At 41.9% G+C, this 144,179-nt stretch overlaps 5 protein-coding genes across 7 annotated transcripts in view; 1 reads left to right on the top strand and 4 right to left on the bottom strand.

Annotated features, from left to right (window-relative positions):
- grik5 (glutamate receptor, ionotropic, kainate 5) overlaps nt 1–34,285 on the bottom strand; it is a gene marked incomplete at its 3' end in the record, with an annotated part of 96,392 nt that extends 62,107 nt beyond the window's left edge. Inside the window, exons 1-3 of the mRNA XM_058647789.1 lie at nt 33,871–34,285; nt 33,322–33,512; nt 28,572–30,443 (exon numbers count right to left, since the gene is read on the bottom strand). The remainder of the gene's footprint in view (nt 1–28,571; nt 30,444–33,321; nt 33,513–33,870) is intronic.
- A 13,378-nt stretch (nt 34,286–47,663) lies between these two features.
- znf574 (zinc finger protein 574) lies at nt 47,664–65,715 on the bottom strand. Its single transcript, XM_058648465.1, has 10 exons — nt 65,570–65,715; nt 63,197–63,354; nt 57,542–58,724; nt 56,650–56,864; nt 56,189–56,368; nt 55,805–55,899; nt 54,026–54,120; nt 52,084–52,232; nt 50,217–50,504; nt 47,664–48,605 (listed from the first exon to the last, which is right to left on the bottom strand). The coding sequence occupies exons 2-10, from the start codon at nt 63,350–63,352 to the stop codon at nt 48,006–48,008; spliced, it is 2,961 nt and encodes a 986-aa protein (XP_058504448.1). The 5' UTR covers nt 63,353–63,354; nt 65,570–65,715; the 3' UTR covers nt 47,664–48,005.
- Nucleotides 65,716–71,957: 6,242 nt separating this feature from the next.
- On the bottom strand, nt 71,958–87,322 carry gsk3ab (glycogen synthase kinase 3 alpha b). Its single transcript, XM_058647355.1, has 11 exons — nt 87,180–87,322; nt 86,890–87,075; nt 80,695–80,882; nt 80,446–80,529; nt 79,450–79,560; nt 76,610–76,740; nt 76,138–76,342; nt 75,561–75,656; nt 75,244–75,430; nt 75,039–75,116; nt 71,958–74,651 (listed from the first exon to the last, which is right to left on the bottom strand). Exons 2-11 carry the CDS (start codon nt 87,062–87,064, stop codon nt 74,584–74,586), a joined length of 1,323 nt encoding a protein of 440 aa, XP_058503338.1. The 5' UTR covers nt 87,065–87,075; nt 87,180–87,322; the 3' UTR covers nt 71,958–74,583.
- A 575-nt stretch (nt 87,323–87,897) lies between these two features.
- Nucleotides 87,898–94,278, top strand: znf526 (zinc finger protein 526). The gene is made up of 8 exons (XM_058647354.1): nt 87,898–88,081; nt 88,538–88,996; nt 89,882–90,042; nt 90,485–90,580; nt 90,681–91,507; nt 91,631–91,766; nt 91,860–93,461; nt 93,662–94,278. The coding sequence occupies exons 2-8, from the start codon at nt 88,705–88,707 to the stop codon at nt 93,827–93,829; spliced, it is 3,282 nt and encodes a 1,093-aa protein (XP_058503337.1). The 5' UTR covers nt 87,898–88,081; nt 88,538–88,704; the 3' UTR covers nt 93,830–94,278.
- Nucleotides 94,279–94,533: 255 nt separating this feature from the next.
- cicb (capicua transcriptional repressor b) lies at nt 94,534–131,357 on the bottom strand. 3 transcript variants are annotated; one of them, XM_058647351.1, is made up of 21 exons: nt 131,150–131,357; nt 120,869–124,876; nt 109,041–109,190; nt 108,734–108,908; nt 108,122–108,233; nt 107,841–108,023; nt 107,327–107,459; nt 107,025–107,197; nt 106,515–106,653; nt 105,101–105,198; nt 103,998–105,003; nt 103,751–103,890; nt 103,467–103,627; nt 102,539–102,729; nt 100,380–100,838; nt 99,926–100,269; nt 98,919–99,076; nt 98,663–98,823; nt 97,651–97,785; nt 96,869–97,045; nt 94,534–96,561 (listed from the first exon to the last, which is right to left on the bottom strand). In XM_058647351.1, exons 2-21 carry the CDS (start codon nt 124,725–124,727, stop codon nt 96,272–96,274), a joined length of 8,244 nt encoding a protein of 2,747 aa, XP_058503334.1. In that variant the 5' UTR covers nt 124,728–124,876; nt 131,150–131,357; the 3' UTR covers nt 94,534–96,271. The 3 variants fall into 3 exon arrangements, with proteins under 3 accessions (XP_058503334.1, XP_058503336.1, XP_058503335.1); XM_058647353.1 differs by having other exon boundaries at nt 98,663–98,814; XM_058647352.1 differs by lacking the exon at nt 131,150–131,357 and adding an exon at nt 130,869–131,085.
- Nucleotides 131,358–144,179: the final 12,822 nt, after the last annotated feature.

Below are 144,179 nucleotides of genomic sequence, written 5' to 3'. Positions count from 1 at the left end.
CTGGCGGACATAACATTTCATTATCTATTTCTTTCTTTCTTTCAGTCTTTGTTCCTAATTCCATTTCTCTTTCTGATTTTTATTTCTCCTCCTCTTTTCGCTGCATGTCTCAAGTCAATTCAGTTCAGTTCAAAGGGTCTTTATTAGCGTGACCAGCCCTGAGGCGAAGAGCCAGTTCAGTGAGAGGGAACACAGTAATGGAACATCGGCAAACTGCCGGAATCTCAGCACAATCACGAAAACACTCCACAGGTGAAGGAACATGGAAATGAGAGTTTCAGACCCCATTGTGTCTGTGTGTGTGTGTGTATATACTGTATGTCAGTAGTAGGCTGTGAACAAATTTTGATTAAAGACCTATCTTTGTGAGGACATTTTTCAGTGTTAAGACTTAGTTTTACAATGGGGTTCCGGGTTAGTTATTTAGTTGTGATGGTTAAGGTTCGGGAACTGCGGCTAGATGGTCGCAGTTCCATCCATCCATCCATCTTCTACCGCTTTATTCACCACATGAGGGCCGTGGGTGGTGCTGTCCAATCTCAGCTGACATAAGGCGATGAGCGTGGTACACCCTCACAGGGCCATACACAGACAAACAAGAACCCACTATCACAATCACGCCCATGGTTAATTTAGAGTGTCCAATTTACCTAATCCCCATATTGCATGTTTTTGGACTGTGGGAGGAAACCGGAGAACCCGGAGAAAACCCACTCCATGCAGAAAGGCTCTTGTTCCGAGTGGCAAACCCAGGTCTTCTTGCTACAAAGGCAAGAGTGCTAACCACTACACCAACCGCGTGGCGTTCGCAGTTCTGGTAGGGTCTGCATCTTGGTCTGTCTTGTGTTCCACACGTATAGTCAATCTCACATTCCAGTCGCTGCGGTTTCTTATGAGTTTTCAGCAGGAGTTGGCCCCCATTTGTATGTCCCCGCTGAGTTGTACATGTTTGGATGCAGGCAGACCCAACTTGTATAATCTCACGCAAGCATCCATGGTTTCCATCCTCTTTGTTGTTTTGAGAGTGCACCAACGGACACAGAAGTGTAGCATGCACAGTCAGCGTGTACAGTTGGCACGGAATCAAAACATGAGTATTCATCCGTTCATCCACATGCAGGGTCCACACAGACCACCGTGGAAATGGGTGAATGACCACATTTACGTCACGTGGGGCAGATGTGGAGAGTATGACCAGGAGCTTAGGCATAAACTGGTAAGAGGTTTATAATTTGGGCTAAGACAAATGAATGGAGGTTTATGGAGAGTCTTAACAAGAATAATGCAAATCTCTCTCTGTGTGCATGTGTGTCACCTGCTACAATCGAGGCTGAAGTCAATTTAGCAAATGTAATTATTTCACAGCGTACATACAAAAGGTAAATGTGAGAACATTGTCGCCCACATATGTCTAGCAGCCTTTGAATGGCAGATACATTGTGTGTTCCATGGATTAGTCATGTCTGCAAGCACACATGCAGCGTCCCAAGCAGCTCCTGCTGGAAGAGAAAAATTGCCCTGATTGGCGTAACTCATTCACTGGAGGGACTGGCAGATTAGCATCTGCAACATATAAATTGGTATTTGACTTCAAACCCTGTGGTTTTTATCATTTTCAATTATCAGCTTTTGAAGCCCGATTAAAAAAAAATAAAAAATCTGCAATGGTGTGACATATTTAGAGGATATCTTGACATCCATCCTATAATAATAATAATAATGTAATGTTAATAATTTTGCTCTATATCATCTTGAAGAAACACTACAGAAAAAAAGTACAATTACTTCACATCAGATTAATGTACTGACTCTGGATTTATAAATTGAAGTTGAAGGATTTTCTATTAAGTTCAACATTGAAGTCCTGATGTGACATTTGGGTTAGCTAATGTTCTGCTAACCTCAATAAATCAATGCAATCCATCACAGAGAGTCGTTGGTCTTTCTAAGACATAAAACCTACTCTTACTGTGCAGATGCTGAGGTAAATGAGAACCTCTTCCACCAGTAGCTGGTGGTAAAATGAACTTTGGACAGAGCTAACTTTTCAGTCTTTATGCAAAGCCAAGGCTTAGTGAATCCTCCAGAATACTGAACTCATGCTTTAACCTGCAGCAGTGTTTGGCTTGGGGGAAATGGTATTAATTTAAATACTCTAAAAACAAGTTGTGTGTGTTTTTTTAATCACCACCAGAGTGAACTGTGTTATTAAAGGGCAGGACTATTAATGATGTTGCAAATGTCAGTGTGATTTGGAATCTCACACTTGTCTTGTTACAGTATTCTGTAACAAGACAGCTCCAGGAGCTAGCATGAGAACTAAGAGACGGTTGCAGCTTGATTTAAATGAGGATCTTTTCCTCAACATCTATTGTTTCCACTGATGGTACAAGAGGACATTAATGTGTGGCACGATCTTGGTTCTCTTCCTCAGTGACCCCATGCTTTACACTGTGATGATGGCTCCTGTGAATCTCCACTGTGAGGAGGACATACCATCCTCATCAACAGCCCTAATGAACACAAGGACAAATGCACCCACACCCTCACATTCATACACATACACAAACACACACTGCTGTCCATTAGGCCGTGAAACACATGTGCACGTACACATGCCCAGGTGGTTCCATATCCTCCATGTGTCTCAAGCCCCCTTACGCATTAGAAAACCAATCATGTTCTGCACCTGGGCCTATCAACAGAAGAAAACTGATGCAATCCTGGAAATCCGACTCATTTCTCGTTTATAGCTTGTCCTACAAATGTTTCATTTGTCATAGAAAGGATATAATGAATGCGCTGGAAAACCTGGTAAATTGGTTCTATATTGTAATAAAGTGTTTGTGTAAAGGAGGAAGGTTTCTGTGCACTGTAAGTTTAACTCTCAGTAAGTTAATATGATGCTAGACAAATTGAATTGTGACATACATAACATACCATCAATTATCGCATTGCACCCTACATCACCGAATCGATATTTTGACCCACCCCTAGTCAGCATAAGTACTAATCTGATACTAGCCACAATCACTGGATCAGATATTGGTACAGGAAAACATTTTTAATCAGTAAACATGACATAAATCCTAAATATGACATAAATGCCTCACTTAACACAATATGGCAATATGCTTTAAATAGAGAGCTCTGCCACCACTGTCATGTGACAAGGTCATGAGTAACACTATAAAAACGTTGTTATACAAAAAGGTATAAGACTAAATCAGAATCCTAACAGTATCAGTACAAATTCAAGGTTGTGATATTGGAATCTTACTGGTCCAGGCCAGTCATTTTTTGGACTGTCAAGAAGAGTTAATGCTCTGTCAGCTCAAAGAATTTAATATTTTACACTTCATTGATGATGGCAAGTCTCTGAATAGCATTCAACATGCTAACAACTAGCTGTCGGCAGTTGTTGTTTTGGTCTGGGACATTACAGGTCAACCGGGAAAACGCCAAATACTAACAAGCTAAAATGGAGGCATAATGGAGGCCACCTAGAGTAGCGACTCTGACACACTTCTATCAATAAATTGATTCCCCGCTTGTGCTTGTATACTGGGAGAAGGACGGTATAGTCAAAGTAAACGACGCTGTCGAGCTACAACCATAGCAGACTTAACTGTCCATGGAAATGCACGACGCGAGAACTTAACAAGGCACAGCACAGAAAAGGAACAGGAGCACAGTCTTCAAAGCACAAACAGGGATCCACAATTTCCAATGTAGATATAAAAGGAAAAGGTCAAAGAAAGTCAAAGCCCACTTTGCGTTGTCATATTTATAACAATTCCAAAGAGAGGGAGACAGCCTCAGACTTGTTGGAAATACAGAGGTCAAGACAAAAACTTCACAGTATTATGTAATCCTACGCAACAGCTCTGCAACAGCTAAAGCCTGTGAATAAACACTTTGGCATTATGACAACATCCACAGAACATTGTGAACCAATAGTGATAGTTATTACAGAATTTCAAGACTAAATAGGGTGGTTATAAAGGTTTTGCTGGTATTAGTATGCTGTGCTATGTCCCTGCATAAGGAAAACTGCAGGGGGCTGCGAGCAGCTCATAACATACTCACTGTGAGAGAGGAGTTCACCGCTTGGGAAAGTTATCACTGCAGCAGCCATCATATCTACAATGATTGCCTGGTAGAAATATGATGTTCACATTACAGAACAAATCTATCAGGAATGTGTCCTTGTATATGTTTTTGTTTTTTTATCTGACAACGCTGAGTGTGAAAAATCTAAAAAAGGCACCGAAATGAAGATAAACTGCTTACGATACGATGGGGGCTTTAATCTAAACCCACCAATCAACCGAATGAACACTTCCAGAGTAAGAATACAGTACAAGCAAAGCAACATAGCCAGTTTTTGTTCTGTATGTAATAAGCATTGTTGCCTTACATAATTTGACACTACATCAAGTGCTGTGATTTTTTTTATTTAGATTGCAAATTCAAATTGCCATTCAAATGAGGGCCAAAACAATAGGCCGTGCATTGCACTCCTGCAGGGAGAATTGTCCTGCCCCATCGGTACAAGAGGCTAATGCAAAATGGAGAGGCGAGCTGTGCTGAACGGATTATTATGACAATAAACTATCCCAGAGTTAAATGAGAGAAAGCAGTCTGAATTTAACACTACCACAAATCCATCAGTGTTGCTTAAACACGAGCAAATCTGAGGCTGCAGAGACACCACGAATGAACTCTCATATTGTCTGTTAAAAATCGATTCAAACGCTGTCATTTGTTTAGCCCTTTTTTAAAAATATTGGCAATCCCTTTAGTTACTAATTGGACACATTACGTACAAGTTGTCACAGTGTAGTGGTTCTGTATTAAGCATACAAGCACTCACTTTACTGTTTCTTCCTAAAAGGATATGGTTATGATGCAACTCATGAGCAAGGCCTCCATGTCCTTTGTGCATTCCATCGCATTGGCAGACATTATAAGCGGCAAACTATTTAGTGCCCATAATCATAATTATGAAACAACTATTTTTCTCGCTGTTCCAGTGTGAAAGCCCGTTACACCTAATGTGCAGTATGGAACTAGGACGTGGCTTCACCTTTTACGCTATTTTAACTGGACAAACAGATGGAGACAACGAGATACAGTCAAATATTAGAGCCTGAATAAATCCAAACATGCGACATGTAATTAAGACTGTCTGTGTCCTCTGTGACACTGTGATATCTCACTGCAGCCCTCTAATTACCCCGGGCTGTAAATATTGTATAATTCCTCACTGAGCAGGAAAATTACATGGGGGTAACACATCCGGTGCTAAAAACTGATGATAAAAGATGACACAGTGACGGCTCGGTCTGAAGCTGCACCCTGAGCCTCACCTTTCACCTGTCTCTCAGCATGCCATCACCATCACTCCCACACACCATCCACCATCCACCATAATCGCTTTCGCACCGCAGAGGAACAGAGAGAGAGACAGAGAGAGAGACAGAGAGAGAACGAGAGAGACACAAAGAGGGAAAGAGCAGCAGAGTGATTAGCTTGACATCACACAAAATAAGGATGTGATGGAGGAAGGTGGCGAGTGAACGTAAGAGCAAAATGAAGAACAGGTGAGAGACAAAGGATGAGAACAAAGCTAATAAGACAGGAAAATACAGCCATTCAGAAAACAGAAATCTGATAGAGAGAGAGAGAGAGAGAGAGAGAGAGAGAAACGAGACAGACAGACGGCAAAAAAAAAAACAAGGATTGGCTGGAGAGACACGGTGAAGGCAGACAATGAAAATCAACACCTTTTCATTTTTATTTAAAAGACAGGGGCAAACCGGGGAGCAGAATCCCTCCATGGCCGAGGAAGTAAAGAGCAATACACAGAACATGCCTGGAGGATATCACTATATATTTATAGTCTACTATGCCATTATTTATTTATTTCTCTCCCTCTTCCCTCGCTCCCTCTGATAGGCCTGATCTTTAATAACACGCATATCTTTGTTCTCCTTGATTAAGGGATGGAGATTGGGAGCACGGTGCCTCGGGGGCCAGTGAAGACCACACTCCTGCTGGATGGAAGACAAATCCCCCCACCTTACCTTCTGTCCAACAATCTTGCAGCCCTTTATCCACTCCTTCACCCCCCTCCACACACACATCAGCACGCACACATGTACACACACATACACACACAGACACACCTTGTGCATCCTCATCAATATCCCGCCTTGCGTTGCATTTTCAGTCTTGGCTCCTCTCCCCTCCCTCACCCCCGAGCGTAGCCTCGCTCCACTCATCCCTTGCTTCCCATCTACCTCGTTCCCCGTCTACACACCGCTCATCTTTTTCCCTCATCAACCGCTCTCTGCTGCTACTCCATCTACATAGGAGGGCCTCTGTTCCACACACACCTCAGTTTATATTCATTCTGTGGGATTACATCATGACCTGTAGTTCAATATTAAGGCCAGGTTATACTGACGATAAAAGAAATCACACATAAAATATTCAAAATCATGCTGTTATGCAAGTCCATCTTCCTGTTCTCTCTCTCTCTCTCCCTCTCTCTCTCAAACGGCATAACCGGATTTGATATAATAACAAAGATAGACTGACCATTTAAATTGCAGGATTGTGGAGACCATGGATTCTGAGTATGCGTCACACAGAGGACGAAAAGCTGGCTTCTCATTTCTATCCTTTTCTGTAGCTCCTTTTGCTCTTGCATATGGGCTTCAGGAAAGATAGTGACTCTTACTCTTACTTTTTTTTTTTTACTTTTTTTCAAGGTCAGGAAATCATATTAATTACGGTTAAATCAATAAATAAGCGAGTGACTGCAGACATTAAAGAAAGCAATGTTAACTGTCCATAAGAGTCCTGTTTTTTCGCTGCCCTTGACTAAAGTGCGTTTCTTCACCGAGCATATAACCAGACAGATTGGTGTGTACCTCACTCTCTTGAGCCTTTTCTACGCCCACCATCCACCTCAGCCAGGTGTCTCCACTCTGCCACAGAAATAAGAAATGTTGCATTTGTACACGTTGAATAGAAAAATGTCTGAATGTTACATTTACAGCAAATTGTTCCATGCATGTCAACATTTTTGTGCTTTAACCCATTCCCACTAGTCCTGTGGTTTTTTTTTTTTACCAGTGTTTCACTGGCAATCACTCTCAGGTCAAATGACTTAATGTAACTCTGACTCTGCTTTAGTGAGCGACGGCAAACTGTCAGTGAAGCAGCAGACCCCAGATTCAGAGCATGAACGTGGGAATGTTTTAGCACTTGAACATTGTTATTTAAGGCTGTGACAACTGTTTTCATAAACGGTTAATCTGACGATTATTTTCTCGTTTAAACGTGTAGAAAAATGCTTCTCGTCGATTTTTGTACCAAACTTGGAAATGATGTTCTCAAACTGTCTTGTTTTGTCCACAAATTAAATTTTAATGATTTATTTGTTATGTGGAGCAAAAAAACTGAAAATATTTCCATTTAAGATGCTGAAAAATCTGAAAACTTGATTTAACATAAAAAAACACAGTTAATAATCGATTATCAAAATAGTTGACTATTCATTAAATATCAATTAATAATAGATTTATCAAATTATTCTTGCAGCACAAATGTAAACACCATAATCTAATAACATAAAGCTGCAATTGATGGTTATTAAGCTTTTTGATTCATATGTCTTTGTATTAGAAAGAGAATATTATTTACAGTATTTGCAAATGACATGTAGGTACACAGCTACTGAAATGAATACAGTAGAAATGTCTATTATATCGTTTGTTTGTTTTTTGTAATTTTACACCTCATCCTAACCATGTATAACCAGGAAGTCACTTACTTTCTCATTTTTGACACAAAGGCAGTTCAACAGCATCATGCTCATATGCATCACTTCTGAATATAATCCAGCAAACAGTAACATTTCCTGCATACTGTATTGGCTTGTTGCTTGGTTGTATTCACAGTTTATTTGTAAAGAAACATAATTTCTGGGAGGGTTGGGGCAAACATAAGGCCATCTGGAGTGACGGCGGGTGTTAAAGAACAAGACTGAGCCCCCGATATTAACATAAAGTCTGATACAGTAGCATGGTATGGAAATGTGCTCCACACAGTGACTGAATAGGGTTCTTTGTATAGTGCACCAGCCTGTAAAAGAGAAAATAATGCAATGCTAATGATATGCTCCTTTATCTCAGAAATATACTGTTAGCATCACAACTGTATGTAGTAAGCAAGGAAACTCTGTACACGGCAATGTGAAAGCCGATAAACAATGATATTAAATGATGGCTCTGCCCGGTAGTATTTACTCGGTAGAAGTATGATGATTTAGTCTGCCTGGAATACTTTACAAAGACAAATGAAAGGCTTTTTTGTGCACTTAATCATTCTGCAGGAGTAGATGTCACTTGTTGAAAAAAACGAGTTTGGATAAATGAATTAAGAATGAAAGTTTTTCTGCTTCCCTTCACGCCACCTCCCCCCACCACGTCTCTGCTCCTCCGACTCATCGTGATGGTGAGAGCCCAGTCCACGTCCACCCACCCCGGCATACTAACATGACAGCCGTCAGCACCTCTGAGCAGTGTGGCCTTTGCGCTGTGTGTCTGTGGATGTGTGGATGGGTGTGTACATGTCAAGATGTGTCACAGCATGCGTGGCTCAGTCAAGTGTGCAACCGTTGTGAACAAAGGAGTGAATACATGCATGAGTACAGCATGCATGTGTGAGTTGTTTTCTATGCCGTTTGTTGATTTTTGGTTCATTTTCACGAAAATTAAAGGGGCTAAATATAAGTTTAGAAAACAGTTCAGTCACGTGAGGCTGGAACTGAACTGCAGCCTCATCGCTATGCTCGCGCTCACAGGGTCTTGCAACAGCTTCATGTGAGCATCCTGGGCGCCAGCCAAAACAGTGACAGAGGAGACTGCAGTATTTTACTCACACTGATGAGGTAACTAATGCAACACTCTAGTCTTCACTTGGTGTCAGTCACTTTGCTGTTTAGCTGCACTCGATAACTCCTAGTTTTGCTTTTTATGATTTTGCTGGCTTTCTGTTCGAGTCCGGGAGCCAGTCGTTTGTTGATATTTGCAGATTCCATACTTATACACACTATGACGGCTCACTCTCTACCCAATGCTACGGTAATGGTGGGCAAAAGGAAAGACACTGATATTTACTCGAGGCATACAGGGAGCGTGCATAATGTCACATGCTGTAGATTTTTGCGGAAAATCTGACCCCGCTCCACTTCATATAAGCCAGTCTACAGATCATTGTAGTGGCTGTGGAGGGTATAACTATTCCAAGTCACATTATGACATGATAAAATGAATAATGCATAAATAATCTCACATACAGGGCCCATTTAATACATTATTTAAATTGTTGTTACGTTATAAATCTTGATTCTTGGAGATTGAACTACTTAAGTAAATACATCAGTTCGAACTGAACCAAGAATATAACTGAAAGTGTTCATTCTGCTTGTTGATTTGTGCCAATAAATTTTTGCTAATAATGCAACTGAATTTTTGCTCAAAGGTGACAGTGCACTCAAATTGAATGTGAAAACATTTTTTACCTACTGACTCAACATTATATGCAGATCACTTGTTTGATCAATTGATTCCCGTTTCTTGAGTGCAAAGTCATTTCAGGGAAAAAGCTTACAGTGAGGTCTGAGCATCACCTTGAATCATAATGAAAAGACATTTTGCTGCTGAATTTTTTAAAGTAATATTTTATGGCTGCGAGCTGCAGAATTCAGTTCACCTCCACAGAATTGGGGTGGAGACGCAGTGATTACATCTCTGAGATGGATTTTTCGGAACCTGATTGAACAGTAGTAAAATTACTTGCATGGCTTTATACCAACGGAAGCATGTAAGAAAACATGGCATTTGATGGAATGACCATTACATGTATTAGGTATCTGTATTACTGGAATACTATTTATTTTATTTTTTTTTAAAGCGACCTGCTATGACATCCTTCACAGACCCCTTACACCCAATGTTCTTCCCCCCGGAAAACTTTATTTATTGATGGCTATCTGGACATAAAGAGGGTCCTAACAAATAACTAGGGATGTGTCAAAATATCAATCTGGTGATATATCGTTGTCCTTCCTCGTGCAATGCCATAATCGATAAGCCAGGACAAATATTGATATTTTAATTAACAAATTAAGGACCTCCAAAGTCAACAGTCCATGTCAGTTTCACTCCCTGGGTGTCGCTACTTGATGCCTCCTCGCGACAGCACTGCTCAAGTGACTGAGGGAAACTTGGGCGAAGTTACCTGGCTGAAGAAGAGGGAGCCGGATCCTGCCGGAACAAGATCCGGCACCTCTTAATTTTGGCCTCCCTGTGTTGCGGTACTTACTTTGGCAGATCCGGTACCTCTTATAAAAAAAAAAAAAAACATATATATAGAACTTGGAGGATCGTATGTTATCTCAAGGATAAAACTGGATATAACAAGTTAATTGAGGAGTTGAAGGTGCACAGTACTGGCCCAAGGGCGCAAGTGCGCTGTATGGAGGGACTGAGGTTGAATCACTGTGTCAACGCTTCAACATTGCCAACCCAAGCGCAGTCGTATGATACGGGCCTACAGAAAGTACAGAGACTCCGATGGAAAAGACACTCACAATGTGAGCGCGGATTTTCTCAAATGAACTTGATTTGCACTCCCAAGTGTGCCTCTTTGCTAACATCCACCATATCAACTTTACTCTTCCTAAATCTGGTTGGACCCCCTCTGGCCAAATTCAATCCAGTCCCGTACGTGAGGTCGTGGGTGGCCAAAGGACACAGAACTGCCACAGACACACGCAGTAAAACCCGAAAAAAAGAGCCAAACAAAACCCTCGTACAGATGAGTGCACACTGTACATACACTGCTTCTTATAAATATAAACTAGGAAAACCAGGAAATGTGCCCCCACCATGCACTTGCTCCATGCACTTCCAGTCATCCATTATCTACCATTTTATCCTTCACATGAGGGTCAAGAGTCACTGTACAGGTCGCCAGTCCATCGCAGGGCCAACGCAGACGAACAACCATTCATACTCACATTCATACCAACCTCTGCATGCTTTCAGACTGTGGGAGGGACCCGCAGGACCTGGAGAAAACCCACGCACACATGGGGGGCGCGGGGGAACATGCAAACTGTTCCATACACTTTTATTATTTAATCAAATGCTTATATCATTAACATATAGACTCTATACAATCAAAGCGTGCATGTCTGTGGGTCATATCACATTTGCACTGCACTGCAGCTGCTTCACTCACCACTCAGTGCTGCAAATGTCTTACTACCATCATGCAACTCTGTCAATATCTAACTATCACTGTCCTTCTTTTCCCCAGTTTTTGCTATCTCTGTCACTGTAACACAATTTCTCCTGCGTCCCTTGAGCCTGTGATACATGCCTGGCCACATCCACACACCCACACCCACACGAACACGAACACACACACACACCCACCCACCCACCCACCCACACCCACACCCACACCCACACACACACACACAGACTGCAGATATGCTGACACAAAGATATTCTTTCTTCCTTCCGCATGAGCCTTCTCCTCTAAGCTTCAGGTCAGGACACAGCACATCACGTCAACATACCAGTAACAGTTTAAAGACTGGGTCTCATTTGACAAATACCACAACGTGTGAAAAAGTCAAATTCACACACAGTAACAGATCTGCCGTACTTATTTTTTCATTATCCCTCTCCTTCTCCAGAAGCCTGTGTTTTCCACCCACAACTCTTGCTAATAGTCATCTTTCCCCTCCCTCTTTCCCTCCTGGAACAAAGGTGAAGGGCACAGAAAAGAGCAGATGAGGGAGGGAAAGAGAGGGAGACTCTAATGGTGATGTTTTTCAATTGGGTTGATTTATGGCTGGCTGTTGCCATTATTTTGCCATTTACTCCAGCACGACGGAGGAACCGGGCTGGACAGCTCAACCCAGAGGGGGGAAGCAGAGAGGAGAGCTGAGGAAAAGGAAGGAAAACACCACGGGAAATATAGCGAGGATAGGACACGGCAGAGGAGAACGCAGCCAGGCTTTTAAGATGAAGACAACCAGGGCAGAGAAAGATAGCAGAGAATAAAGAAATAAAAGGAGTGAGTGGAAGAAAGATAAAGAGAGGCAGGGGAGAGAGAAGAAGAGGCTTAATGAATGTAAAGTCAGTGACAATGAGGTGAGGTAAATTGACCATTAATTCAAGGGTTTCTCATGCGTGTGTGTAGCCTCACCATAACATTCCAATTTAGCAGGTTACACTCTGATGCTTCCTGACCAGACACATGCAAAACATCTTTAGGATACCAAGTTAGACTGAAGTGAGACAGAAGAGAGCAACAGAGGAAGAGCAAAAGTCAATTGTAACAGCGCAGAGAACGGAGGAGACAGAGAGAACAAGATGGAAAAAACATGGTGGTGAAGCAGAGTTAAGGGAGAAAGATAGCTAACTCAGGGAGGAAATGTTGGAAATTGAGAAAGAGAGCAATAGGGGGAGAATACAAGGATAATTCAACTGGAGAGGAGGAAATTCACTCAGGGAGGGAGATACCATCAGTTCCTCAGATACGGAAGGAGATGGCCACTGCAGAGGGACAGGATCGAGATTTCAATATGGTCTCAAAAGGAACAGGGAGCACTGCATTATCACACTGCAAGAAACACAGTTATTACCTTCGACGGCCCCTGAGAGAACAAAGAGTGAGCTTGGGCAGCCATGATGCTCCGTAAATGACACAACAATTTGGTGTCAGAAAGGGCTACACCGGGTGGGAGGTTAATCCGATTTAATTGGTTGGTGTGATCACAGGATGCAATGAGGGAGATAATGACGTAAAGGGACAAAATGACTTCCAACTCTGATGTAGCCTAAATGGCTAAATTAAGTCTGTCACATCAATGTCACTGAAGTGATTCAACAGTAGATCAAATGTCACATATCAATTAATTTTTAATGGATTGAACAAGAGTACAGGAGATAGGACACCTCTTCCTAGAGAATGTTTGCACAGCGCAGCGTTTGATGCTGGTGACAGGAGGCATTTGGCAACATTTCCAAAAAGCAAACCTAACACAAAGGGACACCTGTCATTAGCACTTATAATGAGTCAGTTTGCTGTCTAACTAGCTTGTAGTGCTGTGCCAGGAATAGCCACACACTGAGCTTAAGCACCTTTGCCGATAGCATGACTTTTAGTAAGCCTTCCTGGACACGGTCTGGTCTTGGCAGGAGGATAACGTTTATTTGATGACAGCAGTCTGAGCAGTTCTGACAGATGTCAAGTTGAGATGATGAAACATGTCAAGGAATTATCAACACTTGAAAGACTGTGCATCAGTTCACCCAAAAATACTTAAGATAAGTGTTAACGCACGGTCTTTTAATGTGTTATGACTGTTAAAAAAAAAAATAATAACCAGCCAATCGCAAGGCAGCAACTCAATGCATTCAAGTCTGTAGATGTGGTCAAGATGACCTGCTGAAGTTCAAACCATCACAATGGTTTCAGAACGGTTTAAAGATTTAAAGCTGCTTTGTGTGATTTTGTTGTTGACGTTGATGATGGTGCTATTTTTCTGCCTTTGTTTGGACATTATTTGTATGCCGCATGTTTTATGGGTGCTTCTTTGTGTTTGCAGTCATACTCCATTGTTTTGCAATGTTGCCTTGGCTCCTTCTGTCTTGGTATAAAACAAATCACTTCCTGTGTACAGCGCGGTAATGCTATCAGGCGACATGAGATCTAAACATCTCCACACTGGGAAACACAGAGAGAGCTATTGCCTTAATTAGCATTGTGTGAACTAAGTTTGGATGGCACGGACATGTTGGTTGTTGGTGTCAGAGAGTGTTTCAGAATCTTCTGATGTTCTGGGAATGTCATGCACAGCCATCTCAAGGGTTTACAGAGAACGGTCAGAAAAAAGAGAAAACATCCAGTGAGCAGCAGTTCTCTGGGTGAAAATGCCTTGTTGATACCAGAGGTCAGAGTTGGTACAAAATGAAGAAAAGTAAGTGACAGTAAGTCACCACAACATTTCAAGTAACCAGTCGTGACAACCGAGGTAGAAGGAGACCATCGCTCTAATGCAAAACACGTCCAACCTTGAAGCAGATGGGCTACAGCGGCATAGAACCACAGCAGGTGCAACTCCTGCCACTTTATTTAATGTTCACTGTACCTAATAAAGTGGCAGGCGAGTGTATGTGTCTGTGCCCATTAGTGTTTGTATGCATGCACATGTGTGTGTGCTGCCTTGTGCCTGCGTGTTTGGATGTTGCAAATGTGTGTAGCAAAGGAAGATACGCACACACACACACTGCATAAAAAGGATTAATTCACTATTATGGAGAAGCTGTCAGATTCCTACAAGACCAAAACACATTTCCCCTCCCATCTCCTTTTAACAAATGTATAATCTTCAACCCAATCCGCCTCAGAGAGACTTAAAGGCTGGTACTGATTCCTCTAATGCTTTCACGTGAACCTGATGCTCTGACATGGATTCAGTTAGCTGGAATGAAAAAAAAAAAGGTGTGCAGTCGAACACACTGATTGAAAGGCAGTAATATCTGTGTATTTCACTGATGTGGGGGAGTGTCACTTTCGCAGAGGGTTATTCATAACAGCAGCCTGCCTTACCGGAGGCTATCAAACTCCAGTGAGTATATTAGCAGTTCACCAGGCAGACTTGGTAATCACAACACCGTTGCTGCATTGGCTTATAAGGTGCAGGTTCATGTTCTCTGCCTTGGGGGAACACTGGGTTAATATTCCAGGTGCCTATATATGAGGTTGGAGAGTAAGTGCCAGGTGAGTTGTATAATTTTCAGTGTCATTCTCTGCAGTAATAGACATCATCACCATCAGTTTGTTTTCTGAAAACCAAAACAAATATTCTGTGAAAATGACACCGCAGTGAAACTCCATCGATGTTTTTTTCTTCTTCAGAAATGTGCTGACAAAATAGTGTCATTAAGTTGCTGACAAGATAATTGGCGGGTAATTTTTGGAATCATAAGCAATGAAGACATAATAAGTACAACAGATGATCTTGGATGTTTTTATGTCTATATGGTATTCCTTATTAATTACCCTCTTTCCCTCCTCTTTGATGTAAACAAGAAGACAAGGATTAAATCAGTAAATACTACTAGATGAACCTACATGGCTGTTCTTTGCAGTAAATGACAGTTGTGGCACCAGTTGTTTTTTTATCAACATGGCCTCTTGATCTCTAATGAGCCTCACACCTTCAGCCTTGCTTTGCTTGAAAGCAAATATTGCTCATGTATATTCATCATATTCCAATGTGGGCCACTTCAAAAGATTGACCGGTTGGCACATTCAAGACACTTCCTCTCTTGGTTTCACCTGCTCGTCTCTCCTTCTATCGATCGAGTTACAGTAGCTCTCCTTTGGGCCAAGCTGCTGCACCTGTCTCCCTGCCAACCCCCGAGCTTTATTTACCGTAAAGCTTTTACACAAACAAACACAGAAACTCAGCAGCTGCATGTGCACGCACACCCATACACACACACACACACACACAAAGCACGCACGCACCCCACAATTTTGGCTTCTGATCAGAGCGAAACAAAAATGTGGCTGCTCCGTGTTTGCCTGTTTGTTTGATTCCTGTCTGTCTTTTCATGCCGTTTGTTCTCGCTTAACACCTTCTTCATTTTACACCTCATTCCTGACTGCTCTCCTTCCAACCTCAATCTTCTCCCTGCTGCACCTCTTTGTTCCCGTGAGAAAGCAGTGGCCCGAGCTAAAAGGAAGGAGTCTAAGGAGGGGAAGGCAGACGGGAGAAAAAGGGAGAAGTGCCCCTCTTTCTCTCAGCCCGACCTCACCCCACTTCACCCCTCCCTTCCTTCTGACGGCTAATCGATGTGTTTGGGTTTCCCCCTGTGGCTGTGGCCCAGGAGTCTTGAAAGCTGAGCCCTAAAGAAGTTCCCCCTCCCTCTCTGAGGGCGCGGAGAAAACCAGCCACCATAAGCCTGGCAGATTAGCAAGCCACCGGAGGATTTTATACCTTTCTGCTGAGCTATCGCTTCCTATCTCCTCTCCCCCTCACACCTCCTCCCCTCTGCCTCCAACATGCCCTCACTAAAGAAGCCTTGGAGGATATGGTAGTACACACATTCCTCCCTTTATTAACATATTCCATGGCTAGGGTTTTCTTTTCAAATGGATTATTGTACAACAGTGTTTTAATATCAAAGCCATTGTTACAAGATTAAATCAGGTTGCTATTTTAATGGTGTGGTCTCCGTTGGAAAGCAGCACTGTGGAATTTCTGCTTCGCAGCAACTTGGAGTGAGATGGATAAACGGAGGCAGCAGAGATGGCCCACAGGTGAGAATGCAGACAAATTACGCTCTCACACACACACACACGTGGACAATTACGCACATTACAGTCGTCCAAACGGTTCTATTGATCTCTGCAGGAGCATGACCCGGCAGGCCTTATTGCCAAATGAAAACAAAGGCCACGTTTACAGTGTTGACACACACCATCAGTCACACACAGCCAGCAGTCCCAATGATTATGATGCTGTATGTAAATCCATTGAGTAATAAGGTAGGTTATTCCCCTTTAAGGCCACGTTGTTATTAACATAGACAGGATATCACCACCAAGTGCCACAGGCCAACTGATTATGGCCCATTGAGAGTCGATGGCGAAATTGGAAAATGGTGATATCAAGAAGTGAGGCTACTTAATCTTCAGGCCATGCAAACGAGGGCTGTTTGTTTGTGGGTTGGAGTATTAACAGGTAAATCTGCAGTCTGCAAACAACATACAACTGCCTGCATGACTTTATTTTATTTTTAAATGTTCATAAAAAACTAAATACTGATAAACTGTGCCCATCTTTCCATCTTTAGGTCTCAATGTAGCTATGGAATTTTGTTTATTTTATCACTTACTGTATATAAGCATGAAGAACAACAGTTTAATCCAGGTCAGTGATGGAAATGGTTGTGTTTAAAGCCAGGCGTATTCTTGTGTTGCACTGAGAACATTAATAACATTGTATAAAATACTGCAATTATGTAAATATTAATAGGATAGGAAAGGGGTAGGTACATATAAGTTTATACTTCTGCCTACTCCTTTTCAAACAGATGTAAATGTGTTGTCATGGTTAATGTTGCACATGTGTTTGAAATAAAAATCTATCATATTCATTTCACTGCTCACGTACATTCACTTTCATATGTCTTTTCTCTCTTGCCTGAGCCCATCCATCTTATTGTTCTGTCTTGTTGTCTGGCTATCTTGTTTTACCACAGAGTGAAAAAAAATAAAATAAAACACTGACATACCTGACATAACAAGATAAGACAACAATCTTATTTTTAAATGGATTAATCAGATTACAGCGGCAGTATTAAAGTGACAGTGAGTGTTTGTGGTTTCGCCTCCCAGCTGCAGAGCTACGACATCTTTTAGCTCAGTGCCTCTTTTTTTTCCTTTTCTATTTTTTAACTGTATGGTTCACTTTCACCACTGTCAGCAGCTGTTTGTAACTAAAAAAGCATTAAAAGCCCACTGTGCACTACCTGCTTAGCATTAAACCGTTTACAGCCAAAGTTAGTAACAAGCTGATGAACACAGTGAAGTGCATTCACAAGCTAAAGAGCTGGATACTTTCCTCAGTATGGGTGGATGGAAAGAAAGGTCTACGAGACAGAGTGAACATAGGTGTTAAAATTATTATCAGATGATTCACACTGAATGATGCTGTTGCTCTGGTTCTGGTGGGTGTTTAAACACATGATCACTATATCAACCTGACGAGGTGATAATGTCAGTGTATCATGTAGAGCTATATTCTGCAGCCCATAAATGGCCAAATCTACTGTACTAACCTGCCTTAGGACAACGGATGAAAATTAGCTATTGTGCTAACTCCGGCATACTTTGTTGTTGCTCTATGCTGACATGTTGATGAATATGCATTGTCCTAATTCAAATAAATAAATAAATAAAAAGCCTACCACTGCGGGTTTCAATATGGCACCTGTACAAAAGTCTTCCTCATCCTAAATTTGCTCACTTATTCCAAACACTTAAATGCTTGAATCTATAGCAGCCAAGTCACACAATATGCTGTGTCCCCAGAGATCCTGCTGTCTTTCTGATGTGATTTTCTGCTGGTGACTTTTCTCATCCCAGCCAGCCTCAGCAAACTGCAGCAGAAGTGAGGTTGGCTGCAGGTGCTAATAGTCTGGCACTGCCTGTGAGAATCCGAGGAGTTTGTTCTCTTACAGCCTGGATCAAAGACTGTCTCGTGAGTGGTCTGAAAATCCTATGCGCCTCTCGGCATGACTGCCGCGCCGCTTGTGTGAGTTACATCGATTCTGGCAACCGACGCACACCAACGCCACCCATGTCATCGACAGAATGCATCAATGAAAACCCACCCCATCCTCCACGGTTTCATCACGAATGGAGTTCCGAGGTCTTATAAACACATGGTGAGCACAATGCGGCTCTCATCTCGACAGATCACTCATCGTGACAGCAAGAAACGCCCACACAATATTTATGTCCACATAAAAATACATGCATGCATAAACATGGCACACACATGCACATAAACACATATGTTCCTGTGTAACGGCAGACATACTGTTCAACACAGCTCACACATGCAAAAACCACCTGGTCAATATTTTACGTCGAAGCAGCTCATTATGTAACATATGGTGTTTATTTCTGTGTTTGATGTAAAGTCACTGCAGCTTGGAGATTCAGAGAAAAGCCACTTACAATAGAAAGTGGCTCAGGAGGAGTTCAATTAACGCTGGTCAAACAACTCAGCGCTGTGGAATGAGAATGTAGTATCACTAAACACAAGACAAAAGAGAAAAAGAATTCATACTAACTGAAGATGATGATGTGCTGCTTACGTAGCTGAATTGAAATAGAAAACTATCACTTCCGGGAAATTCAACCTGTTTAAAAAGCCTTTTTTGCTTTGTGCCACAAACACACCTTGATACAAACATAATTACAGCCAACACATGCAGATGTAAAAGTTACACATCAGAAATAGCACTGACGCAAATAGTGTGCAATTTCATGATAAACATTTGTATGTGGACCAGCGGCGAGCGGTGGCAGGAGATTGTCATCGCAGCTAAGTTTTGAAAAAAATGCTGCCATATTTTCCAGAGCTACCACTCATTCGTACAAATGTTAAGTCCATAAACTGAGTTGATTAATCACATCTGTTCTTTTTTTTTTTTCATTTTTTTTTTTTTTTAATCAATCGTAATGATATGATATGAGTCCATTTGGAGTAGTGGGGTTCATTGAGTCAATTCAATATTCAACAGTTTATATTCCGGCTGTAGCCCATAATCAACTGCTGCATCAACATTTGAACTGAGCCAACTGAGCTGGGGCTGACTTGCATGTTAATACTCCGGATTGGTGGAGCTAAACGGGCTCTGGAAACAGTCCCCAAATTCGAGGAAAGACAACAAGACACAGGGCATAAAATGGAAGTGGTAACAAAATGAAGCCTCAGACTACATTTTACAAATGAGAAGCAGACACTGCTCTATAATTTAATACGCCGTATCAGAGGGCCACAGTTTTAGCTGTTTATAATTGTTAATGAATGCTGGAGACGCCCGGGTGGCTGAAAGAAGATAGCGCTGGAGACAGATTTATCAGTCAAAATTTGACAGCCTTCTGCAAAACTGAATTTACAAATTTTAAAGATTCTTTAAGAGAGGTTGATGCATCTGCTGGTGAAATAACCAAGTTGAATTTAATTGGGCTAGGTCACAATTATTGACGTGAAATCTTTATTTTCTATGAATAATTTATTTTTACCGAATAAATTGTTGTGTAATATCCGTAACTCAGCACAAATGTGTCTTATGTGCAAGGGAAGAGAGATGGGTCTATTGGCAACTGGTGCGAATCTAAATTATCAACACTGTAAGAGCCTGTGTGGAGAATTAAACCAACGATCAAAGACGATTGAATTCACTTTCAGGGACAATACAATTTAACTGTAAAAACAAGCTTCTTTGTGTCTTACAAGAAATAATATTTCATATACTAGTTATATATAAGGATGTGATTTACGTGGTTGTCATTATCAAAATCATTTTTTATGTTTCTGTAATACACCAGTACGTAGAAGTTCATTAACGAAAATTATATTTTTAATGATACATTTTAATTATTATTGCTGAATTTTCAAATGTATTGTTTTTACAAAAAAAAACACATTATTATTTCTTGATTAAGATGTCGAATTATAGTTATTTACTTGCATTCCTGAACAGAATAATTAGTTTTAGTGGTTGAATGTTATTCTTAATTAATTCCTGAATTCTCAGAGAAGAAGCCCAGTGAGCCAGCTCAAATTTGGGTATAAAAAGGTGAATTCACTTTGTTATTTTCCAAATAAATAACAAAAACATGTTTAGTTTCAAACAAGTTTTTTAAGGATTTATAAAATATTTAATCTTTCTGGTTGCCCTTCCTGACGCAACCCTCACATTTATCCAGAGTTGGGACCAGCAGTAGCAGTGAACTGGATGGGAACCTGACAACCCTGCGGTTACAAGCCCAATTCCCTTCCGCTCATCCATGGGCTGCTTCAACGGTCCTCTTATAAAGTGGAAGACAGAGAAAACCAAGGACAGACGAAGCCATCAGCCATCTTACTGAACAAGGCATCTTACATCCATCCATTTTCTGCCGCTTTATCCTCTACATGAGGGTCGCGGGGGGAGCTGTGCCAATCTCAGCTGACATAGGGTGATAGGTGGGGTACACCCTGGACAGATCGCCAGTCCATCACAGCAACACAGAAACAAACAACATCCACTCTCACTCTGACACCTACGGTCAATTTAGAGTGTCCACTTTACAAGGCATCTTATTTGTCCAAATACAGATAATCAAATGCTTGTTAAACTCCAACTTCAATGGAGTCTTACAGAGAAGAGCAAAGCTTAGCTGTATACCTGCGTCAAGTAACAATCAGCTTCAGAGAAAGTTTGTACCTGTAGATATCACAAGTGCCATTAGTAGACTCTGAGTGGAAAGGCCACTCAGCAGCAACAGTAGTGAAACAATTTAATGTCGACTCACTAGACCAAGGCTGACAGTTCTGCTACCTGAATGTCTCGCACAAAAGCAGCAGTGGATTGAACAAGAACCAGACTTTTTCAGGCTCTGTCCTTGTGCTATACTGAAATATGACTGTCTAACATTGTGGTTTTAAAACACACACACAAAAAATTACCTCATACTATGGTTCTCAAAGTGGTTTGGGGACACTGGAGGTCTGTGAATATTAGAACTAATTTTGATCTAGCAGGATAAATGGTGCGAAAATATTCAGACTTTGCTTTTATGACGAAAGCAAGACTCTGCTGGAAAAAACGTTCTGCTGTTTGCATGGATAGTGCATCGGTGATGACTGGGTGATAACAAGTTATTACTGCACAGATACAGTCTGACAACCTGAAAATGACTGCTGAAGGACTCTGAAATACAATGGCTCTTTTTTTAGTTTAGATTTGCAGCGAGTGTTTGAGCTATGACAAGAAACATTGGAGTTAATGAAAGAGGAAAAAAGAGTTTTGGTTTGGAATCTAGGAATACAAAGAGCGAGCAGTAATCATGTCTTAATTGGATGATGAAGGTGGTCTTTGGAATATTTTCTCCCCAGTTAGGGGTCCCTGGCCCCAAAAGGTTTGAGAACGCCTGCCCAAATAAACACACAGGTAATTTCAATATACTTCTATTTTAAATTTCTGATCAGAATGCTCACTCCTGCTAAACAGATGTCCTTTTTGAAGACCAAAGACAATTTGCATGGACAGTGCTGACGCACAATTTTCAGTTACTTGTCATTACACACTATACGTATCGACTGGCGATGACAAGCACCTGTTCAACTGGTCGTTACAGTATCTAGTTATTTAACCACAAGGCAGTAACTCAATACATTAGACATGTAGACATGGTCAAGTTCAAACCGAGCACCAGACTGGGGAAGGAAGGTGATTAAATTGACTTTGAATGTGGCATGGTTGTTGGCTCACCCGAGTACTTCAAAAACTGCTGATCTCATGGGATTTTCACACACAATCATCTTTAGAGAGAATGGACTGAAAAAGGGCAAATATCCAGTGAGTGGCAGTTCTCTGGTCCTGATGATGCTTTGGAGAATGACCAGACTGGTTCAAAATGATAAACTGGCTAATGAGTGCAGCATGACACTGTACATGAATTTTTGGTTTTCTGAGAAGTGCAAAAAAAAATCATGAAAACATAGCAGGACACATTAGGCGACAGTGGGCCATCACATGGTCATTAATGAAGCACTTCTAAGTTCAGCAGAGAGTGAAATTGCTAAGAGAACACAAACCCCAGCAGATACTGAGCACACACACGTCTTTACATGTTAATAAGTAATTGTAATAAGTTTAGGGACATATCATTAAATACCTTTTTCGCACTGTTTTTCTCCCTGTTTGCCTCCCTGTTTTTGTTGGCACAGTAACCCCAGCCGCAATGGGAATGGTTCTTACTTCTAAACCAAAAAAGAGTTGGTGCCAGAGTGGAACGAGTTTTTCTGGCCTGAAGCCATCTCTTTGGTGGTTGAAAAACAAAAAACTGGTTCCAGATTAAGTACCAGCATGTAACTAAACCTTGGCAAACTGGGTATCTGTCTCAGGGCCCCGGCAGTAAATCTAGGAGACTCTTTTTGAATTTTGAGAAGAAAAAAGAGAAGTTTAAAAACACAGCTGGCTTTGTTTTCATTACAGAACTGAGCTTTGTTGTACAGACAGGCAAAAAGGCAGTAGCGCGCATTCGCTTCCTGACTGGTTCTTATCAGCCACAACTTGACTATCAGCTATGAATGAAGACCCCGATTAACATTTACTTTCAGTTTCACCTTGTCATTGGCCTGTTAAAAGAAATCCTTGGTCCTAAAGCTGCAGAGCGGAGAATCCACTTCCTGTTTGCACCAGCATGCCAAGTGCATCTTAATGGTCATGTAGTATACATTTTTTTTGTCTGGTTCTTATCTGAAAACTCAGTTTTTAAATTCCTTACTGAGGAGTTGGCAGCACTGGGAGGACGGGAATGCTAACAGTAGAAGAAGATAGCAAAAACGTATAGGCAAAGGATGACACTGCAGACAGGAGCTTAAATAATTAATCTCATTCTATTTTAGCCCAGAAACATATCAATTACTTTTAATTTATGAGTACAGTGTGTAAAATACTCAAGTTAATGTATACCGGTTGTACTTAAAAGTGGAAAGAACAGAAGTGGAAAATACACAAAGTTAAGCAGTCATACTATTAACTCTATTTGCCCTAATTAGAAAATGTTTTCTATTCTGTTTTAATTACTTTGTCATGTGATTCGATGTTAATTCTGCCTGCAGGAGGTGGTGTTAGGGTGCATGCATTTCACCAAATGCAACCAATGAATGAAGCGAGCTGTGACAACTGCAGCTGAAGCTTAAAACATAATGAGCACGCTGACATAAGCAAACCCTCCAGTAAGAGTCAAAAAATTGACGGACTTAATGAGCAGTCATGTCACCATGAAAACAACACGCAACACTACCCAGAATGCCTTTCAACAGCCATGACGTATACACTGACAGGAAGAAGTCCTAAAATGACCTGAGATCAGGCTTATCAGCCTTTGTCACTCACACGCTCACACAAGGCAAGAGCAATCTATAGCTGTGACTTTCTGAGCCTCAGCCAGGCAGCTGATTAGGACAGACTGGGTCTGATCACCTGAGCCTCAGACTGTTTTACAATTACATTGATAGAATACCAACCTTTACTGCTAATGCTAATGCATTAGAGTGTCACTACAATACGAGTGCCACTGGTGTGCCTGGGTGCAACTACTGAAGCACTAAATAGAAATATTCAAAGCTATTTAAGTAACAGTACATGTATACAAACAATCACACTTTCACCCAGCTCACACATATTATACACGTTGCTTTTATCTTCTTGCAATCCACTCTTAATGACTCCATTAACTGAGAGGCCATTAGCAGCATTCACTTTATGGCCAGCCAAACAGCCCAGCCGGGAGCACATTATGGAGAGGGCATGTGTGTCCTCTAATGTCCATTTCTTGTCACTGTCCACACATACACACTCATACACTCACTCAATCTTTTCCCCAAGGCCAGCTAGCCTGAAGCAAGCAGGAGTAGACAAACGACTAAGCAAACAGGGCCATTTTTGTGCTCCATTAGGCAATGAGGAGCAAAGGTTTAGTGCAGACTGCAGTGCCTCGCGCTGGTGGTCAAGCGGCAGAGGATTGAAGGCAGATGAAACTGAAGTGGTGCTCGGTGTAAGAAATCTCGTATCTCAAATTAGCCCGATTCACTTTGGAGCCTTAGCTGTCTGCAACACTTCAGGGTTGAACTGTCACACAAATGGCATCATGGGGAAAATTAGCAGGAGCCAATCACAGCAGAAACTTGACAAGAAAGTGATGGATTAGCAGACTGACAATTATCTGCTATAACTATGAATGAAGACCATGTTCGGGGAAATGAAAGATTTCCTGCTACATCACAGCACAGCTGCTGACAACCTTTCAAGGAAAAACAGATGTTCACAAGAGAACTGTAAAGGATAAATGATGCAAACAAAGAGACAATGTGGATTTTTGTTCAAACAATAACATGCCGCCGAGCTTATGTTTTTGCTGGCATTTGTCCATTTGTATATTTGTATACAGCATAAGTCAAAACGTTAAAAACTGATTAAGATTACTGTTGATGCAGGTTAAAACGCAAACAAGAATGTGTTTCAGGGTTTTTTGAAAACACTTTTTTGTTGATAACGTTGCTAAAAAACAATTCTGTATTGCTTCTAAAAATTCATTTAGTAGTAGTCATGGTAGTAACATAAGTTATATGCATGTAACTGTGTTGTTTGTTTGAAATCCAGATCAGGATCTCTAGCTGTAGCTTCAAAACTCGTGACACTTAGTGACACTTAGGGCCCAATCAGACCTGCTATTAACATCTGTCCTAAGAGATCCGATCTAAACTGCAGTGGGTCAGAGGATGTCAGCTGAACACAGACTGCATTCATGCTGCTCACACATTTGACCATATGATTGAGTGTGGTTTTGTTATTGGATCACAGGACACTCAGTACAGATTGGGTGCGTTCTGAACACAGCGCTCTCTACATGTGATTGGATCACTCAGGCGGAATGCTAATATCAGGTAACTAGATGACATCAGCACTGTTGCTGATGTCAGCTCGCCACAGTTGATGGAAATTATGCTTTGAGTGTTCTCGACACTTTGGGCAACTAAGCAGCCTTTGCAGAGGTTTGTGTGCTTTCTCGAGTTGTGGTACAAGACTGTCGGGCACAGGCAAAAACGAAACAAAATAAAAAATGTGAAGAGCAATCGGGAAATCTAACCCTGCACAGTGGAGGGTCAGTGATCTGAAAGAAACAAACTCGTACCAACAGGCGCGAAGGGAAACTCAATGTGGAAAATAATCTCATGAACCATGTGCATTTCTGCCACAATCTAGACCAAGTCAAGTGAAATGATTGGAGCACGCTGTTCCAACACAGCACACTGGGGCGGTGAAGAGCAGTTAAACAGACGAGACTGAATCACACAAACACTGATAATTTGGTACATCAACTCGATATTGCCTTTATGTTTCTGCACATCTGAACTCGCTAAGCAGAGTGCATGTGTTTCAACATTGATGCTCTTTGACTGGAGCTGTACTGGTTCTTCAGTGTGACTCAGTTTTTTGTGACCACAGGGCTGGATCTGGGAGGGCTAGAGATCAAACTTCATATGTTGTCACTAAAGCATTAGTACTTCATGACATGGACATGAAACCTCCGGAAGATGACAAATATCCTGTTGTACAGGAACAAAGTGTGGTTGCCAACTTGAAGTGGTTTAAGGCTGTTCTAGGTTAGTGTTCTGTGTAATAATTCATTGATATATATTTATGCTTTGGAGCACTGGTTTATTTATTGCAGGGAGTGGGGGAGGTGTTACACGTCGTCTGCATGCAAAAATTCATTATTTTGAAAAATGCAGCAACTGCTCTGTAAGTCGTACGACAACAAAAGAACCAATCAGCTACTGAAGACGTGGCAATGTCTTGAAGAAAGGTGAGTCAGTGGGACTCGCTGGAGATGGAGGAGAAGCTTGTAATTATTGTTCAGGGACATGACCTCTCTCATTCAAACTACTGTGACTCGATGGAACAAAGCACAGCAAAACATCACAACAGGGACGTGTTAATTAATCAATTGAGGTTGCAGCAACTTCACTCTTGGTCTTTTCAGCAGCTCATCACAGGTTCGGGCTGCTTATGACAGATGCAACATTAACACCTGTCCCCAAGCACCTTGGTTACAAACAACTTTTTAAACATACACGTTTATCAAGCATTGTTAGATGCTACATATGAACGGCCCCTTACACTACACCATTATGCTAAGCATAGTTTTCCCGTGTCCTGCTCCAAGCTAATCTGTAGCTCAACAGGCAAATGGTTGCGCCTGCTGAGAGGAAAATGGAGATGCTTCACAACTCATGGGAGGGGGGTTGAAACAAGTGCAACCCTGATATTAGTGCAGTTGGTCTCAGATGGTTGTACTTTACTGCTGAGCACGACTGGACAACAGTTTCTGCTGTCTGCTTGTTTTGCCCTCTATCTCTCTCTCGAGGGGTGGGAGACCATTTATCAACTACCAGAAGAACATGTATCAATGTGCAACATAGCCTGGCATTTCAGCTTTTATAACACTTTAAACTGCAAAGTCAACTTGCCAAGAGTCTGTGTCAAAGCTGTCAAGCACGGAAACATGAAACAAATGGCCCACCCAGAGTTCAAAGAGTAAAACACTGAGATAACGGGTGTACATCTTTCCAAGAGACCCTTAGTTTATGTTCACACATGTGCTATCAGGTAATATACTGAGCGGCGTCCCTGTTCACTTGTTTTTGGGCCCCTTTGGAGCTGACAGGGCAAAAGATAAGACAAGTCGAAATATACAGCACATTATTGACCATCCTCTTGAGGAGAAAACACCAGACCCAGCATTATTTTTGCCCAAGAATCATTTTGTTTATGGGGACTCGTAGGGCAAAAAAATCACACCACCCTCTGCACTGCTACTAAACGGCAAGCAGTGAAGCCATGTTGTGAAGCACGGGTTCTAGTGGTTGTACAATGTCGCTGTTGTGCCTTTGATGCCACCATATGACACTCCTCCCTTCTCTGGGTTTACAGTGACAAATGGGATCGGCAGCAGTGTGTTATCAGCATGCAGCCGCTGTAATCGTATTATTTAGTAATCTTAATTCTGAGTGGCTGACCCACAGTGTGAACAAAGCAGGGCCTCGCTAAGCCCATCACAGTGCTCCCATGGAGCAGAGGTCCTTTCCTGCTCCACAGCCCCTTTAGACTCACACACTTCTTTTTCCCTCCCTTTTCTAACCCCCTCCTCTACGTGTCCACCTCTCTTCTGCAGTTCGTCTCACACTCTGTTTTCTCTCTTGATCACCTTACTTGTTGTTCTATCTCTTGGATGATTTCATTCTCTCTTTCGCTACTTCATTCCCCCTCCTCCCCAATCTTCTGTCTCTGTAACGCTTCAAGCTGGGAGTTTGTGTATTGGCGTTATTCACAGTTCACTGGTCTGTTTGAAGGGACTATCTTGATTGAGCGTCTCTCGGTGTAGAGCCTAGTGACTGAGGGAGTATATAAAGACATGGATGTGTCCATAGAGATAAGATAGCCATGGCAATATGCAGGACAATGCAAAAGGTATGTCTTCTCGTAAGGGTTTCATTTAAATAAACACTACGGGGACAAAAAAGGAGACTGGAAGGATGCACAGCTGGAAGCGTAATAGTAAAGGCATTCGACGAGCAATGGTAGCAACAAAGAACTAGTCGGGGAATCAGTCATTCTCATTAGCTGGTTTACCCTTTTCAGTTTTATCCCCCCACCCCTCCCCGTCTCACCCTAATGAATGCAAGTACACTGACACAGAACCAAAAACTGCTCAGAGAAGCAAAAATACTCACCACTAATTAGTTCAAATTAACCTCAGGACCAATGCGTAGGTTTGCACAGACACACACGCACACACACACACAGACACAGCAAGGCACCTCCTTTTTCCTCTTTCTGACACCAGTCTGATGCTGTTGTAAGCTTGGCTGTAAGATCAAAATCTCTGTCTTTGGCAGAAACGCAAACACACACGCACGCACAGAGACAGACACACATACACATAGCCTGGGGCAAAGTAAGCACACGAAAGCAAATCCACTGTAAAGACACCATAAAGCCAACACTTCAGAAAGACGGACCATGTCTGTATGAGGTAAATACAGGCTAATGACATGCACTGCACATAATGACACATAAATACACAGAGAGAATAAGAGTCCTACTTACAGAATGAAGCAGACGGTATCAGAAGCACTGTGCCATATGATCAGGGTAGAGATGATTCTGCTCAGGCATCGAGACGTGTGACCACAGAGTTTCAGCACTTCAGCCAAGGAGGGGAAAGGAGTCAGAGGGGTTCACTATATGTTTATAAGAAATCTACAGGATTCCAGTGTTTTTATTCAGATGAAAAAAAAATAATCCCTTAAGAACAAGGCTAAAAAAAAATCAACAGTTGGGAAAGGGAGAGGTTCAGTTCTGTGTACAAGGGGGATGAGGTGTTGACTGGCCCACTGTGTGTCTTCTTATGATCTCTTTCTTCTAAAAAGCAGGAAAAAAATAAGAGTCCATCTTGACATAAAAGAAAGGGAAGGGTCACAACAAGGCTCCACTGTTTCCTTTACTGCTGTCTCTTTCTGCTTTCCTGTGTTTGCCCACCTCTTGTTTTCCTCAGGATAGCGATGGGCATATGAGTAGAGGAATGCCAGCGTCAGGAAACCAATCACCTCGCCAGACGACAAGGGAACATAAAGGAGTAAATGACAAGCAGATGAAGGGGAGGATTTTCAACACCTGCTCTCTCCCTCAGTTTCTCTGCCTACCTTCCTTTCTCTCTCCCTCTACAACCTGTATTTCCTTTCTAGTAACAGCCTCCTCCCTCCAAGTCTGTTTTTTAGAGCATGGGCTGCTACATCAGAACCAGAAGTGGATGCAGAGGAAGTGAGATTCTCCAGAAAATACAAAACGCAGGAATGCTCCTCTTCTCCTTTCCTCGCTCACTGTATAGAATGACAATGGATTGCAGGCCGTCTACTGTGCCGACACTGGATGTCTGCCTGGTTCTCTGCCTGACACTCGGAACAGGCCGTGTCTTCCTGTCCTCCTGTCTGTCTGTCTGACCAACCTTAGAGCCTGTCTGTCATTCAGTACAGCTGTATGTTTACCAGCCCTCTCTCAGTCTGTTTTCCTGCCAAACACTAAGAAGCAAATCAGGCAGGTACAGGGGGACATAACCATATTCTGCTGCTCAAGTGCCCCCCCTGCTGTAAATCCTGACCCCTCCCATGTCCATTGCACAAACTAGCCTCCAACTCTGCACAGATGAAAAAGAAGGATTGTCAGAGAGGGTTTCAAACAATCCTGGTTAATTCTCTTTTTTTCTTCTCTTGTCTTTCTCTGGACTTTCTCTCTCCACTCGTTTCCTTTTCTTTTCCAGCTCCTCTATTTCCGCCAGTCTCCTCGCTCGTTATCTATTCCGGACAGTCTGTCCCTCTTCACTCTCTGTCACAGAGGAAGAATGAGCTGCTTTAGAATGTATTTTTCCACAATGTGTGAAAAAGATGCTGAAAAAAAATATTGGGATGAATTGTTTTTTTAATTGTACATTTAAAAAAACACACACTCTCCTCCACATCAAATTAGAGCAGGAAGCCTCTTGAGGGGGGATTTTCAATTACTCGCTTTTGCCCACAAGCCAATCTGGCAAAGTGGCCTAGCTCTGAGGTGTGCACAAAATTGTCATAATCTCAACAGGATATCCAGTTGATAAATCCGCATGTGTCTGAAAGCTCCATACCATTGCTCAAGCATCACTGCAGTTTCGTGAAAAAGCTCAACAGGTTGATTGGTTTGCTTAAAGTTGATTCCTCTAAGGCCGGTCACAAGCTGCTTCTCTCTCTCTCTATTTCTTGGGGACAGCTTCTGGAATCACAGACTGGCCTTTCCAGCCTTAACTCTACACGCTGAGCCCTCACTGGGTTGGTTCAAGCTGATGCCCGGACTTGGTGGAGGCAGTTAAGTGTGGAAAGCTAGACGCTGGAGGGAGCATGTTGGCTTCCATATTGCCCATTTGGTGTCCAGCTCAGCAAGCGCTCAAATCTGGAAGGAGAGGGAGTAGAGGCAAAGTAGAGGAGAGGAAGAGAAAGAGAGAGACAGAGAGAGAAAGAGAGAGAAAGAGAGAGAGCATGAAAGGTTAGCATGGTGACATTTGTGTCACTCTGCCTTATCAAATACGTCATTCTCCTCCTTGTCACATCCTGCCTGTTGTGCTGCTGTCTTCTCTGTCCTTGTCACTCTTCCTCTGACTTTACTGCTTGTTTGCTTCTTCCTCCACTCGCTCTATGATTTGATCCTTTCACTCTCATCTTCAGCCACTGTCCCCCTGACACTAGTCTCTCTCCATCCAATTTACATTTGCATCTCTCCTGCTTTCATTCAATAAGCTCTGCTGTCTTTTTCTTTCAATTTCATGTTTGCATGTGAAGAAGCACAGTGAAGAGGAGAGAGGGAGGGAGAGAGAGAGAGAGAGGGAGCGACAGAGAGAGAGCTCCGACTAGTGAATGTGCCTGAGGCAGGTGCTGGACTGCAGTCCAGGATCGTATTATTACTGGTCAGGTACAACAGGACATATTTGATTGATGTAGACTTGAGCTGTCACTTTTAATCCAAATTCAGATGTGTGTGAATGTGTGAGAAAATGTTATTATCTGTTCTGATCCCATTTTCTTGGTATAGAAAGCTTTGCATTGCATTCGGTCTAAGGAAAGAAGACAGAATCTACATCATCGATAGACAGATTTGCAGATTAATGGAAGGTTCACTTGGTAAACACAGCGACATTAAAATATTACAATACTTCAACACAGAAGAATATTATTTTTTTTGCGCTATGCTATGTAGACTATGTCCAAATAGAGTTGTTAAATTAAGTTGAAACTTTTTCTTTTAAAGAGGCAAAATTTACTTTGGCTCTCAACTGGATAGAGAAAACACACAATACAAGGATTACAGTTTACAGTTTTAATTAAGTTGGCATACATGGCCTCATAAATTCCTTATTTATTTTCCACTGTTCTAAAAACACTCACAAACGTGTTTGTGAGTTTTTACTGCAAATGAAACAAATATAATCTCTTTAAGACGAAGCAGCTTTGGTAGAAAAAAAGAAAAAAAAGAAAAGGCAAATGTGAGATGAGAACATCCTCATAAACATCCACAAACATGTATTTGCACACATTTTCCCCAAACTGGTTTTACGGTTTTTGGATTCAGAGTAGTGCAGCACTGAATTCTCTCCATGTTTCAGACAGTATTTGACACTTCTGTCAGGTCACAGAGATGCTATTTATTTATATGTGCTCTCCCCAGGATTTAATGTATGCAAACAAGCATGTTGTACCTGTCTGATCCTTAACTAATCTGTACTAGTTGTTACTTTGATCCAATGTTCAGCTCCACAACACATGCAGTCACATTTGTGTATCCTTCTATTTTGTGCCAAGACACATTCTTACATCTCTTCAAACTAACAATGCTCCCAGCTGACAGGTATGTCTGCATATGACAGATGGCAAAACTAATGTTTACCTGAGCTCAGACAGATTCCTGGTGAGATTTTCTCCCTTCCCATTGCGTTATATATCATTCTAGTTTTTCTCAAATAGATGGTCTCAATCTAAAAATAGCAGAGGGATGTCAAGTTCTAGTTACCCAACTGGCTTCTTACCTCTGTTACCATGCAACAGTTTGCACCTGTTGAATACGTGAGCCATTATTTCTAGATGCTAATCAAAAAGAAGATTTGAGTGATGAATACTTCACTGATTTCGAGAGAACCACAGAAAGCCTGCGTTTCTTTAAGTTGTCAACATCGTCTCGTTTAACAGAACAGAGGAAAATCTTTAAACCAGTTGGGTGGCTTGTTCCACTAGGATGATGTTCCGCTTAAAATGAAACATTACAGGCCATTCAGTGTATCAGCTCCAATCAATACATCTGTGTGGATAGATATGACCTTCCTGTGACACACACACCCTCCTGGGAGCATTAAGGATGAGACCAAGTGTGTTTGTTGGCTCACTAGTTAGGTTTGTGCTAAGTGTGTATGTATGTGTGTGTTTGTGTGTGTGTGTGTGTGTTGCAGGTGTGAAAAGATGCACATGGGTGTGAATTGGTGTGCATGTATGTCAACAAGGGGTGCCAAGGCGGAGGTGTGCGTGTGTGTTTGTGTGCACTGTACATGTGTCACAGACGTCACGCTTGAAGCAATCGAACACACCAATCCAACACATAACCTTCTGTTTAACCAATCCAACGCAATGCGGCCTCTCTGCATTGTGTCACAGTTGTGAAGCATCATAAAAGATATGATTGACACACAGAGAGAAATAGTGATATTTTTTTTACACACACACATACACGCACACACACACACCGACGGCATCTCTGTTCATTTGCTGTGTCAGGCAAGACACTTAAACGTCTTCAGCGTGTCAAAATTCAAACACAACGTAGAGAGGAGCTTGAAGAGACTATGAGCGGGATGGAGGCTAAGAAGGGGGAGGGGTACACAGCCAAAGTGGGAAAGAGAGAGAGAGAGCCAAAGAGGCAGTGGGGGAGAGAGGGGAGAGAAGCAACAAATTGAAGTGAGCCATTCAGATTTTGTCCAAATCCATCAAACAGGACAGGCCTGTTTATGTCTGGATGGAGGGCTGTGCATAGATGGATAGTGAATGAAAAGAGGGATGAAGGGATACAGGTGGAGGAGTGGAACAGGAAGGTGGGTTGGATGAGTTGGGTGAGTGGATGACAAACACAAGGAAATGAAGGGGAGAAGCCATCAAAGGTGAAAATGCTCTAAACACTAAGGTTTAAGAGAACGGGGAGACAGACTGAAATATATAATAAACAAGAAAAGGAAACGTGAAAGAGGACAAGGAGAGAGGAAAAAAGGAGGATGAGAAGGACGGACACTCACCCATTTCAGCAGGCTCTCCACAGGCAAGCACAATCCCTGCTCTGTGATCCCATCCTGGGGAAAGGCGCAGCGAGATCCTGGAGCTCCCTCCACTGAATACCAATGGGGCTGCTATTATCAGCTCTCTCTCTCTCTCTCACTCACACACACACACAAACACACACACACTCACATGCACACACTCACCGGCACTGTGGAGGAAAAGCCCCAAACACACAGACTCAGTCTGGGGTAGGTGTTTAAATGAAGACATAGGGAAAAAAAAAGGCTGTCCAAAGATGCAAATATGAAATCACAATAGAAGAGACACTGCAGCACAAGTGAATTTGCATCCCCTTCTCCCTCTCTCTCATTTTCTCCATGAAAAAAGCATCAGAGGCTGTGCACAAGCCAGAGGTATCAATCTCGCTCGCTCGCTCTCTCTCTCACTCTCTCTCTCTCTCTCTCTCTGTGTCTCTCTCTGTCTCTCTGTCTCTCTCTCTCTCTCTCACACACACACACACACACACACACAAACACAGAGGCATTTGCAGCCAGTAAAATACTTACTGAGCATATATTCAATCCCAGTGAGTCCTGCAGTCGACTCTAGTCTGGCTCACAGCTCCTCGGCTTCCGAGGGTGTTAGAGAGAAATGAGTTGTCCGCTATTTTCCTCTCTCCTCCCAGTGGGTTCCTCTCTCAGCACAGCAGCATCTGATGCAGAGATAAAAGAAGAACGCACAGACTCTCTGTCCTCCTTTATTCTCCCCTGTTCATATAGTGAACATCCAGTTCTCCTGTATCCATTTGTTGATTCAGGTCCAATCCATGCGCCTGTCCGTGGACTTCACTGTGATTCACCGACACGCGACCAACTGCATTCACTTAGTCACCCTCCCCTCTGTGTCTCTCCCCTTGCTCAATAGTATACCCATACCTCCTTGGCTTTCTCCAATCTAATCAGCTCTCTCCCTCTCTCTCTCTCCCTCTCTCTCTCTCTCTCTCTGCACCCACCCATTCCCCCCTCCCTTCCCCTTTCTTCCAACACCCACTCTACTCTCTCTCTCTATCCTTCCTCTCTCTTCTTTTTTCAAGGATGAATATCAAGTCAGTCTCTGCGATAAACATTTGAAATAAGGGGAGAAGGCAGAAAAGAAAAACTGGCTGTGAAGAAAACACACATACACACTATCCGACAGAGCGAGAGAGAGTTTAAATCCATTGCCAGGCTAAACCACTCTGACACAGTTTGACATGGCTACTCGCTCAGGGTGACAAACCCCATCAGACCAAAACGCCACTGCCTCATAACCCTATGATATGCATCACGCACTGTCAAACACACACAAACTTACAGATGTAAAAATTTGGGCTAGCATACTGAGACAGCAGGCATTTACCTGGGGGCCCAAAATTCACAGCCCAGTTGGAATATGGACCTCGAGTCTTCCACTGTTGTGCATCAAGAGGGGTAATGTTGCCCTCCACAGTTCTCAAGTTCTTAAAGCACAGTTCAAAGTTCTTAATCCACAGTTCCAAATTCTTAATCCACAGTTCCACGTTCTTAATCCACAGTTCCACGTACTTAATCCACAGTTCAAAGTTCTTCAACAATGACCTCAGCTGTTTCTCAATCCAGGGGCTGTGGAATGTCTAATGCAAATGTGGATTTGTCACTGGATGTTGTTAATATGCATCACAGCAATGTGACATGGGCTGTCCCAATTGTCACATAAATCACATGAATCATTGGCTCCTTCAGATGCGTCCGACAAAAGCGGCTGACATTTGCCCATTTCGAAGGATACATCTGTGTATCCTTCGCAGACGACCATATCCCAGAGGTCTTTGCGTGCAATAACAACATGACAACAGGCTTGGTGGCGTCTGGACAACTGGAAACCAAACACAAATGCAACTCTAATACAATAACAATACAAAAAAAGATATAATTAGATATCATTTTGAAGCTTTTTTTGTCATTTACTAAGTCATTTTATTTATTTCTTGATTTAAACAGGAGTTTTGTTCTAAATAATCTACATTTGTGGATTGCATTATTGGAAAAACCCAGTTTATTTGACCTGGTCAACCATGTGTTTGTCCTAATACTTCATATCCAAAATTATCTGCTGTAAATAATGACTGCCTTGGTTGAATAGTTGACTTACAAATATGATGTTGTACAAGTTATATTTGTAAATCATTCCAGGGTTAGTAACATACGCATAAGGGAAATTATGTCTTTGTCTCTCATTGAGCCGGCAGAGATCCTCTCTGCCGGCTCACCTGAGGCATGGGGTAAATCCGGAGGGGTAGTGTCAGTAACAAAGTTTCGGCAATAGAAGTTACACACTTTGCGTCCTTTATCTGGATTTTTCTCTTGTTTTGGTTTTGATTCTATCACTACATTTGTTATTATTTTTATCTCTTCTTACATCTTTAACACTTGAGCTCCCCGATTCCTGTTGTATATAATGTGCATTATACATTGCAGTATATACATCAGACTTGACTTGGTTATCAGAGGTGAGGTAGGGCCAAACATGCATGGGGTGTGTAACTGAGTATTTTATGAAACACAATTTTTCAACTACACCAAGTTAGAGAGGGAAAGGCACATTTTACTATGACACATTCATTTGGCTTCTATAGTAACTGGATACTTTGCAGATTTTAAACACTCTTTTTATGCCTCTGCTGAATAGCCAACAACCACAGATAACAGGAAATTAGGTGAGGTCCACATCTGGCCGAGGGCCAGGCACGTTGCAGTTTATGGTCATCATCCTAACCAGCAGATTGCAGAAAATTGTGATCACCCTAAAAGACATTATGCATTTTTATTGATGCCATACAACAATATGTTAAATTTATCTCTACTTTGGTGAATATATGTGTGTAAAACACCCTTCATCCTACAGTGTGCAAACACAATATGCAACATTCTGCTTCACAAGATATCTGGAAACAAATTTGTCAATATAAAGAAGAGTACTGATGTCTTGAAGAGAGAGTGACATCACACTCCTTCTCTGTGAGTTGTTATTGAGACTCCGTTTTAGTAGCTGTGTTGCATTTGAGTACTGTCGGAACCACTGGACCCTTTACATAAATATGCTGTTTTTAAATAGCGTTGTTTACAGAGTTCATGAAATAAGCTAATTTGAACACTCTCCTTCCCTCCCTCATTCAGTTCATATTAAAGCTGCTATCTAACATGAATGGTGGGTAATATCCAGAGTTGCCAGAGTTTTCTGAACACCCATGACGAATGCAACGAGACATTCGCAACAACTGGAGAACCTGTGAAGGATCCAGATAAGTAGGGGGGTTTCTTGCTCGTTCGTTCAGGAGTTTCTACAACTGATTTCTCTCAGTTCAGTGCCTGTCTAAAAAACTCTGAGATGTCATGTGTGATGTGAAATACGATGCGATACTACACATGTGTTTGTTGTTATTTCCATGCTTCGATACTGGCAGGATTAGATCAAACACAGCACAGCAGTGACGCGCAAAATTGAGGACCCTTGCGCTGTTTTTTTATTTTTTTTGCCGCAAATTATAGCATAGCGGGCCTCGACACTAAATTGCGCTAGCTAGAACCCTGGTACTTGATGCATACATCTTGTTACATGTCTGTTTTATTAGTGACTGGCTAGAATCGGCACGGTAACTGATCGGTATTATGGTAATTGTTTTTACATTTTTAGTCTTAATTACCATTCAAAGCATTTAACACTACAGTTTTGCTATACACCCATTCACACAGTGTATACAGGGTATGCATTCACACACTGTAGGCAAGGCATAGTAACCAGAAGCACTTTTGGGTTAAAGTGTCTTGCCCAGGGAAACATCAGCAATGTACATTAGGGGAGCCTTCATTTTGGTCTTAAATGCATGCTCAACTGAGTTGACTAGTGGCGTCTGAGTATTGCATATTGGACCTTTGAGTAAAACTGGCATAACTTTCAACACTACATTCTGATATTTTGACTTATTGAACCATATGTTCAGATAGTTCCTCCTCCAAGGGGTACACACACACACACGCACGCACGCACGCACACATTCCTGAAAATCATCTCTTCTAACCACAACATCCTGACACAAGACTCCACTGAACGGAGCTGACATCTGCCGCACTATTTCTAATGTTCACTCATACAGTATGAGGCACAATTGCACAGCAGCATGAGCCCACTGCACACAAACAGCAGCTTCCAGAGAGGGCAACTCTCACGATATGATGTCACCGCCTAACTCCCATATTTTACTTCCATCACACTACACGGTCTCATCCACCCCCCCCCCCCCCCCCACGACTGGGACGTTGACCTCAGGACACCTTTACTCTTCTCTGGTTCTCTCATGTCCAAGTAGCCTTTTCAATATAGATCTTTTTCTTAACCTTGCAGCCCTGATGCTCCCTTAGCATTTCATGTCCTCCGAGGCTGTTAAAGTCAGGACAGTGTGTTAAATCATTGATTTTGTCACTTTGTGTATGAGGTGGCTCTTTAATTGCTAGTGACAACACTTTAGTGACCCGCGGTGATATTTAAAACATTTTAAAACCGGTGAAAGGTCTCTGTTCTTTTTTAATTTAATTTAACATAATTACAATGAAATCTGCCACATGTCTCTGGATAATAAAGCTATACTGCTTATTAACAGTAATGGTATGTACACAGGAGAGTAATGTAAACATAGGGCCTATTTGCTTCTCCCATACTAATACCCACTGATTATAGCCTTTGGATACATCAACTCTGGTTTGTCCACTAACCTGTCCCCTGATCAAACAGGGAGGCAAATATAGCATGTGACAATGCTGAGCTGTCTCCTCTGCTCGGGTCTCAAACACCCTCCACACCCAATCCTTCATCATGTTTTCACGTATTCACTTTGCATCGCATACAGTTTTCTGCATCCCAAGATGTCTTTGTCCAGTGGGCAGACAATGCTGGAACACAATCACCTATTACTCAATCATGCTTGAGCCTATGAGACTGCAGCCACGTCATGTCGGGTCCCCTAAGGCATATGGTTGTGTTTGGATATGTATGTATCTGCATCCGACCAACTTGCACATCTAAAATTCTTTATTTAGTCTTGAGAGTGTATGTTTCTATGTGTGTGTGTGTGTGTGTGAGTGCTGCAAACACAGCGTTACCCCTGGCTGTGACCCACAGCTGCAGTTTTCAGGAAGTCAGGAGGAGTCTCCGCATGCTGTCTCTACAATTCAGTCACACACACTGACACATGCCTGCAGTCCCAGTGTGTGTGTACTGTCTAATTTACCTCTGGTCTAATTTACCCCTCCATTTGTTTTCAGCACTGCTGAGTGACACTGAATCTACTCAGTGGGAGTGACTGTCTGCATATTATACAACAGTGTTTCCATGTTTATACTTTATGCTGTATATATATTGATGATCCAAAAAAAAAATCCAGAAAAGCATTAAAGCAACTGACATGATTACTGGTGGTTTAGGCCTTGGTGTCCATTAAAGTCTGCTGTCACTCTCTGTTCCAGTCTCCCTGCTCTCTCTAAATATGCATTCAACAGCTGTCTCTCTCTCTCTCGGCTCCATCCCACACCACTTTGCTCTTGACAAATTGATATGGAGCTTCTTTTACATAACAACTACGTATCGTACACTTACACTCTCAACACCACGGCACAAATGTAAACCTTACTCAACCATCGCACACGCACTTAGCTGCAGGTGTCAAGAGACGGTCTCTCGCGATTGCGAGATGTGCGAGCAATGGCGTACTTTTCTCTCTGTAAAACACAAATGTGTCTGTCTTCCATGTTAACTATTGATTGGAAAGCATGCAAAAAAGGTGAGGGAGAGGGAGAGGAAGACAGAGGGAGGAGGCAGAATTGACATTCTGCCTGAGCACTGCGCTCTGCTTGTTGAATAATGATTAGCTCCTCAGCATTCTAGTCACATATGCTTCACTATCAATGAGAGAGGAGGAAGCAGGAACATGAGGGAGGGGACACAGAGGGAGGAGACAAGCAGAGGGAGGTGGGGGTAGTAAAGGGGGAGGGAGGATGGAGGGGGGTAGCACATATGGGAGAAACAAGGTGAAAAAGAGAGCAGGGGATGCAAAAATGAGGGGGTAATGGAGGACAAAAACAGAAGAGTATAGTATGACATAAGCAGTAGATGCTATACTGCAGTACACACACACACACACAGCATGTGTTCCATATTTAAAAAAAACAGTCGGATGAATTTGCAAACTAAAAATGAAGCTAGTTCAGGTCGGGCACACAAACACTATTATGCACCCTTGCATCCACTCAAACACATGCGCGCGCACGCACACACAAACACACACACACACACACACAGAACTGCACCAGTACACATGTGGAGACTATACTTTGTCAAAGTCACAGCAGGTATAGCCACCTCAGCAAAGAGAGAGACAGAGGCTATGTCACAGGGGGGAAGAGAGAGAGAGAGAGAGAGAGAGAGAGAGAAAGATAGAGACAGAGAGAAAGAGAGAGAGAGAGAGAGAGAGAGAGAGAGAGAGAGAGAGAGAGAGAGAGAAAGAGAGAGAGAGACATGTGGGGGAGCAATGATGAAAAAGAAAGAGAGGAGAAAATTAAAATTAGAGGGTGGAGAGGAAGCATGTACATAAACAGTAAATATTATCTGACAAAAAAGGCAATCACAAGGCATGGGAAATGATAAATGTATACCATTACTTAAATAGGTCAATCATACATTAATAACTACAATGTGATAATAGAGTTGGGAAGTCAGCTGTAGCCAGCCAACAGAGTAAGTTTGCATGGGTGTCCTAATCAAACATGAAAAACTACATCATGTTTTTCATGCCCCTGTGACTGCGACTTTATTTTTACTCCACAGAAGAGAAGTGAATGATTTTTCAATTAAGACTTTAAATATATAATGCATGTAATTTACTCTAATGTCAATAGTAAGGCACAGCATAAATGGAATGAATTAGCAACGTAAAGCATTCATTTTTATCTTAAATGTACAGCATTTAAGCCTGATAAAGTGTATATATAATTATTATAATGCAACTGTAATTAACTAATCTTAATCAGACCAAAAACAGAAAGGACTGTAATTATGAGCTACAGTAATTATTATAAATTCAATATAACACTGTCGCACCTCAAGTAGAGGTCCGAGGTCAGTGTCATTTGAGAGTCAGCATGTTCACCTGGATATTGAACTGCATACACATACTGTATACATACTGTGTGTATCACTGCACATACAGTACTGTACTTTGACCTTAACATGATTTATGTTGTCTTCCTTCTTCTGTTGTATGTCCTGTACATGATTTGTGCCGATAAAGCTTTGTTTCCAAGGTAGCATAGGATAACCTATAGATGTATAGATATACTGTATATAGTGGTTAAGGATAACTATTTGTTTAACCAGTCCAAATTAATGGAAGTCAATACAGAGTCCTAAGAAAAATTGTGTGTGTGTGTGCGTGGATATGTATAGATAATATAATATAACAAAAAGAGACATGCAACAGGAGAGGACAGGAGACGTTTAGCCCTTAGTTTAGCTATTGGCCAAAGGACTGAATTAAATAAATTAGATAAATAAATAAATGCTTGGGGAAAATTTAATTAGCACAGTATATAAGTACAGTGATTAAACCACTAAGAATGCAGTGTACAAGTAAGTACATTTACTTGTACGGTGTAATTGTGAGGCACCTGTACATATGTATTTCCATTTCATGCTACTTAAAAACCCCTCCACTGCATTTCAGAGAGACATGCAGTTTATTTAACCACCCTTTAGTTGCTAATTATTTTTTTAATGATTTTACACTGTGGCTAATACACCTGTATACTATGTGAGAATAAACCTTTAGTGGATCCGAGTTTTAGAGCTGAAACAATTAATCGATTAATCGATTATTAATCAATTACTAAATTAATCGATTTTGATAATCAATTAATCGGTTTGAAGCTTTTTTCATTATTACAACAAGATTTCCGATTGTTTAAGCTTCTTAAATGTGAATATTTTCTTAATTTCTTTGCTCTGGATAAGAAAGAAATCATTAAATGTTAATAATTCTGGTTTGTGGACAAAATAAGACATTTGAGAACATCATCATTTCCATGTTTGACAAACACAGATCAACATTTTTTGAGGTTTTCTGATATTTTATGGACCAAACGAATAATGGAGAAAATAATCAACAGATGAATCGATTATGAAAATAATAATTAGTTGCAGCTCTACCAAGTTTACAGTAGGGATTCCACTTTTGTGTCCGATACCAATAATACAAACTCAAGTAACTACTGATACTGATATTAGTCCGATACTGTAATTTTAGACCATATTTACACTTTTATAGTCTGTGTATAGAGAAGGGATTTGAAGGATTTTTGGATTGTATTGCATTTTGTATTTTCTTCTGTCCGATATCCAATTCAATGATTTTGACGAGTATCACACCGATACCGATTGCCATCTCTAGTTTATAGTTCTAACAGAGTTACTTTTACTCTGAGCTTTTCGATGTTTCACTTTAATAAATGTTCAAATGATCAAACATCTCACCAAAGTTTCGAGACAAAGTCCTAAAAGTGAAGACAGATGTGTGTTTCAGCATTTTGCGTTCTTCCCTTCTTTCCTCTCTCATTAATCATCTCACGTCTGCTTGGATTTATCTTTTGTTTCCGTACATAAAACTGTATAAAGTGCTTCAAACTAGCTCCATCTCCAGCTGTTACAGCAGCTGCTTACATTGATTATCTAATAATGTCACACGCTGTATCAATCAGAGGGGCCAAACCAGTACGTTTACATCATGCTGTTACATTATATGTGCAATCTCTTAAACCACTTGTTCTCAAATCGTTTATACCACGACGATATACTCTCGAAGCAGCACCATTATTGCAAAATTCTTCAGCACCACTCTAATTACATACCTTGGTATATAAAGTAGAACAGTATTTCTGATTTCCCTCCCAGTACCACAGTTTGAGAACCATGGACTTAAACAATAGTGGTATTTCTTACACCTCTGTCATACACAGCCATGATGATGATAAAAGCACACACTGTCACACAGACAATAGCTCAACTACAACATGACATTATTCTCTCAACCTAGTTCTATTTTTGTTTGGACAAACCTAACATTTTCATCATTCCACTTTAGGAAACTTTGTTACCAAGTACCTGCTGAAGCTAAATGTCAATAAAAATCCCATCAAGAAACCGTGACTTTAATACATCTCTGGGGACTCGGTGTTTGGTGAGTGTACAGTGAACATATAGACATTTATTGTCGTCTATATACATTTTTTATCTGCAGTGATATAGTCTAATGTACTTCTTTTAAACTAGTCAGTTCATCTTCAGGCAGACCAACATTACTGTAGATCTTGTTCCACAGAGTTATATAAAACAAGAGTTAAAACCATTGGGAATGTTTTACCCGGGGGGGACAAGTGCAAACTAGTCAATCTATTTGGCTTCAGATCGACTGTAGAACAATCTCAGGCCAACTACACTGAAAAATGAAAGTACATTTTGATTAATTATTACATCTGTGCATACTGAATAATAAATAAGTGAAGCTGTAAAACCTAGACATCACATGGTGCAGACTAGAGGAACAGAGAAGCTTAAAGCAGAGGTCTCAAACCCGTGGCCCACGTTCTACGTGCGGCCCCCCCAGTAAATTTCATGCAGCCCTGCACTAACTATCAAGTTCTAATAAACAACTGGCCCCAAGTAAACACATCACGTGTGTTGTTTTGTTAGAAATTGTCATGAACAGCGAACAATATTTTTATAATGATAATACATTAGGTTAAATTTATCACATTATTAAGTGAACAACATATTTACATTCAACATTTAATTATATGAGCTGGTCTAGTTTTTAATTACAATTGTCTACATGTTATTACTAATTTTATTTTTGATTCCATTTTATTTCTGACTTTTTCTTGTCATTTTTAGATTCATTTTGCATCATACAAGCTTTTTTGTGAACTCTATATCGTTCTATATGAAAACAATGACTTTTATTTTTATATAGTATGCAATATGATCATGAACAGCCGAATTTTTCCCCAAACTAAATGGCTGAATTTTTCGGCCATTTATTACATGCTCGGTCCCCTACTGACCTGACTACAAGTTCACTGGCCCCGAAGTCACTTGAGTTTGAGGCCTTCAGCGGCGCTGTCACTTTTTTTCAAAAATGTAATTTTAACCAATATGTGACATGTTATTCAACAAACAAATAATTTAATATTACACTTACTTTTATTCCAGTGAAGTTGCTCGGTGGTTGTGTCTATCTTTGATTCCTCCTCCTCTTCCTCTGCTGCTTCGCTCAGGTTGAGCTAACAGCTAAGCTAACAGGTGCGTGAGTCAGCAGTATTCCTTTCTCATCCACAGAACGAACTTAAAATACTTCTGCACGCTGCTTTCCTCGGGACGGCGGTTTAGTTTGACTGTGTCACCCATTTTCACAGCAGAACTTTAGGTTTAGGTTAGAAGTTTACACCTGTTCTTGGAACAACGTCTTTTTTCTCGGATGGATTCAAAGTGGATCTGTGGCTAAGCTGCTCTCACTGCGCCCTCTGCTGGAACAATGCGGTAATTACTTCAGATAGTGTAATAGACTTCTAGGCTGTACATTTTGAACTAGGCTGTTTCTCTTGGTCAGAGTGTCTATGCAATTGAATTGTACATATCGCTATTTTCCACTTTTAGATATCTATCATTATGATGAAGTTTAAGATATTTTTAATTGACCTAAATTTAAGATATCTACATTGTCCTTTTTAGATATCTTGAATTAAGACAGTCAGAATGAAGTTGTAGAAACTGAAATGATCCATATCTACAATAGAGATATATATATAATATACACAGTGACATCATTTTGACAAGTAACAACTGAGTTATGAATATCCGTGATGTCATTTTGAAACTATAGTTTTGACTAGTCAAAATAGGACTAGTCAGATATCTAGATATGGTAATTCCAGATAGTCAAACTTGGCAATTTAACATTAAAAGGCTTGCCAGTTCAGATGTTTGTGGGTGACAACTGACTGCCACTTGGTCTTGACATGAAACAAATCTACGCTAAACTATGATTAATTAATTGGATTAAATATTGTCTCAATTTGGAACTTTATTCCTCATTATATTTTCTCTTGTTTTGGCTGGCTGAGGTTTATTTTAAACTGTACAATGTAGACAAAATCCCTGTGAAACAAAACAGGTTCTTTTGGTATGGTCTCTAATTTATAAGCACAACTTTTCACCACATAGATATTTCATGTTGGGACAATAAGGACATCTCAAAAGCAAATCAATGATCTTCAACACTTTTGACTTTTCACTGTTGTGGGAAAATGTGTTCAGTTTTTTGTTTTTTTTAGAAATGCTTCTTTACGATGAATCTATTGATTTTATTGGCAAAATATTATATACATAAATGCAAATTTGGTAATAGAAAACCTATATTTCTATAGACATTGAACATGACATACAAACCTTTTCCAAATCAAACAATCAAAAGACATTTTATTTTCCCTTTCTTGCATACTAAAATAATAAAAAGCAACTAAAACAAATCACTTCCTGTCTGCAGGTGGCATGAGATCTAAACACCGCTATACTGAGAAACACAGTCCGGCACTCATAGGCTTTATCAGCTGTGTAACTTGCCAGTGGTGTAAATACAACGGACATTTATTTTTATTTTAAAGTATATGATGAGTGGATAAAAAACACATCTCAAAACACATTTGTACTCTTTGGCTTTCGACCCAGTTGATTTTTCCAGTTTTTATTCTTTTTCTTTGTGTTATGTCTCTGTTTTTATTGTTTGTTTTTAGATGTTTTTTGTTTCTATTTACATGCATCTCTGATTCTACAGCACTTTGTGTCAGCTGGTGTTAGTTTTTTTAGTATTGGTTAAAATTGTTAAATAGGCTAGGGGAAAAGAAACTTGTATTGTCTAATTCAAGGTCACTGTGCTTCACGAGTACATTCATTAAAAACCCAACACTGAAACAGCCAGATACAATTAAACAGCCTTGACTTTTGGAGAACTGTACGACACCTAAAAATAATGATAGCCACTTAATAATGAATTTATGTAAGTGGCAAAAAATGGATTAAATGCCTTAAAAAGAATCCAAAATTGTTGAAAGTTTTGCTTGTGAAGTTTAAGGTTATGGACGTTTGGTATGCATGAATGGTTGAAAGAGATCCAATTGATAAATTGTTTAAACATTTTGCTCAAGGATAATTAGAAATTAGAATTTCACATTTTTTAGAAAAGAAAAAAATTAAAAAAAAACGTCTGACGTAACAACTGAAACTCTTGCTGATGATTTAAAAGCCACAGACTCCGAGCCACTGTGTCCACTACATGAGTGAGAGCCAAACATCCCAGCTCCTGGTGTCCTCCACCTGCACGGGACAATGTGATGTCAGCGAGTTTGCCGCTGTGAGAGCTGAATATGCACATTTTCTCCTGAGGGTCACTTGGGTATTTTTAGTGTTTATGATATAAAAAAAGAAAAAGAGGTGAGAATCAAAGGAATGCCCAGGGTGGGAGCAGTGAACACATGTGCTTCTTCCTCTTCTTTTTTTTTTATTTGCATCAAGGGTATTCTTACATGAGATGGTCGATTCAGGGCCCATGTGCAGTATGTATATTATGCATAATGGTTCGTTTTCTATATTAAAAGTAAAGAAAGGCGCTCTTTTCTCAGCCACAGCTTCTTCAACCTATAAATCCCATGAATAATTTAAGCACGTATTAGCAAACACCAAAGCACATGCAAGCATATGCAGCAGTTACGTACGCGCATGAGTATAAATCATTTACCAAATATCAGCTTGTGTATATTCGCCAAGAAGGTGCAGAATAGAACAGCAGCTGAGCCACATCTTACAACGGTTTTCACTTCAATTAAAATATCCTTCCCCACACATTTAGTTCAACACGTTGCATTTGATCTAAGTTCACACAGATTCAAGAATTTATGTATTCCTGTATCTTGTACATAACAATGGCATAAACTGTTTAGCTGCATTTTAATCAAACTCCACATTTGCTCATTAAAGGTAGCTTACATCCTGGCACCATAACAGTAAAACCTCCACTTCAATCCAACGAGTCAAACTATAGACTCAGTAATATTTTAATTACACTCAAATTGGTTCTCAAGGCTCCATCGCTGTGGGGGGGAAATCTGTTTTTCTCCATCAACGTGCCGGGCACAAACTCAGACAAAAATAAAAAAGGGGAAAAACAAGCAGCAAAAGCACAAGGTTGAGTCTGAGCTAAGGATGAACACAGGCAGACAGCATACCGTCTTCTTTACAGGGGGAAGGAAAAAAAACATCATTATATTGCAGTCATACTGCCGGCCTCGAGCATCCCAGCTTTATGATTCCACCGCCATCATCAGTGTCATTACACATCTGTGTTTGCGCTGTGTATTTTCTTCAGTGTCAGGCTGCAGGTATGATGATAAACAGCACAGCAGAATATCAGCTGTCAAGATTCACTGAGAAGTAAAGAAAAAAAAAAAGCCCAACAACGTTCATTTATTGACTGCTTGACTGTCAACACAGTAAAGCAATGAAGAGCAGTTGAATTCTCAGCACTGGCTTCTCATTCTGCACAAATGCTGCCATTTTACCATTCCACTTCCCCGGCACAATTATCAGCATTTCTCCCTCCATGACATGAAAACAAACCACGACTGAGTTTCCTCCATCTGTGTGTGTGTGTGTGAGGTGGGGGTTTCAAACACCCTGTCAGCAATCACTGGGTGGGAGACAGCCATAAACTGTGCTTTAAGCCTATAATGGTCTACTGCAGCGCTGGCAAAACTTAGATCACATTATACCTCTTTCCTTCCCGACACAAATAGGATCATTATTTTTGATAACTACACAGCAAGTGCAGGATAATTCCATTACACTACTTACCACTGCATAATGCTACACTTCAGATAAAACATCATAAATCTCACCATATCCATGTTATTACTGTATTTAATTACAGCACACACCGATCAATAACAATGTCTTACAAATTACGGGAGCATGACGGTTGATCTATATGCACAACTTGCACCTACGTTAGCGTGCGTGTGACAGGGAGAGGTCTGGTGTGGTAGTGGATCTGTATATTTCTCAGCAGCTCAAATTGTTTGTCAAAAGGGAGAAGGCGATTTACAGCAGGATTTATAAAATCCATCTCATCTAATGGGATAAGGAACACGGCCTTGTGTCATTCACCTTATAACATGATGGACAAGCACAATTGTGGAAGCTGAAGCGTTTTATTATAAAGAAAGCAGAAGACATCACAGGCCACCACTGGTTTTCCCCTAATAAACAGGGGCTGTAAAAGCACTTCTATGTACAATTTTACAACCTGCCTCTCATTCAAACTTAAAAATACACACTTTCCACAACAATATTAAATTACATTTCTTCTGAACAGTTGTAAAAATCATTTTTACTTCACAGGGTGGGTGGGACCTATCAAACTATAACACAAGATAAAGGCGTCATCTTCAATTATCCAAATAAAATCCACACTATCAATAGGTAATATATTCTAACTTAATCTTCCAGTCATTGTCTTCTCTCTCATCTGTCTTCATACAGTCTCCTCCACGATGAACTCAATGGTATGTTGTGGGGACTGGCTCGTCTCCACCATGGTGATTTCATTTCCGTCCATGGTGATACCAGGAACAGTAATGGTCTGACTTCCTAGAACTGAAGACGGCAGGATGACAACCTGTGAAGTTCCTTCCATGCCGCCGAGCTGATCAGATGGGATCATGACAGTCTCAGTGGTTCCCTCGGCCCCCTGCAGTACATAAATGGTCTGCACTGTGGAATGATCAATCTCTCCGGTTGTGGCCAGAGAAGATAGAACCTTGGCCCCCTCGAGCACCTTCTGGACCTGCGCAGCCTCAGCTGCTTGCGCCACCTGCTCGGCAGTTTCCAGCGGCACTTCTCCGTGTTGCCGAATGTGTTTATCCAGGTTTGAGCGAGAGCGGAAGGCAGCAATGCAGTGGGGGCACGGGTAGGGCTTCTCGCCACTGTGGGTGCGCGCGTGCTCGGTGAGACGGGCGGCCACGCTGAAACTCTTACCGCAGATCCAGCAGCAGAAAGGCCTCAGGCCGCTGTGGATGCGCTCATGGTCCCGCAGATGGGGCAGCTGGCGAAAACGCTTGCCACATGTGGCACACTGGTGGAGGAGAATGGGGGAAGAGGTGGAGAAGGGGAAAGTGCACAAAGAGGCAACAATGCATTAGCAGGAATGTAGTCATGTTCACAAAAGTGCCAGTGCACAAACTCCACTGCAATTAATATTTTCTGAGACCTCTGTCATATTTTTGTGCAGATGCAGCACTTGTGGTGCAGCTGAGATAACAGGGTATGTTTGAACACAGAGAAACAGGGAAAAGATACAGAGCCAATACAAAAAACAACACAAGTGTTTTTAAAAAAAATCTTTTACACAAGCTATCGATCAATTCAAATCTGAAACACTTTAAAAATCATCCATTACAACCTAGAGCTTCAAGTAATGAAGTAATGTCTTTGGAGGTGCAATTTATTTTAACTTTTTACAAATCTATGTGCAATAAAATAAGCACTTTAGCACTAATCACTTCAACACTTTGGTCCCTAAAGCACATTAAAACTTACGGTCCCTATTTTCTGGTTTGTCTTGCTGCATCACACACACACATATATATAGTTAGTCTGTCTTTGTTATGAAATACAGTGTGTAGTTTAACACCTTATTTGTTGCTGGGGGGTTTTTTCTGCCTGTGCTTGTATATTTTGTTCCACACCATCAATCTGCCTTTTGACAACAGATGTAAATCAACCAATAAACAAATAACATAATAAATAATAAATGTGTCAGCTATTATTTAAAACTACAACCAGAGTATTTTGGTAGATAGTGATTGATGGCATGAATAATTGAATACTATGACATTAATTCTCCTTTGTTAATTGTCCAATAAATTAACAAAAGGACAACAGGAGAAATGTTACTAATGAGCTGAGAGCTGAACAATTTCTAAACAAAGTCAATCCCTGCCCCGTCGTTCCTGTCGCTCGAGCATTTGCCGTTTGCTTCCATCTGTGACCTGAAAATGAACTGCATGTAGATACTAGATGAAACCGGAACACAACAAAAGGATGACTTTGTTGTTTACTTTGACTTCCACTGAAACTACTCGGATTGAAACTGTAGCCTTAATGAAATAACCTTTCCTTTTGTGACGGAACACGCTCTGTATTTGATTTAAATTAAAGTCCATCCCCATAACTGTCTCTGTGTTTGAGGACCTATGCCCCTTGAACCTCAATCTCTGGGCTGCCTGATAGATATAGCCCAAAGCAAAGCCACAAACATTAAATCAATCTCTACAGCCCGACGAGCTCTGATGGGCTTGGGTGGGTCTATAGTTGATGTCCTGCCTCGTCACCAGAGCAGCAGAGAGAGGGAGAGTCCTAGAATAGTAACAGACACAGAGGGGAGCTGACAGGCCCTAACTCAGGCCTGCCATTAATCAAAGGTGCACAGGGAGGGAAGAAACACCCGTAGGACACACACTGCACAAATGGCCATGGTCCGGAACCAGAGAGATGGCCACAGCTATGAACTGGTGTGACCATGGGGGGGGTGAGGCCTTGCTGGATTTCACTTTGAAATACAGGTGAAATGTAAGAAAGCGTTTGCATAAACCAACTAAATACAAGTTTATGGCCTGAGAGTTATTATCTATTTATGCAAACACACGCACACACAAACACACGGACACAGAAAAGTGGCATTTACCTCAAATGGCCTTTCATCAGTATGTGTCCTCATGTGAACAGCAAAGGTGGACTTGTAGGCAAATTCTTTTGGGCAAAATTGACAGCGGAAGCGGGGTCGGTTTTTAGACTTGCTGAGTGTTCCGTGGAAATGAGCCAACACATGCTCCTCCAGGGCTGTGTTAGTGGTAAATCGGCGGCGGCAAGGGCTCACTGGACATTTCAGAGGAGTCTGGCCCGTGTGGGACAACCGGTGGAGGTCGAGGCCCTCCTGGGTCATGCAACGGTGGCCACATAGGTCACACTCAAGCTGAGGGAGGGAAAGAAAATAAAAGTTAAAAATAAGAGATGACGAAAATGGAAATGGAAGGCAGGTGAAGAGAAAATGGGGAAATGGAGAATGGAGATGGGGGAATAATGAAAAGAGAAAAGGTCGGTGTCTTTATGGTCCAACTGTGACGTAAACACAATGTCAAAGTTCAATTCAGAGTGGTGACCTTTTTCAACTGGTCGCCATCAGTCCAATAACGGACGATGGCCGATATATTTGTGCGGGAACATGAACTTTGATAAGCTGTTAAACTGGCATCAGATAAAGGACACCTCGGTTTGCAGCTTCCAAAGGTGAAGATAACACAGGCTATTAAATGATTGGGGAGGACAACTGCACTCTTTTTGCTCTAGTTTAAAAAAAAAAGATCATTTATGAACTGTACATGCCTTCTAGCACCAATAGATAGCCTCAGCCGCTACGACACAAATGACTGAAAGCAGCTGAAATTCTAATTTATTCACTGTTCTGTTTTGTTACAGATAAATGCAACAAGGATATGGCAGATCCAGCTGGAGAACAACATTAATGAATGGGCAATGATTTAACCCAAGACAGGTCCCACTCTGTCAACATTACATTATGGCATATCTGCAGCACAGAGTAAATACAGCATCAGCAACACACCATTTTTTACAACTAAGAGACTGCTGGCTGCCACTTACAACATCACAAGTTACCACCAACTGATTCACTGGCATCACACATGATCAGAAAAGCCACAGGAAACAAAGCTACTATCAGCTGAAAAATGTGGTAACAGTGAAGGTCACCGTCTGCAGCAGAAGAACTTTCAGACTGACCTGCAAATTGAAACATCTGCTTGAATCTCGATCACACTGGTTTCATACCAGTAGCTGCTGAAGGATATTTTTTCTCATGAAAAGGCATGTAACAAGAGTACAGAATGACTCTTCAATGTTTCTCAATGACTAGATCATTCTGCCTCTATATGGTCTTTGTAGGATCTGCCAAGCAATGCGATCAGGCCTGAAAAAGGGAGCGTTTGTGAACAGAAGACAGAAGTTTTGTATCCTTCACTGTGCCGCTCTTTGCCCCCTGAATTGTCCCACGGGGATAAATAAAGTTTTCTGAATCTAAGGAAGTGTTTATCTCGTAAAACTGCTATTTCTTGAGCAGTTATGCTCCAACCTGTTTGATGTCATCTTGATTTACGTGCACAATGTTACTATTGCCTCCGTCTGCTTTGACATAAAACAGATGACGCAACAGGAATGTTGCTGGGCAACGCAAGATCTAAAAACTACTACACTGAGAAAGTCACATGGAGCTAATTGGCTTAAACAGCATCATGTGAACTCATTCGACAGTGGTTTGCATGTAGCAGACATTTGCTTATAATATCATCATAACACCAGATGTGTGGCCCATAGCTAAGTGTATGCTTTAAAACACGTTTTTATAGGAAAATTATTTAAATGAAAGATAAACTAATTACAAAAACAAAAATGGACTGAGCAAATCATCCAACACCATTTGCTTTATTGTCATTTAAAATTTGGCAAACTGCCACTCTCTCTTGATGTCTGGTACTGACCTGTCCAGTGCAGCGTCCGCGGCCTTGACCCCGTCCACGGCCAGTGTTCTTCTCCTCATCTGTGGTGGGACAACGCTGCAGGTGAATTTCCAGCAGTGACTCGTTCACAAACTGGGCCGAGCAGTGAGGACATGTCTCTGGCTGCTTGTCTGTAATGGAGCAGAGTAATTGTCAGTGTTACAGGCGAGATATATGTATACATGTATATGTATATGTATATGTATATATATATATATATGTATAGTCTTTTAACTATGTTATTGCCAATATTTGAGGTCTCTACCAGCATGGATTACTGTGAATATGAAACGTGGTTTGATGTGGATTGATTGTAAAGTAGAATTATATGGTTTTATGACATTTGATGAAGTAAAGCATTTAATTAATTGTAGATCCAAAACTGACAGTTGTTTTGCTTTATATAATTAAGATGATTTGGTTGTCCAATCTCAATTAGGACCTATAAACTAAAGTCATTTCCCAGAGATCAGTGAGACATCTACAAGCTGCCTTTTCTGTCAAAACAACATTCTAAAACCCCCCAAAGATTATTATATTAATATTATATCAAATTGACAGTGACATAAAACAGACAAACCAGACTCAGCAAATATTGGAAATATGTGCTTAAAAACTGTTTGCATTGACTAATCATTGAAGAAAATGGTTGCACATTCATTGTTTATCAATTCGTCCTTTCAGCCCTCATCAGCCGATGGCTTGTTTTCCTTCTGCTAAAGCAAACCACACAGCTACAGAGGTTACTCTGGAAAAATTGCCTGGAAAATCGCAGACACTGATGCCTGATCAGTACGTCCATAGGTCGTCACACCAACATCTTGCAATCTGCTAACCATCTGCACCGTCTATCCCAGTGGGGACGATCCACTCTGCTCCCCACTGGGAGCCTCTAATTAAACCTTTAATAAGGACAATCTCAGCCTATGGCCCTGGACTGATCAATGGATCAATCTCTCCAATCATCTCTCTCAGAGGAGCCACGCACCTCTGACCCCTGATGCACGCTGACTCTTCAGGCTTGACTAACGAGGTTGCCTTGCCAACGCCCCGCTGATTAAGATGAAGTGTCAACATGTTGACCTAATTCATTTACCTCCACCTTCCTCCTCCATTCCACATGGGAGGCAGATCAATGTAAAGTCATTGACCTAATGCATCGGTAAGACAACGCACATATAACTTGGACCTATGTTTGTGAATAAACAAGATAGGCCACCCACGCAAGCTGATGGGGGCATTTATCGGCAACCCTAGATTAATCAATAGCCGCTCTCTGCATGCTGTACTTACATCATCATATTTAATTCGTTTTAATTAGTTTGGAGCACACGGTATTGTAGCTGGAGCTTAACAATTCACAATGAATTCATTCACACTTCCGCACAAAGACAGAAGATAAAATATAGACACACACACACAGCTGTTTCACTAAAATTAGAGGATATATCCAGGATCTTGAAACCTGGGTAAATCCACTAAAGATGGCAATTAGCACCATTCCCATTGCCAGTGTCTGTTCTGCTCTGTGATGCTTTCTCCACAGCTGCATCCCCTGTGTGTGAATCGTGACGTCACAGGCACAGCGGAGGTACAAGTTGGAGGAAAGAGAAAACTACTCTTTGTCCATTGATTGATGAAATAAATTATATTGAGCACTATCCCAAGTTTTAAAAAGTAAGGATCGCTACAAACATCAATGTTGATGGCTTTGCTAAAGACTGCGATAACGGGCACAGGAGTGAAATAGGAGTGAAATCTTTTTAAGTCCATTATTGATTAAGTGGGGGGTGTTTTTTGACCTGTGGGTACTGGGTATCAGAAAAGATTTGATGACCAAAGATTATCATTCTATGCAGTTTACGTACAGTATTAATCTTTTAGATTTGAAAGATATATGACCAGCTGGGCCATTAACTCTCACCTTGATGAGTGAGCGAGTGAAGATCGAGGTCTCTCCTGCGTGTGAAGGCTGCTCCACATTCAATACAAGGGAATGGGTGGCTGGTGTGGAGGAGTCTATTTAAACAAAAAAAAGTGCTTAATTAAACATAAAAGTAAAATGATTTAACCGCATACTAATGCTGTACACAACAGAACACAAATAAAAAGAAACAAACACATCAAGACGGGACAAACGCAAAACACACGACTACTGTGTAAATAATTAAACATAATTCCTGACATACTAGCATTTATGACTTCAATAAAAGGAGGTGGGGAACATCATGTTTTGATTGTACGCTTCTGCCCTTTGTGTGACTTGAAGGTTCTTATCATTCAAGTGCTTAAATGTCCTTTAGGTTAAATGTAGGGGTATTAGCCGAGTGTATAATGGCTGGAAATAGAAGAGCAGCAGAAAAATGGGAGGAGTCAGAGTTGAGACTATATTTATCCACTACATAATGCTATGTTGGATTTGGCCTTAGGGGAGGAGAGAAGTGTTATCATGTATTCACCTAATGCTACACGAGGCCTGCTTTCACAGCATGGGGAAAATTGGCTGTTTGGCAGCTTCTAATAATCGCAACAAAAACAAATTATGTTGAACTTTTAAAAACATACTTCACTAAATATTGCACAAGTCAATGTATTACGAACACCAAACAACTACAAGTGTCGCTATAGCCAAAGCAATTAATCACGCAAGTCACTTAAAGTAAAGCAGGAAGCTCGAGATGATGTGCAAGGACATCTCAAGGCCCATGTAAGAGTGCAGGCTGTTTCTATTCCCCGTTTAAGAAAAGACAATTGAAATCAATATTTCAGGGACAGGTGACCCTGAGACAACTAAGAGATTTGAAATTTCTGTCTTCCAGCCAGATGTTGTGATGAGAGAAGACACGATGCTGCATGTACAGTATTACGAGGTAGGCAAGTTAACGTGACAGCAGTAGATTTGCTGCTTGAGGTTTATCAATAAAGGGAAAAGGCCTAAAACATTATATTGTGTGCTTTTTAACCTTGGAAATAAAACATTCTTGACTGATGGCTTTCTCCGGCAGATGAGCAAACCATCTGAGATTAAGGAACGATTATTTTCGGGCCACTTTAGTTCCCCGACACACTTGAGAAGAGAAGGGTGGGTAAAGAAGTCCACTGTTAAATTAGATGTCGTTAATTCTTACACATTAGACGGTGATCTTGTGATTTTTTTTTTCTTTCCATTTTCTACCTTTTTGTGGTATCATTAAAAAATGATAAACTGAAGAGGCTGAAGTCATTGCTTTGTACTTGTAATTGCACTGCAGCCATGTGTTAAAGCCAACACAAATAAAATACATAGTACATAATATCTTCTACCCTTCTCTTGTTTGGCCAGGAAGGACAAGACCAATTTCTTCCAACATCCTGTGTTGTGATTTTTATCATCTTAATTCGCGGGGCCTCTGTCTGTCAATCATACTGTATGTGGATGAGGCTCAAGGACACCTAGACATCTCAGTTAATTTGCACATCACGCAGCTTAAAGGTCTTGCTCAGTAGTCACACAGATCAGCTACCACAGCTTCTGGCAAGGGCGAGTTATCTAAATCCTGTCCAGGTTTATGCACGGAAACAGAATTCTTACACATGAATATTTACACACAAAAAATAGCTTGAAAATAAAAGACAATTGTTCCACATGTTTTGCCATTTCCAACCACACACTTTCACAAAAAAACACACAACAGAAAAAGCTAAAAAAACAAACTGTCATTACTTATGATAGTTAAGCTGATCCTCCGTGTTGAACCTTGAGGGGCAGTGAGGACACGACAAGATATTATGAGCTCCGTCGCTGTCCACAACACACATCTGCATTGAAAGACAGAAGTTAATTAAAAAATATAGCTTAATTTAAAAAATGCAGTGCTCATCCAAACAACAGAAATACAACTATTTACAAATTGTAAATATTGTCATTGTTTTTATTCTAACATTTTAAAAATGTAACTCCAACTAACAAAAAAATGATCAATTGCCCCCCCCGAACCCATTTAATTTCAGCTTTATCTAGTTTTTACTTTGTAAAATGTCCATTTTGGAACAGAAGGTGTACATTTGAAAAACAATTTTGGCAAACTGAAACAGGTGGGAAGTGTACCGGTTTTCTTCCACGCTTGCGGCGAGGCTGCGTTGAAGTGTGAATGCGTCGGTGTCTCTTCAGCGTGGCTGCCTGGGAGAAGTTTTTGCCACAAACATCGCAGTTGAAGGGCTTGTGGCCCGTGTGGCTCATGCTGTGGCGCAGAAGGCTCTGGGAGTTGGTGAAGGCCTTAGAGCAAATCTGTAATAACAATGGAGATCAGTGCCATTTACAAGTACATACCTACAATAGCTAAAAGCACCTTTGGTTAGAGATAAAATTGTATATGATCAAAGTGGATCAAGTGACACCGGAAAATCTGTCAAAAATGATGTTGAAGGTTTAAACTGTGTCTGTCTCTTCATCAAAGCATTACATCATCCCATCAATGTCAAGTACACTACAGGAATGACATTTAGCTCAAAGCAAATTATCCCTCAGCCTCAAGAGAGGACATATTTTGATTAAAATTTGATTGGCACCTTGCACGTGAATAGCTTTTCTCCGGTGTGACTATACACATGGGTGCGGAGGAAGACACGCCGGGTGAAGGTTTTGCCACAATAAGGGCAAACGTGGGGTAGAGGTGTACGGGCCCAGTCCTGCAGCAGCTTCGCGGGTGGAGGGTGGTTGGTTTTATCCGAGTCTGATGCAGTGCCTCCCTCCGTTTCTTCTTTAATGTCTGTACCTTTTTTTTCTGGTAGGAAAAGAATTCTCATAAGAAACACCAAAACACCATAAAACAGACAGCTTTTCCACACAACAGGCTTTAAAATAGGGCTGAATGATTTGGGGGGAAAAAATTCTAATTGCAATTTATTATTTTTAACTAATATTGGAACTGTGATTTAAGGTGGTTTTTTTAATGTTCCTTATCTTATATATTATTCAAAAAATTGAGCTCTCCCAGTGCCTTTGTCATTGTTGCCTTTTTATTCCAACTCTGAAAGTCCCAGCAGCTTCTTACACATTTTTACACGTGTTGCTCTTTTCAATTCGAGTTGTGTGATACAAGGCTATCACCAACACACACACACTTACATTCCACCTCTCTCACTCACTCACACACACACAATCGTACAGACACACACTTTCTCTCTCACACATGTATGCGCACATACAGCCTGGCACCTTGCAGCACTTCTTTTAAAAGCCGAAATAGTTGCTCTTTGAGGCATAAGTGTCTGTGCAGAGCCAGGTTCTGTTGAGTCTGAGGTTACTGTACAACTGGTAGCTCCCTTCATTCGTGCACCACTCTCATGCAAGTATAACTGCAGTATTTGCAGTTACATAATCTTGTTTCATCACATTGCAATATTATCACAAATGCAATTAATCGTTCAGCCCTACTTTAAACTAATTCACTCTACTTACCCTTGAGTGCACTACCGCCCCTTAGGATCCTTAAAGAGGGCCTATGTCTTTTAGGAGCGGGTGAACCCGAAACACTGGCAGGAGCAGGCGGGGAAAGCAGCCTCTTTGTGCCATGTGTGGTATCCTCATTAGTGGTGGTGGTCACTTCATCACCAGCTTCAGTTATCTGCACCTCCTCTGTCCCTGCTGTTGTGAAGCGGTGTTCCCGGCGATGATACAGGTACTGGGTGGTGTTCATGAAGCTAACACCACAGAGGGAGCAGCTGTGTAGTGGGTCCTTAAGGTTGTGCTTCTGTTTACGATGTGCAACCAGTCCTGCCTCATTACTAAAGCTCTGCCCACACAGAGAGCACATAAACAAATCAGGCTGTGTGAAAGTGGAGGTGACACTGATGGTAGGAGTTGCATTTTGCCCCTGCTCGTCTGTCCCATTGCTCTGAGCACAAACGCCCTCTGTTGGTCTTGCTTCAGGAACTGCTACCACCTCTTCTTCACCTTTCTGTCTGTGTTGCTTGCGGTGGTAAAGAAAGAGTGTAGTGTTAAGAAAACATTCCCCACACACAGAGCAGCGGTGTAGAGCTTCCTCAAAGCCGTGTTGGGTTCTGCGATGGGCCACTAGTTCACACACCAGGCCAAAACATGAGCCACAGTCCACACACAGGAGCACTGGTTCCGGCTTTGGCTTTTTGTTAGCCCCTCTCCTCTTTGGAGATGAATCCTCTGCATTAGAGGTCAGAGGGGCCTCCTCAGAAACAACAAGATCAGAGTTTTGCTGTGTAGAGGTCTCCGTAACCGGCTCCCCCTCTTCCTCTCCAACCACTTTTTCCACAATATCTGCTTCAAACCCAGGGGAATCATCTGGATTTAAATCTGAAGTGACAGTCTGAACTAAGGTGGTTTCTGCCTCAGTTTGTGCATCAGGATTGGATTGAGAAGTGTTTTTGCTCTCAGTAGCAGACTGCTGACATATCCCTTCTTTACGGTGATGCTGCCAAAGTTCCAGACTCTTGAAAAGTTCATCACAGTCCCCACACTGATAGAGGATTCTGGGCTGGTCTGATGACTCCTTTGCACAAACAGTGGCCTGCTCGAGTGCACTCTTTTTAATGTGCAAAGTGGACTGTCCTGCTTGAACTTGTATCGATGGAACTGCAACAGTTCTCGATACATTTATTACCGTTTGCTACACAAGACATGAAAAAAAGAAAAGAAAAACAGGGATTAATTTAATTGTTTCACATTGTTCTCTGTTTCCTTGAACAAACAAAAAAGACTGCACTACTAATCAAATGACTGGTTCAAGTCAATTCCAACTGCAGTGTTTTTCTTAAATGTTATCCTATCTGGCAGATGAGGAATGAGGATTCAGCGCTAAGGTACTGAGGTCAATTAGAGCAGCATGTGTTTAGAGCCTAGGCTCCTCTGAGAGCTCCAGGCTGCCAAGATAAGGCCTCAGACAGGATGATAACTATCAAAGGTTGAATGGGTCACTCCATGGGGTTTTCCGTTTGCTACATCTACCAAATGAGATGATAAAAAAAACAGGATGTCAAGGTCATAGTTTAAGACATCCAAAACTCCATTAGTTGTACATGGTGGTGTACTTAATTTCCTATTATACAGTGGATTTTACAGCTACAGCCATTTTGTTCCGTTTTAATTTAAGCAGTGGAGAATTCAGGACATCTCAGCTGATGGTCTTGTGGGCATTACCCTTATATTACTGTAGCAATATGCAAGTTGTGTCAAATGAAAAATCCCTCGTGGAGCAAAGTATCCAAAACACCTGAACCCTACAAATCGGAGCCATTTAAGGTTTAGTCATGTAAAATGATATGATTAGTTCCCAATGCTAGCAAGCAATAAGGCAGTCAGAGCAAAGGACCATTTAGCAAATAAATTACCACTCATTTGGCTAACATTACAATAACAGCAACCTCAAAACAAATAAAAATTAGCAAAATACAAATTAGCCAAATCCATGGAATTCATATGCCTTCATCCACAACTGCCACCTATCTTGGAAAGGGTTCAGATATCCACCTTTCATCTTTGCTACTTTCTGCCAGCATGTAAATATTCACGGATTCATTCCTGCCACACCTGTAACTATAGCACATACACTTGTTGACGGTTTTATGGAAACAACAGAGACTGGCCATGATGTCAAATCTTCAAATGCCACATTGCTGGATCCAGTTCAGAACAGAATCCTTGAAAGTGAATTTGGGCACCTATGCCATCACTACAAATGATCCGAGGTGAGAAAAATTCATCTAGTCATTTTTCACATCCTTACTCTCCCCCTCTCTGCACATTTGTGTGCCTCATAAAGAGAATATTGAAAAGAGCAGTGGATAGAGAGAAGTTCCCACATTGTGGAACCCTAATTCTTATTGTGTTATGCATGCGTAAGTACCTCGCTTTGTCCTAAATGACAGCTATTGATTATTGTGTTTCCCTTTAGTGGTGATGATTCGTTTATTTTGAATTTGGTTAAATTTTTTTAAAAAATTAGCATTTGAAAGTGTGACAATAAAAGAAAAAAATAAAGTTCAAAGTATTCTATGACAAAACGTATTTTCAGCCCACCCCTCACCGTGTATGTTATTTGGTGTTGAAGCTTCAGCAATAGAAGAAACTCTAAACACAAATTGCATTCATAAGGAGTCAAAGCCCTAACTCTGTCCAGCCATCTTTGTCTATTTGGCCCATTTAGTAACCAGCTACACCTTTATATAATATAATTCCAACCCAGAGTAAAAAGTATGCAATGTAATGTTAATTTTTGTTTTTAACTGTAAAGAACTTAAAAGACATCAGCTTTTAGGCAGAACCCTTACTGCATCATTAATGGAGAGTTTCCAATAGAGCCATATGCGAAGTGAAGACGTTTAGTATTCTGATAAAGTTTTCAGATGTAGCACTTGAATCACACTTGGGTCCAAAAGGAAAAGGAGGAGCTAATTTGTATAGTCAGACTCAGGTGCACTTCTGTTGAACTAAATCATCAAAAGGGGAAACTTTTATTTTAGTGGACTGATTTAGGAAGACTTTCTTTAAAAATCTCCTTTAATGTGTCATCTCTTCATGTTCAGCTCTCCATTCACTTGAGACATAAAAAGCCAGTATTTTCTGCCAGTGCCACACAATGTACAGCGCTAAGGAAATTTATATGTTTGCAATAAAGGGGCTTATGGCGATGCAATGATTAGGGAGCCATAAGGTATGCCGTTTTATTTGCGTTTCCCCTGGTGATTCATGAGAAAAGGCCAATCGGTGGCACATGAGGATAAAGGGTCGCACCTATTAATAGATGCTTCCCTTTCTGCAAGTGACTCTGAGCTTTATGGACATGTGTGTCTAAGACTGCAAATTGAAGTCTAGGCACAAGTTGAAACAATCAAGGCAAGGTAGCTACCAATGACTGCTTTTAACCCTAAGTGCTATTTGAAATGATTAAGGGAGAAAAAAAAAATCTTGGCTCAGTATGTCACTGTACCACATTATACAACTTCTAAACTCTGCAATTCAGACAGCATGTTCAAAAAGCTTTGCATTAATAGAGGTCAGCATTTTGATGAAATAAATCTCCAAATAATATATTCCAAAGAGTTTATGAATATAAAAAATAACATCGGGCATTATGTAGAAAATTGCCAAACAATAGAACAACAACAGAATTAACAGACAGAGGCATTCATTTTGTACATAGAGTGTAAGTGGAATCAAATGATTATTTAAAAATATTATGAAATAATACAATGACACCTACTCTTGAGAGAACAGATAAAATATTGGCTGTAGTATCCTGCAAAACTAATATTAATACATAACAAATAATCACAAATGTAGCTTAAAAAAACTGGGGACCACTTCATTCAGGACTAAAGATTATTACATTAGATATTCTTTTAGACTGGAGGGAGTATCAGAGTACATCTGGTCTTTTTCAGTGTGTTCCATTACAGGTTGGTTGTAGCCTTCGTATGCTGCTAGATCAGTGAGCGTTTTCAATTATTTAAGAGTTAATCAGCCTTAGAAGAGTTTGGTTAGTCCAGTTTAACCTGCAGGAGTTTCTGAGGGCTGGTTTTATCTGCTTCATCTCTGCCAGAGATAAAAAGCATTCATGACCTTGCAATGGCTGGATCATACTTTCCACGTTCTGTGTCCACAGAGAGCCGCTTCATATTTGCGCATGTACTGTACAATACGTGCCACGCAGTTTTGCTCATACTAAAGGAGCGTGCCAGTCTAGTTTTCCATGAATTCATACTAGATCTCACATTCAAATTGAAGTCACTGCAATTCCTCACCAGGAGTTTGCCCTACTTTCTATTTCCCTGTATTCTCTGAATGCTGAGTTGTATACGTGCAGGTACAAGCAAGCAGTGTCATAATTATCATGCTCTTCTCCTTCTCTCTTGACCACAACAAGAGCGCGGCGTGTGCTCACATTTGTCCATGTGGTTATGGGCAGATGGCAACCTATCAGTCATGTGCATGCTATTGGACCTCTATGGACACACAAACACACAAAGTATGACCCATGCCTAACATAGGTCTAATTTATTTTAAAATCAAATCTAAACTTAAGGTAAAATGTTGGCTGTTTTTGGAAGATATTATTACAACATTATCAGTACTGGAGTATTTGATGTTGTCATTAAGCTAATTGGTTTATATATTAGACAGTCTATTATTTGCTATTTATCTAAACTAGTTATTAAATTGTTCCCTACAGTGGAAGTGACAGTAATACACAAGATTTGATTTGTTCATTATCATATTCTTGTTAAATAGCTTTGGTCTGTTACATTCCATTTTTTATCAATTGCAAAAATATTTCTACCCCAATAACTACCTAATTTGTGGTGTACCTTTGATGAATTTAAGAGATTTAAATTTAAGGTTTCTTTAAATGCAAGATTTGTTGGCTATTCAACACTCCACAAATATTTAAAAATGCTTGAACTGGCCATCCCTATTCAAAGTGAACTGAATCATTAGGCCGAACAGTGAAACTGCTAGGTGAGAGAGCTTATTCAAAATATAAAAACACTCACTTTCAAGTCAGCACTAGTTGGGGACATTCAGCATGGCTAGTTGGCACATAAATCAGTTAGAGTGTGAGAGGTAAAGACATACCCATTTAACTATATTAATTAAATATCTACAAATGACAGTTGCCCATTTTTACGGTATTAACAATATTTTAGTTTGCCCTCCTTACCTGGTTAACGTAAAAGCACAAATTAAAAGTGATGCATGTAAAATAACAATCACACCACAAAATAATGACCATATTATCAACAAAAGACTTCATGGTTATTCAGTGGTTAAAAATGTGGCATCAGTATAGCCATTAATCAGTTATACATCCCTGTTAATGCCTTGAGATGCTTAATTGAATCACTACAACTTAATGTTCTGGTGAGTGCTGTGATGAAAATCACTATTACTATGATGAGGAGCAGAACAATTATAATTTATGTATGAGGTTCCACTTGCCACTTCAGAGGCTTAAATGAGACCCACCCTGGCCATTTTAGCTTCACCATCACAGTACTGACATTTTTCACTTCTATGCTTGGACTCGAAACATCTCTCACAATCGCATCATAAAAAACTAAAACCAACTGTGATTATATTTACCTGCGTCTGTAGCACTGGAACACTGACATGGGTGGCTCCGGATGTGTCTACCTGCTCCTCCTCAGCGGTACATGTCAACTGGTGCTTGAGCACTTCTTCTAGAGTGTCGAACTCCTGATAGCAGGGAAAGCACATGTACACTGACGAAGTCTCCATGGCTGCCAGGGGAATAGAAATCGAAAACATTTCATAAGAGACGCAGCGATGCAAACCCGATTTAGATAAAGAGTGTAATAGTTCACAAAACTTAATGTGCTTTGAAGAGGAAATATCAGAATATTAGCTTTATGCAGATGACTTCCCACCAGTGCACTGCATTTGAATTTGTGAACATTGCCCCCTCCTGATAAAAAGAAGTGCCTGCATATATTAAGACATCACTACAGACATTACCGGCAGGGAGCTAACTCTGAGGTTGCCAAGATGACTCACCATGAGCTGAGCCAGGACTAATTGATATTTTTTAGCTAATGTTGCTTCTACAAGTAAACGACAATCAAAAACACTGCTCCTGCAGTCTGTTCTTCTCACAAATCAAACCACATGCTGTGCATCAACAGCACAGCTATACCCTGAAAACAGAACCTTACAAACCAAAGAAACACAGATCCCAAACATCAGTCATACACTACTTTGATTAGCAGACATTTAATTTAACGATTTCTTGTATTTTATCCTATTTAAAAACAATGATAGGCGACTTTGTCTCAAAAACATTTCACCTTTGAGAGCATGTCTGTGGTCGTACTGAAATGTAGATTAATTTATGAAAACGGCACATTACACATAAATATCCTTTGTAACATTTGCTTAAACCTATAGTGGACTGCTGTCCACTATAGGTTTAAGCAAATGTTACCAACAGTTACGGTGTATTTATTCAGAATCATAGCTGAGACTGAACAGTAAATGTTCTGCTTTTTAGTGGCAGCCATTTGGTAAAAAGTAAATGAAAGGTTCATTGGAAAAGGAAAAAGAGAGAGGGTGCAAAAACATTTTGTCCTATTTGCTAAGTTAAATAGTTGTCATGGAGGAGGAAGCTTTATCGGGCTAAACAAACAAGATAATAATTAACTGAAGAGCTGCAACTACCAAATAAAATCTAAATCTAAAATGCTGGTAGATATAGTAAAGATTCCCCACATATTTCACATAACAATGTTTTCTTTTTATCCAACTGTCCTCTTTTCAGTTCATTTTTACTATCACTCAGTGTCCACAACACAGAAAGTAGAAAAGTACCCAAAAATGGTCAATGTCATGTCTAATTTATAACAACACTATTCAGTCATGAAAACAAGGTAAATCAACTTGACAATGAATCAACTAATCATAGCTTTCTCTCACTCACTTTTAGTTTTATACTCTTAGTATGGACATACCAATGATGTTACATTGTAATTATTTCAATGTGTGTATACATATATATGTACGTGTGTGTATGTATTCACCATTTTCTGACATATCGTGGACCAAACAATTACTACAAATGAATAGAGAACTGACCTAATGGACAGCAGTACTGCAGGTCCACTGACAATGGCCTTGATTATTATAGTCTGTCATTCACAGGACACAGTGTTGACTGCATTACGCCTCGTTAGCTGTTACTTATTTCAGTGTATGAACCAGATTTACGTGGCTGGGGAAATAACGACACATCCATCCAGGCAAGTGGATTTAACATTTATTAAAACGTCACGGGTGTTAATCCATCACATGCAAAATGGAGGATGGCCTGGTGTCAGTCACTACTTTACAACATTAACTGCAGGGATAGCGTCAGTCAAAGGCTGACTCATAAATGAACCAAGCTCATAGACGTGATACTGTCACGAGCAAAACAAACTCATTCCAGTAACATCGTTGGCTGTTTAGCTCCGTGCCTAACCCGTGCTACAACGAACCACAGCCCCACTGTTAGCAGTTAGCAGCCCGTTAGCCAGCTGCATCATATCTGACCAATCTAGTGTTGCTAACATTCAACGATAGCCATCTTTTTCAACAACAAAGCTAACGTATCCGCGGCGTGCTAGCTAGCCAGCTAACCTGCTAGCTTGAAAGCTCAAATGGAATGTTTGAAGTGAATGAGACCTTCGAAGGCAGCCTAGCATGTGACTAAACTCGGTTTACCACTTGGGCTAGTAGTTCTTTGCTTTGTGACGGCAAGACGAAGAAGAAGAAGAAACGAAGAAGAAGGGCGGGATGCGCTTCTTCGGTGGTGTAATGGCGGCGACAGACTTAAGTTCGCATAAGCTGTCTGCCCCCGTTGAAATCCTCCATTCATTAATATCACTCACAGACATGTCATTAATATATCTCTAAAATGCAACATAAATCTAAATTATTGGTTATTAATTTAACGCAACTCACCGTATTACGGCGTTCCCGGTAGAGGAAATGTTCAACTACTTCAGCTTTTTTCTGCACATTGGTAGGCACGCTGCGATTGGCTGGAATGGTCACATTTTGGACCAATAGAACTCAACTACACATAACAGTGACCGAGTTTGAAGCCCTGGCGCGCGAGTGCCGCAGCAGCGTGGTCAGTGCTGGTCAGTCACACGTCAGGGACTCTACATAAAAGGCCACTTTTAAAAAAAAATCACATCGCTCTGTTTGTATTTATATAGCACTTTTCTAGTCTAAATTTCAATAACTTGCTCCTATACTTTCTCTTTGACATTCAGAGGTGTACTGAGGGACTTTAGGGCCCCGGGTAAAACCAACCTATGGGCCCCTACACTGAGCCAGACCTGCCTGCACAAAAGTCATAATCCCAGAAAAGAAAAAACATTATTTCAACGCAAATTTCAAATCAAACAAAATGTATTTGCTTTCTATTTTTGCCTTTTGTTTCACAGGTTTAATAGCCCCAGTCAGTTGTGTCCGCAGTTGTGTATGCAGTTCCATCACTTTATACTCTGTTTAGGTCCAATTCATTATTATGGCCCAGAGTAATAATTTCTCAGGGTGCACTTGGCAGTGGCGGCCTGTCAATAGAGGGTGCTAGGGCGCCGCCTCACCTGTCTCACATGAAGAAGAAGAAGAAGATAGGAATCACATAAAATAATTTTACAAAAACATGAACATTTAAATAAACAAGCTATACATTATACAGTCTTGTCTAGTGTTTGTTTCTTTTTTTTTCTATTTTTATTGTCAAAAACGATCAATTTTATCAGGCAGATGATCCACTGTGGCGACCCCTGAAGGGAGAAGCTGAAAGAAGAAGAATATCTATTAAAAGTGTTCAAAATGTTTCACTAATGTTTAGTTATATTCACTGACTTCTTGCCACAGTTGTCTCCTGGAGGACAGTGTAATAATAAAAGCAAATGTTAAAGGCAGTCTAAATATACGAGACACAAGCCCAGTTTTTTGTTGTTTTTTTTAAATGTGGACAAAACATTTAAATACATAGATGTTGTGAACATCACTGTTTCATAATTGAGTGTCTAATGGTTTAGTAATACAACTATACATGCCTCACATGGATAAGGGGAGAACTGGCACTTTTTTTCCCCCACTTCATGCACTGGCTCTAGTATCCCATCATACAGTATCAATAACAATGAGTCACAGAAAATAAATAATAAACAATAGAATAATGATAAAACATTTGCACTGCAATCATGTACAACATTTAAGCCTCGAATCAAACGATATTATGACACATTAAAGCTGTTTGGATTAGATTGTTAGATGGAAGAATCTTTGTTATGATGAGATGATATTTTAAGTGGCACATTGGAATCATCCTAACCTACAGGATCATTGAACTCCTGTAGGTAACTCACAGTGTTATAATCCACATTTTATGATATGTAAATGATCACGTGGCACTCACAGCAAACCCTGTGAAGGGCGTATGAGGTCAACTGTTTCATTGTCTGATGAACAACATCATTTTCACAATGTGAGCGCAATAGCTGTCTCATACGACTTCAAACTGCACTTGAATATCCACTAAAGTTCATTGAATGTACAAAATATAGCACTTAACAGATTTAGCCTCCTCAGACAGGCAGAGTACAGGCAGCTGCACTGTGGATTCTGCCACATCAAGTATTATCCTCAGAGGTCAGTGGAACTATAGACTTGCCCACTCCACTCATTTCTGGGAATTACACAGTGCCCCAAAGTGGCCCATTGGCTCATTGGGAAGATGAGTAGCTTCTCAGACTCCTTAACGTGACTCCAAATGGAATTAAAGAGCCGACCGGGCGTTCAGCCAGAGGGGACAGGGCCACTAAAGCTCCAAAGACAGCGAACAATCTCAAAACACAGCAGAATAACATTATTCAACCTTGACGTATCATATCAGCATGATGAGGCAGACATGTTTTTCTTTGAAGGTTGCGCTTCAGAGACTGTGGCTCCCTGGAGAGTGGGGCTGTCTTGCCATGCAGCATTGATTACTCAGGATCTTTACATGCACCTTCCTCCTATTCCCTTCCTCTCATGTGGTTATCTTTAAAGGCTGACAACCTCCCACATGACTTGCATCAAATTATTTTAAGACAAGCCCGCATCTCATATGTCTGATTTGGTTTAGATCACACGTGTCAAACTCAAGGCCACAGCCAGCCCCGCCATAGGAATGGATATTTATTATACCGGGATTGCACAATGTAATTATGAGGTCGGGGGGGGGGGGGGGGGTTGATCAGAGGGGGGGTTGATCAGAGATGTGTGACTGAGTGTGCCGCCACTCAATGGACCAATCTGCGTCTAACATATATACATGTTTTTAATGATGGGAGGAAGCTGGAGGATACGCATGCAGACACGGGGAGAACAAGACGTGTTTCCTGCTCCTACATTGGCACATTTATTAGAACCAACCGTTCCCCTCATTTGTATTTTGCTTCCTCTCTTTCAGCTTTATATGCAGTGGTGTGCACAAGGCCCTAATGGACAAAAACATGCACTAAAGTGCCCTCTAGACTGGGAAAAACATGAGCAAGTGCTCTACTGGCTGCTATTCATTTGTGGCCTCTAAAGCAAAATATAAATTTAAAATACGTATTGTTTCTAAAGGAGTGCCTGACAAGTGGAGAAAAGTGATGCTGTTCCTTATAAGATGACCTTCTAACTTTGTTTCTTATTGGTGTCCATCCATCTTCTACCTCTTTATCCTCCACATGAGGGTCGCGGGGGGAGCTGTGCCAGTCTCAGCTGACAATCCATCACACGGACACATATAGAGACAAACAGCCATTCCCTCTCACATTCACACTTATGGTCAATTTCCGGTGTCCAATTTGCCTCATCCCCACATTTGCATGTCTTTGGACTGTGGGAGGAAACCAGGAGAACTCAGATAAAATCCTATGAGTGTCCTTCTAATCAAACAGGGTGTCGTCATGAAGTTCCCTACTGACAGTGTCCCAAAGGGTGTCCTTGGAGGAAATGATATTCAGTGCTGTAAATGTCCATCTCTGTGTTAGAAAGTGATGATGTGCTGTAAAGCTGTGATTATTATCATGTCAATCTGAATCATCAACAGTTATCTGAATCAGTGATGAAGACAGCCAGGGTTTAGAATGGTGAACGGTTTTGAATATGTGGGGGCCAGCTGCATAGCACCTGGTACCAGATAGAGTTTGTGGTACCTTCTCTGGCGATGTTCGAGGTTCGAGCTAAGGTGATACTACACGTGACGTCGTCAGACTGCCGGCCACGGATTGGTCAGGAAGAGACATAAGACACAAGAATCAAGTCGAACAATGCTGAACTGCAGACGAGCAGGTGAGGTGATTTAAGTGACTTTGAACACGACATTGCTGTTGGTGCCAGACGGGCTCGTCTGATTATTTCAGAAACTGCTGATCTACTAGGATTTTCTCACACAAAAAACATCTCAAGGTAGTGCCAGAGGTCACAGAGCATGGCCAGACTGGTTCAAAAGTGTAGGTGTGAAGGTATGAAGAAGACACGTCTCTGAACACACACTGCATCAAACCTTGAAGCAGATGCAGCAGCAGGAGATCACAGCTGGTGCTACTTCATTACACGTGTACCTAATAAAATGACCAGTGATTTGCAGTGTGGTTGGTGATTTGGTGAATAGGGGCCACGGTTGGTGTAGTGATGCTTGCCTTTGCAGCAAGAAGACCCATGTTTGCGACCTGGTCGAAACAAGGATGGGTGCATGGAGTTTGCATTTTCTCCCCATGTGTGTGTGGGTTTTGTCCGGGTTCTCCGGTTTCCTCCCACAGTCCAAAAACATGCAGATTTAGGGATTAGGTAAACTGGACACTCTAAATTGTAGGTGTAGAGAGGTGTAGGTGTGAGAGAGGATGGTTGTTTGTCTCTATGTGTCCCTGTGATGGACTGGCGAACTGTCCAGGGTCCAGGGTGTTACCCCACCTATCGCCACCTATGTCAGCTGTGATTGGCACGGCTTCCCCTGCGACCCTCATGTGGAGGATAAAGTGGTAGAAGATGGATGGATGGAGTAAGTGAATAGAATAGAAAGGTTAAATTTGTGAACCACACACCAATACATCAATATCGGGAGGTTTTTCTGTAGGTCTTCATTTCTTTTCTCTCTTTGCTCGAAGAGTAAAAGAAGAAGTACTCTGTGCCTCGCAGAGACGGGTGAATGAAGCCGAGGAGCTCGAGTTATATCAAGTGAAGGTAAGCTTAAGAGTCTACCTCAACTAAAACTAAAGCTAAAAGTAGTGATGGATTTTTGACTGTTTGTATCTGTATATAAAAATAGTGGAAACTTGATATTCTGCTCATTTATTTCACAAAAAAAGGCAGGCATCTGCTAGGAATCAATTAATGATGAAGGAGGGGAAAAAAAACTAAACTAAAGGGAGCTAGAGAGCTGAGAATTGATGCTATTTGACTGGAACAGGTCATACAAGGATACAGCGGAGCTGAACCTGAGGGGCTAACTTTCGGTAACTGAGAAGTTTTAGTTAAGAGAAGCGGTTCTGCCAGAGCCTATAAATATTTTCTATTGAACAGAGACGAAAGAAGAAATATCATGGACACCCTGAGACTTCATTAAATCCTGCTCTTCTTCTACAGCAGTGAACAGCAGATTCTTGTCTGAATGGAAGAAAATAATAAAAGGAGAACTTCATCCGTGTTTGAGGTGTGCTGCTGAAAGTCCTCCAAGACCTGAATTCAATCTGATGCTCAAGTATCTTAAAGTGAAAGTGAGTGTTGAGCCAAAAATGGAGATAATGACTGCTGGAGTATCAGTGAAATGTAGTGTGAGTATCATTGTGTTGGCTGTCCATGAACATTTCCAGAAACCTTCCCTCTGTTCAAAAGCCTCATATAGTCAAATAGTGGAAATGTACAATATCATCAGTCAAGGTCAAAAATTCCCTTTCCATTTCCTCTGTCACGTGCAATAGCACAGTTCCCATAACAACCGTTGTGATTTCATCAGTCGGCAACTGGCCTGTTCCCGAGTTCACCGCTGCACCTGACTCTACTGCAGAGCATAAAGACAGCACTTCTTTTCATTATCCCTGCATGAAAACGCTCGACACAAACCTGGAGCAAACATGAGTCATGTGAGCATCACAGAAATACACGTCTCCATCTCAAGGCCTCTTTGTCCCAACTCACCATGCCTGTCCACTTCTTTTGAATTTTTCCTGCCGTCTACTGCAGTGCCAGAGGAAGTAACTGCTGTTTGCTTCAGCTCCTGAGAGCCTTTTTTTGTTTAAAGCTTTTACCCGAAAAGGAACTATAGTGCCGTAATGTAGTTAAATGAAGGACAATTAAGTATTGGTCTGTGAAATGGGGTTGAATAGAAGAGTAATACTGAAGTAAACAAGGAAACTGAAGACTGTAACTATGAATACATACTATGTACATTGGTATACAGTATATAATGTTTTCTAGTCCTGATGACCTCAAAGCTGCTTCATACGAGTTTCACTGTTCACACTCTGGGATTAGATGCCTCGCCCAGGGACACATCAACATGTAGACTAGTGGAGCAGGGGCTCAAACCCACAACCTTTCTGTTGAAAGAAAACCCACACTACCACTGATCCACAGCCACTGCTAACTTCCTACCTGGACCTAAAAATGCTGAGTAGTAATTTAATTTGATGTGGTAATCAGTCACATAATCTCACTCGACACAAACACAGAGACAGATTATGAAGTAGAGCCCTCATCCATATACATAGTGCTGGGCAATAGGAGCAAAATAGCTCAAAAATAATTACGATGATTAAATACCAGATCATTAAAAATATGTTCCTGGGTGAAAGTTGAAGAAACCAGTTCATTTTGCTTTTTAACTTCCTCATAGAGAGAAAACACCTATCAGACTAACAGGCAATAATCCTTTGTTATATGTATAATATAATATAATATATATATATATATATATATATATATATAATATAATATAATATATATATATATATATATATATATATATATATATATATATATATATATATATATATATATTGTGATATATATATTATTTTTAACCATTGCCAAGGCCTACACGACGTTAATGTGCTTAATAGAGTTTTTTTGGGGTGGGTGGAAATGATGTTAAATTAAGCCAAACGTGCTCATTCCTGCTGGTTGTACATTTGATGTACTTAAGTCCTGACGTACTGACGTCCTCTTTGTTAGCACACAGGCCAAGTGACTTATTGCCAATTAACACGCTGTTATTATTTCATTACAACCTTGTATTCCTGCTGCGAGTGTGTAAACAAGCTTCAATATTTCATAATTTAGTCATGAATATGAGACAGGAACAGTTTCATCACTTTATTAATGAGTTTAATTATTTATACCAACAAACAAAAACTGTCTCTCTCCCTTCATCCCTCACTGTTCATCATCTCCTTTATCTAACCTCTGTTCCCAACAATGAACCCCCCCCCCCCCCAATGATAAAAGAGCAGGGTCACAGCAAATTAAAAACTAAGTGGGACAGATCACTATGGAAACAAAACAAATAAAATAATGATGGACAAAAAAAAGCACATTTAGTCAGCTCTTCATTTAAGAAAACACAGAGAATAACATCCATTCACACACACACACACACACGGCCTGCAGCTGTGTTCAAGACACTCACAAAGTATCTGTGAAACACACACTGAAGGTCAACAGTTCAAACCTGTTACACTCGTACGACTCAGAGAGGGAAAACAGTCAGACACAGGAGATGTCACATGGACACATTTGTTTTTCCCCTCTCCTACCACAACACACACACACACACACACACACACTTCCTCCCAACACCACAACCTCTCTTTTTTTTTTCTCTCCATTAAACTGAGGTTTGTAACATTCCCTTCACATTGAAGTTAAATGGAAAACAGAAGTTCCACTTGATGTCTAGCATGTGCAGCTATAAACTCACGGTTTGAACCAACTCCCGTCATGATCATGTACAGTATCTTGGATGTTAAATTGTTTTGCATGTGACGCTGCTGGACTAAAAACTGGAATAAGAAAAAAAAAAAACTAAACAAAAAAGCAGATCCCACAATAGTGACCACTACAGTAATAACAAAATAAAAAAAATTAAACCAGCCCCACCCCCCAAAAAACACAATACAATAAATAGAACACATATGACAACATTTATGGGGAAAAGGGAAAGTTATGGAGAGAGAAATGGAGGGAGAGAGAATAAAAATGAAACATTTTGTTCTGTTTTTCCCCCTTTTGAACCAGGGACTGAAATGAAATTGTATTTACAGACTGCGACTGAGGATAAATAGTCCGGCTGCTGCTGCTGCACCGGTCTACTGGCGAAAAAAAAAATTACAAGAACAATATAATAACAATAACAAAAAAAATAACAAAATAAAATAAAAGGTACTTGATATTTACAGTTTAGCTGTGGAAAAAAAAGGAGGAAGAAAGATGGAAGCAGAGGGCAGAGGGACGGGCGTGAAGAGGAAATGGGGTGGGTGGGGGAGGGCTCCAAAAGCTTTTGGGTTTCAGCATAATTTCTGGTCAGATTATTATTGGATGTAATATATTGTGGTCAACCTGGGCTGAACATGCACATTTGCGTGAAGAAAGAAAAGGAAAACAGTCCGTGCAGACGGTGGACCATTAGGCTGCGTGACTAAACGAGAAGAGGACGACGTGAGGTTGTCGCAGGTGGGCTGTTTGGGAACGAGCAGAGAAGTTCTCCTCCTGCACGAACCATACATGTGTACACTCACAGGCCTTCCTCTACACCTGATGTCACTGTTCAACATTCTCTAACTGATATGAAACGGAACACGTAGAAGTGACGTAATTAATGAGGCGACAATTCACCCTACAGTGTCCGGCATCTGTTTCTGACGTTTTGAGAATTCTCTCGTGGATGGAAATGGAGCGCCACGACCATCGGCTCCATCTGTATGACATTATGTTCACAGAGCTCCCCCACCCTTTTACTCCTCCACTACTCCTCCTTTTGGAGATGTGCAATACGTATTTGAGAATCAACATGACATGCTTGGTTTCCAGCTTAACATAAGACAACGTGAGCTTATACCAAAGAAACTGAAGAGGTGCACTCTGCTCACACAAAGCTCCCTCTCACTCATAAAAAGGCAGCTGAGGAGCTAGTATTCAAAAAGAAACGGTAAGACAGGCTGCAGTGCCCCGCTTTGCAATAAAATTTAAAACCATCTGTTATCTAAAATGACATGGTCAAAATATTTGCCAATCTGTTCTGTCAGGGAGATAAAAAAAGAAAAAAAAGATGTTGTTCACCACTGGGCTGAGTGAACTGACAACACTTGAGCAGAGTTCAGGGTAGAAAAAGACAGAAAAGCAACGGGTCTACAGAGTGGGACGTACAATCAAACACCATGTACAGAACGAGTCTGCCATTTTTGACCCTACTAAGATGATTGTCAATGTGAATCAGGCCTTACATACAGGCCTCACTTTAACTCCATTCAGTGGCACCACAGCCACACATTAAAATGAGCTCGTACAAATAAAAAGCACAGAATAGGGATAAAAGTCAACGGTCAATAATAATGCAGAAAATCCACACGACATGTACAACCCCCCTCCTCATCTCCCAAACATCCTACCCAAGCAATGTAGCATTTCTTTATTCTAATCGAGCAGACATGGGCCAACCTGAACACAGAAATGCAGCGTATATTGAGCCCAACCATGGCTACATTAATGTCCTTAAAACAAACCACATCCTCCTGAAGCTAGCAGCCACGGAAATCGGTTGGTTAACATTCAGAGTACATAGCAATGCTGAGTGTAGATGTGGGTGTGTAGAGGCTTTTTTTTCTCTTATTTTAAGGGTTTGGAGCCAGGACGAAGGTTGAGAGAGAAGAGCAGAAGGGATAAAGGAAAACGGGGAAGATGAAAAAAGAAAAGAAAGGATGAATGGATGCTCAGGTGCTGTTGTTGATGGATCCAGGTGCTGAGCTGGGCTGAGCAGTACTGTCTGACACACTGCCCTCTGCAGGACGAGAGAGGAAATACATTGTTGAAAATGAAAAAAGAACAAGTTCAAGTCATGTTTTTTTTACATTTCATTCATCGTCTTACAACAATACATTGAACACATAAAATATTGGCTTAAGTTTATACAGGTTAGCATCAACCAGGTAAAGATATGCTGTTTCTAACAACTTATTTAGTATTAGTGGATTATTCAAATGACCTATTAATCAGGTTCAGAATCTTAAGAAATTCTAATATACTATATTATATATATATATATATATATATATTGCAAAACATGAAAAACAACAACAATAAAAAAAACAAGAACAGCTGTTCTCAGTATGTTCTATTATTAAACTGTTGCATCAAAAACAGTATCCTTCCGTATGGTCAAACATACCATGTGAGGCAGGTGATGTCTGTGCACGAGCGTGAGGAGGAATGAGTGTGGAGTTTAACTGGGGTTGGATAGACAGCTCTGCAAGAGCACAAACAACAAACACATTTAATTACATGTAAAACGCTTGAAGCAAAATGGAGGATCTCACAGGTTGTAAACAAAGGTTAAACACAGGACGGACAAACAAAAGGGAGGCAGAACTGACCAACAGGACTGAAATTGAAGAGGAGCGGCAGTTCTCGTCCGCTGGGCAGGCGGGTGTTAGGCTGGCGCAGCTCATCGAAGAAGGCGTGTGCACATGCCTCCAGAGGAGAGAGTCTGGTCACCGGCGTGTATTCCAGCAGTCGAGAGCAGAGGGCAATGGCCTCTGGTGGGGTACGAGGCTTAAACACCTGTAAATAAAAAGAAAATTAAGAATACACAGCAAGTCATCATCATCTAATCTCAGTACATATTAAAAGTCTTGTATTGAGCCTGTGTGTGATTTACTGAGATTCAGCATTAATGCACTCCAGAACGTACCTTTGTCCAAGGGTGTGCTTTAATCTGTGGGAACTTGAACTCTGTGTAGTTGGGGTTCATCTCCCGAATCTGCTCTCGTGTCGGTGTCCCCAGAACCTGCCACAAGAGGAGGAAAAGTATTCAGCCATGCTGATCAATATTAACCCTATAAACAAAACAGGAGGAGGGAATGTCACTGTGGATTAGAACTACATGAGTAACCTTAACCTCACATGTGTAAACATTTTTTCTGGAATTATTAGATATACTGTAGAAACACTGATTAATGTACACTGTGCTTGATCCTAAAACCAATACTTTTAAATTTTTTATCATTTCTTGGAAGAAAACAATGACTGAATCACGTTGTGCACTGTCACACACTGTTAATGATAATGTGTCTCATTGATGTTGCACTGTTCGCAGGGAATACAGGGAATTTTGTTGTACTGGCTCTGCTTTGTATAGTGAGAATAAACTGAAATTAAATGCACCGGAACATCTGAAGCTGTGCGGAAACTAGTTTCACTAACAAACAATACTATGGCTGGTTCCATCAGCTGGCCTTTCTTCACCACAGACAACATCCTTACTGTACCTTGATGATCTCTACTAGCTGGTCCACACCACTGTCTCCGGGGAAGATGGGCTGACCCAGCAGCAGCTCGGCCAGCACACAGCCCGCTGACCAGATGTCAATGTTGGACGTGTAGTCGGTGGCACCAAAGATGAGCTCTGGGGCACGATAGTACCGTGAGCAGATATAGGACACATTCGGCTCCCCGCGAACAAGCTGCTTAGCACTACAAGTTGGTAGATGGGAAATGAAGAAGAAGAAAAACAGCAGTGTGTCAAACAACATGAACCTTCTATTTGTCAGAGTGTTTCTTCCACAAATACAGCAGCACATGAGTGACCAAGACAGGGAGACAGGGAGGTAAAGAATGCATCTGACAGATATGTCAAGACTGAGAAACGGGCGGCTTTCACAAGCCAAACAAACACACATACTCAAACGGAGACAGAATAAGGAAAGACACACATGTCCAGAGGCCGTGTCAGTTACTGACCTGCCAAAGTCACAGAGTTTGAGGATGGCTGTCTCTGGGTCCACCAGGAGGTTCTGAGGCTTAATGTCTCTGTGACACACGCCCTGGGAATGGATATAAGCCAGACTGCGGAACAGCTGGTACATGTACACCTGAGGGGAGACATAGAAGGTTGGCATAACGCCCAACAGTGTTTAACAACAGAAATCATACATGTTTTCAAGAGGATGTGTTCCCTGTTGTCATGAGTCGAGACACTTTTAACTCATCTGAAGTGGACAGGTTTATTTTAAATTTCAAAAACCATTGTAATGCAATAATAAATTCAATAAAAAATGTAACTGTAATTTCACAATCATGCCAAGCACAGTATTATATGATGTTGAAAAGCCAGTAGAACCAATGTTTTCAAGTGCTTTCCAGCTGTATACAGCAAAACACTAATGTCTTAATGACATAAATTATTACAATTACGCCACCTGGGCAGATGGATGGATAAACTAATTAGTAGTGACAGTATTTGCGAATTCACTAACTGAACTCGACTGTCAGAACATCCCCAATTTTGGTTTTAGAGACATCTCCTGACAGCCTGCAATTACCCACAAAACAATATAATTTACATTACTGCCTTCAGCCAGCAACAAGAAATACTGAAAAATGTTGAAAGTTTTTCATTAAATTCAAGAATTTCTAAAACAAATACCAACTAAGGCCTTTTAAAAGAAACTGTATTCAATGTTTTTAAAGCCTGTTAAAAAAAACTGTACTGTATATATGCACATGTTTCTCAGAGACATTAAGTAACCTGAGCTAAACTTGAGACCAGCTGAAAGGAGAGCTTTCTGACTAAAGGGGCTGGGTGAATGAAGAAATGTTTAGTTCATTTACAAAAATTATACAGCAGAATCCAGACTTAATGTAAATATTTGCTTCTTTCTATTTACAATTTGAAGAGATATGCAGACTGTGATGAGTAAATACAGTCCCTGACTCCTGTAATACAGGTGATATCATTTGTTTTCCACAGACAGGGGAACAAGTGTTTGTCTGTATTGATCTCCATCACTTCTTTATGTGCACAAATTGGGTTTTGCAGGTTCACTGTGTAGATGTGTTGAAAGAACCATCTGTATAATGTCCCATACAACATACAGTAGCATGCTTTCCCCCCAAAAAACAAGGGTGAATTCACCCTGCAGATGCGTCAACATCCTCAAACAACCTCTATTTGACATTTTTCCACATGTTCTAGTCACCCTTTCATTGTGTCTGTGGAATGCAGACTGTAAGAATCTTCATATGAAATCACTGTCATCCTCCCCGCTATTATCATTATTACCCACAGGAAGCAGTGACAGCAGGATGACCACATATTACAGAATGATTAAAGACAAAATGACTGTGAGATAAGAGTTGATGGTTAAAAAGGGGACAGAGAGAAAGAGAGGCGTGAGGAGAAGGGAGACATGGAAAAGAACCTGAGACCCAGAGGGCAGGAAGGGGTGAAAGACCTCAGTCATGCTGTGATCGAAGTGTGTGGCTGGAGCAAGGAAGGATGATAAAAGTGAGAGTAAGAGGGAGGGCTCAGTCCACATCTCAAAGCCACAGGGGAGCAGCAGGCTGAGGAAGGTAAATGGGCCATGAGACAACTATAATGTTCTTTCTGCTCCTCAAAACACAGTAAACAGACAAAGTCCCAGAAAGCAGCCCCTTTAAACAGGGAACCAAGTTTAATTTAAACACATTAAATCCTCTGAGACTATCTTTCAATTTGTGTTGTCATAACCCTAACGGTAAGTTTGTCTGTGAGAAAATACCTCCACCAGATTTCAATAGAAATCTGATGGGTGAATTCAAAAGCCCAATATATAAAATTTAAATGTAACATTTTAATACGAGACACCTGGAGAGAGATAATGACCACACACGGAGATGAGTGAATGAGGTGAATGAGGCCCATTAGTCGAAGTAAAAATATCCACTATTCATTAGGACAGAGTTATTATTGCTTAGTGTCTAATCTTTTATATTAATTATGTACTTACAAGCTGGTGTAATCTTAAACTCAAGAACACGTACTTCCTCTATCAAATACAAACAGGTCTCAGACTTGTAAACCAGCTGTAAAACAGCCCATATCATACTGTGTTTGCCTGTATGTTTTCTATGAAGAGGACATGAAGGCAATGCTGTTTGGATGTGAAGAATTTCCCAGAAAAATATAATATATATAATAAATGTAGCAATTTAAGTTACAGCTCAATTGCATTTCAGATGCATTAATCCCTCATCATTGCCAAATTGAACTTTACAATGTTACATTCCCAGCTCCACATCAACAGTCAGAGGTGAAAGCATTATCACCCTACAATATTGTAAACATGAGAAGAAAACCATTGCTTCCGAGATAACTGCACTTTTCACTTATGATTTATACAGAAATTTGTGAACATGTGAAAGGTCCAATGAACTTAATATACGACTTTGTTGCCTTAAGTAGGAAGAGGAAAAAAAACTGTTATGTTTGTGTACAGCTTCTTTCAGACACTTATTCTGCAGAGATTCTCCTATCAGCTCTCTGTTTCACCAGATCATGTCCAGGTGAGCTCATGTGAGAACGTAGCAGGAGGAAATCTGGATAATCCATGGTGAGTGAATGGGTGTCTCCTGAATGCTTACGCCAGGCACCACACCCTCACCTGGATCCTCCACAGTGTGAACAAATCGCCCTCAGACAATCTCTCTCTGAATTCTCCATGTGTGAATGTCAAATCTCTGGATAATGATCCTGACCCAATTCTGCAGACATTATCTGGAGTTCATGTTTGAAAACGGCTTATGTTTTTGTGTCCACCCACCTTAACATAGATGATGGGGATGGTAGTCTTGGCCTTGTTAAAGTGCCGAGCCACCCTGTACACTGTCTCGGGGACAAAGTCCAGCACCAGATTCAAATACACTTCATCTTTCTGGAAAGGAGAAAGAAAAGAAAGGAGGGTTGTGCAATTAGAAGTGGAAAGTTACTTCTCAACAGAAAACTAAATCCAGTGTTATGAGCACAATGTTCACATTTAAACAGTCTTAAAATGATATACTAGATTGGATATGGGATAAGCACGTAAAGAAGAATTAATGACTCCAAGTGTATGCAGTAATTAGCTATAAAACTGTAGGACAAGGGTAGTTAAATACTTAGCTCAGCTGTTACACTTAGTAGCTACAAAATGACAGACAGTTAAGGCAGTGAACTTATAGATATTTATAAACAATAAAATGCCTCTATGAGTGAAAACACAATTGATTAGCCTGCTAATGTAATTATTGCAAAAGTAAAATGAAGTGTAACCACACCTATATGGAGGAAGGAGATTCAGGCTCACTCAGTACCAGTGTACTTCATCAACCATAAAATATTTAATCAAAAACAAGGTCAAATTAATTTGTAGCCTGAACAAAGTTGAGGCAGAATGATTGAATAAAGACACCATGCCATCCCTGCTATGTTGGATATGGCATAATATGAGGTACTTAAAAGATACATTCTTGATCTGTGGAATTCAAGGACACAAATATTTTGTATGGTCAGTATTTCACATATTCATTAGCACATACATCACTTTTCTTTTAACATTGGGTGATCTACAGTTTTCTCCCTGCAGTTATGTTTCGGGCAAAAGCAAAGCACAATCATGTGAGATATTCGGTTTAGGAGTGTGAATTCATGCTACAGTACTAGTCCAGGACATGTCTATGATTCATCCTTGAAGCGTGCATCATTAAAAAGACTGGGTGTGGAGTTAGTCTTTCTTCTGGGAAACCTGATTCCTACGGAATAAGAGTCAGCGCATACACACCTTCTCGCCACTGGAGTAGAAGAAGTAACGTAGCCTCACAATATTGCAGTGGTCCAATTTCCTCATAATTTGCAGCTCCCTATTCTATAATGAAGAAAGGAAAGAAAATTACTGAAGGTGAATTGTGTAAAAACAAAAATACATATACATCAAAGACAACATACATTATTAATACAGGACAGTCACTGGCATTAGAATTATTACATTTTCTCAGTAATTATCTGACTGAGTAAACCTGTCTAAACATACCTTAAACCTCTTGTCTTGGAGAACTTTCTTAATTGCCACCATCTCCTGGCTATCAATGAGACGGGCCTGGTACACAACCCCGAAGGAGCCATTTCCTATAACCTTTATGTCCGTGTAGGACACTTCCTGTGGGCGATCTGGACCCTGACCGGGCGTGGCTACCACTGTCGTCACTTTGCCGCTGTCCCCTGCAAAATTAAAGCACAAATATTCTTGTTAGAAATGGAGCTGGACAATGTATCCATAAAATATATAATATCTCATGAGATTTGTGCCTGAGTTGCATGGTGGAAGTACATTAGGGTTGTGTCCAACTCTAATTTTGCTAGTTACAAGGCACCTCATCTTGGCACAAAGTGAAGTGCCAGGTGCAAAGAGGTTGTATGCTGTGTCTGAATTATTCGTACGTGTGTTTTGGGTCAGTATTTTGCCTGTGATTCCCTTTAAACTTCAAGTGCACATGTGCCTGGCACATTGCTATTTAAATGGCAATTGCAGAAGCGGATAATTCTCTGCTGAGAAGACATATCTGCTCGTGGTCTTGCTGCTTGGGCAAATGTAGGTGAAAACAGAAGACAAATAGGAGACAAAATAAATGGAACACCCCCCAGTTTACTGTTTAAACCAGTGTCACTAAAAGAGAGAAGCTAAACATCAACAAGCTCCTTTAAAATGTTGTGGCTCTCACACAGACACATTACACAGGTTGGCAATGTGCTGCTGATACCTTTCACAATACTTTTCTTACTCCCCTGGGCACAAACTAGCTGAACACCCTTTCATACTGGAGACACACATATGAGGTCAATTCAAGTTTAACTAGCATTGAACCCAAAACCTCTACAATCTCAGCTTCTTCTCTTCCAATAATATACATGTCACATTCGCTACATTTATTGTGTATGTAATGTGGATATTATATATATATATATATATATCATCATTTGGGTTTGGGAAACACTGATCAACGTTTTCTGGACCAAACGATTAATCAATTAAACAAGAAAATGACAGATTATGAACATAATCATTAGTTGCAGCAGTAATCTTAACTTGTCACTGTCTGTTTATCTCTGATCTTGGACAACCATGCAAAGTAAGATGCTCAAGACCCCACAGTCAAGTTAGGGTCAAGTATTGACTCAGTTTTCCACACATGGGGGGTTGGGTTAAGAATGACGTGCCAAATTTAGCACTGGAAGCAGAGACAGCAGAAAAGCAGAAAAGAGGATGTGGCCAAAAGGCTTGTCAGAGCCTGTGATTAAATTGTGTGGACAGTAGCACACCCAGAAAAGCTACTATTTCCTGTGTTTGTTCACTTCACCTGTCTCAACAGGACCCTCGTGGTTTATTTGTTGGTCTCCCACATCTCAGAAAAGTGAAACAATTAAGCATTTAGGTCACCCAATAAAACTGATGAAAAACTGAGACAGCAATCTAGCTTCATCGCCTGTTTTTTCTGTTGCGTGACCATGTGTAAATTAAAACTACACTTTTCTGTTATGGAATTTTCCACCTAAAATGTTTACAAGGTAAACACAGGCCACCATTGAATCCACAAGATTGGTCTACATATGATCTTTACCCTCAGGTCAGCAGGAAATACTAATCCTTTGAGATCAGTCACTGTGCAGTTCCTTCAAATTCCTGTATACCAGCCAAACAATGCACAGCTTCCCTGTTTCCTTTTAGCATCACTTTCACACACTTTTTTTTTTTTTAAAAAACAAGTTAAGACAGAGGGGAGCATTATTAAACATGAAGCAGCTGTGGCGGATAGTCCATTAAATAATTAATGCTCAGATGAGAACTCTGCCCAGCTGTCATTCAAAAGGATTATGAGTAAGAGAAAAAGGCGAGCAACGTGACTTTCATCACACCCACACTTATTAGTAATAAGCTTTGAGCAAGTGGAAATCCCAAGTATGTTTTAACTTTATACAATGGGCAGCATTTGCAGAAGATGCATCTTAACTGCCCAAAAATTAATCACCGTCTCATATTAGGTTTATGATCATGTGAATTTTCCTTAACCAAATGTTGAACGGGTTAATAATCAAAAGCTGGATTATTTTACCAATATATATATATATATAAAAAAAACGCACAGCTCTGTTTCTCAGTTTAAATTTTAAAAAGTTGTAAGAGTTATGTGGAATTCATGTTAGCAATCACATAATAGCCGAAGAGAACGAGGCTTTTACTTGAATAAGCTGCTCCGTCAGGCTGAATGGGACACACAGATATGACCTGGCTGAACTGTTGGGAATCATGGTGCGTTTGATGTCTAGAGGTTAATGGGATTAACATCCAGAAGACTTTTTTTAAATTTCAGTTTCAGTGCTGCGAAATTGAAGTGGTGCATCCCAAGAAGTAGTACCATGTCTGTAGCCCCACTATCCTGATTTAGGCTCGAGTCACGGCTAGCAGCATTGTAGCCACGCGACGTGCAAATCAGAGGCTGGTTCATTTTACCTTATTTGTTTACATAGACTTCTATTTCTGTTAATTATGTCGGTTCTTTGTTAAGTTAATTTCACGCATGTGCGATCTGGGGAAATAATAAACCAACAGATTTTGTCAGCTAATTCGTGAGACATTAGTTGGAAAATTCTATACAGAAGCTTATCAACTAACGATTAATCATTAACATCTTATTATCCTCATCCATTATGTAATACCAGCAGTGGTCAACAAGGGTGCAGATCAGAAATAAACCCTTAATGTTCCTGTGCTACTCCGGTTTTCTGTGCAATGCACAGATAAACATTTTCTCCCCCTCTACTATCAACAGAACTTCAACTAAAGGTAGTTAGGTGGCAGAGTACTGATACCCAGTATGGTGATTTCTTGTTAACGAACTCAAAGATATCACAGACAACATTAACTCAAACCAGTTTCATGTGAAGCAACATGGAACACTCAAAATAATCTAATGAAACTGAATGTATTTTGTTTTGTTCAGGGGTTAAAGGTTGGATGGAGGATAACTGGATGAAATATTATAAAATACAATACCTAAATACCTCTGAAATGGGTTGTAGAAAAACAGAAACATAACATGTTTGCAATTATAAGCCAACTCAACATGGGCAGAGAAACCTAAGCAAAACCAGACAATTTAATATTAGATTCCAAATGAAATATTGTATTGATTGTTGCTCTTATTGTTGATTACAGTATAGGGCTAAATTAAAATTTAAGTAGTAGGAAAAAATGTATGTAATAATTTCAGGTCTGCCTGCCGTTAATCAGCTACAATAGATTTGTTTCCTTCTGTTTTCAGTCACTCTGAGCTTGTCTGTCAACTCCTGTTCACAAGGATCACATACAGTTCGTCAGTTGTTCTCATTAACATGTTTTGGTTTAAGGTGTCAGACACCTGAATAAGAAGAAACTAGCGATTCAATCATGGCTTTTTGTGTTAATCAATCGAAAACAGTAAACTCTTTAACTGCACTAAACCCATTGATCAAATGATGATCACTACAACGCACTGAGTGGAGGCTAACAGTCATGGCTGTGTGACTGGCATTATGAGTAAATAAAACAGTATGTGTATTACTTTGGAAGACTTGTATTTTCCTGATACACATCAAAAATTGAACGTTTTTAGCTGTTAAAAGAGCAGGTTAATTTGGACATGGAGGCAGATGGCAAAGATAGACACATAATGAATTTACCTTTAGGCAGCTAACACCAACAGATTCAAAATGCTGTGGCAGGAACAGCTGCTATCAACATTAAATGAAACCTGGATTTGTTTCACCCCATTGGTTCAACCGGCTCAAAAATAACTATAATTGGAAAATGGAGGAAACCTAAAATGTATATATTTTACAGTCAGGCAAGAGCTAACTATGATAGTCTTGTTTTGTACTTGACAGAGCAAAGCGAAATCTATTAATTCTATGATCTATTACTTGATTACTAAATTAATCACTCTGATAATAGTTGCTTCTCTATGACAGTATATTCAATATATTTTGCTTGCGTCCAAAAAAGGATAATCTGAATAAATTGTCATTTTGACATTTGGGAAACAGCAATTCACTACTTTCTGCAGTGTTTGGACAAAATGACCATGCGATTAATCAGAAAATGAATTTACAGCTCAATCCAGTTAATTAATTAATAGTAGAGACTGGGTCTAGATTTTTTGGGAGTCGCCAATTAAATCTACAGACCTTTACAAGAATTTAACTTAAGATTTATATCAGCAGTGCACATCTCAGGAGTGGTTGGTTAACTTATTTTAAATGAAATGGCAGCAGAAACATCATTAATGCTATATTACACACAAATAAGCTCATTTTCACTTTTATATTGTGCACTGGGGGAAATGGCTTGTCAACATTGGATTACTTGGATTATGAATATGATCTCTATATGCAAGCCTATCCTCCACCATACAGAAAATAACTTAAAACAACATAGTAAAAAAGCTAATTGTTGCAGTCTCCTGCAGAACATTTCTTTATGGTGGGTCTTTAAGGACCTGCTTAACTAAAAACAGACAAAGGGCTTGAATAACAAATCACAGACACTGTTGACGCGTCTGTTCTAGCACAGTTTTACTTGGTTTGGTATCTATCACGTCCTTTTCCATTACTATAGTACCTCCTCAACGTGGGTGGGGTCATCATAGCGCGGCTATGTGAAACTATTGTGACGTCGTATTATAGGCGACACAACAACAGTAAGCAGTTGTTTTCGGTGTACTGAATCATTAGTACTGAAAGATTAGTTCACTGAATTGTTAATAATTGGTATAGATCTGCTGACTGACCACGGGTACTTCAGCAAAGAGGTAAAGAAAAGTAGCTGGCTTCAGCTTTGATCTCTGATTTCCATTTTTTAACAGTAATTTCACCTGTGATGAATAGCTGTTATCCATTAATATATTCTTAGCCAGTCCCAAACAACTTACATTTGTCTTTTTTGTTAAGGGAACGTTATTCGACGCAGGGAATTTCCTGCTGTCTCAAAAGTCTGTCCTTCTGCACACCTCTGTTCGCCCTTACAGATAACTAGCCAACTGCTCCTGCTGCATAACTACACAACCCCTCAGCATTCAGCGAGTTCCTGTCATAACACCATCTAAGTTTACTGTTAGCAAAGCAGGATTCCTAGTATAGGTGATAAACAGTGGAAATAATCACTGTGTGCCTGTATGATTTTGGGCTGTCCCAGATAAAAGATGACATAGAAAAACAATCATGGTGATTTCTTTGATTGAGTCTCCTTAATGGGTGTTGTGAACAAAGATAGTCTGTGAGAATTTCATGACAGTGCCAGAAATGTGTGTGTGCTACATTATATATTCAATACTAAATAGTACAGTAGCCTACAATTTAATAGGTGTCACTGCATGCATCAAGCTGATGTCACACCCAAATTTAACAGATCCATGTCAGTCAGTGTGATTTGAATTATTATATGAGATTGTTGGAATAGAAAAGTCTATGGGATGCATAAAGATATCAGCTTCTACTATAATTAACTAAAACCTAGTTAGACATAATCACAAACATTGGACCAGTTGTTTGATGTAACTTTTTGAGCATGTGTAGGTACTGAAACAAGTAGATAAACATTAAAGATAAGGTCAACACTGATTTTTAACCAGCTGGAACTTGGTTATATGGGATATTGTCACTGCAAGTACATGTCTAACTTTTCAGGCAGTCAACTTAGAAAAGAACTACGTCTAAGATCAGAATTGGTCGGAGACAACTCTTCATACTTAAACATATCGTTTTAGCTTACTCTTTGCATACATTAGCAAGCCAGTTAGCTCACACATCTGATACTAATGACGGTTACATTAGAGCGCCGGCTAACAGTAACTCTTTTCTATCCTTGGGTTACATTGTAATAATAATGGAAAGGTCACGTCGGAAAAATGACATAACATTATTAACCATGGGTTAGCCCCTCGGTTTCCCCCGAGGCACTAAAGACAATGTTAGCTATGCGATAAATGTCCCCGATCTCAGGGGCCCCATAATGAAAAACACAGCTAACGTTAGCAGAACAGCTAACTTAAGTTAGCTAACCAGCTAATGTTAGCTCCGCGACAATGACCGACATTAAAACGCCCAGACACATTTCCTTCAAAAAAGAACGCGCAACCTAAGCAGTTGTAATAACATGTAAGTTTAGCGTATCGTGAAAATATACGACAATACTCACTGGGCAGTTTCAAATTCCCAAAGCTCGTCGAGGTGCTTCCAGTGGCTTGTGCAGCCCCAGTTTTTCCTGTCGAGCTTCCACCGGCCACTGCTGATCCGGCGCCGGCTGCAGCAGATCCGGGAGCTCCGGGAGGCTCAGCGAATGAGCTGGTCCTGGCCCGCCCGCTGCCGCTCATATTTGTGTAAACTAAAGCCGAGGCAAGGTTGAGCTTTATTAGCGGACAGACCGGCACAGACTTCACTTATCTATGTATGTTTTTATTATTCGATATAAATAAAAACTACACTTACGGCGTTCTGTATAGGCTGCCCGTCTCCCCCTTTCTTCCTCTGTAGAACGATGATGGTGGGGGGACTGGGTAGGTGACGTACAACGACGTAAGCTCGCAAGGGTTGATGGGAAACTGAGTTGTTGACAGTCATTTCAGCAGTAAAAACATGGAAGTTAGCTGTCCTGCAACACATTGAAAGTTGAAATTATTATTTTAAAGTGTTGTTGATTCAACTTTTTGATCATTTTGTAAAATGCAGTTTGTGGTGCTGTAGGACTTATTGGCACCATAATCTACAGTAACCAAAATGAGCACAAACCTGTATAAACTAAAATAAATTGCATAATAATAATAATAATAATAATAGCAACACCTGTTAGTTTATTTTATTCTCATATAATATGAAAAACAAAATATGCCACAATATACTGTATGTATATGTAGTATAACACAAGTTTAGGTATCATTAATGGGGTCAGTAGTGCTTTGTAAAATTATCAAATCATATTTTAACCTATTATTACCACAATAAGAAGATAAGACAAGATATACAGACATACAGGGAAACACACTACTACTACTACTACTACGAAGAAGTTTAAGAAAATATGCATTATATGCATATAAAAAATAAAAACTACAATTCCCATCAGCAAATGACGGTCTATGATTGACAGTCAGGCTGTCCAATCACGGAATCTAAAAATTTGAAGCTACCGCATTGGGCGGGGCTTTGTGGCACAAGAATGGAGGCTCTCGGCGGGGAAACGCATCTTTACATGCCTTGAAATGTAATTTCCCATGGACACCGTTTACCTTTTTCATTTCTGTGCCACTCGCGGGGACGAGGAAATAAAAAATAAGCCATACACTGGAGTAAGACGACCACACGAGGACTTGTCCAACGAGAGCAAATGAGAGGTAAGGAGAAAGAAGGGCCCGCCGTCGCAGCCGGAGAGCTACGGGTAAAAGTGTGTAGCGCCGCCTGACGGACCGCCCGACGAACCGGGCTGCCGCTGTCAGGAAACCGCGGTGTCGAGAAACAGGTCTGCAATATTGGAGGGAGCGCCGCCAAGAGCTCTCCATATGCCATCACACTGTGAACAAAGATAGGAAGCACATGTTCGAGTCAAACGATACAACCGTTTTCTTTGGGCCGTGGTCATGTCGTTAGCAGTAGAGGGCCTTCGTGTAGCTAACGCCTGTGCAATGTTTGTCCCCAAGATTGTTCCAGAATGTGTCTGTGTGAACTCTACTGCGTGTTTGATACCATAAAACCCCAAACATATGAGATTAACATAAATTATTAATAATTGAATGAAACCTTGTGTACTATGCAAGTCCTGATACTATTACATGGTGTGTGTTTTTTGACAGGTGTGCTCTTACACTGGCCCTCTGTATGAAGGAAGTACTCATCATGCATATGACTCCACAGTGAAGCTTCAGCCCAACACTCAGCATCCTCACCACCTCTCACAAAGCCACCTTCCATGAGATACCTACAGTATATATCATAAAGACAGCATACAAACAGTGCCAGCATGGAGGAGCAACAGGAGGAGGCAGACGGTGCATATGTGGAGCACCAGTATATGTGCAGTGAGTGCCACCAGCTCTTCAACACCCTCGAGGAAGTTTTAATCCACCAGCAGATCCACACTGGCCAAGAGGGTGATGGAGAAATGGAGGTGGCCATCCAGGGCGTCCCAGCTGAGGAGCAGACCCAGCACTACCAGTGTCTGGAGTGTGGGACACTCATCATAAACCCTGAGGAGCTGCTGCAGCATCAGGAGATGCACATGAGGGAGGCTGGGATGCAGATGGAGCAACAAGGTGACATATGGTTGTTTTGAGCAAACATTGCAAACTGGGTGCACATTATTCCTCATATACTGTAGTCCGGCTGTGTGCAATGCTGTCCTGAGAAACTGGTCTTATAAAGAAATCAAACTTTTAATAACATAATAATGCAGCCATAATAAGGGAATCAAACTGTTCTCAGTATAGTTATTGCAGACTCATGCAATCTTGCTACAGAGAACACCCTATTTAAAGTTCCAGCGTGTAACATATATGATGTAATACTGGTAAATACTGAATATACTATCCATATAAGTGTATTATAAATGCTCATCTATGGTTAGGGTTTTGCTTTACAGAGGCATCTGTACCATTATATTTGTACTGCCGCACATATAAACAAATCAGTCAGAGCATATGTTTTGCTTTTAAAAGTGAACGCTTTTTTCTAACACAAAGACGAACAGCATTCCTTATTGGAAAAGAGAGCGGGTGCGTGAAGGAGTTCTTCAGCTGTTGCTGTCTGCAGTCTCACCATTAAAAGTCACACATTCTTACACGGTGGACATAATACGGATGTTTCCAGTTGCACAGCTCCAAGGGATGAACAAATTGGGGAAAAATATCTCCTTGTGGATTTTTTTTGACAGATGTTGTGGTTGCTATTCGATTTGCAATATTTTTTTTAAGTCAAGCTTTGGTTGGTGGTGCATGAGATACAATTGAAATGACTACTCAAGAAGTTAAACATGTGAATTAGCCTGCGTAACATATGTATCCTAAATTGCAGCCTTTGCTAATTGCATTGTTTCAAATTGGGATTTTGATTTGAAGATGTATACGATTAGCTCCTATGCATTTCAAGTTAAATGTGCAACACTAACAGTGTGTGTGTGTGTGTAAATGACTGTTTACCAGAGGTCCTGCAGACGGGAGAAGCCAGGTCAGGGGCTCATGTGTCAGGAGCGGTCCAGTACCAGTGTCTCGACTGTCTGGCTTTGTTCGACTCACCTGAGACCTGGTTGGAGCACCGACGGACCCACAACAGGAGCAGCACACACAGTAACACAGAGCCCACAGTAAGCAAACAACCATATTGACAAATACCATTTAGGACAAAATCATCAAGTTCTACAACACCAACACTGAGTAGTCCTCAGTGGAGAGTTGTAAAGACAATGTGACAGAGAAGAATTTTCTTTGTGGTGCACTGTTTCTGAACTGTTTTATTAGTTTGTTGCATTGCATTAAATAAATGACCTGTAATTAGACTCTACAACACTATTTTTTTTTATTTGTTGAAATCATATTCAAGTCCTGATAAAAAGAACACAAATCTGATGCTTATAACATGTACAATACTGTGATCAGCATGACCAGTTATTTGAGGTTTTATTTAATCTATTGCTGGCTATCCAGAAGAGAACTTCAACAGGCAACACAAAAGTGTTTCAGAAAGAAATTATGGATTCAAGTGTTCAGTAATGGTAACTTGGTAACCTATTTTCTCCACTGTTACAGGAGTATGTGCTGCAGCCTGACGGCACCGTCACTCCACTCAGCAGTATGCAGAACTATCTGTTGAGTGAGCAGCAGGCTGGGGAGATACTGGCACAGGTACAGGCACAGGTGGAATCTGAACAACAGAGGCATATATTTGGGAGGTTTTAGTGTTGGTTTACATTCTTCTGTGTATGTTGTTATATGTATTTTCCAGGTACTTGCCCAGCAGCAACAACAACAGCAGCAGCAGCAGCAACAACAACAGCAACAACAACAACAGCAGCAACAACAACAGAAACAACAGAAACGTCAGTCCGCTTCTAAAGCTGCTACTCCCTCCCGCTCTGCCCTGCTGCCTCCTGTGACGGCAACCCCCGGTTCTGCTACCATGCACCTGCAGATTCTCACAGCTCAAGTCCTGGCTGACAACTCCACTGCTCCCAATCAGAGCGGCTCCAAGTTGCCCCCTCTGTTGTCTGCTGTCGGCAAAGGTACCTCAGAAAAGCTTGAAGTTCTGCAGAATGGTGTCCAGAGACTCGAGTTAAGGTTGGCCCCCACTGTCCAGGAGCTGCAGCAACCGACAGAGGTGGTGGTCATCCACCCTTACGAGTGTTCAGAGTGCTCCCTTCTCTTCCAGACTCCAGAGGATTTCCTCCAGCACCAGGGGGAGCACTTCCTGTGCCAGGACAAGGAGAGTGAAGAGTCCGGGGTCATGGGTGGCTTCGAGGAAGGGCGAGGGAGGGAGGAGGCAACTGAGAAAGTGGAGGACATGAGAGTTCGAGTGGCAGAGAAGAAAGAAATGGTGTGGGCCAAGCCTCAACAATGTGAGCTCTGCAACCGCACCTTCAATTCAGTCAACCGACTGGCTGCTCACAAACGTGTGCACGAGCAGGGCACGCATGATTGCCCTGAATGTGGCAAAGTATTCAAGAAGGTAACTTCACTGCAGACGCACTTGCGCACACACTCCGGTGTGGCCAGGTACTTGTGTGTAGACTGTGGCAACGGCTACACCACTGAGATGACTCTGATCATGCACAGGTAAGAGGCTTGGAGACAGCACGGCATCCATAAGAATAATGAGCAACAGACCCTGGGCATGGCCCTTTGACTCACCTTATATTTGTATCTTTTGTATTTTTTCCTTTTTCCTGCTTCTTGCAGGAAGTCCCACACTGCAGATCCCCTTCACAAGTGTCAGTTCTGCAATAAAACCTTCACCAACATGACCAAGTACCTCTACCACCGTCGCACTCACCTTAACCGTGATACATACGGAGCACACGCTGTTGCCTCTATGGTAGTACAATTAAAAAAAACACAACATCATAACATCCACAATCCAATGATAGTGAGACATTTGAATGTAACATACGTTTGTTGTATTATCTAGGACTCGGCTCCAAGAAGAGCATCTCTTTCTGCACTTGCCATCCTGCAGCGAGCAAGAGAAAAGAGGGATTCCTACACTAACATGATGGCACCTCTCACAGAAGAAGAGATGGAAAAACTGGGAGATGATCCAATACAAAGTTCTCAGGATCAAGGAAAAGGAGGCGAGGAAGAGAAGGAGGGGGAGGAGTACAATGCGGAGGTGTCTGTGATACTTGAGGGTGAAACTGATGACATCCAGCAGGTGGAGGAAGCCACCAACTCTGCTTTAGTGACAGACCCAGTGAATGACACTGATGCAGGAGTCATGTTGACCTCCATGGTCTCAACAGAGGCTGCATCATCAGAGAAGGAGCCATTTTCATGTCGTACGTGCAATGAGACCTTTGCCTCCCAGCTGCTGTTAGTTCAACATCGACGCAAGTCCCATGTCACCGAGCGCAGCTTTGTCTGTGGAATCTGTGGCAAGTCCTTTAAGAAGCAGATGCACGTGCGCAACCACATTCGAACACATACTGGCGAGAGGCCCTTTCAGTGTTCTGACTGCGGCAAAACATTCTCATCTCTAGCCAATTTATTGAGGCACAACCTCATACACTCTGGTGTTCGCCCATACCGCTGTGATGTCTGCCACCGCACCTTCTCTCAGTCCTCCAACCTCCGTCAGCACAGCTTGCTGCACTCTAGCGCTGCAACTCTGTGCTGCCCCGACTGCCCTGCCACTTTTCGCTGGCCCTCCAAGTTAGCAGCACATCGCTACACGCAGCACCCGGGGTCTCCAGCCCCCTTCTCCTGTCCTCACTGTACTGCTGGCTTCCTGAGCAGGAGGCAACGAGACAACCATTGTCTGGAGGAGCATCTGAACCTGGTGCAGGCTGCTACAGGGACAGAAGTGGGCACCAAAGAAATCAACAACCAAGCTCAGCTGGGCAAAGAGCTGACCTCGGAGCCCTCCACCTCCACCACACTAGAGGCGGAGTCCGGAGACTCAACCAGTCTCTTGCGGGGGGGCCTAGATTGTAACATTTGTGGGAAGAAGCTCAACTCTCCTGCCAATCTGCGACTTCACAGACTGAGCCACTTTGCCTTAGGCCCCGGACGAACGCAGTACACCAAGGGGAAGAGACCTAAAGCCCACAAGTGCCCTGTCTGTGGTAAACAGTTTGTGTCTTCCTCCGGAGTTGCACTTCACCTGCGAGTCCACACTGGTGAACGGCCGTTTCCCTGCCAGGTGTGTGGCAAGCGCTTTCGTCAAAACACACACCTGCGAGAGCACCTGCGTACACACTCGGGAGAGCGGCCATTCCGCTGTGAAGTGTGTGGAAAGGGTTTCATCCAGAGTATGCACCTCGCCGAACACCGACGAACTCACACGGGAGAACGGCCGCATGTTTGTCTACTGTGTGGCAAAGCCTTCAAGACCTTCTCCAACCTGAGGAACCACAAGAAAACCCACGCCAGGCAGCAGAAGCTGGATGAGGAGACTGCCGCTCAAGTTGCCATGGAGACCAGCTCTGCTGTGACAGTGGTGGATGCATCAGCTGTGGAATTAGCCAACAGACAGCCTCAGCTCATCCAGATCCAAGCCTCAGATCTTCAGCAGGTCAGAATTGATTTGTCACCTCATCACTTAAAATAAAGAAAATAATAATTTTTATCAGCAATGGAAATAAAGTTGAATCATATCTTGTGCACAATTAAACTAACACAAATGGCTGCAGTAAGCAAGAGGTTGATATTTAATCAGCATCTGTAAATTGTGTACCTGATATCCTGAGTTTGGTTTCCTCCTCTTCTGCTTAGGGCACTCCTACCATCATGTGTAATGAGTTTGGGGAGACCATCGCCATCATTGAGACAATTGAGGGTGGAGAGCTGCCTCTGGAGCAGGCCTTGGAGATCTATCACACAGCTTTAGAGAACGGCCTCGCCATGGACACGGTCGCTGTGGATGGACTGCAGCTCCACTGAGGATGAGCACCAGTCAGAAACACTTGAATTAACTCATAAAGCTACTGGTGAAACGATGTGTCCGGTACTTCATTGCACAGACGTAAACTAAGACCAATGATATACTGTGAGGTTGAGAATTCAATACTCAGTGTTCAGTTCTGAGTAGTAATTTACTGGAAGAATGTTGAAATGATAAGATGCAAAGATTGAGGAATTTGGGAAACACACCAAAGTACATTTACCTCCCTCAAGCTGTTGGAGGGATCAGTGTTTAAAGGATGCATACTGGCATTCGTTATGAAAAAGGACCATAGGTTGTGCCTCCTCACGTTTGTATTATTAATTTTATTTTATCATTGAAATGAGATGGATGTGATTTTCCTTTTGTCCAAAAATTGGAGCATTTGTCTGCAGTAATGTATTCAGTTGTAAATAAGTGAAATCAATAAATGTTTTTTCCAGATTGACATTTGCACTCGTCCGAGTTAAAAGTTAATGTACAGAGAATAAACACTGTTGGAAAAAACCTGAACCTCCACTATTACTGTCTATTTATGGAAAACTCATGTTTTCACATTTCCAGCAATAAAATCACTTTCATTGAACACCTATTTTATTTGCATACTGAAAGATACAGATATAAACCTTAAATTATTTATATAAACCCCCACCAGCACCACCCTGCATACTAGAACAGCAAAACAAGGAGTAGAACACAAAAAGATGAATTGTCATATTTATTGTTTTTTTTTTTATTTCATGTGTTTTTACCTTCGGTAATGGGCATCTTAAAAGTCAACTTATGTTCCGTATCAATAATATAATGAGTCTACAGACTCTACAGTAATTATTTACAGCACAACCAAGTCTTGCACAAAGACACAACCAGTATTTTTAATTTTTTTTTATCCTACCAGCTCTCTTGATTAGTTACCCTCCTTGCAGTTTTCTCTCCTCCTGTCCCAAAAAGGAGGTCTGGAGAGAGCAATAAAGTGACAAAGGGAGGAAGGAGGGGAGGGAAGAGGTGGAGGAAGGAGATGTACAAGTGTTGAGGCTATAGAGTCAAATATAGCGAGGGACAGAGAGGCATACAATGTTTCTAAAAATGTACGACTTATTACTGCTGAAAGAATATAAAGGTTCATGTCTTCCTCTTTGAAATGAACCGTAAAAAGAAATGCACCACAGGTCCTTGCTAATGTGAGAGGACAGTCAAGGGAAGACTACAATGGAGGAACTGAGCAGGTGTGTAGAAGCATCTTTCACCTGCCTGCACAATTATTTCAAGAAAACTAATACAGGAAATCAACAACTGGCAGAACTGAAGAAAACACCTGCCAGGAGTGAGATTAAAAATAAAAACCAGGATTCACTGCAATGATAAGAAGAGTGATAACAATAACCATAAGAATAATACAACAACAAACTGAATATGACCATGTTAAATACAAATCAAATGATCTTTTCTTTTTAAAAAAAGTTAATAAAACTGCTTGGCAATAGAGGATTTAAGGCTGTAACAGCCTGACCTACAAGTAAGAGCCAGGATGTGCTCGTTGACTCTGACCCACCTCCTTTCTTTTTAAATGGTAAGCGAATGAGAGGCACAGGAATGTTTTGTTTTCTACCTACTGGCATGTGCTGGGGTCAGTTGTGAGAAGGGGCTGGGCTTGGCCAGACAGGTAACTGCAGGAATGATGGCAATGCCAAAGTTCAGTAACATTTCAGTCTGTGTTTGCAGTCACCCCTGGGCTGGTCAACCTCCCCTGAAGGTCCACAAGTAAGCAGTAAAATGGAGAATAAAGATCTTCACAGGTCCACAGCAACGAGTGCTCTTGTCAAATTAAATGGCGTCCTGCTGTTGAGGGCCCAGCCCTCCCAGTGTCAGCAGAAACAAGACACAATCTTTGTTAAGTCTACATATACAGGCCGAGCAGATGCTCCTCTAAACCCATTAAAAACAAATCTTAAAACATTTTAAAACAGACTTTTCTCTCTCTCTCTCAGAATCGGTCGAGCAGATTTCCGTCCAAAACAAAAACCCTTTTTTCTTTGAGGAGGATGAGTGCAGCTGTACACAATGGTCCTTCCTTCGCTGGCATTAATGGGAGCCTCCTCCTAGTATGTTAATACAGGGTGCTAATTCAAGTGTGGGATTTAAGAGTTTTTAGGGATGTGCACATGTGTTGTGGTATGTCGTGCTTTTTTGTGCCACTGTTTTTCACGTCCTTGTTTTTTTGGTATGAGAGTTGCACTTTAAAAAGAAATGTTCCAAGTCCCAACATTGCATACAAATGTCTCTCAATCAACGTCTGGCTGCCAAGGACACAAAGAAATGAGCGTGTGACCAGTGGAGAGCAAAGAAAGTGGATTTCAAAAGAAGCGTTTGAAGCGTGGAGGGGGTGGAAATGTGCGACGGCAACAGTCACCAATTGGTCACTCTAAATCTATCAACGTCCCTCATCTACAAGAGTCCTGAGAGTCACGAGGATCCTCTGGGCTCACTTCTGTCCCCTGCTCCACGTCCTCATCCTGCAGGTCTCCACCTCCTCTGCCCGATCCGTCCCCTGACTGGGAACCAGACGGTCCCGGGAGGGAGCCCGCCGAGTCAGAGTTGCCTAAACCAGAGGCATCAGAAGGAGTAGCTGTCTGCATGATCTTCTGCCGGACCTCCCTGATCTTCAGCTGAAGACACACCTTAGTGGGAAAAATGTCCGAGTATCGTGTCTGGAAGGCTGCGGTGGCCTGAGCTGAAAACAACATTAACAAAATAAATGAATACATGAATACATGAATGGAAGTCAGTGGGGAAATGAGCTTTGACTTCTCACAGTTTTCTAAGGAGTTCATGTCTCATATACTGGTGTCAGTTTTGTCAACGATGTTCCCATTTAAAGGAAAACAGTAGTGGACACCAGTGTGATTGACAGCTGGTTGCAGGTCAAACTGTCACGGCACCAGTCATCATTAGTTCATTTTAAGTGCAGTCTACGGTGAGTCTTATTGTGAAGATTGTGAAGATTGTGCAAACACTGTGTGACGGTGAGTTTGTTTTACCCGAGGGAAAGAAGCCCTGCTCCTGGAACAGCTGCATGACCAGTGCTCTCCTCTGGTCCAGCGTGCGTCGCAGGGACGAGTACGGCACCTTATCAAACTCCAGCTCTGCCAGGATGTCTTCTCCGTCCGTGGCTGGGTGTGGAGATAAATAGGTGGAGTGGTTGAGACCTCTGGAATCTGGTTGCAAAAATTAATATTTATGATTATTTTATATATTATAAATTATATCATAACACACATGTAGTACACAAGAAATAGGGTCCAGCTAAAAAGAAATAAAGCAGTGGGAAAACATTTCTGTAAGTTCCTATTTGATCCAAGAGTTAATTCAAAGTCTGCCTTCACATCAGTTTAAATAAACATAGGGATGTGCATTCCAAGCAAAAATGTTATTAAATATTTCTATATTCAAGATGCCTTCAAGAAACCTCTTATAGAGGCACTAAACTAAATGACTCCACTACCTAAACCCATGCTGCTGCTGCTGCCACGCTGTGATAATAGATGAACCATAAGTTACTGAAATGTAAAGACATTTTTTAATCAATGCAAACATTTTTCAGTTTTGTATCTTTTTCATATAATTATGAACAGTCACTTAAGAATAAAGGAATAATCACATATTCACGCCAAAGCTTCTTCTATATCTGAACATGTATTTACAAGACTTCTTAGTGTTCTTCTCAACAATGAAGTTATTAAACAAGAACAAGATTCTCTGCTCAAACCAAAGCCCTCATTGTTTGCTGCCGTCACACACAGAAAAAACAGATGTGCATTACCTGCTCTGTCGAAGGTGAAAATGTCTCCCTCACACTTGGCAGCACTTTTGGGTGTGTTGGGCTCCGAGCTGCAGCTCGAGCGCCGCCGGCTCTTTCTTTTAGGAGAGACTTGATCGTCGGTGGCCGAGTCCAAATCTAGAGGAAGCAGAGGAAACAGGCCATCACTACCACTGTGGTTACTGTAGGTTACACTCAGTGTTGTTGCATGTGTAGTATAAATGACCAGAACTACACACACACACAAATCACAGAATGTATGTGAGATCAGAAAGTGTGAGATTAACAGTCAAATTGTTAGTTAAGAATCGTGGAGACTCGTCCATGGAGCAGTTTAGCATCTGACATCTCAGCTTCACAAAAGAATGTGACGGGAGACACAGTGAAGTCAGGTGTCACCAAAAAATCTCCATAAATGACAGATTATAATCCACAGTTTCCCTAAAATGCAGGAACAGGCACAAAGGAACTGGTATGTACTGTGGTAATCCAGCAGACTGTTATCGTCTCTCTTGGAACTGGGTTAGGGTTAGTTTTTGTCGATGCAACAATATAAGATAAGATAAGATAAGATAAGTCCTTTATTTGTCCCGCATTGGGGAAATTTACATTGTTACAGCAGCAAAGAAAGTAAAGATAAATAAATAATAAACATGCATTACCAAGTCATGTACAACATATAAAGATATTAACACTAAGACTATAAAAAATGAGTTAAAATAGAATATAGAATGTACATTATAGACAGTTATATACACATTATGGACTTGATATTTACAGTATAAATAAACAAAGGTTGAACATGGGAAATTATATAAGTATAAGTATATTGCACTTATGCAAATTTAAAGTATATTGTACGTGGAAGGGAGGAGCCTGGTTATGTGTGGTCTACTGAGAGCAGTGCTTGTTTTCTCTCTTTACCAAACATCGCAGCGCCTTCTACAGCTATGAATGTAAATCCTCCATTCAGACCATCATGAAATGCTCTTAATAATAATTTTGGGAGTCAGACCTGTGGAGTTCTTCCTCTTGCGGCGGTAGCTGCCCAAAATGGCGCGAGGTGAAGTGGCCAGACTCTGCAGGGTTGGTGAAGGCAAGACCTCCTCGGGCCGAAACTCTGGCAGCTCAGCAAAGCGCTCCTCGAAATACACCTCTGACAGCACCCTGCCAGACCAACGCACGCACACACACATCCAGTATATATACACACTCTCCGCCAGTCATTCCTGCAACTTCATGGTTGAAGGATCACAAAGGTGTTAACTCACTTGTCCACAGAGTCAAAGGTCTTCTTCAGAGGTGGTGGACGGGCTTTGACCTTTTTGGGAGTCGGAGCTTCTTTGTCAGTCTGTGGAGGTGGCAGCACGGGTTCTGTGGCTGACGGGGGAGGGTGAGGAGAGGAGGGGAGAGACTCCTTCCATCCAGTCTGCAGTGAAAGATACATTTAAAGAGTTTGTAAAGCAAACGCAGACGTTCTCCTCTTTGTGTGGGTTAGAAAACAGTGACTGAGAACATGAAAAAATGACAACCGTGACGTGAAGAGCAGTATATTATTTTTAGGCCTGTCTAAAAATATGGCTCAATGACGCACATCGTTAGCATAACTCCTCCTTAAAATCTGTAAAAATATACAAACTCTCACTTTGCTTTATCAGCTGTTGGGAGTAACTGCACTTGCTCCTAGACTACTGTCTTTGGTTTGTTAGCTATGTGACATGTCTTTGTCCTAAAAGTGTCTTACCTCCATGCAAAAACATGCCTTAAGCTCTAAAATATCTAAAATACCTATAATACCTAAAGGTGTGAAAATGAAGAAGTGAAGTAGAAGAAGAACAGAAAGAAGAGCAGACTCATGCTGTGAGACTGCAGATGCCACTGATGGACAAAGAGGGAGACAGCGAGCACGACTGTGTTTGTGTACTGGGTCTTTAAACTGGGACCAAAACAGTGAAAATGTTGCTTCTATACATGTTTCAGAAAGTAGTTTGATCCCGGAGAGTAGCCATGTTAACGTGTTGTACAAACACTGATAAACGGCGACATTCACATGCTTTGGTCCCCACTAAAGTGTCTGTGAGTGTGTACACCAGGCAGAGACAACACAAATCCTTCAGTGGACATGCCCACAGCATCAATTTTATAGGATTTTAATCCTAATTTTTAAACACTCCTTCAACTTTAGCAAAGTGGTTAGTGACACATATACCAAGTCACAGATGTGTGTTGTCAAAAACAACCAGGTAGATGTTTCTGAGTGTGTGATTGTTCCTCTCACATCTTTGGCGGTTGTGCTTTCCCTGATCCGTGTGTCGGTGGGGTCCACAGCACTGGAGGCCTCCATGGCTCTGTCAGAGGACGGTGGCTCATCAGCGGCGTGTGTCGACGGAGACCCGGTCTGCCCCGCCGGCTCAGGATCAAAGGAGAAGTGACTGTTGGCTGCAGTTTCCTGCTCCCTCTCCCTCTCCCTCTCCCTCTCACGCTCTCTCTCCCTGTCCTTCTCCCTCTCTCTCTCTTTCCCCCTCCCCCCTCCTTCATAGCTGCCTACAGGAATGTTTGCCACTGTCGCCTTCACTTTCTGCGGAGTCCTCACTGGAAGCTGGGTAAGTTTGGGTGAGCTGCCTGAAAGACAGAAATAAAGACAAGAAATAATTAATAAACAAATTTGCCAAATATTACGGCTATGTAAATGGATTTTAACAAACAAAGTAAATATATATATATACACATACCTGTACCAGGCGTTTGGATTTGAATTGAAGGACTGCAGGGCCTTATGGACACAGCTGAGCCACTGGGAGGTGCCACTGAGCTGCTACTGCCAGAGGTTTGCATCTGCCTCTCAAGCTGTCTGTCCGCATGTGTCAGCAGCTCCGTCTGCCTGTCAGCCTGTCGCTCTGCAGCTCTGTCCAGAGGGAGGTGTCTGTCCGCCTGTCTGTCTGGATGTGTGTGTGTAATTGTGGCGGACGTCGCCGTGTGCTTGGGCAGGATGTGAGGGGACAAGCTGGAGGGGTTAGAGACGGAATAGACCACGCTGGGGGGCACTGCTGTCATGGAGACCACCCCCGTTGCCATGGTGACGCTAGGTGAAGGGGGGTAGATGGCAGTGACTATCTGGCCCCCAGAACCCGAGACGGGGGCCGACGTGGGGGGCTGTGGAGACTGAGCGGTGGCCAGGAGCGGCGGCTGACCTGGATTAAGCAGAGAGGGGCATAGAAGCAAAATATTGTTGGTTTGTTTGGTTTTTTTCTTTAACACTCAAGAGATAACATTTTCAAATGAATAAATAACCCAATTAATAATTAATAGGCATTCAAGGATTAACTAATTAATGACAGAATTTGCGGTGGTTGACCTAGATAAAGAAGAGAGGGGTCAAGCAGCAAAACATTCTTTTTTATTTCATTCTTTAACACACTTAAATATACATATTTCTTCTGTAACAATTTCTCCCAATGTTAAGCCACTATTAACACTCTACAGTTTGTTAATAACAGTGCCCTCCCAACACGTCTGCACCATCTGAAATGCAAAAACATGTTTTAGTGAACCCCCCCGAGACGATCAGACCCGCTACCCCGTCTCTCACACACACACACGGCTACCCTGTGTGCGTTAAAGCCTACAGACGCATCCTTCAGATCTTAATGGTGGACTTTTACGATACAGCAGTGCACAAGTCTTTTGTGCCTTTTTTTTAAAGACCGCTGCCATCTGGTTTTCCCTGTGCATCATGAGCTGAACATTAACAAGTGCTCTCTGAAACGCTGCGTCCAATTAAAATAATAAACTGTCTCGCTCCCGCTCTTCTAGCGCGTGCCGGTGCTCTTTAATATTAAATCGCTCCTACACATCTTCTCTGGAGGTAGTTCTCATGTCCGCCGCTTCAGCAGAGGGACAATAAACAGAAAAGTGTGTCTCACACACACGTTAGGCGCTGACGTGATGTGTCGTCTTTATTTACCACCATTTGTATCACAGCCACACATCATGTGACACGATGCGCTCCTGTCTCATTATCAGGACCGGGGCTCATTCTTGACTAGGAACCTGTTGCCGAGTTTGCCGCATTCATTCAGTGTTCATTAAGCTTTGCTTCTCAACTCTTTTTTAGCTCCCATCTGGAAAGCGCCGCCACAAGAAGTAAACAAAAAGCAGATGCTTAATAGAATTTTCTTTCCAGCTATTCAGTAATTTAAATGAATCACAACTCTTTATGTGACACCACTACAAATGACTGGTTTCAGTCCTTTGCCAAATGCAGGTTCAGGGTATTTCTTGTGACTTGAGGCTGAACAAGGAAAAAAAGTAATAAGCAAACTGCAAAGGCTACAATTGAATGATTCTGTATTTGATTGCTTAATGTTTTATGCCAATCGCCGACATGAAATACATACATGCTGAAAACAATTTATAGTTCTCATCCTTGCATTAGCGTATAGTATTACATATTTTGTGTCCATCAATCTATTCTATAGTAATAGCAAAGAAAATGTAATGTCATCTATTGATTACCGAGTATTTGGTCAAAACAGGGTTGAATCAGCTAAGTTTATAGCCACAGTGGAAACAAAGACACCTAAAATATAATTGTTGTTTTTTTCTTGTGGCTCAAGCGAGAGTTAATTTAAAGGTATAAAATAGTTTGCCCTGAAAGCTGCTTGTTTAAATTCTCATTCGATAAATAATGGTTCATAATACAAACATATGTTCTATGACATCAGTGAGACTAGATATGTAATTGCTGGGTTATCCACACACTGTTTTAGTATAAACATCATGTTTGACCCTTATGATGTTGATTATCTTGATCTGTGTTGACTCTTTTGTGTATAATAAGTACAACATTAGCATAGAAGAGAAAAGATTAAATCATCTTTCCATTGCTGACCTGCAATCAGTGGCTGCACCAGTGTCTGTCCAGGTGGTGCAATAGCTGTAAACCCAACTGTTGCTAGGGGCGAGGGAACATATGCAGATCCAGGCACAGGCAAAGCTTGCTGGGAGGGAGAGGAGCCTGTTGTCGTGGAGACCAGAGGCAGAGTGGATGGGACCCCTGGAGTGGACTGGACATACGTGATCCTGAACAGGAGCAGAGAAGATGGTTAAAGGGATGAAAGGAAAACGAAGAGGCAAAGGAAATAGACAATGACATTGTTTGTAATGAAAAATGTTGAGGTGCAGCAGTAGTGACAGAGGATGTTAAAAAGTTCCATAACAAGCCAGACAAAAATGACAAGAAAAGAGACGTGATGAGAGAGAAAGAGGAAGATAAAAAGAGAAGTACTACAGAGGGGTCAGTGGGTGAGTGTTCTCCACAGCGGGCAGCGCTGGATGACTAGTGCTTTGTGTGTGTGAGTGTGTGTCTGTGTGTTATAGAAGCAGAGAGGTAGTGTGGGTGGCAGCAGGCAGAGGCAACTTGGGCCACCAGCAGCATGACTAACCCATCCAGAATAGAGCTGCACCAACTGCTCGAGTTTTTGTTTCTCAAATTGTTAGCTCACTGTGCTTTGAGGAATTCAGATCACTGGACAATCCAACTTCCTGCTATTTAGTTTTATTTATGCCACCCTTAACTCAGACAAACACCAGAATACAAAAGTGTTCAAAGAATTGTTTTTAAAAAGAAGGAATTAACACATTGGCCTAATTAAATTCTGCTTTTATTCTATTCAAAATTAGGCCTGAATAAACTCCTTTATCATCTGTCTAATGGCTGTTCTTTATTTGTATGCTTTGTTTTTAAGTCTCTGGTACACAGAACTCACGTTGTCAACTGGAAAATGAAAAGCTCAAAAGCATGGTGTGTTCTTTCTGACCTGGTAGGGGGTGGTGGCAGTAGTACAGTCTGGGAAGGGGCTGATCCTGGAGCCACCACAGCAGCTGTGCCCACTGTCACAGGGAAGGGGTTGGCAGGATGCACTGCTCCACCCTGGGGGAGCTGGGACTGGACCACAGGCATGGGCGCTATCTGAATGATCTGGAGAGAAAAGGAAAGTAAATACAATACCAAATTTATTTTGTTCTTACTTTGCAAACTAAATCCAATCTGTGCAGTTTCTCAAGTTGTCATGTTAGTGTTACCAGTAAGGTGCTCACTGACCTTGCTCCCAGTCTGAGCTCCATTCTGTACAGGAAGAGGTGGAGCCACAATGGGAAACTGCTGGGCAGGGGCTGGTGCAGTCCGTACTGTTGCCATGGGAACAAGCATTTTTCCCTGGAGCACCGGCGATTGTGTTTGCACTGTGGCACACGCAGAGAAAGAAGGTGAGTATTTTTTTAATAGGAGTCACCACACATTATTATTAGATGTGTGTGCACAAAGCCTCTGCTGCTTTAAAAACTCTAACCTCTAGTTCCCGGGCTGACCACTCCCACTGCTGGGCTGGACGTATATCCTGTCAGTGAACTTGAAAACTGCTGCTTTCCATTGGCCAAGGACATGTGTGTGGGTGGAGCCGTGGGCAGGTTGAAGATACTGGTTGGCTGGCTGAGCTGCTGAGGTGGACTCTTAGGGTTGCTGTTGGCAGGTAGGGTGGGCAGGATGTACTGAACTTGTGTGATGGCCTTACCCCCAGGGGGTGCCAGGGAGGACGCGGGAAGGAACTGGGGTTGAAGGAGGGGCAGAGGCAGGGGTCCGTTGGTTTGGCTATGTGGAGCAGCCGTGGAGAACTGCTGTGAGTGCTGAGAGTGGGGTGAGGGGGTGAGTAGCTGTACAGCAGGTTGCGCAGAAAGAGCCCCTCCTAACACCAAATTAGTCACTACACCACCTGGGCCTACACCCCCACCTACATGATGAGGTGATGAAGAGTAGCACCCACCCCCTGGTACTGCAGCCCCGACTCCTGGTGCTGGACCAAACAGAAATTGCGGCTGCTGATGCGGAGTTAGGGACTTCCTCTCGGGCGGATGAGGGCTGGATGAAGTGCCTCCATCTCTGGGTTTGCTGGCAATGGGGAGTGGCGTGCTGATAACAGGACGCATTACATTGGTCACAACTGTAGACGCCACCCTCACGCTGCCAACACCCAGCAGTGGGTTGCCAATCAGTGAACTGAGGGAGGAGGGTGGAGGTCCTCCAGCTGGAGTAGTTGAAATGACTGATTGGCCAGAAGAGAGGGAGAAAGAAGAGGCTTGTATCCCTCCTCCTCCACCTCCGTCTCCCCCAAACGTATCCTTACCCTCTCCGTCTCCTCTTTCCCTCCTCCTGTGATCTGAAAACCCACCTCCTCCAGATCTACCCTCATCATAACGCCTACTGGTGGGGTAAGAGGACAGTGAGACACTCCTGCCGTGAGGAGTATGATGTGAGGAAGATGATGATGCAGTAGAGCAGATGACTGGGGCAAAAATTCTCTGATAAAGACAGAGAGAAAAATATTTTGTAATACAAACATGGATAAAGATACCATAAGAAGAAACTACTTATAAAAAAAAAGCCATTAAATGTTACCTTTCGATCGTTTTCGTCTCCAGAGCCATTTTCGCTGTCGCTGTCAGTCACCCGCTCCTTACACTTGAGGTCTATGGCATTGCTAGGATAGGGGTCCTCTGTGAAGAATAAAAAGATATACTAATGCGTTTTCTTGCAACATCAACAGACACTCTCCTTTCCTGGTGTGCATCTGTGTCACAGATACCATTAGATTTTGTCCAGCGTGTCATCATCTCCATGTAATAATGTAATCTTCAACTGTCGGACCAAAGTATAATCTCCCTGCTCTATGAAGGTTCTCAGTCATCCAGATCATCTTCAGTAGTTCACAGTAGGCAACTGGATTTAAATGTGAAGACGTTTCACCCCTCATCCAAGAGGCTTCTTCAGTTCTAATCTCCCTGTTGCCTGAGGCACTGATTACATCCATTTCTTGCCCTCCCAATGTCCTCTAAAGGTTAATTCCAAAAGTTTGCCTCCTGAATCATATCAAATTCATTAGACGTTGGGTTTTTAATAAAATATAACAATTTAAAAACAACAAATGATACGCAAAACGACTTATCGTAAAACATTTATTGCGCAACACGTATAGCCTGTCTCTTCAGTCTGCATTTTGTGTCTTTTGTGCACTTACATATTTTACAGAAAAGTAATGTATAAACTAAAGATTAAATACATAAAACAGGTGATCAAAGACAGATCATTTTGACAAATGTTTGATACATAAAAAAGGGCATAAAAAGAGTAAGAAAATAATAGGGCAATAGCAAAAATCTGTCCAATTCATAAGACTACCCTTTAAACTTCATCAAAACAATACATTACCAAAACAAAGACATAGTAGCAGAAATATAAATACAAATAGACAAACAAGCAAGCCGACAAAAGGACATACCAATAACGATAATACAATGCAACTCAAAAAGCTAGTGTCCTTATACTGAAGCATAAAAGGAAAGAGTTTAGCAGCTCTTCAAGTTGTGTCGTCACAATTAAAAGAGCAAAATAACAAAGTTGGGCTTTACTCTGACTTAGAGATGTTCAGGTATCATTCCACCATAATTGGTAACTATCAAATTACTAGCTGAAATTAGCTATTTTCTTTTATTATGTAATTGTAGCAGTTTATTACCAAGTGAAATAAAATAAGCTAGTTACTAACAAAAACAGATTTAATTTTATTGCAACCAAGATTGGATATTATCAGAGTCAGAAATTCCTAATCTCTCTTGGAGAATGTCAAATTGGTCACAGAATAATAATAATTGTAATTGTAATAATGTATACTTGTATAATAACAATAATAACAATAATAATAATAATAATAATAATAATAAAACGTGACAGTTCTGACATTAACATATTTGACTTATGATTCTTTATTATCTCTAATGGAACATCTATGAGTGGAATAGGTGGGATTTCTCACCAATGACATCATCATCTCCCTCCTCTTCACAGATGACCATGCGCTCCTCATCACTGGTCATGTCCTCACTGACCCCCCGCTGAGACTGTGACAGAGGTTGGGCGGGACTTGAAAACTGGCTGCCACCATCCCCACACATCTGAAATCATCACGTAAAAGAAACAGCATATATTCTTTTAAATCAGCCTGGGTTTTATTTGTCTCGTTAATGACCAAAATTGTCGGTGTTTGTATATTTGTTAGTTACATTTCAGAAAAGTTGCCACAGACAAATTGCACAGCAATTTACCGTCACAGCTGCCACACTGTTAAGATAAAGCATTTTCCTGTCTATCCTCAGTGTTTGTTAAAAGCAAATCGCTTTTCTGTTTTTATGAAAACAGAACCGAAATGCTGTTAATCTCCAGCAGTGATGATTGCCACTATTTTGTAGTTTACAATGTGCCTGTTGCAAAGGTTGCATGTTACAAAATCAACTGTCTAGGTCCACACGCTGTCCTGATGTCTTACCTGAGCCAGTTCTGCCAGAGCCTGTGTATTTCCCCTGTCACTCCGCTCCAGGCTGTGCATGGCACTTTGAGAAAATGCTCGGGGGCGGGTCAGCTGACTCACAAGACCCTCTCCTGTACTCCTCTCAGAAACCAGACCTGGACCAACCCCCTTTAGCTCCACAGAGTGGGGCTCTGAGGAAAAAGAAGACTGGTCAAGGACTACAGATAATAAAAACCATTGTAAATGACAGATACTACTGAAATACAGATACACTATATTATGTGCTTTGTTGTACATCGTGAGAGGTGAGTGAAACAAACCTGTGGATTCAGACATGCTCCTCTCTCTGATGTCTTTGCCCCCTGGGACTCCCCGACCTTCAGAACTGGACTTCTTCCTGTCTTTGTTGCACCACTTCCAGTCTGGATGTGCTTTGAAGTGAGCCTCTTTTACCTGTGAAAAGGAGAGAACACAAGAGGGAATGACTGCATGTGACAAAAAAATGGGCTGCATACATTATACATTAGCAATAAAAGCATACTATGTATTAGAGGTGTGAATCCAATTCAATTGTTTTTGATTCAAAATTGATTGTAGATATGTAGCTACTAATGTGAGGGTCTACTCTGCTGTTGTTTACTAAGAAAAGTTTATCATCTTTAAAAAGGCAAGTATCCTGGGTATAACCTAAAAAAGTAAAGTGAGGGCATGACATAACTTGGCTTAACTGCAATCATAAAACTGAAGCCAATACTATTTTTTTTAGCATCACATCTCGACACCTTTGCCATGTTGATACTACTTTATTGTTTGTAGAAAATTGCATCGGTGTACCTGGAAGGCCAAATCATGGTACTTCTGTTTCTCCTTTGGTCCCAAAGCATACCACCACTCCCCAAGAATCTTGCTGACTGTCCTGTTGTCCTGGTTTGGGTGCCGCTGGTGCACCAGTGCTCGATGGCGTTTACTAAAAATCATAAACGCGTTCATTGGTCTTCGGATGTGGTCCTTTTCCCTCTGAACATGAGAAATAAAGACAGACAGATATTACACTTTATGCTTTACTAAAAAGATGAGTGGGCACTTTGATGTGGTAGTTAGAGTGATAAGGGCACCTTTCCAGGACTGTTCTTATCACCATCTTTGGGTAGTGCACTGAGGGACTGAGTGCGCCTCTTAACTGGTGATATCGTGAGGGGCTGCTCTGGTAAAACTCCTGGAAGGAAGCTGAAAGAAACAAAAAACAAACCTCCGTTTGTAATTCCCAGTAGATATCTTCCTGAAGAATATAAACCCCAAAAACTGAGAAATGATCTGCTTCAAATCAAGTATTATCTACTGTACAGGAGCAGGTCTGTTAGATGTAGACACAGAGCAAAAATAGTTTATCTCTCATGAGGTGCATCAGCAGATTCAGCAGATAGCTCATACATTTGTATGGCTGACAGCCTAGCCACTTACTTTCATACAGTAATGAAGCATAGAGGCTGGAAAGCTTTTGTTCTCATCTGCTTTGTTGTGGGATTGAGCTCTCCTGCCCAAATTAGTGCAAGGATACAGAAAATATCACACTCCCTTGATAAATGTGTGGGTAATAGATATACAGAGTCACACTGAAAAATTATTTTAAGGGTTGACTACAAACACCATGAGCAAATATGTAGCTTCATTTACGTTTACAGCTCTGCATGATAAAAAAAACAAATAAATAAATAAACTGCACTAACGGATCATCCACATCACTCTCGGTCTCGCTGTCCGGCCTCTCCCTCTCTGCATCTCCTTTCTCCTTCTCCGGAGGCGGCTCATCAGAGGAGGGGGGAGGCCGGGATGGAGGACCTCTTTCAACAGTGGGAGGTGCTTCTGCAGCTTCCAGTGACAGCGCTGCCACCCCCTGACACTCTGAGAAAAAACAACAACAAGGAAATGCACAACTGTTCAACAATAAAGAAAAGAAAAAACTGAATAATAACAAAAAAATATGAAATTAAAAAACATCATTAGAATGCTTAACTCAGCACAAATGTTCGGTACCTGTCTTGAGACTGGCTGCTTGGGGGTGGTTGACTGGATGCTGGCCCTCTCCTGGCTGAGAAGAAGCATCCGATTGGGTTGGTGCCAGGAACGGGACTAATGAATGCCAGGGGAAGACGGGAACTGACCGGGGCTCAACATTGGTCCACACTGCAGGGGAAAGACTTTATTACTTCATATAAATAACAAACACCATCTCAGGTCTGCTAAGACATCATGGGATTTTTTTTTAAAAAAAACAACAAAAAAAGAAAACAGGGGCCCCCAGTGCATCACTTCCACCATCATAAATGTGTAGTCCAATCACCTGCATATGATATAAAAATGTATATTTAAAAGGTGATGATTCATTTTTCAATTGATGACATATAACAAAAATCCAGGCATTGGCTAAAATCCTGTAAAAACTGTACTCATGGTAGTATACATACATTTTATTTTTTAGCCCCAGTTTAACAGGGGCTGGTTAATACTGGTGATATAAGTTGAATGCAACACAATACCTGGCAGAATAGAACAATCTTAGTATTTTCAGAACTCCCAAGAATATCAATACTGCAACAGCATGACTACTACAATGACTTCAACAACAAGAGATGTACCCCAGGACTCTGTGTTCTCAGTAGCAGACAGGGAGGAGAACACATGAGAGTACACTCTGAACCTTTATAAATAAAGAAGGGACTGTTGTGAGTCATATTATCTTTATTTCCATCTTTGAAAATCATCTCTGTCCCATTTACATCTTTGAAAACATGAAGTAAGCATGTCATGTCAACACTTAAGGATAACACAACACAGAAACTAAACAATAATGTGAACAAAAAGAAATGATTTATTGGTAAGTGGAAAAAATGTGATTAGATAAGGAACTAACCAAACATGCTCAATCCTTGGCGCAGGTACTGGGGATTCTCTGACGAGAACATGGTGAATACAAATCCTTGATGCTTCTACAAAAAAACTTAAGATGTGTCCTTTAAAAAGCTCTTTTCGACAAAACACAGGGATCCAGGTAAGGCAACATTTCTAACCCAAAACCTCGCGCTGATACTGTAATGGTGTCTGTATCCGTGTCATCCCTACAGGTTGCAGTCATCATTCACAATAATTACTGCATCACCGTCGTGCATCGTGAGGGGTTTAAAATACTCCATGGAGAGGCCTTGATCCTGTCTTTATCCCAATGCGAATTCAAATGTCACGTAGAGTCCACCTGTCCCGTCCGTATCACAGAATGCCGCAATCTTACAACGCACGCGGACCAATGAAACACCAGTGGACAAAATGTACTATAATCGATTGGAATTACGTACAAAACTTGTGTGCATTGTATGATAATGCAGCAGTGTACAGACGAGCCACTGAAAATATGACTGTGATCGAAGGCAAGCTTCCTCCTCCCTTTGGTCTAATTACCCCCGATGCCCTCTCCCTCTGTTTGTTTACATTACTACAGCAGCTTGGCCATGCAAGGGTTAACTAGGCCTTTAACCCATCCGCGGCCTGGATTAACACAAGCGCCCGGTAACTACGCAGTCTCGCTGGGCCATGTCAAACCCCGGTGTACGGTTAAAACGGAGCAGCAGTCGGACCGGTGGACCGGACAGGTGCGAAGAAGCATCCGAGTGAAAGAGCGAGTTGAAGGGCAGCGGGGAGAGGGCACCGCATCGATCACTGCAACAAGCAGATTGGGGCGATCGAGGCAAAAGTGATTAATCAAACTTGGAGGAGTGCAGTCACAATCTGCGGCGTGTCCCGCTCTCTTTAGACCAGACCACATTAACGCTGGCCGCGTCAGATATTAAAGCACACACGGACTCTGGTTTAGCCGTCTCTCGACTCGAGTGCACCGCTCCAAATTGGACCAACCTCTCGGGAACGCCCCTGGTCGTGCACCAGCCGCACAGACAGAAGCAAAAGAAACGCAATTGTTCTCATGTCTCAACTACAAAGGCGTATTCACACACACACACACACACACACACTGGCTGCTCAAATAATCCAGCGAGGACTGTTTGACAAGAAGCGCTTTACACCAAACACAAACTTGTTTTTCTCATGACTAAATACCAGTATTGTAACATGCACCTGTCAGGACACACAATCACCTACAGGAGGATAACGACCGACCCGGGTTTCTGTTTGTTTACTACGCATAAGCAGATGTTATTGACTGTAAATCTGGTGCATTCATCCATCACCCAGAGTTTACAGCTCGGTTATGGAAAGAGAACAAACACACGGTCTCGCTGCTTCTGCTAGCTTTAGCACTTTAGCTCATCTCTGTAATTAAAAAAAACAACAAAACAGCCAACTGCTCTCCTACCTGGCCGCTGTGAACCAGCACAGAACCTAACGTTAGCTAGCCCCGGACGATGACACTACAACACAGCGGTGAACGCGCGGACGGTGAGCACTGCTGGATCCAGTCAGCGACGAGAAAAATGGGGACGAACTGCAGTTACATTGCTCTTTCTCCTCCTCCTCCTCGGTAACGAAGCTTTCGGTAAGGAAGCAGACGAGGGGCTGGATAAAGATGATACCCGAATACAGGAATCGAAGCCGACGAGGGGGGGGAGGAGGAAGGGACTACATGAAGAAGTAGAAGCGGTACAGTAGGTTAGGTTCAAGCCGTTGGCGAGCTCCGTCCGTCTGCAGCAGGTTAGCCAGCTACTTCGTGTGGACTACATCGGCGCGCACACCGTCCGGTTGGCGTCTAATACCCGCAGTTACGAGTGTTGTTTGGGGCTAGAAAAGTCCTCCTACCGCATCTCCACAACTCCCAGTCCGAGTTTACGCCTTTAATTTTGTCTCGCTGACTCTCTCGCAGAGCCTTGGCCCTCTCTTTCTCTTTCCCTCCCTCTTCCTCTTGTTGTAAACTGGGCTGCTGCTGCTGCTGCTGCTGCTGGTGGTGGTGGTGCTGCTGCTGCTGCCCCCCACCCCCATTCCCCCGTACTCACCGCCCTCCCCCCTCTCGTCCTGTCAACCTCGCCCAGCCTTGTCCCGCCCCCTTTTTGCGAATCCCACTCGCCTATTGGCCAATGCCACCACACGTCATGTGCCCGCCGCGAGCCCTCATTGGTCGGCGTGTGCGCTGGAATGCCAGTCATATGCAAATTTCACCTGGTCTCAGCAGCGGCTCCTCCTGTCAACACAAACTGCCGAACTTATCTCAAATAAACACAACTGGGAACGAAAACAGACGCGTACATTTACTTCGCGTGTGTGAAAACGCGAGTTGTCGTTCAAGTGTTGCCTCAGAAGTGTGTATTTGTGTGTTTCTTCCAACTCGCCCACCCAACTATATGTCATTGGTGCAGGATTCGTAGTAAATAGTGAGTGACGCGTGAATGCACGAATAAAAAGGCGCCACTCAGATATAGGCCAACCAATGGCTTAACAGAAGTGAGGTAAAAGAGCCCTCCCTCTTACAAATGCTCGGCTCAACCTCTAGTACCCGCCAACACCATCTGATGCATAGAGGCGCTGGTGAGTTGTTATCTGCTGTTTACTTGCCACGCTGCTTTTGGTCTTTGCAAGCTGCACTGAGGATGGCTGTTGACGAGGGCCCTGAGGTTAAGATGACAAAGCACATCCACACCCATGAAACCAGCGAGTACTGCAGAGTCATTGTGCCTGCTCTGTGAGTGGTTACACGCAAATATAAACACCGACTGTGCTCTACATCACCTATAATCATATCTGAAAGGGATTATAAACCCTTTCTCTGACCATGATTTACCACTGCTTTCACTAGGAGTCAGGTGATGTCATTTTCCACCACAAAAAGTCCTTTCAAATCCCCAAATTCACTTTCCATCTTTCCATCATACAAATGTGACGCCTCCAAAAGAGTTCAATGTTGTAATGCAACACTGGCATGTGGAGGAGGCAGAGACAGAGACTGCAAAGAAAAGGGGAACTCGACACACAGAGTCAGGGGTAGTTAGAAAGAAAGAAAATGGGTGGAACAGACACAGAGTGAAGAACCAAAGGGTAAAAATAGACCAAGAGAGTCATTTTCACCAAGAGAGGCAGGCAAGTATGGAGGGAGGGAGGGATGGAGGTGGATGGGTGGGTGGGTGGGTTTGTGGGCGGGTGGAGAGAAAACAACTTGTAAAAACAGAACTTCTCTTAAAGGGAGGAAGGGTGTGGGGGCCACAAATGGGGCAGAGAGAGAGGGAGACAAAGGGAAATATTAAAAGATACATACATTGTTAAAAAAAACAACTAACACAAAAAAAAGGAAGAGGATTTAATCATAAGATGTGGTTTCACCTCGTACTGCACGAGTCACGCAGTCAACACCAGCCTTGAGCTCACGGGACAAAAACAACGCAGGGACTGATTTAATTACTACTACAAGCCAGTAGTAAAAACATTTAACCCACTCAGTCCTGGGTTACAAATCCTGACAAAACACTGCAATTGAACCAAAGTTAGATCAGTATAATTACACAAGAATGCAACTGGGTTGAAAACAATGACATCTCACATACAATGGGCGCTTCTTTGCAATGTGCCCACACTGCACCTAAGCACACCACTCTGTGATCTGCTGATCATTCAGTCAAGTCATTTTGCATCATGTGAAAACTTTCTGTTCCTCTTTTTAAAACTCGTTGGTGTCAAGGTTAAACGTGTAAGTATTATAAGAAGTACCAGGAGCGGGTCGAGAGAGAGATTTTTAGGCTTGTCAACAGCACTGAGCTCTTAAACAAGTCAACCCAGCAAACACAGGGTGCTCGGAGGGGGGAGTCAGACAGCTTGGATGAAAGGAAAGGCAGTTGAAAGAGGGCAGGGGTGGAGATGAAGCCTTTACACTGTGGCTGCTCAGTGGTTACAACCCTGGATAAACATTACAATCCATTAGTAATGAACTAGTTCTAACCAATTATTTAGAGCAGAGTAATGAACTCTCACTTTAGCCTCGTTTAAACACACCTACTTCTCGAATGACTCACTTCAGAAAACTGCAAACATATTTTTTTCTAAATGTATTATGTCATTTCAGACACAGTCAGCTATTTTAGGTAGGTTAGGATAAGAACAGCTGTCAACTTCATGCATGTAGGAGGTGAAGTAGACACAAAGTGATGGTGGGAGACCACGGACATTTAGCATTTAGTCACATACAATAGAGATAAGTGTTTAGGACTGGCAAGAGTAAGAGAGAGGGTGTGAAAAAAACAACAGAAAAAGAGAAATTCCCCTCAGCTAAGCTCCACTATCTCTCCCTGCTGCCTTGCTGGCAGTGCAAAATCTGTGTAGGTGTTCAGCAGTTTTCTCTTATAGACATCATGCTTTTTTTTTCTTTTTTTTTTACTGTGCATATGTATGCACATCTCTACCCCCCAATTAAAGCTGTCAAATGCCACATGACCTCACTCCAGAAACATTTTCCCTCCTCCTCCACCTCCTTCACCTATGTTGGCACTGTGCAGGCTGAGCACTGCCTTTGCTCACTCTCTCGTCCCATCATTCCTCTCACCCCTTAATTCATCTTCCACCCCTGCGCTCTGCATCCCTCCCTCCCACAACCCACCATTTGCTCCGTCCAATTATAACTCGATCCACCTGCAGTTACCATGGCAACAGCTATGTTGGGCATAGGTCCCCCATGTCGCCCATGGTCGCTATTCTGGCACTGACCATCACCGTCTACTACATCGAAATGAGCTAAAGCGCTCACTTTTGCATGACCCGTTAATGCCCATACTCTCTGTTAAAGAAGTTTCACTTTCAAAATTCAGTCAAAACTCCATATTTCATTTAATGCTGCAGAAGGGTAACTTCATCACTAAGTACTGAATGGAATGATACAGCAATATTTGGTAGTCTGATGCATCCGTCAAATTAAAACATTAAAAGAATACATCCCATTCTGTGTCTACAGGATCATCAACTCTCGCTTCCCGATGGTGAATAATTACCACTGAGTGGAATACATCAAACACAAACTTGAGATTAGCCTTAGGAGATCTAAATCCCTCCCCACCCACAGTGTGAGGGAACTTGTAATGTGCGAGTTTGGCCATTTGGGGGCACTACTAGTCTGCAGATAAATGGCCAACAGACAGGCAGCCAGTAAACCAGTGCAAAGACTGAGAGATGACAGGAAAGTGGAGGATGAAGGAAAGACATTCCATGGCAAAATACACACGCAGCTATTCCAAAGTTTGGGATGTGAGAAACACATGAACACTGTGACCTTGCAAGAATGATGAATGCGAGACTAACGGAGACTCTAGGAAGCTGATTCTCATTCTAACTTCACATGCATCTAGTCAAAAGTCTTGGAGCCACCTAAGGACTAAGGATTCCCACTGCACCAGTGCATTTAGAGAATCTCCCTAAAGTATCCATTGGCCAATAGGAAACAGGATCATTGTTGCACATGACTTGTGTGGTAAGTCTTGAGGGCTTCACGTGTTCTGTGGTGCCACTCTGGATGGCTGTGTGATCCAGATGTGGTTGTTGCCATGGCTGAGGAGGATGCAGTGCTTTAAGCGTTACGTAAAGCAGGGGCGGGAGGGAGTGGGGATGTTATTCCCGGGTATCCGTATCCGGGTAGACCAGGATGAAGAGAAGAGGGGAAGCAAAGCCACTGCAATGCGATGGAGCGAAGTGTTAAAACATATCTGTCGAAATGTTTCAGAAAGAAAATTCACAAACGTAGATAAAGGGAGACGGGAAAGCAAAGAAAAAGATGCAAAATAACAGCACAGGACGATGTATGAACATGGACTTCAGCGTGATGTGTTTACTCCGTGTTGTACAAACTGTCTGTGCATGTGTGTGTGTGTGTGTGAGCGACACAGAGAAAAATAATCTGTGCTGCAACTTTGTGTATTGACTGTACAGCACTGTATCTGTGAATGTTGACTGAAGGTGACAAACAGAACATACAGAAGAAGATGTTCATCATGCAAATATCATTCTGCTCACAGACATAATCGTGCAGCACAGCAAGTGAGATGCTGAGCACATTCCTTACGTACTCCTACAGAGAGCTTGTGTTTCGACTCAGAGCTGGATTTGAAGTCGACAGCAATCGTTCAAGACTCGACAAAGTCATCCAGACCCTCTTCTCTTATTTTAAAGAAAAAAGGACAGAATACAGACTTTCTTCTTTGACTTTAGTGTGAGAGTGACGAATATGACGTTCACTCTCGGCAAATTAAAAAAAAAGGTATGGAGCAAATTAGGAAAGTAGGAAAATGTGTTTTAAATAAATGCTTATAATAGAGATCGATTTTTCAAAGTGGCATTAAAACAGTACAAGTGTGGAAATGGCCTCAAATATGTGTGTAATTGATATTTGACCTGGGTCGTTTTAGTCACTGTTAGAATAATTCACAGGAAACCCTCTGATTATCCAGCATTCTTTCTGTTTTCAAGTGAACGCTGAGGAGTAAGGAGCCGTAAACACACATGAGTGTGCACAAGTTCTTCCTCTGACAGTGGAAAGTCAGGTCATGCAAGTACACGTGACACACGCACACACACACACACACGCACACACACGCACACGCACACACACACGCACACACACACGCACACGCCACTCTTTCTATTTGTGAATGTTCTGCATTATATACAGGCTACATTATTATGATGTTTGCTTTGTTGCCATGGCAACAGACGTTTGGCACTCACACATCATATCCGGTAGTGAGTGATTGACACTTGGTTACGCCGTGTGTCTCTCTCTCTCTCTCTCTCTCACTCACACACACACACACACACACACACACACACACGTGACAGCGAAAAGTGGTCTCATCCTTCACGTTGTCGCTGCTTGTACCTTCAACAGTTTTCTTAAACAGCTTAAGAAGACATTTGGTTTACTTTCTCATTAGCACGTCTCAGGTGGGAAAACACACTCACTCTCACACACACCCACGCACACACACACAAGCAGTACATACACAGCTTTGTCTGTAAAGCGTGTAACTTTGAACCGCGCTGCGCTTAACTGAGCCGAGGGACAGCTGCCTTATTTCTGAGAGCATTAATGAAAGTAGAGCATATTAATGTGTATGTGGTGGATGATACTAAACGTAACAGATGAGAGAGGAAGAACTCATCAACTACATGTTTTTTTATATGAAATTTAATTTAACCTCTTCCACACACTACAGTCTCCTTCCCTCTTTACTTATTGAATGTGCACTTTTTTATATGATTTATAAGGTCTCAGAACTCGACTTCTTTGCTGAAATAACCCATAGTATAATAACCCAAAGTCCTTTCAGTGACTGCCAGATATTTCACAGTAATTTCATTAACTTATCATGAAAAGAAAGTTCAAACCTGACCACAGGAACACATTTAGTTTGAACACTTTATTTGTTCCTCTTTAGTTTGTAGTTAAAAAAAACAAAAAAATCATTTAAAAGCTTGAATAGGCAGGATTTTTTTTCCTCTCCTCGAATCTGTGTAATTTGCCATCACTGATGAGTTGATAACCTACGTAGGAGACTTACAGTCTTGGGTTGAGGGAGGATGTTTTAGTCTTTCCACCCACATTTAAAAATTAAATCTGACCAACATCAAATGTGAGTACTTTCTGCCGTAAACGTGAGCATATAATGATACTGGATGTGCACTTTAAATTATATTTATTACAATTTATTACAGATACACATATTTATCTTACAACCATGCTGTATATGCCGATAGACATTATCTCAACATTATTATAGAAGGCTTAAATTTGGCATGATTTTTTATTTATTTTTTTAATATATTTTGGAATAAACTCTATGGAAAATAATTTAACTGTTTTCTCACACGCTGATAAGAAATCACTATCACCTACACAAACAAATCAAAGGTGTGACACACACACACACACGCACGCATGGCGTTTCCTACATTTCTTCGTAATTCACACTCTCCTACGTCCATATGCATCAGGCTCTCACACACACACACACTCTTTCTACCCCTACAGAAAACACCCACTTGTGCTGCTCCTCACTCACAGATTGTCAGAGGAAATGCACACAGACAAGTGTGCATGCTCTCAAACAAAAACACACGCTTTTAATTCACCCATTCATTCTGTGTCATTTCAACAGCAAAAAAGGCAAAAAGGCGACGGGGGGGGGGGGGGGTCGGGGTGATGAGTGTACACTTAAATTTACAGCACTCCTTTTCCTATCCACTTCTCAGTCACACTCATCAAAGTCTATTGGAGACTATTTTATATATAAAATATATATATATATAAATGCACATTGAGAGTAAATTGCACAAACTACACAGAAACTGTTCACACGAATGAAAAACATGGACTTATATTCCCAGCTGATTATAGATCATGTTTTCTTATACACACAAACTACAGTACAAATGTAGTATTCACACACACAAGCTTGAAAAATAAATACTTCACACACCCACACATTACGGTGACACAACATATATATCACACACACACACACACACATTTGTAAGAGTACTGGCCAAAAACACAACCCACAGGTTGCCTGAATCTATTCACCACGTATTAACAAACCCATAACACCTAAACATACACAACAAAGAGTTTAATAGTTAGCAGCACACACACACACACACAGGCTCTGGTACAGCATTCTTAGTGAACACACTCATTGCAAATTGTAACAATTCTAACACTAATACCAGGTCACAACCACGAAAAAAAAACCTTTTAAGAGGAACTGCCAAAATAATGACCTCACTATGTACAGTATATATATATATATATATGTGTATATATATACATATCTCTCTCTATATATATAAAGAGAGATATATATACACATACATACACACACACACACACACACACACACAAACTATAAGCATGTTGCTAAGCATTTTTTTGGTCCCGTCTGTGGCATTCCTCATTCTTTCTCTGATCCTATTCCCATTTGTTTCTATCTCTCAAAATCGTCAATAACTGGCCTACATATTGTAAATCAAGGCCATACTTTTTTTCTTTTGTCTTCAAATGTTTATTTCCTGCGCAGCACCACCACAGCATGTAAGGACTTTGACATAATGCTGATCCTAAACAGTACTTATTCCTCTTCTTGTCAACATTATTTTCCCTTTGAACTTCCTATTCCTTTCTCTTTATAAATCCACGTTTTCTGTCCGTGTAGTGATTGCTACTACTCAGCCACCAAGTTTCTGCCTACAATGGCATGGAATATAAGAGGAACTCTCCAATATCGACAGAGTTAATCCTGCATAACGTGCAGTCTAATCCCTGTAGAAAACACAAAAACACCAAAGCATTCATACATACATTTTCTCTCTCTTTCACACGTACACTCTAGGACACAATATGCATGAAGACACTAAAATATTTCTGCATTCATCTCATGTATATTTTTTCCCTTTGCATGTGAAATCCAAACTAACAACAAATGAATAATTGCTTTGGTGATTTTCTCTTTCTGATTTCCTGAGTTTGGCTCTTGAACATTGTATGATTCATGGACATAGAATTTTTCCTCTTCCAAAAAACAAAAATCAGATAAACCAAAGTGTCTTTGCTCTGAGTCACCGACATGAACGACAGGGGCTTTTCCCACCTTAATGTGTGCTGACTAGTGAATCTGGAGATTGTTTTGTCACCAGCAGTGATTCCAAACCGACCTGACGCGGTCAATCACAGAAGCCTGTTCCAGGACTAACACGGGTCACATGTCTGGCTTTAGTATTTTGTTTGCAAGGAGAAAATGAGGATGGTGGACACACGATTAGAGGAGACCATATGGGACAACAGCATGAAGGCTAACAGGCGCTTCATTCACTGGGCATCAACACACACAGGCTGTGGCACATCCATGTGAATCTAACCCTCCATTACACTGTTGGTGTTATCTGTTCAAGTTGTTTTAGGAAATTTAATAAAGAAGAAATTATAAGTGGTTATTTAACTTAATGAGATTTATTGAATAAAATACAGAACATTTTAATAGTGGTTAATTTTCACTTAATTAGAAAGAAAACTAAACAAATCTCTAAGCAAGTATTTGGTAATTTAACAGGAAATGTAAAAAAAAAGTTAAGCTTCAACACATCTTGATATGCGTGTGTGTGTGTAATATAAAAGGATTTTAAGTTTTTAAATACATTTCCATTCTTTTAATTTTAAATAGATTGTAGTAGCTTCATCTAAATTAGCTTAAATGAATAGAATTTTCTCTGCTTCCTTTCTCTCTCTCCCCTATAATGCTGTTCAAGATGAAGCTGCACCATCACTGCATATTTCTCTGCAGATGCTACGTGTGTGACGACACGTATCATCATGTTGCAAAAATGTTGTTTGACCTATGACTTTAAGGTTGACACGTTTATTCTGACTGTAACAACAGCTAACAATATGTATTAATTACACAGAGAAAGAGAGAAAGTTAGCACCTATTAATATTACCACTAGTAAGATGATATTAAAAATGATATAGATTTTTCATTTGTAACTAGAGAGCTGAACTTTTGGTGGCAATTTAAATGCAATATTTTTTATAATGTAAACACTGCTGTACACTGCAAGCCTACTTCATAAAAAGTAAATTTTAATTGTTCCTCACACTAACACAAACATTGTAACTGCATTTTTAGCTTGATTTAATTGTTTAATTGTGGTTCATTGATTGGAGAATTTCTAAAGGTATACACAATATATTATTTGCTAATATTTAAAAACATTTAATTTCTATTTTGCTATGTTTCTGAAAATAACTTTAGTCAAAATCATAGCCATATACAAAAATGTCTCCTTGTTTCAAAGTCACTGGCGTCACATACAAACTAGACCCATATGGAAAAATTCTCACCTGTGCCAGGACGTCCCATGATGATGTCCTTTCGTGGGATGGGGTGAAGACTTTCGGCTGGCAGGATCAAGGGCAGCAGTGCAGTGGGAGACGGGTGACAGGGAACTGGCTGCTGGAGCTCACCCCCAAACCCTGTCCCCCCAGACAGCTCTTGTTCCCCAGAGCCGTCTGTGCTACTCTGAGCTGGAGCTGTGGCTGTTGTGCTGACAGTAACAGACAGGGCCTGCAGAGGGACCTGCAGGGCAGTGGCAGGAGTGTCACTGGTGGACAGGGATGAAGGTGTTGGGGAAACAAGCACCAGAGTTTGGCCTGGGCTTCGCAAAAGAACGGTGCCATTGGATACTGTGGCTGTAGCAGCATTAATGGGGACGGGAACCTGGAGTCCAGAAATGGGCTGCGGGGTGAGGGGTGTTAAACTGATATCTTTAGATGACATGTTATCGATCCCTCCCTCAACAGCTCCTCCTCCTCTCCCTAACGGACATTCAGTAAATTTTGCCAGTGGGACTTCAGGATTCCTTACAATGACAGGGGAGTCCCGCAAGGCCTGCTGAGATACAGGAACCACGCGACGAGTCCCACCATCAGGTGTGAGAGGAGAAGGAGGAGTTGGAGACACCAGCATAGGAGGAGGGGAGACAGCAGTGGAGGACGGGGGCCTACTCACGGATGGGGTGGTTACTCCTCTGGGTCGGGAGAATGTGGGTGTGTGTGAGTGGGAATGTGAGGCTTGTGTCTGGGGGGACAGCACCCTGAAAGAGTTGAGGTCCCCCTGGTCCAACTCTGTCTTGTGTGTGTAATCGTGGTGGTTTGAGGGAACTGGTGGAGGGGGAGGAGCGTCTGGCTTTCGTTTGCTGGGGCTCATGGGTACTGTAAATGTCAGATTGCTGTGAAAGGAAGGCTGGATGCCTGAAGTGTGTCTCTCTCTGTCTGCTCCTCCAGCAGAGGTTGTTGCTTTACTATCTCCTCCCCCTCCTCCACCCGTACCACTGGGCTGCCTATGCCTCCGGTGTTGCAGAACTGGGGAGAAGTTGGCCGGCCTGAAGCCAAATAGTGGGGAGGGTGAGGGAGAGGGGGCAGGGGAGAAAGGTGACTGGTTGGAGATGGGAGAAAAAGAGGGGGTGCCAGAGCGGGAGCTTCCTAATGACACAAGCATGGTTGCGGCCTCACACTCATCAAAGTCAAAGCGTGACGATAAGTCACGAGGGAGGAGGGAGGGGAGGACCAGGCGGGGTCTGGAGTCTCCTCTGCTACCGGTCTCACTGCTCTCTCTTGATGTGTCATCCCACTCAAACTCACTACTTGCTCTACCTCGCAGGTCAGAGGGGGTGACTGTCCCTGAGCTGCTGCCTCCTCCCCCCCTCTCCACCCCTGCTGCCTCCATCTCTTTGGTCCTCATGGATAAGTGTCTAGAGCAGTATCCCCGGCGCTGGGACTCCTTCATACAGCCTTCTCTGGAGCAAAGCCTTCTCCATTGCTTACCATTGAACTTCTTGCGGATACCATTAGGGGTGCACACCACATCACCCTTCTTGTACTTTTGCTGAGCCAATGACAGCGGGGTCCTGGAACGAGAGGAGGTAGAAGAAGAACCCCCACCAGAAGTGGATGTTGGGGTCTGGGTGGGAGTGGTCTTGGATGGAGGTAGGTTTGGAGTGGTGTTGTTCATTTCAGGCCCTAGTACGGCAGGAGGGGGAAGTTGCTGAGGGCTTGCTAAAGTGGAGAGGTGTGGAGGTCCCAGACTCTGTACTACAGTGAGGTGGGGGGTGGAGGGAGGGTAACCACTGGACTTAGAGATGATGTTTCTCTGCTGAGAGGTGTCAGGATTTGGCTTGGGGCCAGCTGCAAGGCCCATGTTAAAACGGGATACCTCAACGTCTTCTTCTGGAGTGTTTGGCTGTTTCTGTCTGTCTCTGTCAGTGTAGGTGCCTCCACAGCCATGGACTGTGATGGCCACTGCATTGGAAGTCACAGTGGAAGAGTGGGGGGATGGATGTATGTTTCCATAGGAACACCCTCCTGTAACCCCTTCATGTGCAAAACCATGGCTTAATCTTGCTACTCCTCCCAGCACCCCCATCCCAATACTCAACTGGCACACTTCCCTCTCCACCTCCATCTCCTCCCTCCGCTCCCTCTCTTCCCTTTCTCTCTCCCGGTCTCTCTCCTTTGCCCTACCACCATCCAAATGTGGGACATCCCAAGGAGGGGTGAGGAGTCTCAGGCTTTGTCGGGACACCCACACCACTTTCTTTTTCTCTTTCTCCTCTGTCATCCCTCCACCACCTCCAGTATCTCTGTCCTCGCTCAGGAGCACCTGGTAAGGAAACGAGACACCAGGATGAGGGTCCACCTGAGTGACAATCCCCTGCCTGTACAGCAGAGGACCCCCCTCCTCTCCACTAAGGGGCACACACACTTGGGTACCAACAGCCACAGGTGCCATACCAGGTGGAGGGGCATCCAAAATTAACTCCACAGTGTTATCCGCCCCTGATGATGATAATGTCATCAAGGTTCCACCATGGAAAGGGTATTTAACAACAGTCTCCTCTCCTTGGAGCTGGACCTCTACAGTGCTACCACTCACCTGACGCACCACCCCGGGTCTAAACACAGGGGAAAGGGGGCCTGAGTCTCTTTCTTTATCCCCTCTGTTTAACGCAGTTTCAACCCCACTCTCCACTGGCCTCTTTATCTGGCGGGCCAGGACTCTCTGGTTCTTCATACCTTTGGCCAGAGCTTCAGCTAGCCCCCCTGAAAGACTGGCCTCTTTAGGGTGTGAGTTATGATGAGGAGATGAGATGTGGGAGTTTCTCTGATGAAGACTGGGTCCTGTTGCTTCCATCACATCCAGGTCAGCTGAGTGCTCACTGGCTGTATCAGTGGACGAGGAGCGCACTGAGTTGGGCGGCCCCTCAGACTCATTTTCACCAGCTTGGGCTTCTTTTTCCTGGGAGTCCACTGACCTGATGGCCCTATCTTCCTTGGACACAAAATGATTTTCTTCTGTAGTTTTGATATCCACAGTTAGCACTGATGGCTGATTACCTGAGCAATTATTACTTCCACTATTACTGCTATTAATAAAAGTACTATGGCTCCCTGCACTACTAATACTACATTTTGTCACGTTAATACCACTTGTAGTGTTACTGTTAGTCCTGACATTAATGTTTCTATTAATGCTATTATTGTTATTATTATTATTAATATTGTTACTATTCTTAAAATTGTTACTGGGCATAATCGCAGTATCACTAATGTTGCTGCTAATATTAAAGAAACTGTTGTGTATGAGTGCAGGGCTGGAGGTAGGAATGGTAGTTAGGACACTTGCATTGTTAGCAAAGTGCTCATATGTGTATTTCTTCTTCGGGACGCGGGCCTTAAATGTGGCTGTTTTCCTACTAGAGACTGAGCCTAAACTGGGGCTGTGATTGGTGGCCAGAGGAGGCGTGGCTTTGGACAGTGGAGCTGGGGTAGAGGTAGGAAATGCTACAGCGTCAGTGGACATAAGACTCTTCACGCCTACGATCTTCTCTTTTTCTGGCTTTTCTTCTGCTTCCTTTCCATTCTCCTCAACTGACTCCCCAGGTTTCCTCAGCTCCGTTGACTCCTCCCTTGTGGTGCTATTGCTGTTAGTGAGTGGTTCTTCGTTTGAGTTGGTGGTTGTTGGCTGACTCTGTTTGCGTGCGGAGGGAGTGTTGGATGTGTGCTGTGTGGTTTTGACGAGTGTGTCCCTCTTAACTCTTTTGGGGTCTTTCTCTTGGAGGGGCTGAGAGCCTCCTCTCCTTCTTCCCCCTCTGCCTCTAGTTAATGGTGGGGAACGTCCTCTGTGCTTCTTTATTGGCCTCATCTCTTCTTCACTGTTCACAAAGTGCTGTACGTTGTTTGATGCTGCTCCCTTTCACTTCTAAGGCACTCCTTTTGTTTTGTTTTGTTTTGTTTTGTTCGTCTCTGCTTTTCTCCTTCTTCCCTTTTTTTCCTTGTCCACTGTGCTTGAGTCTGAAAAAGAGCAGGGAGACACAGAAGACAGGTGGTCATTTATTATCTTCATGGTTAAAAAACTGCTCAGAACTTTAAAGAATGATGTCATTCCTGGAAGTGTGCTTCCCTGCAGTGGCTACAACATTATCTGAATAACTGATGTATGCTCTCATTCATGCTTCCATCTCTGATCCACTGATCCACTACAGTGTGTGTGTGTGTCTGTAAAATTAAGATATGAAATATTAATTTGTCCACCGTTATAAAACCTCACTTTAACACATTCAGTTTATTTAAAACAAATGATCATCTCTTAGTTGGTTTACTTACAAACACGTTTGAGACTGAGTTTTAAAGCTATCGTCTGTAAATGGTTTTGTTGAAATCCTCTCTACATCCTGTTATTCATCAACAAATAAAGTTGTTTAAATCTGCTGTCTCACAATGTTTAAAATAACACAACCAATGATTTTGTTCCGATCAAACCAACTGACCGGCTAATGTACCCGTCACTCACTGACTTGCCTAAACTGCACAGTTCATTATCATAATATGTGTTAATACTTGTTTTTGCAAGTGATTCCGACATGATGATGAAGTCAATATCAACATAGCCGTCCTCCTTCACTCTGCTTCGAGCAGTTGTCGGAGAGTGTGCGTTAATGTGTTTTGAGGGCGGAGCTTTGACAAGAGAGCAGACAGGAATGGGTGGGATGCATCGGTTGCATCAGTTGCAGCACTTGTCCTAAACTGGATTTTGTTTCTCTTTTCCCCAGACATGAAGGGGATTTAGATTAATAACACAAAAAAAGTTTTAGAAACCAATTACGGATACAAGCTTAAATGTAACTTTCATAAAATAAGTCAGTTTATTCATTCATTCATTCATTAATTCAAGAAACCCTAGTTTGTCTCTCTCTGCCTTTATGAGGCAGATATGAGGCTACAGCTCATCATTAAATACATTGAAGAGATAAAAATGTTGCTCCTTTATCCCTCTATGGAACACACACACACACACACACACACACACACACTAAGGTCACCTGATCTCTCGACCGTACTCTCTCCAGCTACTTTAACATGCGTAGCTTTTTTCACAAAACTCTGCATTCAACTTGGGAGTGCAACAAAATGGCATTTATTTTGTCTTCCATTAGGAAGAGAAGGGCTGGCAGTGGCCTGCGTGAGGTCAGTCTCCCACATAACACAGAGAGAGAGAGAGAGAGAGAGAGAGAGAGAGAGAGAGAGAGAGAGAGAGAGAGAGAGAGAGAGAGAGAGGTATGAGCATGCGGCTGTTTGTTCAAATAGGCTGTTGTGTAGTCACTGGGAATTTCCACAGTCATACTAACTCTCGCTGGCCCTCTCTCACTCTTGCTTGGTGTCTCGGTCTTTCCCAGTTGTCTTTTGTTTTCGTCTCTCTCACACACACACACACACACACACACACACACACACACACACACACACACACACACACACACACACACGCACGCACGCACGCACGCAATAGACAATATAATTGGAATAATCTGCCTTGGTAAGATACGCCCAAAATGAGAGAAATTAAAAGGCTGGCACAGGATCAGGCACACTCACTGATGCATGATTACAGGCTAAATACAGTCTCTCTCTCACTCACACACACACACACACACACACACACACGCATATATGCACAAGAGTGCAATTACGCTCAGCAACTCACCGACAAATGCAAATGATGATACTGAACATTCTTACAAACACGGACAAGAGACTATGGACAAATATGTCCCACATACTCACATATCACAGCCTGTACACTGGAAAAGTTTGTCACTCTCACACACAAACACACACGCACGCACACACACACACGCAGGGTGACCTTACTGTTAACTGTTTGTTTGCCAGAACAAACTATCGACAACATAAACCACTTCGACTCCCTGCAGTGCAGAGAAGAAACCTCTTCCCGATCCTGAATGACAGATAAACCACCTCAGTCATTCACACACACTCATCACTGCCTTTACGTCGTGACCTCTGTCCTTCCACAATATTCACTGCTTCCATTTTCATTCCTCAACCATTGTTTTCATGACTCCTGATTTTCTGTCATTTCTCAGCATCGCTGTGGTACTGGTAATGCACAATTAACTCTTAAAAAAACGTTTTATCCACAGCTAAATTTTTTCCCTCACAATATTGATAATGATGTTACTCCTTTAGTATCATGTGTGGAGTTTACCTGCTGCACCATAACTGTGATACTTACTAACATCTGAAAAACAATCTCTACTGCGCTCCTCTAGCATTCTGCAACTGAAGATAGTTTATTTCATCCAAAAAAAATTATTCTACGCATTTTCTGAAACATTCATCCCCACTTGGCTTTAGTGCGAATAGGAAATTATAGTTTGAAAGAAATATTGCTCTGCACCAGTGGTCAGACCATTTTATACAGCGAAAACAAAAACGTGACAACATTAACTCACGGTCTAATTTCAGCAAACCATTCATTCTGGACAAAAGAGCAACGTCTGACTGCAGGAAAGCAGAGTCCCAAGCTGAGTCCACACAGAGGCCTCGACTGGGAGTGTTGGTCCTGTAGTTGCTGTGGTAGTGCACTGGAAAACACAGGAAGGAGTCAGGGCCACTTGGCTGACTGACTGGTTGACTGAATGACTTGCGAGGATCTGATCTGAGCAAAGAAAAATGCACTGGTCATGCTCATGGCCTCCCAAAAAGCTCTAGGCTTTGGCTGATAAGCCAGCAGCAGCAGGCATGCATGTGTGTGTGTGTTTGTTTCTTGGAACTTGGAAGGTACTGGACAGTAAAACAGTCTTTAAGAATTAGACACATTAAGCCATTTATGGCGTCAAATGATTGAAAAATATTTAGCTCCTCAACCATGTGTGTATCCATGAAAAAAATATGTGGACCCTTAATAACCTTATCCACAGAATTTTATTAGAAATTCCAGACAAAATACCAGTGTTCCCAAAGTCACCACATATGTTATCCTAAATTACAGGGGGAAAGTATGTGAATTAATGCATAATGCAGCTATAATTGTGCTGTCAGTGCTGCCATTTAATACATGGCACAGGATTTTAACTTTTCACACAGTCCTAATGTGGAGAATCACAAGCATTTCAGTGTGTACTCAATAAACTACCCCTGCCAACCTTTGTTTCTAAATATTTGTGACTGCAATCAAAGACCCAAAGAGAAACTCTAAATCTATACGTACATTTTCTTAAAAAGGACAAGAGTTGAACAATTCAGAGTGTCCTCGTCTGAGGTGAATCCAGAGAAAAGAGAGATAGGAGCTCGTCATAACTGTGGTCATGTAAAACGTGAAAGAAAAAAGCTTCTGTAATTCCTGAGGAGACCCATAATCGACGGAGGCCATCTCCGCGGCCGTTGGACTGTACTCCTCCTTAAACAACAAAATGATTCACCACCATTTCTCCCAGTAAACAAACCGAGGCACACGACGCGTCTCCTCTCCACAGCAGAGTGACATCTAACTTTACACACACACACACACACACACACTAAATGCTCTCCCTGGACTTTACAGGGTAACTGCACGTACACTCTGTTTAAAACTCCAAAGGATCTTTATACTGTCACACACACACAAAGTGGGTAGTGTTCTAGTAAGTGGCTTTACTGTAAAATAAACCGAAATTGACTTTCATCTGTCTTGAATTTTAAAATTCCAAATGTCACTGCAAAGGTTTCTTGTATACACACACACACACACACACACACACACACACAAAACGGTCATTCATGGGGAAATCTCATCTCAATGTCAACATTACAAAAAGTTATACAGTATTTTATCACTGGACTGTGAAACCTTACTAAACATTCAACTTGATGCCAGTTCAGTCAGTCACTCATAGAGAATTCAGCCTGTGCTCCACCACACCTGTATGTTAGGCTGTATGTTAAAGTGAGACACGCGGCTCATTTGAGCTGCTTATATCACACAAGGTATATAACCGTGTACGGCTGACTTTAGGTTGCACCTCACTCAGCGCTGCATTTGCACAAATGTCAATGGGAGAGTGTACACGTAGTAACCAGGCACACTGCAGCTCATCTGTCTCCTGAAAGCATTTTATGGGTGTCTGTATGGGCGCAGGGCTGCAGTGATGAGGACAGGGATGGAGAGAGAGAAATGTGCCATGGCACGACAGGGAAAGACGGTAGTACGGCCGTGACAGTGAAGCCTGCTTTGGCCCTCCAACACACCAGCATGACTGGGCTGCTTTGCCCTTAACTGGGTCACCGGGGAACACAGTTATACACAAAACTGCTAAAATAAATACATAAAAAAAAAAAAAAAGAAGAGCATGCTCTCTGCTGCACACTCACACTTTGATTTGTGTTCTGATGAGAGGGTTATGATGATCGTACACGCTACGAAACACAAGGAAAAGAGGGTGAGCTGAAGTGTGTGTGTCTGAGCGATGACGTGTGATCGTACATGTGATGAAGAGCATACACAGTCACTCTGTATTAACACTGGCAGCTGTTTAATTGTTGTCATATCATATCAATAAAACAATACTTACAATGTACAAAAACATTAAGGTGTGGAATTTGTGCATTCAGGCTCAAATTGATCAGGAGGCTGTGGTATAGATCAGAGGTGGCTGATCCTGTTTGGGACCAAATGGCAGAACTGCCGATGCCACATCAGTGGTCGACAGAGCTACTGTTTATTTACAAAGATGCCCAAAACATCAGGGCCTTGCTCTCTGCATTAAAAGTGCAATAATGACAACACGAGGAGCGTGTGAACGTGCACGACAGGTGAGGACACTTTGTAATTGTCAAAAACTAAGAAGCATTGAATTAAAATACATCCAAGGAGAAATATGACTATACACTGTTGACAAAACTGTACAGTCGTGGATGTCATGGGTGCATTGACACTGATTGCAGAATTGCAATGCAGAAAATTGTGTCTTGGATTGTGTGTGTGTGTGTGTGTGTGTGTTCTATTTTGTTGCCTTTTCTAGTAAAAACATTGACCTTGTCAGGACTAGTAGTGCTAAAGGGGACCAAAGCCTGGTCCTAATGAAGCAGAGCCTAATGTCTGAGCTGCTGGTTGAGGTCAGAGGTAAAATGTTAATGGCTGGTTGAGGTCAGAGGTAAAATGTTAATGGTGGTTTAGGTTAAGTTAAAGTCTTTGAATTCACTGGCTGTGGTTAAGGTCACGGATAAGGCTTTGGTTCGACTGTCGAAATGAATAGAAGTCAGCGAGGTGTGTGTGTGTGTGTGTCTACGTGTGTGTGTTCAAAAGAACAGCCGAGAAAACACGGAATTGCCTCCCCGGCTTCTCAGCGCTGATCTGTGCGAGTACTACGAGATGCGCTGCACAATGTCAAAGCGGTGTTCTTCTGACTGGAGGCAGTCAGCCGCTCTGGTGCTGCTCGGTGCCCGCTAACAAACAAAAACAACCGGTTCCAAGTGACGTTCATATTATCCAAACAACACGGGCCTAATTCTTCCTCATACAACCGTGTTTGACAAACAAATATCCAGCACAGTAAAACGCGCACACACACAAACGCGCTTCCTTCACGGTGACGGTGGTTTTAGAAACTTGAAGGAAAAAAAGAAAGACAGAAAAAAGCAGGAATATTCGCGTGTCCGTGTTTCGCTCTAGTAAGCAGCTCAGTAATGTTAGTTGTAGTAGTAACAGTGGTTGTAGTAGTCGTAGTACGCAGCGGTAGCAGACACACTACTAGTCCCCACATCATGACACCGTCCTCCGCCACACCACCAGGAAACAGGACCCTACATCTTATCCATTTTTCTCCCCGAGTCCATTTTACAAACGCAAACACGAGCCTGCGTGGATTTTCGTCAACATTTTACGCTGCAGTGCTGCAAATGGGTCGAGTGTTTATTATTATTATTATTATTTTTTTTACTACGCCAGCGCTGCTCCGCGCGAAACTGGAAAACTAAGGTGGAGGAAAAAGTGGTCAACACTCACCACCGTGTTGTGATATCAGCCGAGAGAAGCTGGAGTGTTTGCGAGTGTTCGGCGGGACTGCGGTAAAAACATTTGAGAAAGTTTTTACTCAGGCTGTTACACCCTCACCCCTCCCCTCTCTCCCGCGGCTCTTCCTCCGTGTCTCTCCATTTCTTCGGACGGAACAACCGAGCGACCGTCGCCAGTCGCTCCTTGTCTCGTGCAAAACGCGCTTCTCCTGAAAATGTGAAATTGTCGTCACTCGTGCTTCTCTGCCTGTGGCTAAATGAGTGAAAACTCACCCAAACAGGAGCCGTTCTGTTGTCCAGAGACAGATTTATAGTCTTATTGTGCTGACGAGGAGGCTGCCACAAACATGTCTCTGCTGTCGGCTGCGACGGCTCCGCGCTGTCGCCACACACTTTACTTTTTCTCCGCAAAACATGTCTTTCCCCCGCACAAACTCAAACAAGGATGTAAAAAAACTATCGCTCTTCTTTTCCCACTACAGTCACAAAATGGTGAATGAACCACTAACAGCTGGGCCACTCGACCAATCAGAGGTTGCTGACAGGTACAGTAGCCAATTGGCGTCGGCGCCACAGATTAAAGGGCGTGGCCTGCTGTCAAATTGCCGTTGACCGACAGGTGGGTGCAGCCAATGGCGGCGCGGCTGCCGAGCCAGACCGGTGTCCTGTCCCAAACTGTACAGTATCCAATGAGAGCTTTGGGAACCATAGGAACAGCATGTGGGCGGGTCGAGAGGCGGGACCACAGAGATGAGAGCCAATAGGAATGCACACACGCCCCCCCTTCACAGTTGGAGTATGTTTACCATAACTGACAGCAGCAGCAGCAGCATCAGTGTCATCCATGAACACAGCGTGATCATGCAGTCACGTCTCTGCTCCAGCACGAGAGTTCAAGCCGCTCAGTGCTTCACACACTTTGAGCTGTGTGACTCAGCAGCGTTCACGCAGCTGCACTCGCTCCTCTCTTTCAACATTGAAGTTTAAAGAAAATAAAAGTGAAGACAGTGACAGTGCAGAGAGGAGAGAGCTGAGTTGGTAACGGTGCTGCTCTTCCTCTGCCTGCTGCAGCCTCCTCTACCCACGGCCCTCCGTTTTTCTCCCTCTCCGTTTTCTCTCAGCAACAGACGCTCACTTTCACTGCGCTCAGCCAATCCCCGCGCAGCATTCCTCTTGCCCTGACGTCAGCAACGTCTCCGCCCCGCCCACTCTGCTGGAAGTGAACGGGACGGCCTCCGCTGACGTCACTTCACCGCCAGGCGATTGGGCAGGCGTGCGACGTCCCGTGACCAATGGTCGCGCGCGGCGGTGATGTCATCACGAGTGTTGCCACCAGCTGGACTGAGGGGGCGTGGTCAGGCGAACTCGACTAACCCCGCGTTTGTAACTCGCAGGCAGCAACGGTGATGGAGACTGAGCCGGTGTGCTGAGTCCTCAACTGAAACATGTGCACGCGGCGCGCGAGACAGACCTCAGCGCGCACGCACGATCACTTTAATAGCGGTACGTGTGCCGCGTGACCTTTGAACTCGGCCCAGGAGGAGACAGGACACATCACCTTGCAAATGATGAAGTGCCATCATAGTAAACATTACATAATCTCTGCTCTCCGTGTGTAGTCCAGACTCGTGCTGAGATACACCGCCACATTCTCATGAAGGTGCAGCGCCCCCTGTCGGTGTGATCATAACATGATCTCACTGAGAAAAAAACATGGAGCTATAGGAAACACCGTGTGCGCGCGCGCGTGCGGGTGTGTGAGACTCTTTCTAGTAAGGCCCAGTAGTCTTAACAGAGACCAAATCCTGGCCATTTCCTGGGGATTGGTTCAAGTTAGGATTAAGATGTAAATTGCTAACCTTTAGGATTAGGCATGTTCTGGTTATGTGTAAGGTAATAAACGTATTACTTAACTTAACAGACTTCTGTTAGACTGTCCAAATGAATGGGAGAGGCAACGCTAGATGATCAAATGTTGTTGTAGAGTGACATCTAGTGGTGAGTATTCTGCACTGCAGATCATGTAAAGCAGACACTGTTCTGAAATGACCTCAAACTGTTTTTGGCCTTGTTGACTGCAAATTCTTGTCTTAGAAGGCTGAGTTGTGACTGACTGACCACACATTATTAGTCACAACTGATGTTATGAGAGACTTAAGTCTCATAGGTTCAAAACTAGCTGACCTCGGAATTTCATTGTGTAAATAAAGATGATTTCCTTTCCTAAATAGGGGAGAAAAAGCCTTTCCTGTGGCAGCTCCAAAACTGTGGCCTTCGTTTACATGTGAGAGCTGCCCAGACCCATGAGCAACTGAAAAAGACATATCTCTTCTCACTGGCTTGTAATCAATCAATCCTTATTTCTCAGGGACAATGCAGTAAGACACAGTGGACATAAAGTGTCTCTGATGTTCTGCACAGAGTATGTAGTAATGTGCTAGTCTGCAGCTCTTTTCAGAGATAAAAACAAAGAGTACTACACATGTAGCCACAGTAAAAACCACAACAATATAAGACAGTATAAACACCAATATATAACATCTACATGTAGTTTTGTTTCATTAGACATTGTAATGTGACTTCCTTTGGTGGAGAAAGCTGAGTGTCTGAGTGTGGTTCTGTGGTGGGAGATTACACAGTTGTTATTGACGGATCTGCTGTCCCGATGAGTCTGCGGCCGTCCTGTCTGTAGATGAAACCACAGAGTGGCTCTGCTGCTGAATTACTGACGCGTTTGAAAATTAAATTTTTTACAAAGCAGGGATCAATGACGCTTTTATCACTTAGTCATTTATTAACACTAGTTATGTTAGTCAACTTGGCCTCACTCTGTCCTCTTCTCTTGTGTCCAACCTCTTATCTGTCCCCCATCTTTTCTTGTGCCACTTTCACCTTTGTGGTTTTTATACAGGCTTACTCTGTTCTATATTGCTTATTTAATTGTGTCCTGAGGACATGAATCTGTCCTCAAAACAAAACAAAAGTGGGCAGAAGTCACAAAATAGAACGTTTTTCTTTTAATTTTTCTCAGAAAAATGAGCCTTGTGAACTTTAAATTGTGACATCTTTCCAGATTTTCCAAAAAATATAGGTTGAGCTGAAAGAAAAGAGTATAATACACATTCATTTTAATATAGTAATGTAAAAAGCAGCCTAAAGCTCTGTCTATGTTAAAGTATATTTGTTTTATTAGCATGTTCCCAAAACTTTAACACTGTATGACACAGGAGAATAAAGGAGTTGTTTGCAGTTGTCACTCTTGTTGAAGTGTTTTACACAGAATGAGCCTTAATAACCAGCTCATAACCACCAATGACACTTTTAACTAACCTCTTACTCTCATTTTGTCTCTTAACTTTATTAAAAAATATATTTTAATTTATTTATTTAACCTTTATTTAGGTGAGTCAGAACCAATTCTCGCTTGCAATGACGACTTGGCCAAGAGGCAGCAGAGGTGGCAGACGCAAGGACGTAACGACACGTTTATTAAAAAGGCTAAATGGCTAAAAGCAAGTGCAACGTTCTGGGTCTATTGTAATTTGTAATTAATGTTTAAAAGCGGAGAGTTGAATGAATGAGCTGAGCTTCAGGGCCTGTTGACGATGATTCAATCACTTGCAGCAGAAAACTGCAAAGAAGAGCAACCAAACGAGGTACGAGCTCTTGAGGTCAGAAGATAAATGAAGCTGCTACAACGTAGACTGTGATCAGTGTTATGAATATTGAGCAGTGACTGTAGATATGAAGGGGTTTCCCCCAAGGAGACTTTTGTAAATGAACAGAAACCAGTGAAGCAAGTGTTAATGGAGAGTTTCCGAGGCAGACCTGTAGACATTTTAACCAGAAGTAGTTTTGCAGAATGTGTTAAGGAGGATTTGTTACGGTGAAATTTGACCTTTGTGAGCAAGACATTTATGTGTGTTTCAAATATACCTAGACACTTTATAGCATTTGACATAATCCATCTCAGAGCCATCCAAGGAGGAAATCTTAAAGGGACACTCAACATGTGGTAGATTTCTGCTGAAAACCACACATTTAGGTTTGTTTGTATTTAAAACGAAGTGGAGACTAGAAAAAGCATGTTGGACGATGTTAAATATCATTGGGCCCAATAGGGTTCCTTGTGGAACACCTTTAAAAAGGGTCAGGGGATCAGAAAGAAGAGCCTCAACCCTCACAGACTGTCAACAACCACAACAGGAACTAGTAACTTGTGAACCAGACCAGACTGCTCTCAGAAAGTCTTATATCTTTTAGTCAAAAACAACACTGTGATCTTTGTTATCAATCATTTAAGACTTTAAGTGTAGCTGTGATACAACTATGTCCACATCTAAAGCCAGACAGTACCTGGTTAAGGACATTGTGAGTGAGGACCAAGGTTATTATAGTTTAACTTTTTATTTAGTTCTGACTTTTGCTTTTTTAAATTAGTTAGTTTTAATACATATTTAGAGTGTGGTTTTATTAGTTTTTATTTTTTGTAAATGCTTAGTTTTATTTTTTATAAAGTGTAGTATTTGACAGGCGTATTATAAGTATTGTGTCATAAACACCTAACAAAAGATGCCATTTTAAAAACTGTATTGGGACAATTGAACCACCATCTCTGAATCAAATACAACAGTCTACAAGAAAATAGCCTGAAGTGCAGAATGTGCATCATAGTGCTGAGGCTGGAAGCAGTTAGTGTGTAGCCAACAGACTAAAGACACGCATGAACATAACATAAATAATAATAAATAACTCCCATGAGACTAATAAACCAATACACCAGAGGTTTGATTTACTGAGATGAACCCACTCAACACAATTAACCACAACTATCAAATGTTGTAAACATTGCAAACAAAGACTGAATAAAACCATTTTATTATGAATGAAAAAGCTGTCTCAAATACAACTTTTGTTATTGTGTTTTTTTAAACAGTAGTTTTTTATTTTTATCTAAGTTTGATGATTAATATAATTATAAAATACTGTATATGTTGCATTTCATCCGTTACATCATTTTCAGCACGTTTTTTTCCTCCTGTCATGAGACCACCCTACCTTGTTAGTAAGCCGCCCCTCCTCCTCCTCCTCCTCCTCACAGTTTCTCCAGCTCTGCTCTCCCCCTCTCAGCAGGATCCTGACCTGTGACCTTCACCCTTCACCCCTCTCTGTGCACTCATCACTAGTCTGTCAGTCAAACACCAGAGACCCTCCTCTCCTGCTGAGCTGCACTGTCAGCCTGGTCTCTGCTACAGATGTCTGCAGATGAAAACAGAGAGGCGGAGGTGGTGGTGGAGGAAGAAGAAGAAGAAGAAGAAGAAGAACAACAACAACAACAACCACCACAAACACTGTGACATTAGAAGAAAAAACACACACACTGTTGTTGTTAATGTTTTAGAAACAAGTTTCCACCGTCCACACACGCCTCGCTCCTGTGTGTAAACTAACCTGGAACCAACAGCAACAGTATCATGCAGATGTCTCACACTTTGGAGCAGAAGCTCACAGTAGCATAACCTCCGACCCTCAGCGCGACCTCTCACCCACACCAATCACATCTGACATGACCTGTCAAAACCTCGTCTCAGACAAGAGAGCAAAACAGAAGAAACTTTGACTGAGACACACAACAGCTTTGTAGTCATGGTGGTATTAGTGTGCACCAATAAAACAATGAAACCCAAAAGAAAGAAAGAAAGGATTTGGAGAGGATTTACTGTCCTCTGCTGTCACATGTTTATTCTGACATCTTCAACAGGCTTCTGTTCCTGTTCCTTATCTAAAGTTCCTTCACTTTGGTCCAGGCTGATGTTTATAATGCTGCTCAACATAAAACATCCAGACTCCACTGACTTCTGCCATCGCTGTGACTTTTCCCAACTTTTAGAGGTTTGACACCCAAAAAAATGATGCAACCCTTCTGAGATCAGCAAGAATGAAGCACAACATTAAAGTGACCCCACATTTCATAATCCTTGTATAATCTCTAATCAACCATTATAAAGCTTAATAAGACCTTATAAGATAAGTAAGTCTAAATAGGTGTGGATAAATGTTCATTATTGCTTCTTTGAAGACACTTTTATGCTCTTCTTGATCATTATGTTCATTATTGTTCATTATTGCTTCTTTAAAGACACTTTTATGCTCTTCTTGATCATTATAGAAAACACTTAGAAATAAATAAAAAAGGTCCCTATATAAAAGAATAATAATAAATCAATATCGATCAAAACAGTTGTGACTTTGGTCATAACTATGTTGTGTTTACAGATACATATAAAATAATGTTCTAATGACATCTTCTAGTATATTTTAATTCCAGTCTTCTCACAAATTAAAGAATATATCTTTCAATCAAATGGAATTTGGTAAATTATAATTTCATAGCCCAGTGTGAGGTGAGGTCTACTTGCAATACCTCCAAGACCCACTAGTGGGCCACAGCCTAGAGTTCAATAGCAACACCTTTTTTGTGCATATTCAAATTCATATTCTATCCCAAAATGATTTACTTAACTGGTGGCTGATGTATGACTGCTCTGTCGTATCTTATTTATGATTGTGCAGCACTTTGTGATTTTGAATACATAAATAAACTTTACTTACAGCAGAGAGGATGTTGGTCTTTGTTTGCATGGTGAGCACAGAACACTTGGTGCTGCGACTGCTTTGTCCTGATCCAACATGGTGGTGCATGATGGCGGCCTCTTACGCCTACAAAAGAATAATAATAATACATTTAATTAATAGATTCAAATAGATTATACAGTTAGACAAAATGCAGTTTCTGCTAACAGAGTGTTCAGAGTTTCACTCTGTTCCCTCGGACTGTTTGTGGCTGAGTTAACTCCTCAATACCAATCTGACAGAACATCACCATCTTCTCAGAGATTTGTACTCATGTACTCTTTACCTTGAGCTTTTAGAGATGAATTGTGAGTCTGAAGAAAAGGAAGAGCTCATTATCTCCTTCAGAAGACATGAATCCGTAAATGTCTCACATTCACAAACGGCTACTATGACCTGATCCATAATAATTCTTATAAATGACTTCAAAGGGTACAGAGGTCACATCCCAGCATGGTTTCAGGCTGACAGAGGTGGAGTATGAGGCTGACGTCCATGAGGAGAGAACAGTGGCACGTTGTACTCACTGCATTCTTCACTCACAGTAACTTTACACCACTCAGCTGTTCCTCGGGATCCAGCGTCTTGTTCCAGAGCTGGAGACGCGACTCTCTTGATGACAGGCGTCCTTGGACACGCACATTCTTGTGTGTGTGAGAGACAAAGTGAAGAACAACACACACACACATGTTTGCACAGCATTCATAGACAGCCCCTTAACTCGAACCTTAACTACCACAACTGAATGCCTAACCCATAACTTAATTTTTAACCCAACATTAAAACCAAGTCTTGACCCTCCAACAACGATGTCCTCACTCTCCTCACAAAGATACCCAGACAAGAAGACACAAACACACACTGTATATATACAGTGCACTCAATGGCCACTTTATTAGGTACACATGACACCTAATAAAGTAGTGACACTCTCAGTGTGGTCTTCTGCTCTCTGCGTCTTCTTCATACCTCGGTTGTTACAAGCGGTGATTTCAGTGCAGTGAGCGTGAACTCTATCTGACAGTGTAATAGTTGAGGTGAACACTTTAAAGACATGGAGTTTCCATGAGAAAATGTGGAGCTATTTAAATAACAGCATTATCAGCAATGTTAAAATACAGCATCAAGTCAAATCAACTTTATTTCTGGAGCACATTTAACTTGTTCCAAAGTTTAGGAGCAGCTACAGAAAAGGCCCGTTTTTTTGTTGGGATTTTGGCACTAAAATCTAAAAGTAACCTGTTATTATTATTATTATAATAGACATTAGAGCTCGGGATGGAGCGTGAAGTCAACGAAGTTCCAAGAGGTAAAAAGAGCTTTAAAACCCAACAATAAAATGTTAAAATACAGCGGTGTAAACAGGCCGAGCAAAGTCAGCTACAGACTTTTCACAGGAGGCAGATTTATTCTCAATAAGATCATCTGCTCTCTCATCATCCTCCTCTTCCTCACATATACTCCACACACTGGTTTAAGAAGGAGCGAGAGATAACTCTGGTCAAATGTCCTCAGCTGCACTCCGATCACATACCCTGGTTAGACTGTTCCACCAGAGGATGCTTGCGTACCACTGGTAGTACACGCCCCACAGTTTGAGAACCATGGCTGTAGAGCTCTATTATGAAATCAATGCGGCAGCGACTGCACTAAATTCAGTAAATTAAAAAAGAAAAAAGAACTACACTTGTTTAATGGTGCAGTGAAGTCTTCTAACAACAGGGGGAGACAGTCAATGACAAATGAGCACACAGAGGAAGCAGAGTGGGAACCACTTTTGTTTGTATGAATAAAAAGGAGAAGTGTGTTGTTGTGTGTTGACCTTTTACACATCAGGTCAGTGAGTGACACTTCAGACACAGATCTATACCATATTTGACTCTTTTACGGTCATGAAGGTGACACTGACGGGAGGGAGGGAGGGAGGAAGTAGAGAGAAGACAAAGTTTCAAACCAACCACATCAATGTGGGCTCACTCTCGTCTATAACAGTCTATAACAGAGTGCAGTGCGCTCTGAAAGTGCTTCACTCCTGTGTGTGGTGCATCTTTTCTCTGTACAGTGGAGGATGTGGTGAACTTACTATCATGCCGCCAGTATTTCACCATACGGTAACACTTGACAGAGCATGCAATGCAAACGACCTGTGTGTGTGTGTGTGTGTGTGTGTGTGTGTGTGTGTGTGCACAGGTTGTGGTTATATGTGCAGCAGAGAGTCGACTCTGCACGGGCTTCTGCGAAAGCAGGCGTTTAAAGGAAGTGAGGAGAGAGGGATGTGGGACAGGTGAGAGAGCACAGTGGTTCCTGTGGTCTCTTTCTCTTTCTGCTGTGTGTGAATGGAGCAGCTGGATGACTGGTGCGTCACCAGTGGGGTCCAGCAAAGTACACACACACACACAAGCATTCTTGTACAGGACACTCACAAACATACATGTGTTTCCTAGGCTATTACCTAAACTTTAACCTTACAAGAAAAACTTAAAGGAATACTTCACTGATTAGCATTTAGCTTTGTAGACAGAAAATTGTGCGTGTTCTGTGCCCACCAGTGACACTTGGTCACTACTGAATACGCTAATTCTGCACCTTTTAGACCCTCTCGTAGGGGGACGGGACCTCATTCCCAGAATGTAAACACTGTCCTCCATCTTTGCTAACAGTTATGCTAACAGGACCAGGTGTCACTGGTGGGCGCGTAACAAAGAAAAGAAGGAAGATATTTCTCAACTCAGGGGAAACTGAGCCCATTTTTCAAAAGCTTTAATATAATATAATTGATATTCGTTCAATATAAGACAAATCAGACCGTAGCTAACTCAACAGGCTCTGGTCATCTACCACCTTGACTACTGCCCTACGCCCTGCTAACAGGCCTCATCCTGAAACCACTACAGATGGTCCAGAACGTGGCCTAAAAGGGCACATGTCACCCCTCTGTTCATTGAGCTCCGCTGGCTACCCTTAGCTGCCCGCATCAAATTGAAATCACTGATGCTAGCCTACAAAGTGCATGATGGGTCGGCTCCCACCGACTTAAATGCACCCCTAAAGGCTTACGTTACCCCTCGACGACTCGGTTCATTGTTGTCTGGCAGTGCCAACACCCCGCACGAGACAATGCAGACTCTGGAATGACCTACCGAGCGCTACCAGAACAGTGGCGTCCTTGTCTATCTTCAAGAAGCTCTTGAAGGTCCAGCTCTTCCTAGAGCATCTCCTGTCCTGGCCCTTACCTTTTACCCCCTTCCCTGCTCCTTCTCCTGAAAAAAAAAAGCACCAGCCAAAAAACACAAGGTCAAAATCACAAAATCACAAAGACAGCTTTGAATCAAGTGACATAAGACTCTGAACTCCTGTTTTGAAACCTAGACATCGACAAATTACAAACAGAAGTTCACCTGCAACCGGGCTACTGTTGGATGATAGCAGCTGTCAATCACATCGTCAGTGATTGAGACGATTCATCTCGTCAGGAAAGTATTTACGGATGTTGTAAATGAAGTGAGAAAGACTTGAGTTATTTATGCAGGCAGCAAACTTCAGGGTGAGCTTCAGGGAGGAAACTAGAAGATCACATGCATTTTTTATATACAGTCTGTGGTAAGTCCTCACACATGTACACACACACACACACACACACACAGTCTCCCTCACCAAGGTCAGCGCAGGTAAAACCAGGTAACACTAGTCATATATCACACTGACGTATTAGGAGCACGGGAGCCAGTGTGTGTGTGTGTGTGTGTGTGTGCGGGTAAACCACTGACATCACGGCTTTTTTTTGTTTGGTGACTGGTTACCGGTTACCGGTTACCAAGTCACTTGTCAGTGACTCAAAGTGTCTATGAGGAGTTCATCGCTGTTTGTTTTATATCTCCACTGGAGATATAAAATCAAAGCACGTGTGATAGATGGAGGAATTCTGGCAAGTCTTTGTTTAGTTTTTCATTTTTAAAGATCGTCTCAGTGCAGCACTTACACGTACAGTATACCCACTGCTGTCATTCTTTCATCTCTTTGTTTGTCAAGTGATTTCAGTCCTCAAGGAAAGTGACGCGTGGCTTCAGACATGTGACGTGTGTGATAGTTTTTTTTGCACTAAATTCATTTGTTCTTCGGAGGGAAATCGCCAACATGAAGAGTGAATGTTACACACACTTAGATTTAGTTGTTTGGTGCCAATCCCGAGCTGACATAGGGCCAAAGGCGGGGGACACTCTGGACAGGTCGCCAGTCCATCACAGGGACACATATAGAGACAAACAATCATTCATTCACACACATACACACACACTCATGGGCAATTCTTATAGTGTTCAACTAACCTCTGCATGTTTTTGGACACGTGGGATGAACCCGGAGAAGACCCACACACAGGAAGAACCGGCTGGGACACAAACCAGGCAACAGCGCTAGCCACAACCGGTGCGTCACAGTAAAAATGTTTCTGTGTGTGTGTGTGTGTGCGTGTGTGTGTGTGTGTGTGTGTTTGTACTCCCTCTTCAAACGCATGCAGATCAGTGTAAGGAAACTCTAAACTGCCCAAAGTTGTGAATGTGAGATTGAAAGGTTGTTTCTCGGAGGGCGATATGTCGAACTTGGGGTCACCCGGGATTACCTGGTGCTCTCTTCGTGACTCTCTAAGGATTAACAGAATAGAAGATATAGATGATGAACTCACAGATGCATGGTGAGCCGATAAAACACTTTCAGAGATGTTGGCTCCACATTAGAGATACTGTTTATTAAATATATAATATTAAAGGTGTATAAGTATATAGTGCAGTCAATCATCTCTTAAAAACCCCCGTTCTTAGCCTTAGAAAAACTCTTTTATTTGGAATGAAGGTAAGGTTCTTCTTCCCATAGACCACTATCCAGAGCCGACCTGTTACTACAGCAACCTGAATGGTGTGATTCACATTTTGAAGCCCGAGCTGAACTCTGGACTCACGTCAGCTCAAACGCTTCTCATTCACTTTGAACAGAACAGCACGGAATATCACAGAACTGCATCGTCCAGCCGATAAAATCATGTTTAACACTGAACTCAAGCGAAGCTCTTGGACAAGGTCGTTCTTCCACTGATCTATGTTTTTGTGAGACAAAGTCAATGGTCTGTATTTATATAGCACTTTTCTGGCCTTGATGACCACACACAGCTGCTTTATACGACACTCATTTACACACATTCACTCTCACTCTCATACAGCATGTAGACTAGCGGAGCCGGGAATCAAACCTTTCGAGTTGAAAGACGACTCGCTCCACCACTGAGCTACCGTCGCTCCCTAACATGGCAGACAGATCACACATCACCATCACTTATAAAAATAAACCACATGAAGTTAAACCAACAATGATGAAGACAGATAGAAAAGAGAGTTGTAAAAGAGTGTTTACATCCTCTCAGGCCACCGTACTTCCTTCATGTGCTTGGGTAAGGAAAGAATAAGCAGAGGAGTCTCCTTTTTGTCTCACCTTTAGATAATTCTTACACACCGGACTAACTTGTTCATGTAACTAGTTCAAAAACACGCAGGGTTCCCACACCTCAAATTCAAGGACTTTCCAGGACCAATTCCCTCAAATTCAAGGACTATACACAGCTTAAGATGGGAGGACAATTTGTAAGAGCCGCTTCGCCCACGGTGTCCATATTTACTGGTTTCATTTACCGTTACAGTTTTTCTCAATTGCTAAAACACTAAACCCTGTTGTCTGAACCAAATGCTCAGTTGCCTGAACCCAAAACCATAAGCACTTTTCACCTGTTTAGACACAACTTGCCAACACATTTTCATTGTGATGCACCCATGCTGCATAATGGTGAGCACAGGTGACAAAAGTCAAACACAATTAGAGAACAAGTGTCACCACTTGAACACAACAACTCAAAATTGATCACACTTGTGGCTAATGATGTGAGGGACCATATAAGCCAGTTCAGAGAGCACTGGTTTGTGAGGCCCTATAATGGATATAAATCTGAGAGGAAGAGATTGTGTGAGAGGAGGTCAAGGTGGTCAGCGAAGATATGTGATGAAATCAGAGCGACTGTGATTGACCATGTTCTTGTCCATGGTATGAGCATGAGGGAGGCCGGACAAAGGCTACAACCAAACATCAGTAGATTCACTGTGTCCACCATAATCCCAAGATTTAGAGAAGAGAACAGGTAATTACCTTTTTTGACATTATAGTATAGTATAGTATGCAAATGTTGACAGCAATTACTGTATGACATACTACAGTATACTGTAACTAAATACATGTTTCAGTACATCACTGTACCACTGTACTGTAGTATTGTAATGGAGGGTTGGTCTAACTGTTTGCAGGCCTAGTATTCCATGTATATTTTTTGTTACTGCATGTTTTTGGCTCTTTTTGTAGAATTGAAAGACTGCCACATGGGGGTGGGAGGACAGGTATGTCTCCCCACACCAAGAGACCCTAATAGTTGATATGGTCCGTGAGAACAACGCCATTAAACTGAGTGAAATTCAGCAGAAGATCATTGAGGACCATGTACATTTTGAGGGTATCAACAGTGTCAGCCTCTCTACTGTTGATCGTGTCCTCAAGCGCAACAGACTGCGCATGAAACAGCCTGGATACAGCATGCCAGAGTTGTTTTCCCCCGTTGCCTGGCCAGACAAAATGTGGC

This window comes from Solea solea, chromosome 13 (genome assembly GCF_958295425.1).
Source record: "Solea solea chromosome 13, fSolSol10.1, whole genome shotgun sequence".
In the NCBI taxonomy this organism is placed as follows: domain Eukaryota; kingdom Metazoa; phylum Chordata; class Actinopteri; order Pleuronectiformes; family Soleidae; genus Solea; species Solea solea.
This window is presented reverse-complemented; position numbering and strand designations above follow the sequence as displayed.

What these genes read in the sequence shown, in the direction of transcription:
- znf574 (XM_058648465.1), bottom strand. Translation starts at nt 63,352, where the DNA reads ATGGAGACTTCGTCAGTGTACATGTGCTTTCCCTGCTATCAGGAGTTC. An exon ending in GGGCGGTAGTGCACTCAAGG is followed by an intron (nt 56,865 to 57,541) that starts GTAAGTAGAGTG and finishes TTTTCCTACCAG; the next exon opens with AAAAAAAAGGTACAGACATT. An exon ending in CTGATGAAAGGCCATTTGAG is followed by an intron (nt 48,606 to 50,216) that starts GTAAATGCCACT and finishes CTCCTCCACCAG; the next exon opens with TGTGCCACATGTGGCAAGCG.
- gsk3ab (XM_058647355.1), bottom strand. Translation starts at nt 87,064, where the DNA reads ATGAGCGGCAGCGGGCGGGCCAGGACCAGCTCATTCGCTGAGCCTCCC. An exon ending in TCCAAGACAAGAGGTTTAAG is followed by an intron (nt 80,530 to 80,694) that starts GTATGTTTAGAC and finishes TCTTCATTATAG; the next exon opens with AATAGGGAGCTGCAAATTAT. An exon ending in AGCTAGTAGAGATCATCAAG is followed by an intron (nt 75,657 to 76,137) that starts GTACAGTAAGGA and finishes CTCTTGTGGCAG; the next exon opens with GTTCTGGGGACACCGACACG.
- znf526 (XM_058647354.1), top strand. Translation starts at nt 88,705, where the DNA reads ATGGAGGAGCAACAGGAGGAGGCAGACGGTGCATATGTGGAGCACCAG. An exon ending in CTGGGGAGATACTGGCACAG is followed by an intron (nt 90,581 to 90,680) that starts GTACAGGCACAG and finishes TGTATTTTCCAG; the next exon opens with GTACTTGCCCAGCAGCAACA. An exon ending in AAGCCTCAGATCTTCAGCAG is followed by an intron (nt 93,462 to 93,661) that starts GTCAGAATTGAT and finishes TCTTCTGCTTAG; the next exon opens with GGCACTCCTACCATCATGTG.
- cicb (XM_058647351.1), bottom strand. Translation starts at nt 124,727, where the DNA reads ATGAGGCCAATAAAGAAGCACAGAGGACGTTCCCCACCATTAACTAGA. An exon ending in ATAAGAACAGTCCTGGAAAG is followed by an intron (nt 108,024 to 108,121) that starts GTGCCCTTATCA and finishes TCTCATGTTCAG; the next exon opens with AGGGAAAAGGACCACATCCG. An exon ending in GGTGCAGCCACTGATTGCAG is followed by an intron (nt 100,839 to 102,538) that starts GTCAGCAATGGA and finishes TGCTTAATCCAG; the next exon opens with GTCAGCCGCCGCTCCTGGCC.